The following is a 139,033-nucleotide window of genomic DNA, read 5'->3' on the forward strand; positions in this document are numbered from 1 at the left end:
TGACACTCACCAGAATCAGACGAGGCCGCCGTCAGGGCTGCCATGATTCTAGAATAAGGGTTCTGGGCCAGGGCTTTGCATTCCAGACCATGGTAGGTAGGGACTCTTCACCGTGAATGTCCCCCGTCCCATTGGTCCACTCCACACACACCTGATATCACTCCTACAGGCCTGGAAATTGTGAGAGTGCTAGTGAACAGCAAAACATTAAAGCGTTGAGACTTCTTAAAGGCAAGAACTAAAAGCAGGAAGATGTGATTATCTTTAAGAAAATCAAGAGAGAAGAAAATGAGTAAGGAAAGCGTTTGGCCTTGTCTAGCTCTCAGACAAAGGAAGTCAGCTTCTGGAGACTAGTACCAAAGCAGAAACTGGCATTCCCATCCCTTACCAATCTGTTATTAAAGCTATGAATTCTCCACACTGTCCTGTCACCTGTGCTGAATCCCTTTATGGATGTGTGACCTAGAGTAGAGACAATGTGTTCACTCGACTAGAAAGGTCTCAGAATCACCAGCTATCCTATTTGGCCTTTTGGAGCTCACAGGCTATTAGACAAAACTGGATCACAGCAAGGAATCATGGGTACTATTATTATTTATTACCATTTGCTTTTTATTTTCAATGGAGCCTCATGTAGCCCAGGCTACCCTTGAACTGCTGGTCTGACTGTCTTTACTCCTCAAGTGCTGGAGTTAAAGTGCACTTACGTCTCCAAGGGTATCATTCCTCACCCAATTCTTCTTCTTCTTCTAGGTTTGTTTGTTTATATGTATACAGTGTTCTGCCTGCATGTCTGCCTGCAGGCCAAAACAGGGCACCGCATCTCATCACAGATGGTTGTGAGTCACCATGTAGTTGCTGAGATTGAACTCAGGACCTCTAGAAGAGCAGCCAGTGCTCTTAACCATGGAGCCATCTCTCTAGCCCCTCCCCCCCCATCCCGGACACATACACACACACACACACACACACACACACACACACACACACACACTTTTTGTTGTTGTTGTTTGAGATGGGGTTTCTCTGTGTAGCTTTAGAGCCTGTCTTGGAACTCACTCTGTAGACCAGGCTGGCCTTGAACTCACAGAGATCTGCATGCCTCTGCCTCCTGAGTGCTGGGAGTAAAGGCTTGTGCCACCAACACCCAACTACACTTTTCAATTCTTATTATTTACATTGTGTGTGTGTATGTGTACTTTACCCAGTGCTGTACCTTAAGTTACAGACAGTATGTGCATTTTGATGGTGTTTTTATTTAGTTTATTGTTTTACAGGGTCTTATGTAGGCAGAGCTGGGAATTTGCTGTTATAGACAAGGCTGATGCTCCTGCTTCCATCTCCCAAGTTGTGGGACTACAAGCCTGCACCACCATGCAGTTTATCCAGTGCCAGGGCTTTGTGTGTGCCAGACAATTGTACTACCAACTGAGCTGCATTCCCAGCCCCACCAACATGTTTATACAAAATTAGGGTTCTTGCTTAAAGAGCAACTTTATCCCTTAGATGTGGGGATGTCAAAGAAGAATTCCGTAACTATTTAGCTGATGACACTCTTTTATGACACCTGTCATATAAAACCCTTCCTTTGCTGAGTCTTGGGATTTTCCCAACTGGATGTTTAAAAATGAATAGCTCAAATAAACACAAGACAACCGGCCTTACTAATGATGAGATGCTAATCAGAAGGAGAAGCGCGATGAGGAAAGGCGGGGACGATGGCTCACTTTGGTGCTTGCTGCATAAGCTTGAGGATCTGAGCTCAGGTCCCCAGCACCCACCTAAAGCCTGGGCATGGTGATGCAAGTCTGTAACTCCAATCTAGGGGACTGGGGCAGGCAGTCCCAGGCTCAGGGCTCACTGCTCAAGCAGCTAGCAGACATAGTGACATTCAGGTTCAATGAGACAGCCAGTCTTAAAAAGCAAGGTGGGGTGGCAGTGAGGTGTTCAGTGGGCCCATGTGTGAATGTGGCAAGAAAGGCTGTGCTACTAAAATTCCTTCCCAGGGACATTAAGCACAAGCTACCCCTTTCTCCTAAGGTCCTGAGGACACACCAAGGCACGATTCTGCCAGAGCTCACTCTGGGGAACCAACAAGTCTACTGGGCTTCCTTACAGAGCATGGGTAACTTGGGAGGATTAACATACAGGGGTAGGGCACTCCTCCCCTTACCTGCTAAACCTGGAAAGCCTTACCCAGCAGGGGTGAGGGCTTTCCCATAGCCTCATAGAAGGATGGAGCCTCCCCTCCCTCCTCTAAATATTCTAACCCAGTGATCCTCAGCCTTCCTAATGTTGCCATCCTTTAATACAATTCCTCATGTTGTGGTGACCCCCAACCATAAAATTATTTTGTTGCTACTCCATAATTATAATTTTGCTACTGCTATGAATCATAATGTAAATATCTGATATGAGACCCCAAAGGGGGCTGTGACCTATAGGTTGAGAACCCCTGCTCTAGCCCCTACTCAGTTCCCTTACGCAGGGGACCATGGCAGAGGGGTGGTGTAAACCATTAAAAACACAGCTGGGATGATCTTTTGCAAAGGGTGCTGCTGAACTCCCCAAGATGACAACTGATTGGCTATAAGAGCAGCACTCACGTTAGACTGGCAGCTGAGCCTGAATTATGCAAAGGTGGAAGGGGAGAAACAAAACTGTCTTCTGACCTCCACATCTGGAACCTACCAGATGTGTGCCAGAGTGTGCATGACTACATACTCACAATAATTAAGAAGGTGGAGCATCCAGCTGGAGAGACAGCTGAGCAGTTCAAAGCACATGTTACTCTTGCAGGGGACTGACTCAGTTCAGTAACTAGCTTCTTGAGTTCTTTGTATATTTTGGAAATAAACCCTCTGTCAGATCTGAGGCTGGTGAAGACCTTTTCCCACTATGTGGGCTGCCGATTGGTCTTGTTGACTGTGTCTTTTGCCCTACAGAAGCTTTTCAATTTCAGGAGGTCCTATTTATTAATTATTGATCTCAGTGTCTGTGCTACCGGTGTTATGTTCAGGCCCCCCCCCCACCTACTCTTTTGAATTTAAAATTTTATATCCAGCTTTTTTGTTTTGTTTTGTCTTGAGACAGGGTCTCACTATGTAGAACAAGCTGGCCTTGAACTCACAGAGACCCACCTATCTATGATGCCCAAGTATCGGGATTAAATGTGTGTGATGCCTAGTGTCCTGCTTTTTGTTGTTGTTTGTTTATTTTGCCAACTTGACACAATCTAGTATTATCTGGGAAAAGGAACTTCAACTGAGAAAATGCCTCCAACAGATAATCTGTAAACAAGCTTGTAGAGCATTTTCTTGGTAAATAATTATTGTGGGGTGCCACTCCTGGGCTGTGGTCCTGAGTTGAATAAGAAATCAGGCTGAGCAAAGAACACATGGCACCAATTCCAGCCTCCATGTTCCTCCCTGAGTCCCTGCTCTGGGTGTGATCTGGAAATTGTAAACTGAAGCAAACCCTTACCTTCCTAAATTGTTCTTGATCGTGGTGTTTATCATAGCAACAGATACTTTGCAGATCCTACTCAGCCTTTTAAAGATTCATTTCGTGTGTGTGTGTGTGTGTGTGTGTGTGTGTGTGTGTATGTGTGTGCATGTGTGTGTGTGCAAATGCAGGGTTAGTTGGATCGCCCTAGAATGAAGTGGCAGGCAACAATGGGTCTCTTGACATGCATGCTGGGGACTGAACTGGTCTCTGGAAGATCTGAATGTGCTCCCTGCCCAGCCTTTATTTTTAGACTTATTCATTTTTATTTTATGTGTGTGAGCGTTTTGCCTGCTTGTATGTCTGTACACTGTGTGCATGCCTGGTACCTTGAAGGCCAGAAGAGGACATCAGACCCCCTGGAGCTGAAGTTATAGATGTTTGTGAGCTGTTTTGTGGGTGCTAGAAAGCAAACCTGGTTCCTCTGTAAGAATTGCAAGTGCTCTTAACTGCTGATCCATCTCCCCAACTCCATGCCCAGCTTTTAAAATGAGGACTCATGGGAATCAAAAGTTAGGACTTCATGCTTGCAGAGCAAATATTCTATCAACTGAGCTCTCCAGCCCTTGGCAGGTATTATTAAAGGTAAGCATACACTCTTGGCATCATGGAATCTGACTACAAGTCCAGCACATAGACAGCAGAGGCAAGAGGCTCACTACAAGCTCCAGGACAGATTAGTATATGCACATAGGTAAACAGGGAGCTCACCTTAGCCAGGGCTACATAGTATATTGGGGCAGGATGGGGGTAGGTGAGGAAGAGGGTAAGGGAAAGGAAGGAAAAGGGAAGAAGGGAGAGGGAGGGAGGGAGGGATGTGGCTCTCTTGGAGTGCCCGTTAATGAGCATGAAGTCCTGAGAGCCATCCCTAGCACTGCATAAAATGACTTCGTAATGCACTCCTCTAATCCCAGCACTTGGGAGGCAGAGGTAGGCAGATCTCTGTGAGTTCAAAGCCATCCTAGTCTACAGAGAGAGTTCCAGGACAGTTGGGGCTATACAGAAAAACCCTGCCTCAAAACCCACCCCCCCCAAAAAAATAGAAAGAAAATATCTGGAGGTAGAAGAATCAGAAGTTCAAAGTCATCCTCAGCTACATAGCAATGAGGCCAGCCTGAGCCACATGAGATCTTGCTACAAAAGGAAAGAAAGGGCTGGGGAGATGGCTCACTAAGTACTGGCTGCTTTTCCAGCGCCCATGTGCCAGCACACAGCTGTCAGTAACTCCAGTTCCTGCACCTTCTTCTGGCCCTCCGTGCGCGCCTTGCATGCATGCAGTACACACATATATACATGCCGACAAAATTAATGCACATGAAAGTAAATATTTTTTTAAAATGAAATGACAATAAAAATGTTTATTTAGCATCAATCTATTTAGGAACGATTCAAAGGAAATGACAATATGTCCACACAAATCTCTCGAGACACACTGGCAGTGTGTAGCCTTTCCTGGGAAGATGTGAATTCGTCTTTGCTTTCCAGCTGTGGCACCGGGGACAGAGCGAAATCGATTCCATACGAATGAATGTAGCTGGGTTGAAATGGTGACTTCACTGGGGTCACAGACAGGAGCATGGCTGACTCATGACCCATAGGTGGCAACTGTGAAAACTGCATTCCTGGAGCTCCTTGAACAACTTGTTTTACAAAACGAGCCTCCTTTCTCTAACAATTCCATATGTAATACTCAGAGATGCCTTGTGCATCTGGACATTTCTGATCAGAAGGCCCATACCTTCCATCAGCTTCTGGAGCATTCTTCTCGTGTCCAGAAGGAAATGTTTCCATTGGGAGGAAATTGCTAGAAACAACACCAACAAGTAAGGGACAGATAATCTGTGACTAACATGTAGAATAGGATAACCACTCAGCAATGGCATGAAATCACAAACACACGTAGGAACACACGGCAACATGAGCAAACCTGTAACAGCCTTGTTTTCTGTTGTTGTAATGAAGTTCCAGTGACTGGATAACTTCATAAAGAAAGGGGGTTATTTAATTTAGCTCCCGTACTGGCTTAGCTCTGGTTAGGAAGTCATGGTATGTGATGATATACTGTTTATGATCTAATAAAGCTTACCTGAAGATCAGAAAGCAAAGCCAGCCACAGCCATAAAAGCTTTAATTCCAGGACTCTGGAGACAGAGGCAGATGGATCTCTGTGAGTTCAAGGCCACTGCGTAAGAGTGAATCAGTCTAAGAGAGAAACAGAGCTCACGCCTTTAATCCCAGCACTAAAGAGGTATATAAGACAGGAGCAGGGTCTTGTATTCTGGTAACTAGCCTCCAGCCATGTTGAAGACAGGATCTCCCCAGCCTTGGTAGAGATGAGAGCTCTCTGGTGGCCTGGCTGCTTTGCTTTTCTGATCTTCAGCTTGAATCCCGGTATCTGTCTCTGAGTTTTTATTATTCATGTTACAATGGTAGATGGCACCACAGCAGTGGTAACATAGCATGAGAGAGAGGGACACCGAGGGACAGGAAGTTAGAGAAGTTCAAGTCCCAGGGTGGGTTTTCTCTTACAGCAAGATGCTCTGGTGAGAACTGACTCAGGGCCCCTGACAGCTACCTCTATTTCCCCTGTGGGCAATGGTCCCAGTAACTAAAAGCTATCCACTAAGGTCCATCTCTTACACATCCCTGCTCTTCAACACTGCCACAGTAAAGACCTTCAATACTCAAGGGATAAGCCACATCAAAGCCAGGGCACAGAGCCAGGCCAGCTGTTCTGGAGGCTGAGGCAAAGGATCTCAAGCTCAAGGTCCACCTGTGTTATGAGCCAGCCTGGTCCTACAGCCACATCAGCCCCAAATAACACACAGAGACACTGTATTAGATATAAAGCTGTTGGCCTGTTACTAACATTTCTTATTGGCTTGCTCTGCCTTAAATATTAAGCCATTTCTATTAATCTAAGTGTTTCCACGTTGTCTTATCTTACTGGAGAGAGAGTCTGGACTTTCTTCTCTCAAGTCCCTACATTTTGACTCTCCTCTCCAACATCTCCCAGAATTCTCCTTTTCTCCTAGTCCCACCTATCTTGCTTTCCTATTTGCCAACAGTGCTTTATTCATTAACCAATAAGAGAAACATATTTACAGAATGACATCTCCCATCAAACCTGGGCAACTTTGACTCAATTAATTAATTAATTAAATAGGACCTGGCCAGCTGGCACGAGTCTATAATCCCAGCGCTTGGGAGGATCATATGTTCAGTGACTGTTGGACTACATAGAGATCTTGTAGTAGGGCACTATTACTATTTTCTTCCATTTATATAAAAACAGAAGATGCAAACTGACATGTAGTTAGAGATGATCAAAAGATGCTTGGAGATGACCAAAGAGAGGGAAAGGAGAAAGAAAATCTCAACGTGGTAATCATTTCATGGACACATATATGTGCATATCTATATTTTATTTTATTTGTGACATGGTCTCAATATAGAGTTCCACTTGTTCTGGAAACCAGGCTGACCGAGAACTCAGAGATCATACCTGGCTGTTGGATAAATATATTAAAACTCATAAAGGTATATCCTGTCGGTGTGTGAAACTTATCATAAATCAAGCACACCTAAATAAAGTTGCCGTTTAAAAGGGGGAGGAGCCTGCATGGTGGCCTTTACCCCAGCACTCAGAAGGCAGAGGCAGGTGGATCTCTGAGGGATTCCAAGACAAGCTGGACTACACAGAGAAATCAAGTCTCAAACACACACACACACACACACACACACACACACACACACACACACACACACACAAAACAAACATAAAAACAAAAATTAAAATCCAAACCAAGGTAATTCACATTTTCCTCTTCCTCTGGTGAACAGGATGAAACAAATATTTAACCCTGTGAACAGTTCTGACAGTCCACAGAAGGTCAGCAGGTGGCGCTCATGACTAAAAAGTTACTCAAAGACGACTCCAGGAATTCTCCAGAGAAGAAAAGCAATTCCTTTCTTTCTCTTTTTGTTTTTTGAGACAGGGTTTCTCTGTGTAGCTCTGGCTGTCCTGGAACTCTCTCTGTAGGCCTTGAACTTACAGAGATTCACCTGACTCTGCCTCTTGAGTGCTGGGATTAATGGTGTGCCCACCACTACCCAGTGATAGAAATCAATTTCTTTCTTCCTTTCTCTCTTTCTTTCTTTTCTCTCTCTCTCTCTTTTTTCTTCAAGACAGGGTTTCTCTATGTAACAGCACTGGCTGTCCTGGAACTCATAGATCAGGCTGTTCTTGAACTCAGAGATATCTGCCTGCCTCTGCCTCCCCAGTGGGAATCAATTTCTAAAGAGCACCTGAGCCCCATCCCACCCCACCCCAGCAATACAGATTGCTGTCATTGCTCTTGGTTGCACAACATAACTAGGTTTTGAGATCCTACTACAGAGGACATCACGAGTTTCAGTTGCAAAGAACATGGAGAACTCAATCAGTGCCAACTCTGCTTCAGCAGGGTTCATGCCTCAAAGAGGACACGTGGAAGAAAGGGGGGAATGCACACCTGAAGATGCAGCTGCCCTCTCCCTCCCTCTCTCTCCCTCTCTCTCCCTCCCTCTCCTTCCCTCTCTCCCTCTCTCTCTCTCCCTCTCCTTCTCCCTCTCCCTCTCCCTCTCTCTCTCAAATAGGGTGACTCCTTATTTATGTAGCATATTGACTACACTAGTCATTTGACAAACATCAGAGCCCTGGATCTCTTTTTCACTTCCCCATTAAATGTCCAGGGCGAAAAAGCCAATTACAAAACAGGCAGCCTTATCTGAAGCAACATCTTTGCAAAGTGTCTGTCAAATCAGGAAGTTACAAAGTTTCCGGGGTCTGCAAAGCATAGGCCCTTCTCTTTTTAGTCTGTGTCTTGGCTGGCTGCTCATGGGGTTACAGGATGTTAGAGAGTCTGAAATTATTTTTACCTTAACCATTTGATGTTTTCTAAAATGCAAGCTTTACAAGCTAACTCACAATAAGTATTTAATTGGCTGATTATAGCATTTTTCCGTTCCTCTATTGTAAGTAGAGTCTTGTTTTCATATGCTCCCAGAAGGGCTGGTTCTGGTATCGCATTCTTTTCCCACCAACCCACAATATTCCTATTCCCTCTCTATAGGCTCCAGTATAGGACACTGGATACACTTGTGACGTCTTGTATCCAGAGCTGACCAAGAAATTTCTCAGAATCTACCCTATTGGTACCACAATCCTTGGGACACAAGGAAGACTCTTCCTTCTGTGACGTTCATTTCAGGCTACAACTGCCCACCCACCCCCACCCTGTCTTCAAAGTTTCCCTTGGCAACATGAATATATTCCCCAGGGGCTGTATTAGCAGAAAACTGACCTTATGCCAACAACTGTTCCTAAAAGCGAGGGCAAAAGCCAGCACAACAGCTACTGAGTCCCTTGGCGAGATTTCACTGGAACTTTGTCAAGCAGCGTCCTCCCCCCCCCCCTTTAGAACTCCAGCCATCCCTTGTGCTTTGGACTGCGCCACAATTTGCAACTGACCAGGAAATTTCTAGCTTTGATGGTGCCAGAGGGTGCTAAGCAGGCCACTACGGAAGAAAAGGCATTACTCCACAGTGGACCCTGCAAATACAACACAGATGCAATAGTGGCATGGCTACTTGGGGGGGGGTAACCAATGGCTTTCTGTTCGCATTTGAAGGCTGCTATTCCGGAGGAGCTCATGATTGATGTGACAGTCATTTCATGGAGATACTTTTTTTTTTCTCATGAAGTTATACTCTGTAAATATGTGCTATTCATTATACACTTAGTATTCTGAAATAAAGCTGCCATTTTAAAAAGTGATCTACTAAAATTTTACTTCCTCACTTTTTCAAACACCCATTGATTTCCTGCCTCAAGCTATGTACAGTTTGAATCTTTTGGTTTTATATAAACAAAAGAAAACAGTGTTTTCCTTCATTCTGTTTCTTTCTTTCTTTTTTTCAGAGACAAGATGTCTCTATGTAGCAGAGCTGTAAACCTAGTGGAAAATCTGTGGCTGGGAGGCCCTAGCAGGAGCTTGTAATTGTCAACTGGTCATGCATGCTGTCAAACTGCTTTCTAAATAGTTATACTTATACCCACAGTTTTGTGTCATTCGCAGGTTGCCCATGTGTATAGACAGCACAAATTTACTCATGTGTTATTGAGGGGGAAAAAAACCAGTCATAAAGCTGCATGTATGTGTTGAGAGTTGGGAGTTGGAGGGAGGGAGTGTAGGGATGAATGTGATCTAAATACATTGAATATACACACGATATTCTCAAAGAATAATCTTTAAAAAACTTATCTAGCCAGTTTTTGGTGGTGCATGCCTTTGATCCCAGCACTCGGGAGGCAGAAGCAGGTGGATCTCTGTGAGTTTGAGGCCAGCCTGGTCTAAAGAGAGAGTTCCAGGACAGCCAGAGTTTATACCCAGAAAATCCCTACCTGGAAAAAAAAAGATTATGTAGTTCTGGCTGCAAATGGCCTGATCTGACCTGTGAAAATGGTTCACTACAACCAAAAGGCCCTACAAAATTATGTAAATCAAGGTGTTTGAATCTTTATGTTCACTTTAAGGACACTTATAAAACTGTCTTCAAGGAAGCCTTGTGTACTGTTCAGGCAGCGTGAGGGCAGTCGATGAATGTGCCCAGGGCAAGTAGTGGAGCTGCTCAGGGTCGATGGCTGAAAACCCTGCTGAGATTTTGCTGCACATGCTCCACAATGCAGAGGGCAATGCTCAAATAAGGGTTCAGCTGTGCATCCTCCTGTTATTGGACACACCCAGGTGAGCAAAGCATCCGGGTGAGCAGAGCACCCACTACCAGAGTTCATGATCATGTTAACTCATGCATGAGCTCTTCCTGACACATGGAGGTAGCCCTCATTCAAAAGAAACAAATTGTTCCTAAGCCTGAAGAGGAGGCTGCTCAGAAGAAAGACTGCTTAGACAGTGGTTCTCAACCTTCCTAATGCTGCAGCCCTTTAATATGTTTCCTCATACTGTGGTGACCCCAACCATAAAATTCCTTCATTGCTACTTCATCACTGTAATTTTGCTATTGTTATGAATCATAATATAAATGTCTGATATGCAGGATATCTGATATGTGGTCCTCTGTCATGGGTTGAGAACCACTGTCCTAGAGGAAACTGAAGCAACAAAACCTCACAGTAAATTCAGCACAAAATAAATGCAAATAAAAAAAAAAAAAAAAAACAGATCGTCTGATATATTTTAAAATTCTGTCTTCTGAAGAAAAGGAGAAAATGGAAAGTATATATGTGTATGATAAAACATGCTGTTATTTTATTTTATAAAGCCATGTCTGGTGATGCATGCCTTTAGTCCCAGCATGAAGAAGGCAGAGGCAGGAGGCTGTCTGTGAGTTCCAGGCCAGCCAGGGCTTCATAGTGAAACTCTGTCCAAAACAAACAAACTAACAAAACATATAAAATTAGAAATATTAAAAGAGCTTTTATTCTTAACATTTTTTATATTTATTTTGATGATTTTTGAAAGAATTCTAAAGAATTTTCTTTAAATTATGTCTTGAGTGTGGGTTTGTCAATGTGAATGTGATTGCAATGCCTATGGAGGCCAGCAGAGGGCACTGGTCGGATACTGGAATAACAGCTGTCAGAAGTCTGGGAACTCAGCTCAGATCCTCTTGCAGGAGAAGCTGCCTGAGCCTTTAATCCCGGAATCGTCCCTCCTACCCCACATAACACAATTCTTAACTACACTACACTTCATTTGGAAGCGAGACATTTCTATCTTGGCTTGAATGTTCCCAGGGTCTTAGCCTCCGACCCACTGGGTAAGCCCGGCCCCCACTGCAGAGCTACATCCCCAGGCTAATCACCACAACTCCCTACTGTGGCCGTGGCTGGCCTGGAACTCATGACATATACCAGGCAAGTTTTAAATTATTCTGATACTATGTCTGACTCCCTTTCTTTTCTGTTTGTTAGTTTTGTTTTGTTTTGAGGCAGGGTCTCCCTATGTAGCCCTGACTGTTCTAGAACTTGCTGTGTAGAACAGATTGGCCTAGAACTCACAGAGCTCTGCCTGTCTCTGCCTCCTGAGTGCTGGGATTAAACGCGTGCACTACCACACCTGACCCTTACTTTTTAAACTTGTGATTTCAACCATTTCACAAATCAAACTGCAACCCCTACCCCACCCACATATACAACACGGCAAGTTTCTCCCCCATCTCAAGGAGAACAGATAATAGCAAAGCCAGGGAATTGCAGGTCTCAAAATCAGAGCCAGGAAACTGGAGCAGCAACAGGGAAGGGAGAGAGGACAGAGCATTTGCTCAGTTTCTGCCCTTTTCAAGACAAAATGTTAATCATCACTAGAACAGTGACATTACACACTTCCTGAAATAAAACTTGTGTATGCCCTCTCATCTGTACAATCTGCACACACATTGTCATGAAACCTATTGCTTGTATGCCACTAAAAAGAAAATAACCAAAGAAATAAAATAAAAAAAAACTGGCTGGTTATATATAGTGTGGTACACTTATGCTCCCAAGACAGAAGGATCAGGAATTTAAGGTTAGCCTCTACTATATGACAAGTCAAGGTAAGCCTGTGTAGCAAGAAATCTTTTTTTTTTTAAACAAACAAGTAAAAGCAAATGACACCCCCCACACACCCACACACACACACTTGTGTGAATGGAGGGTAAGCATTGGAAAATCAAAAGAGAGCTGAGGAAGGGTAATTAAAGAGGCTTCGTTGTGATATTAACTGGCCACATGTTGTTCACATGTGGACAAGGCTGTTAGTTCACAGAACCAGTGCTTCAATACCAAGGGTGTCATGTCTTTAATATAGAACATCTCCTACCTTCAAACAATTACTTAAGTCATGTGTACATACTTGTGGTTTTGTTTGTTCGCTTGTTTTTGAAACAAGGTCTTACACTGTAGCCCAGATCAGCCTGGAACCCATTCTCAATGTGTGGCTTATCTTGGTTGGCTGTGAACAAGAGCTGATCACCCTGCCTCTGCCTCTTGACCACTGTGATTACATCTACAAGCCACCTTGAGAGTCTTATTAAATACACACACACACACACACACACACACACACACACACACACACACACATTCTATGGACCAGGCTGGCCTCGAACTCACAGTGATTTGCCAGCCTTTGTTTCCAAGTGCTGAGATTAAAGACATGTGCCACCACTGCCTGATATGTATGTATGTATGTATGTATGTATGTATGGTTAAGTGTTAGAGAGATGGTTCCGTGGTTAAGAGTACCCGTTACTCTTTCACAGAACCTGAACCTGGGTTCAGCTCCCAGGACCCACATGTGGAAGCTCATGACTATTTTTAACTCTAGTTCCAGGGGATCCAACCAATTCCCACATACCTAGCCAACTGTTTTTTTAATTAGTTTTTGTTTTGTTTTGTTTTGTTTTTTAGTAGTAGACAAACAATAGTTTCTCTAGGCACCAGCCATGCACATGGTATACATACATACATGCCGCCAAAATGCTCATACACATAACATGAAAAAATCTTACATTTTAAAAATTAGGTTTAAACAGTCTCTCCATCCACTCTTGCAGTTCACCCACTGCACACAAGATCTGAAAGTCCCTTCGCTAAAATTAAATCATCTGAAACAGAAAGAGGTCATGTCATGGTTTTATTTTCTCTTCGTGAGGAAATGCATTGTCTTGTTTCTGTCACAGCCAAGTCTACAAGACAACCAGAAGGGTCTAGATTGGGCTAGAATAAAAAGCAAACAAATAAACAAACAACAACAACAAAAACAGAAATAAATGTGGCTTATACCTGTAATTGTAGTAGTCGGGAAGTGGAGGCTAGGGGATGACCTCTTGTTTGAAGCCAACCTGAGCTACATTAGCTGATCAGGCTAGAACCCAGAAGCTGAAGTATTTCATGGATTTTGTTTTGTTTTGTTTTTGTTTTTATTTAAGGCAGGTTTTTCTGTGTTACCCTGGCTGTCAAGGAACTCACTCTGTAGACAAGTCTGGCCTCAAACTCACAGAGATCTGCCTGCCTCTGCCTCCTGGGATTAAGTCCAGGCTGGCCTATAACTCAGAGGATGACCTTGAACTTCTGATCCATTGCCTTCCATCTCCCCAAATGCTAGGATTACAAGCATGGGCCAACAGGCCTACTTAGGCACCGGAGATCATACCCAGGATGTTATGATGCTAGGAAGAGCTCCGCCAACTGAGCTACCACCTCCCCACCCTGTGACCATTCTTTAGAACTTCTGTGCTAAGCCAGGACTTCACTCTGTCCCAAGCTGGCCTTGAACTCCTAGCAATCTCCTGCCTCAGCCTTCAGGTATAAGAATTGTACTTATTCTTTAAGATTTCTGAAGGCCCTAAAGTTAGGCCATGTGATAATACAGTTCGAACCTTTGAGGAGGTCTATTTAGTGAGGAGAGATAGACAAACCACTACAAAGTTGGTAATCAATGCTTGCACAGAAGGTGCTTACCCTGCTGGTGGTACCCAGAGGTTAGGGCTGAGTCTGTTTGGAGAAATCAATGGAAATGGCAAAGGAGATGTTGTTTTACTGTTTGAAGGATCAGGGAGATTAGTTTAAAGACTTTTTGACCCATACATCAGATGATATGGGGTTGAGCTATGAGTGACCACAGATGCCCTGTCAATCACAATATTCTTTTCTTGGAGAAATCGTCTGCCATCTCTGAATAGTTGGGCGTTGCTGGCACACACCTTTAACCCCCAGCACTTGAGAGGCAGAGGCCAGGGGATCTCTGAGTGCAAGGCCAGCCTAGACTACAGAGTGAGTACGAGGACAGCCAAGACTACACAGAGAAAGCCTGTCTCAAAAAACCAAAAATAAATAAATAAATGTCAACTGTCTTGCCATTTTTTTGAGGGGGGGCAGGGTTTCATTATGTAGATCAGGTGGCCTAGAACTTACAAACATCCACCTGCCTCTGCCTCCTGAGTGTTGGAATTAAAGGCCTGTGCCACCCCAACCCCCCAGTTTACAACTATTTTTAAAAATTATTTTTGTTTTTTTTTTTTTATGTGTATTGGCATTTTGCCTAAATATATGTCTGTTCAAGGGTGTCAAATCACTGGGAGCAGGATTACAGACAGTTGTGGATGCTGGGAATTGAACTGAGGTCCTCTGGAAGGGCAGTCAGTGCTCTTAATTGTTGAGCCATCTGTCCAGCCCAGCAACTATTTTTTTTAACACAAGCTAAGAAAAAAAAAAAAAGTGCTGCTAAATGTCACCCTTGTGAAAAAGAAGGGAAACTGCTTTAATACATAGTTTCTTCCTCGGTCATAAACACTGTTTCCTTCATCTATTCCTTTTTCTCATGTTCAAGAACCATCTCTTCAGTTCAGGGGAATATTCTAGATCAAGTGTCACAAAAGTGCCCATGTTAGACAATTGTTGCAACAAGGATCTAGCTGCCCACTAGGTGGCAGGGCCGAGCCAACCGAATTCCAGAATAGTGAAGAAAGAATTTCTCAGAAAAGAACAAATTTTCAGGAAAGGCTAAGGACGAAGTGTCCAGTTGCCCTGAAGCGTTTACATCAACACAGAGCAGCTGAGCAACACGCCATCCTCCCTGGCTGCCTTACCCCTTGTTTTGATAAGTAATTGATCTACCCATAGATTTTGAGTTGGGAAGAACTGGAATTGAGGTTTAAAATCTAACATTTAACTACAACAATCAAAAGGAAAAAAAAAAAAAAAAAAGTAAAGAAAAAAGAAAGAAACTAAAAGTCAACCTTTCAACCTTGGTCTGAAACAACACCAGGTTCCAAGTTGTGGCATACCCTCCTCTAGAGAGGTTCTCCTTGCCCTTAGCTCAGTCCCTGCTTACCCTGTGAGCCGCACTCTTATAGGAGCTAGGAAGAACATAAAGCTACAGGAAGGACAGCCCTTCTCTCTAGAAACTTCTTATCTAGGGGGAAAAAAAAAGGCAACTTACCTATGAATGGACCTGAGAAATGCAAACAACATGCTAAGGAGTGTTTAAAAGATAATAATAAAATAGTATTTAGTTATAAGCAAAAATAAAAAGAGAAGACTTGACCTCAAGACTTCAGAGAGGAAAGCCGTTTGGCTGGGGCAAGTTGGGCTGGGCTGGGGGCTCAGGGTCAGAATCCAAACCCCAGAACTGGGGAGGGAAGGCAGCTGTTCCGGGTAGAGAGAAGCATAAGAGCTTCTTCACACAGGAAGGGAAGGATTTAAGAACACTGAGTTCCCAGGCTTGTCGAGGTGTAGAGTGGTAGATCAGGAAGTAGTGGACAATGAGACAGGCAGGTTTGGCCAACCATTTAGAGACTAGGATGGAGCATTTGGGTGAGGCTCAATAAGCACAGGGTTTTGGAAAATTGCAAGAGCTGACAGGAAAGAAATCCTGTTGGCGTAATCTAGATTACAGTATAGATATAGTGCAGAGATTAGACAAAGACTACTAAGAAGTCTAAGGTGGCTGTGAGGTGCTTGGGAGATGGAGGTGGGAAGATCATGAGATAGAGGCCAGCCTGGGGTACATAAGGTCCCCATGTCCCTCCCGCCCTCCCATTTTTAAAGGATACATGCTGGTGAATGGGAGCTGGGGGGGATGTGTATTCATTAATGGATACATTGAATTTGAGTTGCTGGTTAGAATGCTGGAACAGGCTAATAACAGTGTGGTACTTTTCTGTTTGTTTTTTAGCCTAAGCTCTCAAGTCATCCATGATGGCCTTACCTTGAACTTCTGATCTCCACCCCACCCCTTGGATTTTCAAGACAGGGTTTCTCTGTATAGCCCTGGTTGTCCTGGAACTCACTCCATAGACCAGGCGGCCTTAAACTCTTAGAAATTCACCTGCCTCTGCCTCCCAAGTGCTGGAATTAAAGGTGTGCACCACCAACTTCCTGGAGTGGGCTTTCTCCCCTTACCTCTTAAATGCTGATCAAACCTAAGGCTTCATGCATGCTGGGCTGGAATTGCATCCCCCAGTCTAGTTTGGGTTTTTGTTTTTGTCTTACCTTTATGTTATGTGTATGGGTGTTTTGTCACAAAAGAATGATGTACAGATGGATGAAATGAAAAGCAAAGAGAGAGTCTCAGTGGACTGGAGAGCTGGCTCAGTGGTTAAGAGCACTTGTTGCTGCAAAGGACCCAGGTTTGGTTCCCAGCACCCACATGGAGGCACCAGGCATGAATGTGGTAAACAGATGTACATGAGGCAAAGCACACATACATGTAAAATAATAAATATAAATCCAGGAAACACTCTGAGAGAGCCGGCAGAAGGAAACCAAAATAGAGTTGTTAGCAAAGAAAACAGAATGAAGTTCAAAAGTCAAGATGGATGTCGAATTCTTTAAATTGTGGTGTTTAAACTATATAGTTGTCAAAAACAAAAACAAAAAACAAAAAACAAAACAACACCCCACTTTGTTGTCTTCCAGAAACCTAGAAGAAAATCTTCTCAGCCTTCCCAATGCTGTGACCCTTAAATAACAGTTCCTCACGGTGTGCTGACCCCAACCATAAAATTATTTTGTTGCTACTTCATAACTGTAATTTTGCTACTGTTATGAACCAGAATGTAAAATCTCAGTTTTCCGATGGTCTTGGGTGACCCCTGTGCAGGGGTTATCCAACCCCCCAGGTTGAGAACCACTGTCCTAGAGGGAAGAGAAGAAGTTTAGTCAAACAGACAAAGCTGACTGAAGATGCCCTCTTTCAGGTCTCAAGCCAGCTGTGGTGTAGTTTCCAGGGCTGACACCACTCAGAAGTGGAGGCAGGAAGATGAACTGTGCTCTGGAACTTCAAAACTAGCCTGGGCAGCCAGGCAAGACCTTGTCTCAGGTGTCTACAAAGAAAAGGAACTGAGCACCTCAATAACCAAAGAGTGGACTTCCAGATGAGGCATTTTATACAAGAATCCTCCCACACCAGGCATCAGTACAAGCAAGGTCCAACCCAGGAATGGCTCCAACCAGACATTAATTGGTTGTCAGAGGGGAAACCATGTGACCAAAATAAGAGAGCTATTTAGAGTCCTCTAAAAGTCTCAGAGTCTTGCCCTGTATCCTTTGTGGTGTCTTTACAAAGATCAAACAAGACACATGTCAAAGACTGAGAAACAATGTCTCACCATAGCCCAGGTTGGCCTGCAGCTCATGTCTCACACCACAGCCCAGGCTGGCCTGAAGCTCATGTCTCACACCACAGTCCAGGCTGGCCTGAAGCTCACTATGTAGCCCAGACTTGTCATGAAGGGGTGGTGGCAAACTTCCTGCCTTACTCTCCCCGTGCTGGGAGTGAGTCACCTGCCTGGCACAGAACAAATAGACCTAGGTGTAAGTTCTGGGTGTAGTCATAAAACCTGTGACCCCGAGCAAATCACTGCACCTTTCTGTGCCCGATTTAATTAACCTGCAGCTACGGGGTTGTTGTAAGAATTAAATGAAACTACACAACTTTAAATTCTGTTTAGAACAAGATGATAGATGGCTTTACAAATAAAGTAGCCTTGACTAAGCTCGAGGAGAACTTGGGCTGGGGCTGAGTCTCAGTTGGGAGAGTGCTTGATCATGTGTTTATTTCCAGTGTCAGGAAGGCAGAGGCAGGTGGATGTCTGTGAGGTTAAGGATAGCCTGAGATCCATAGTGAAATCATGTCTTTTAAAAAAAAGAAGTTCGAGGTCATCCTTGACTACATAACAAGTTTGAGGCCAGTCTGGGACACATTCAACCTTGTCTAAAAAAAAAAAAAAGTTTCTTGGAATTCTTAACATATCATAGAATTGTTTAGGTGTTCTTATTTACCTATGACTTGGAGTCATTTATACATCTGGGCAGTCTCAAATCCTATAGTCTCATTTAACAATTTTTCCCCTTTTAAACTAACATTCCTTAGGGAAAAAACAAGAAAGAAGGGAGTGGATGAGGGAAAAGACAACTTTACAGAGTGGAGGGTCCCGACAAGAGATTAAGAAAACACGCTGTTTTGCATTCTTAGCTGAGCCCCATACAACCCTAAATGTCTGTAAAGCCAGAAGTGAAAGAAATGAAGTCATGGCTTCCCCTCTTCCATCCGGACTTTCCAGCTGCCAGCACTGGCTATCAGGTCATCTAGAGCAAAACAAAGGACAACACCACTGGCTTCCTACTGGCACTGGGAAGAAGAGGGTGGGGAAGGGGCAGGTAACCGATGACCTCACTTGCAAAACTCCTGAGCCCAGCCTTGCCTTTCTGCTCCTCCTGGGCACATCTGTCCTTGTCCTTGTACCCACGGGCGTTTGTACTGTTTGTAGGGCAAGAGTTTATAAGACTTTTTCTTTTTCCCATCCAAGAACTGAGAAGGGTCTGTGTGTGTGTGTGTGTGTGTGTGTGTGTGTGTGTGTGTGTGTGTGTAGGGACAGATTGTTATCAGAATACCAGGTGAAAGGTTATAAACAGCCTGTCCAGGAGGCAGCCAATTCAGAACATGCCTTGGCTATAGGCCCAGGAAGCAGCTGCCACTGCCAAATTTAAACAGATTTTTGGCCTAATGCAGAACAAACAAGTGGTCTGCACTGAGTGTCTCAGGAACAAGAAGAAATGGCAGTCGCACAGGCGACAAGACACAGAACTATCCACAGGATTGTTTTTGCTTTTGGTTTTTGTTTTGTTCACTTGTTTTTTTCAAGACAGGTTTCTCTGTGTAACAGTCCTGGCTGTCTTGGAACTCCACTTTGTAGACCAGGCTGGCTTCAAACCCAGAAATCCGCCTGCCTCTGCCTCCCAAGTGCTGTGATTAAGGGCATGTGCCACCACTTCCCTGCATACAGGATTGTTTTAAATAAAAAAAAAAAAAAAAAAATTAATACTCCACAGACAACCTTACATACTAACATTACCTTTCTCTAAGATGTCCCAAGCCAACACCCTGAGACCTGTTAACAGGCACCTCTCCTCTCTTCCGATCTCCTCCAATCTTAAACAACAACAATTGTTTACATCTCATTTATTTTGTGTTCTCTGGGAGTGAATAATAGGGTGGGGGAGGTCAGGATTGGTTCTCTCCTACTTCCAGGGTTCTGAGGACTGAACTCAGGTTGTCAGGCCTGGTACAGTGTCCCTGGTTCTCCTCAGTCTTAAGTAGCTGGGGCTGAAGAGATGGCTTGGTGGTTAGTAGTATCAGAGGACCAAGGTTCGATTCCCAGCAACAAAATAGCAGTAACAACTCTGTAACTCCAATTTCCAGGGCATCTGATACCCTCTTCTGGACTCTGCCTACAGCAGACACTCATGTGGCAAAGCTCCCATACACGTCAAAATTTTTAAATCCCATATTGCTACATTCCACACTATTTAACAATATTGATATATACACTTTTGGTAAACATTTTGATGTTTTATACCATCAAGCTATTTTTTTTTCCAAGATGTCTGCTACAGTTTGAAACTAAAATTATTGAGAGTCCTACCTCCTTTGTTCTTAATTAATACTGTTAACTCAAGCCTAGTTACCTGTCTAGAACAAACACACACCCCCTCAGGATCAACATGTTCCTAGGCTTTGGTGTTGTATATGTTTTTCAACCGTGTGATGTCCAACTCGGAGCTTGCTTAACATTGAGGCTGAGTTGTAACTTGTTGGCCTTAGGATGTCAACCCAGTTAAGGCATGTGAGCAAAGGGAAGGTGTTGTTTATTAAGAGCAGTAAACAGGCTGCTAATTGTACAGAAGGCAGAATTTTATATATGCAAAGGCTTTTTACTTCTCCATCTTAAATTCATGACAATTTCAAGCACAAGGAACAAGGAGACAATCTCCTAGTAACTCTGCCCAAATATGGAAGGAGTCTAGGGCTCAATGACAAGACAGGGTGGACGTGGGGAGGGGGGTCGCAGGGTGGACGTGGGGAGGGGGGTGATCCCTCGCGGGGTGGACATGGGGGGTGCGATCCCTCTTCTACACACAAGGTTTTCTTAGCACATTCAAGAGCAAGAGTTATTTCCTGAGTCAGCACCTAGCGACATCTCTGTCTGCTTGGTCTAGCAGATAGCCAAGCAAAGCCAATAGAACCTGAGCAACAGGCTTAGGAATATGCATTTCATTTAGTGACTCTGGAGAGAGGATGAATACAAAAAAAAATAAAGTGACAGGAACTCTGGAACAAAGTCAGGAGTGATGGATGGATCTGTTTCTTTCTTTTTCTTTTTCTTTTTTTTTTTTTTTTTGTACCCACCCTTTGTTTCCTGGAGAAACAGGGACGGAGGTAGACATCAGTGTAAAGTACACACCTCATCAAAGCTGCAATGAGGTAAATGAGGGAACATATACAAGGTGTTCCCCAATTTCACAGGTAGACTGAAGAGATGAGAGGAAAAGTAACAGGATGTGGACACTCCCATACTGCTTCCATTCCAGAAAACAGAAGAGAGTGGACATGGATGCCCATAGGGGCAGGAAAGGAAGGGGACACCCCAGAACAATGTACCGGCTTTCCAATGAGGACTGGAAGGGGACCTAATATCTGACACACGCGTTTTGTTCTTCAGTAGACATGCAACAGGAAGACACGGGGTGGCTTTCTCACTAACACTTCTGCACCCTCACCCTCCACCCAGTGCTGAAGAATCCTTGGGGCAATGGGGTTGTTTTTCACAGACTTGTGAACTTGGAAGCCAGGAATAAACAGTCGCCTCGAAATGAACTGTGCTGCCTAAGACGAGGCATGAAATCCTGTCCTAAGCACATTTTCCCTTCTCCTAAAAAGAGGAAAGAAAAAAAAAAAAAAAAAAAAAACCAACACACCCAAACAACCCTGCTCCCAGGCCCTGGATGGGGTTCAGGGTCGCGGGGTCAGTGCCATCCAACTCCCAAGGGGGGGGGGAGAGACGTCCGCGGCCCCAGCCCCGCCCCTCCTCCCGGCAAGGCTGCGCACCCGAATAACAACCGTTTTCCCCGCTAGAGCACACCGTGTCCACGCGCCCCTGCGGCCTCGCTGATTGGTTGGAGGCCTGGTAAACAAGGACCAAGTAGCCAATGGGAGAACTGTGCACGAGGGCTGCACGAGCCTCTGAGCCAGCGCTCGCGTGGTGCTTCTAGCCAGGCAGATATATAAAGGCGTTTCCGGCTCCCAATTGACATCTCTGCTCTTGTGATCTCCTGGTTTTCCTGAGTTCCTCCAGCCGCTGTTGCAAGGACAGCAGCCGTTGCTTTCCTCTTGAAAGCCTTTGGCACAGCCTCTCCGGCACCGTTTCGAGAAGCTGTTAGGGTTTGTCGAAGGGCTTCTTTAAATTTTAATTTGGGTTTTTCAAGCCCGGTCTGCTTTCCGGAGAGTGAACTCTTTATTTGCTGGGAAGGGCTCCTTAAGAGTTTTTCCTCTGCCGCTTCCGTTTATCTTGAACCCACTGAACCCAACCATGGTGATGTTCAAGAAGATCAAGTCTTTTGAAGTGGTCTTCAACGACCCGGAAAAGGTGTACGGCAGCGGGGAGAAGGTGGCCGGCCGGGTGATAGTGGAAGTGTGTGAAGTTACTCGAATCAAAGCCGTCAGGATCCTGGCTTGCGGAGTGGCCAAGGTCCTGTGGATGCAAGGGTCTCAGCAATGCAAACAGACCTTGGACTACCTACGTTATGAAGACACGCTTCTCCTAGAAGACCAGCCAACAGGTACAGACTTTTACCTCCAGCTGTTCTTCGCAGGGCAGATGGTGACGGAGGAGGGGGCCACTGGAGGGAGCTTTAAACGGAGGCACAGGAGCCTCTACCAAGTGTTTTGAGTTGTTTATTTAGTAGTCTGAATTGTGTTGGTCCTGATATTTTAAAGTTTTAATTTGCAAGTATTTCATTGCACCCCTCCTCCCCCCCCCCAAGGCCAGGGTGATTTGCACAGTTTCTGAGGTGCTGTTTGCAGAAGGTGTTTTGTTTGCCTTAGCTGCTTAAAGATTAATGTATTCACACAGTTCCTGGGGCAACTGTGCTGGATGGGCCTTTTAGTAATTGTGGGCTTTGCAACTCTCTGTTCAAGAATGTGCACTGGAATCTTTTATTCCACCGTGGAAGAGATGAAAATGGAAGTAAAATAACCTTGTCTGCTGCCCAGTTTTCACAGATGCCTTTGAAATGTAATAGGAAACCTAATGGACCCTTGCCTTTGTTTCTCTGCAGGTGAGAATGAGATGGTGATCATGAGACCTGGAAACAAATACGAGTACAAGTTTGGCTTTGAACTTCCTCAAGGGTAGGCATCCACCAAGTGCACCTTGGACTCTATTTCTAAAAGTCGTTCCCCCCCCCCCTTGACCTCTTACTGTTCTTAGAGAGCATTAATTATTTTTTTCATTGTTTTGACCCAGGCCTCTGGGAACATCCTTCAAAGGAAAATATGGTTGTGTCGACTACTGGGTGAAGGCTTTCCTTGATCGACCCAGCCAGCCAACTCAGGAGGCAAAGAAAAACTTTGAAGTGATGGATCTAGTGGACGTCAATACCCCTGATTTAATGGTGAGGTTTAGTTTATTAAGGTTCTGTTCTCCTTGGTCGGGGATAACAGATTACATGTTTGGGGCATGGAAATATCTCAAAATGTCGTGTCCTTCTACACAGGCACCAGTATCAGCTAAAAAGGAGAAGAAAGTTTCCTGCATGTTTATCCCTGATGGGCGCGTGTCCGTCTCTGCTCGAATTGACAGAAAAGGATTCTGCGAAGGTAATATCATGCTTAAAATACAGCCAGTTTAGCCAGAGCTGGTGCTTTGGAGGGGCCATGGAGTAGAGGGAAGGAAGTGCCCTGAAGTTAATGGGTATTCATCCCCTCTTCATCGTTACCCCAGGTGATGACATTTCCATCCATGCCGACTTTGAGAACACATGTTCCCGGATTGTGGTCCCCAAAGCAGCTATTGTAGCCCGACACACCTACCTTGCCAATGGCCAGACCAAAGTGTTAACTCAGAAGCTGTCCTCAGTCAGAGGGAATCACATCATCTCGGGGACCTGCGCATCATGGCGCGGCAAGAGCCTCAGGGTGCAGAAGATCAGACCATCCATCCTGGGCTGCAACATCCTGCGTGTGGAGTATTCCTTGCTGGTGAGTGTTGTAGGGGTGTAGTTCTAGAAGAGAAACAGTCCTTGTGTTAAAATGCAGTGCTTTCTCTGTACCACCCATCTTAACAAACTGCCACTTTCCTTTCTAGATCTATGTTAGTGTCCCTGGCTCCAAGAAAGTAATCCTTGACCTACCCCTGGTGATTGGCAGCAGGTCAGGTCTGAGCAGCAGGACATCCAGCATGGCCAGCCGAACAAGCTCTGAAATGAGCTGGATAGATCTAAATATCCCGGATACCCCAGAAGGTGGGTATCTTTGCTTTCTTTGGGCCAGATCGGGCTTGTGAAATTGTGATCTTGGCTGACTTCTCATCCTGTTTTCTCTTTGTAGCTCCTCCTTGCTATATGGACATCATTCCTGAAGACCACCGATTAGAGAGCCCCACCACTCCCCTGCTGGATGACATGGACGGTTCTCAGGACAGCCCCATCTTCATGTATGCCCCCGAGTTCCAGTTCATGCCCCCACCCACGTACACTGAGGTGAGATGTGCTATTCTTCATTGTTAACATTTTGTCTCAGGCCTCCTGAAGGAAGGAAGGGTTATTAAATGCATGGTTTTTCTATTGCTTACCTAAAACACTAAAATGTTCTCTTTCCTCTTCCTCCCCCAGGTGGATCCCTGCACGGTTAACAACAACAACGTGCAGTGAGCTCGTGGGAGAAGAGATGCATCTGTACTCACTCATTTCTTTCTCCTCTCTGCTTGGACGCCAGTGTTTCAGAGACTTAGTCTGGAAGTGGAGAACGGGCCCACCCCAGCCTCTGACCCACATCTGGGTGGTGATCAGCAGGCAGGTCCCCGGCTTCAAGTGGTGCAGATACAGCCAGTACCTAAGCTGTGGTTTAGGAGTGTTTGCTGGATGGATAGAAGAAAATACTCTAGAAAAATTCAGACCCGGTCCACTTTCTCAGATCTTGGAAATGAAGACATTGTCTGCAGTTTTTGAGTCAGTATAAATGACCTTCCGGCATAGGCATGGTCTTTCCAAGGTTGTTTTTTTTTTTTTTTTTCCTTTGAGGAGTTCTAGGTTAACAGCAGACCATGAACTTCTGTGGCATGGGGGACAGAATCACTTTCACATACTAGAAAAAGGAAAATCATGGCCAAAATGTTGGAAGAGATGTTGTTTTTATTATTTTTTAATCAGTGTTCCCTTTTTGTAACCTTACAAAGGAAAAGGAAAATCTTCCAATCTTCTGAGGCTGATGTGGTTTGGCTTGGGAGATAGTGGGCACCCTGTAACTTACAGGGCAGCTGCTTAAGTGAACTTTAACCTGGCCTTAGAGCACTTGTGGCTGTGCCCACTCACAGCCATAAAAGCCATTACAGCCAGTTGCACTTAATCAGATGGGAGAATCTGTTATTTCCGTGTGACTCCTTGGAAGTGATTCCAAGGTGATGATTTTTAGCACTTTAGTTCCTGTCAATTTTGTTTTAATCTCAATTGCAGATGTAAACTCTACTAGTATGTCTTAAAGGTTAAGCCCAATGACAGGGCAAAGGGGAATTTTTGTGGTTTTGGGGTTTTTGTTTTTGAGATAGGGGGTCTCTATCTTTTGTTAGCCTAGAACTCTACATAGAGCAGGCTGGCTTCAGAGATCCCGCCTCTCTGCCTCCTGAGTGCTGAGATTGAAAGTTCAGCTTGGTTATTACTTTTGAGACTTTGTCCCAGTTTGCAGAATTGTGTAATTCTGATTTGAATATGAAGGGTTGCCACCCTGTGTGTAAGCCTCTGCATCGAGATGCCCCAGGACTGATCAGGGCCCTCGGGTGGAATGGGAATGGCAGGTTTTCATGAAAGCCCCAAGCCTATTTTCAGCCCAGTGTTAGGAGAAAGGACTCTTGACTGCTTTCACCGTGACCACTGGCGCCTGATCAGTCATTCTCAGCCTAGCACTTTGTCCGTTGTCCTGTGTCAGCACTGAGTTCCCCCTTTTCTGAGAACTATGCAGCCAGAAAGCATGTGAGCTGATGGTGGTTTCATTTTTGTTGTTTTTGTATTTCATGTATCTTTTTGTATGACAAAAAACTATATTTTGTACTTATCCAAATATATTTTCACCCCAAGGTGGGGATATCCTTTGTAATAAAAATAAAGTTTTTTAATGGTTAAAAAAAAAGTCTTTTTCTTGTCTGTGAAATGACATGAGAGAAGTTATTAGAAAGTAGGTGTGCGGTGTGCATACTAGCTGTCCCCTGCTTCACGGTACTGAAAACCCTGTGGGAGAGAGCAGTCCCTGTAGACCCTAAGTGACACTGGAGTTGAAGAGAAACAACAGTTCATCAGCTGTTTTTGTATCCATTCATACTAAATTGGTGGGATCTGGTGATGGAAGCTAACCACATCCTCAATTCCTTCAGACTTTCTCCTTGAACTTTGGCCGTGCCTCTCAGGTGCTGGGATTAAAGTCATACCATACCCAGGTTTTTCTTTTAGGTGTTATTTTGTTCAGTGTGTGTGGATGCAGGCAGGAATGTGGGGCTTAGAGCCCACCTTGAAAGAGTCGGTTCCCGAGATGTGGGTCCAGAGACGGGGTCCTCAGGCTTTTGAAGAAAGTCTTCACCCGCTGAGCCATCTCGACAGTCCTCCATGCTTGCTCAGTTTTATGAATTCTTGAAGAAATAGCTTTGAGGGGATTTGGAAGGGAAAGAGTGAGCTTCCTTTGTGTGTATTTTAGCCCGTATGTTTTATTTACACAAAGGCAGGGAGGATCTGGGGAGAAGGGCCTGGAGACTAATATGAGGGAAATTAAACAGGTGTTACTCAGGTGGGAGACAGGAAATCAATACTGGACCCTATGGATCTCGCTCATGGTCCTTAAAGTTCAGTGGACACTAAACCCAGAGTGAGAATGGGTCAGGACCAGCAGCCTCCATTCATCTGTGCAAGGATGGTCTGTGAGATGGAGTTTTGTTTTTGTTTTGTTGAGACAAGTTCTCTAGCTCAGGCTAGCCTCAGCCTCCCAGACACGGGTTAGAATCATATACCACCATTCCTGACTGACATTCTCTTTCATAACATGAGTGATTTTTATTGTAGAGATTCCCCCCCCCCCATATCAACCTGGTTTATATGCTGAAAAGAATAATTATTTGGGACTTAAGAGTTTTAGTTACAGGTATCGGATGTTTTAGAGGTAGCTACAGTTTCCTATCTTTTTAGAATTAGAATGGTTTTTTACTATTTAGCCCCGCCCATATTCCTTGGGACCTGTTCTGGCAATTTCTATTTCTCACAAGGAATTGATGACTGAGAAGCTGTTTCAAGGCTAACTGAAATCATTTCGTTCCTGAAGAAGTCACACACAGAAAAGAGTGGTGGAGGATACCATACAGTTCTTCCTGGGTCCTGGTTCGTCTAAGTGTTTTTGTTTTCCGAAAGGGGTTTTCCATTAGCTCTCTGTATACTAATACAGTCAGAAACCAAGGCAAAGCCTGCTGCAGTGGGGCACACCTGAAACCCAGCGTCTGAGAGGCAGAGGCAGAAGGATTGATTGCCAAGAATTCAAGGCAGCCATGGCCTAGCACCACCAGGTCCGCTAGGGCTATGTAGCAAGAATGTGTGTCCCCAAAAACACACCAAAGCCACAAAAAGCCTGTGAACACTGAGCTGAACAGCAGATGAAAGTGAACACAGCAAGCTTTTCCTACTCCAGCAATTGATCTTTATCATTCATCCCGACTTCTTACTTTTCTGCCTCACATAAGAAATGCTCATTTGTGTGTAATGTGTGGGTGTATGCCACATTGCACACGGGGGTCAACTATGGAGTTAATTCTCTTCTACCTTTAGTATGATCCGGGGATCCATCAAACACGGGTCACCAAGCTCACACAGCTAGCGCCTCTATCCGCAGCCTGATGACCTTTTTCTTCGTCTTTTGAAACAGGGTTTCATTTAGCCTAGGCTGTGTCATGAGGGTGACCTTGAATTTCTGATCCTCTTGCCTCCACCTTCCCAGTGCTGGGATTATAGGCATTGCCTGTGTTACCATGCCCGTTTACATGCCAATGAGGACTGAATACAGGCTTCATCCGTGCTAGGCAAACATCTTAACAGCTGGCCCTCCTGGCACTCTGTTCTGGCTCCTTTCTGTGTATTTACAATGTGCCGGTACCTTGCGGCCCCACTTCTCACCTGTTCAAACATGTAGTAACTCCACCCCTTTAAATTTATGATCAGGAAAGTAGGTCAAAGTTGACAGAAAAGTGTTTTGGTTTTTTTTTTTTTTTTTTTTTTGGTTGTTGTTTTTTTGTTTTTGTTTTAATGCAGCTTGGTTTCCAGAGATGGAGAGATGGGATAGGCCTGCAGCCAGGTATTTGTATGCACACACAGTCTAGTTACTCAGACTTCACATGAGTGGCCAGGAGAAGATAACTACAGCCCAGGCCACTTAAGAAGATATTTGCACTTGCAAGAGGCAGAACAGATGCACCCCCTCCTGATATCCTAACCCCCTATTCCCACCCACCTAGCACTGTCTACAAGATTTTACTGTTTCTGAGAATGGTCTCACTCACCCAAACTAGCGTGGGACTCATTGTTCTGACTGGCAATCCTACTGCCTCAACCCCTGAGCACTGGGCTAACGGGTGTGAGTCACCACACCTGGCCAAAGGAGTGTTCTCTGCTGACGGAAATGCTGTGTGCACCTGTGCTGTTGAGTACAGCAACCACGAACCACGTGAAGCTGTCAGACCGTGACTGAAAAGTGGCTTTTTTAATTCTGTATAATTGACTTAGACTTAACTAGTCAGCGCAACACCGTTCAGCTCAGCTCATTCTGAGGAAGGAAGTTGCCAGAACTACTCCCCAAGAGGAAACGCGTCCCCGCTGAGAGCTCAGCAGGCTGCACTCCACTTCCTTTTTGCCTCACCCTGGGACACTGTGTGCCCGCAGGCTCGCTGAGCACAGCGGCTTCCTCAGTGCCAGTGCAGAGACGCTTCCCCCCTTCACCCTGGGTCTTCTTTCCCCGGCTCCTCTCATGTGCCTTTCAATCTTTAAAGAGCTACAACCTACACGTACAGCCAGGGGACAGACCCCGTTCTGAGTGTTACTTATTCAATAGGTTCAATCCAGTATTGGAAGAGCTGAGAAAAGTCAAGAAGAAAATTAAAGAAAGAGAGGTGAAAAATACCCTGAAGAAAACAGCAGGGCCTTATGGCAGGTGTCTGTGATCCCATCCTTGGTAGACTGAGGCAAATGAACCAAGAGTTCAAGCTACTTTGAGCTACACAGCAAGATTTTTTTTTTTTTTTTTTTTTTGTTTTCGAGATAGGGTTTCTCTGTATTGTTTTGGAGCCCGTCCTGGAACTTGATCTGTAGACCAGGTTGGCCTCGAACTCACAGAGATCTACTTTTTTTAAGACTAGCCATGAAATCCAGCTGATAGAGTGTTTGCCTAAAATATGCAAAGACACAGCCTCCAGTTTGACCCTCAGTTAGGTGTAAAAAAGGCATGGTGACTCACACTAGTAATCCCAGAACTTGGAGACAAGACGCAGGAGGATCACACACGTTCAAGTCAGGCTCAGCTATATAGTGAGTTTGAGGCCCGCCTGCGACACATGAGACTCTCTCTTAAAAAATGAGACGGAAGAACCAGGAAATCCAGTGACATAGTAGGCCAGCCTGGGCTGCAAAACTACAGCTACAGGTAGGTACTTCAAAAACCAAGGGCCTTCTTTGAACATGAGGAAAATGCAAGGATCCACCTAGAGCTGGGGCACTGAGAAAGAGAGGATGCAACTAAGCATATAGTCTGCAAGAAATCCTCATGCATGGCTAAGGACACTGACTAATTCTGTGTGTGTGTGTGTGTGTGTGTGTGTGTGTGTGTGTGTGTGTGTGTGAAAGAGAGAGAGAGAGAGAACCTGAACACAATTTCGGGTGTTGTTGCTTTGTCTACAATTGTTTTTAAAGAGAGGATGTCTCAGATAGGCTAGGGATCCCGTCTCCACTTCACCACTGGGATTACAAACACTAGCCATTTCCTGCTTTGCTTTTCCTTCCTTCCTTCCTTCCTTCCTTCCTTCCTTCCTTCCTTCCTTTCTCTTTCTTTCTTTCTTTCTTTCTTTCTTTCTTTCTTTCTTTCTTTCTGTTTTTTGGTTTTTCAAGACAGGGTTTTTCTGTATTGTTTTGGAGTTTGTCCTGGAACTAGCTCTGTAGACCAGGCTAGCCTGAACTCACAGAGATCTGCCTGCCTTTGCCTCCCCAGTGCTGGGATTAAAGGCGTGCCCCACCAACTCCCCGCCACTTCCTACTTTTCAAGTGCGCCTTGGGGAATCTAACCCTAATTCAGACCCTCAAACTTGTGTGGCAAGCATGTTACTGACTCAGCCATCCAGGCAGCCAGCCTTTGACTGATTCTTTGGACAATCCACAGAGCCTTGCTAGAATTTTGTTTTATCTTGAGTCACCACTAGGTGACAGAACACAGAAAGGAGATAGAGTACATTTAACTGGCCCTCCTGTTCTAACCACCTGACAGGAACAAGATCTTACCCTCCTCCATGCTGATCTCCTGCACACTGTATTTCTGAGGTTGAAAACTCCTTCCAGAGACGCTACAGATAGATCTAGGGTTGCAGGCCTTGGCCCAATAAGCAATGAATCTAGAACGTGGAAAAAGTTTAATGATGAGCCTTCCCATACAGTTCCGTCTTACTTTATCTTTTATTGCTGTGATAAACACCATGGCCAAAAGCGACTGGGGGAGAAAAAGCCTTTATTTGGCTTACATGTCCAGAGCACAGTCCATCACTGAGGGATCCTGGGCAGGGACTTGGAGGCAAGAACTGAAGCAGAAGCCCTGGAAGAAGGCTGCTTATTCCTTCCTATAAATCTCAGAACCGCATGCCCAGAGATGGCACCGCCCACAGTGGGCGGGGCCTCCCAATCAATCAATAATCAAAATGCCCATAGACTTGCCTCCAGGCCAGTCTGATAGCCCCATCTCCTCAGTTAAGGTTCCCTCCTCCAAAATGACTTTAGTTAGGGTCAAGATGACAGAACAAAAACAAACAAAAACCAAAAACCAAAACAAACAAAAAACACAAACAAAAACAAAAGTAACCAGCGCAAGTACTTAGGAGAAATAGTTATTAAGAATGTGGACCCTAGAGCCAAACTGATTTCTACACCTCCTGCATCTCCTGCACGCGTGACTCTCCATGCCATAGGCAGTTCACCCACTATTACTTTGCTTTACATTTTTAATTCAGCATGCATGTGTGTGTACATGTGGTGGCCGGGGGATGAAGTCAGGTGTCCATGTCTGATAACCTCCATCTTACTTTTATGGGACAAGGCCTTTCACTAAATCTGGAGCTCACAGATGGCCAGACTGGCTGTTCAGCAAGCCTTGGGGGTCCTCTTGTTAGCTGGCACTGGAACTATAGTCGGAACTATAGTACCAGCACACCTGGCTTTTTATGTGGGTGCTAGGATTCAAACTCAGGTCTCCCAGCTTGCTCAGAAAGCACTTTACCCACCCCCTAATTTACTTGTTGTCATTTGATTTTTATATTTTTAAGGCAGGATGTCACTGTGTAAACCTGGCTGGCCTCACACTTGCCTCCATCTTCCTGCCTGGGGTTCCTAATAACTGGAAGTACAGGCGTGAGCCACATTTCCAGCTAGTGTGTGAGTGCGTGTGTATGTATGTTTTGTTTTTGAGAAAGGGCCTTGCCAGATAGCCCACACTAACCTCAGACTGTGACTCTCTTGCCTCCTCAGCGCTGGGGTTGTAGACACGTGTCACCAGCCCTAGCTCAGACTGTTCATCTGTAAAGCGAAAGCCAATGATGCAGTTGACTGCAGAGGTGGCACAAACACATAAACAGGGCAATGACATAACTCAGTGGGTAAAGGCATTTGCCACCAAGCCTGATGACCAGAGTTCAATCCCCACTGCTCACATGGAAGGAGAGAACCGACTCCTCTTAAGTTCTCCTCTGACTTCCACAGGAGTGCCATAGCGTCTGTGCACACACACACACACACACACACACACACACACACACGTGCACGCACGTACACTGAAGTAGGGCTCGGTGAATAAGAACACTTGCTGCTCTTCAGAGGACCTGACTAAGTTCCCAGGACCCACATCAGACAGCTCACAAACTCCAGCTCCAAGGGATCTGAAGCCCTCCCTCTTCTGGCCTTCTTGAGCACACCACAGACATATGGTATTCACTCACACAGACACACAAACATTAAAAAAATAAAACAAAAAACCAAATACTTTTTAAAAGAAATACATAAATCATAGTAAATGAAGAATACATCTGGGCACTGTTGGAATAAAAAATGTTCATTACTCAAAATAAGAGTAGTCTGGGCATAGTGATGCACACCTACTCCCACAAATTGTTCTCTGCCCTCCACAAGTACACTGTAACTGAATCCTCTAACCTCTGCAGTTCACACATTAAAGGGAAAGCTTTCTACCATCTAGTATGGTGAACTGAGGACCAAGAATGCAGACATACAATGCAAGACTGGAGAGATCTCAAATTCCTCTTTCTTCTTCTCCTCCTTTTTTTAACATTCCTTTTAATATTATTTTATTTATTTACTTATTTATTTATTAGTTTTTGAGATAGGGTTTCTTTGTGTGGCCCTGGCTGTCCTGGAATTCACTTTGTAAACCATGCTGGCCTTGAACTCAGAGATCTACCTGTCTCTGCCTCCCAAGTGCTGGGATTAAAGGTGTTCATGACCACTGCCTGGCTTTAAAAAAAATTTTTTTTTATGTGTATGAGTTATACTCCTGGTGCCTGGAGAGGTCAAAAAGATCCTACAAATGGGTGTGAGTCACCATGTGCATGCTAGGAACAGAACTCGACTTTGGCAAGAATAGTAGGGGGTATAATCTCTGAATCCTCTCTCCCATCTTAGAATTCTGTTCTCTAAGGCATTCTGATCCTTCCCCAGAGATGGACTGACTGGGTGTGCAAGGGTCAGAGATATCGAGACTACTCCTGAGGCTCAGTTTAGTTGATCTACATTGTTCTTGTCCTGTCCTGACCTTTTGCTGGGCCTTGCCCTTTCTATACTTTCTTTAGCCTGTTATGTAAAGAGAAAAGAATGAACAAATGCAGTGCACTGGGATTTTTCTGTGTACTGATTGCTTGGTCATCTCTAGGCAACAGGGTGATGGAGGGAGAAAGATAGCACATGGGGACAGGATTGTGAATCCCACATGACCTGAGTCTTGGGTTGTCAATGGAGGGCCATTCTCTGTCTTTTTTTGGGGTGATGGAACTGCTGACTAGACGTCTTCAAGTCAACCAAGTGGTCAGTAAACAGGTTCTTGGAAATGTCTGGCTAGGTGCTCGCCATGGCTATTTTTAACCTCTTGGACGGATGGTTTCAGGAGCTGGGAGAGGAGAGGAATTGAGAGGCTTCTTTTGTATAGTTCTATGGATGAGGACCCCCCCCCCACACCTGACATCCTCCCCTACCCACCCAGACTCAAGGCCAGTGCTGTGTGTCCTGCTCTGTCCCTTTCTCCCGGTGGTCCTTCATCCTTGCCTCACCTTCCAGCTGCAGAAGCCTTGCTTCCTGTTCCACAAGCAGATTTTTCCCTCCTCCACGCCTCCCCTCCGAAGATCAGTGAAAGTTGGGTTGGGCAGGGAGCGATGACTTAGTTTTCCCCACAGAGGAAGAGGTAGCCCTCCTGGGCCGCATCTGAGTTCTCTATGGCTACCTCCCTGTCTGCCCTGCAGTGGGGCTCCAAACTCTTTTGAAACCTCATGGGCCCTACTGTCCCTCTTCCTGGGAACAGAATTTAAGACTGAAAACCCAGGTTTGGACTTTATATACCTGGAGAAAGTAGAAGAGATGTCTGTGGAGGTCAGAGAGGTCAAAAAATGGTGACAAGTTGACTGCTGCCCAGAAAACTAGGTCACATGGGAGCTGGCCAGTGGCAAGCCTAAAAGATCCTATTGGCTATGGGGTGGGGGGTCCTGGAAATTAGGCATGGATGTGAGGGGGCAAGAGAAAGATTATAAAACTTTTCAATGTGGCCTTCGTATTCTCTTGGAGTTCTTTTTAAACCGTACACCTGCATCCTCCCCTCCCTTTGCTCCTTCCTGTGCCTGAGTGTCTCTTCCCATACTCTCTATCCTGTTCTGGGGTAAAGGAAGGAATCCTCAACACAGATGCTCCAAGGATTCTGGGAAGCCTGCGGGGAGATGGAATTTCAGTTTGTGACAGAATCCCTAGCACAAACACACTGTGATTTGTGTTTCTCTTCCTGTATCTTGATTTTAGCTGAAGTTGACAAAAAGGAGCACAAACAGAGGAAACGCTAAGCCAGAGGGAGAGCACTAGCCAAAATAGCTTGCCGATGTTTAGAAGCTTGTACAGTTTTTTCCTAAAGGTCTGAGTTGGTTGTAAATATTTAGAAACTATGTTACTACATTTTAGGGACCTGGCGAGGCATTGCATTCCTGAAACCCCAGCATTTGGAAGTACCACGCAGGAGGATTAATAGTTACAGGCCATAATTGGCAATATAACAAGCTGCTCTCAGTATCGAAGGGGGTGGGGGGGTAGGAAAAAACGTGAGATGGCTCAGAAGTAAAGGCACTTTGCCACATGAGCCTGGTGACTGAGTTCAATCCCTGGAGCCCATGTAAAGATGGAAGGAGAGAACAGAGTCCACAAAGTTGTCCCCTGAGCTATGTGTACACTGTAGCATAAATGCACACACACCTGCACTTCCATACAACACATATATACATACACATACCACACACACACCACACACAACAAACACTTATCACACACATACATACATCACACATACACACACACCAAACACATATCACACATGTACATACATACACACACACCACACGCACACATACACACCACACACGTACATACATACACACACACACACACATGAATACACACACACACACACACCACACACACCAAAATCCAAGCAGGGGTGGAGGGTTGGGGGGAGAATCTCGGCTCTAGGGCAGATGAGACAGGCAGATCAGGAGTTCAAAGCTATTCTCTATATAGCAAGTTTCAGATCAACCTGGGTTGCATAAGATTTATCTGTCACAAAAACAAATAAGAGGTAAATTATTTGAAGAGCCCTGAGGACTGCAAGGGTAAGTCTGAGTGAAAAGCTCTCCTGGTTCACAGCCACCTCTCCTGGCCAGGCCGGGTACTTCTCCTGAGAGGTCTGGAGACAGTGCTGACACCCCTGGACAGGTGGTTTGGACTGGAAAACAAGACTCAAACCAGGATCCAGGCCAAGTAAGGGAGAGGTGAGGGGCTGAAAGGCGCCAGATCCAAGTATGGTCAGACAGGAAAGAGAGCCTGGGTACCAGGAGAGAGAGAGAAGCCTGGAGGAAGGAGACAGGCTTTATGAAGCCCAGCTTCTTTCTGCCTCTCTCCCACAGAGCGCCTGCCTGCCCATCTCTGCTTACTTCCTTTTACCACCCTGCCTGCTGAAAGCATTAACTGCAGCAGGGAGTTTCCTCTCAAAATGGTTGCATCTCTGCTCACAGCAGAACAAAAGAAAAACAAACATCAAGGTTTTCTCCTTGTCCAAAGGGGACTGTAGGAAAGACCTCTAATTTGGGTGGGTTCACTCATTTCCTCCCTCCCTCCCTTTTCTGTTTCTTTTTGAGACTGGGTCTCTTACAGCCCAGGCTGGCTTCATGCTCTCTATGTAGCCGAAGATGATCTTGAACTCCTGGTTGTCCTTTGTCCTACCTTTACTTCCTAGTCGCCTACCCTTTGTCAGTAGGGTTTAATTGCTGGGTGTGGTGGCATGTTTGTAATCCTAACCATCCCCACCCCCACCCCCACCACTCAGGAGCCAGGCTATCAAATTTGAGACCAACTGGAGATCCAGTCTTAAAAAAAAATAAAATAAATTGCCAGGAAGTCTGGGGAGATGGCTCAGTCAGTAAAGTGCTTGCCATGCAAGCCTGAAGCCTGAGGACACCAGTGTGGTTTCCATCCCTTGCAATCACAGGGCTGGGGATATGCGCACAAGCGGATGCTGAGGTCCATGTCCAGCCATCCTACACTACTTCAAAAGCTCAAAGCCAGTGACAGGCCCTGTCCCAAAATACTAGGTAGATCATACTCGAGGAACAACACTTTAGGGTAACTTCTACCCTTCATATATAGACACAGATGAGCTCATACATCTGCACACATATATGAATATGCACACACACAAAACCTCAGCACATCAGGATAGAAATAAACCAAGTGGTACAAGCCTATAATCCCAGAACTTTCCATTGTCTCTCTCTCTCTCTCTTTTTTTTTTTTTTTCCATTGTTTGCTTTTTCTTTTCAGATGGATTTCTCTGTGTAACAGTCCTGGCTGTCCTGGAACTCACTCTGTAGACCAGATTGGCCTCAAACTCACAGAGATCTACCAGCCTCTGCCTCCCAAATGCTGGGATTAAAGACGTTGAACCACTACACCTGGCAATCCCAGCATTTAGGACTCTGGGTCAGAAGAACTATTACATGTGTGAGATTAGCCTACACCACACAATGAGCCCCAGGTCTCTCCATCTTAAATAAAATAAAATAAAAACAATCCAGAAGTAGTGGTGTGCCTGTACTCTCAGCATTTGGGAGGTAGCGGCCCAAGGACTAGAAGTTCAAACCCTATGAAGAAACAGGTTACTGGAGACAGACATTTGGTTTTTTTTTTTTTTATTCTCACTTCTTTACTATAAACTCAAAGGGGTAGAATCATAGGAATGTTGCCACTCGGGGAGGAGGAGTCTAAGCTGTAGGGAGCTGATGATCCTGGGGGTAAGAGGATGTTTGAGAACGTAGTCACAGACCCTCTGATTCTGCATGTAGGGTTAGATCAGCGCATGTCTACTAACTCCCTCTGGGTGAGCCAGTTGACAAAAGAGACACCTTAATTCCCACTGGATTAGGTAAAGTATTCTCCATGGTAATACTAGAAACTAGAATTCCGCAGTGGGATTGCAAATTTCTATATTTGTGATTTCCTTGGGGGAAATATGGGTCTCAGTAGGGGAAAAGTCAGTGGAGAAAAGGTCATTGCTAGTCTGGCCAGATTACCTAACTGAGCTATTCCTGTCTAGCCCATTTATCGCCTTGGCCTTCAGGCCAGGCGTATTTGAGGACAGATAGGGAGGACTGATATCAGCAGTCCCTTCTTTGGTCTGAAGTCTGTGTTGTCCTTGCTGTATGTCCTGACATGCAGGTTATGACTTGACCTCTCTGCTGCAGGGGTCTTCTGCGCTCTTACTAGCTGCAGGAATTGCTGATCCCCAGCTACTCTGGCTGAAGAGGTTCTTGGAAGCAACTGGTGATGTACCTGATATATCTTTAGCCTGCCTGGCTGAAAATAAGGCAGGGAGATCAAGGGGATCAAATGAGCTTGGTGAAGTAGGGACATGCCCAGACATTTGGAGGACCAAGGTTGGAGTGACCGATGGCAATCGGTTGTACTGCCTCAAAGACAAAATGTCATAAAAATCAGGCCATGTTTGAACTCTGCCCTGCCTGGAGTCTTGCTTTTCTTAGCAGGTGACCTTGCTGGATGAAACTGATGACATGAGACCCAACACCATTTTTACCTTTGCAAGTGGACCTACACCAACTCTGTTGGGTTGTAGGGTTCTCTGGAGACATCTAGTGCAAATTCATGTATCAGACAAGAAGAAACCGAGGCATGGAGTCTTGATATGACTTTCTGAAGGGTACAAGACTATGGAGTAGGGAAACTAAAGCAATGAGATGTTTGGCCTGAGATGACAATCATTCCCCTTGACTTAGCTTTCCTTCTTTCTTGTCTTTTGAAACAGCGTCTCCTATACTCCAGCTTGGCTTCAGTTTTTCCATGTAGTCAACCACGGGTTGTAGGCATGTGTCACTATGCTTGACATTTATGTCTTGTTGGGGATAGAACCAAGGCCCCTGTGCATGCTAGGAAAGTGCTCTACCTACAAAGCTGCACCACCCCAGTTCCCCACCCCTTGCTTCACTCTTGAACAGCCTACACCCTTTTTTACTTTCAAAGGTCAAACAACCATAAAAATAAATTTCAGGAACCAGCTATTTTCTCCTTCCCAACCATAGGTGCCTCATCACTCCACCGAACTTCTGCTTTGCCGTTTTCTTGGTTCTCCATGCTCAACCTAAACCACATATTGCATCCAGATCTCTGTTTGGGCTTCCCTCAAACCACTGGAGTCCCTGCACCCATTTGCAGACTCATGATGTCACATGTCCTGTCCAAGTAGGAGAGGCCTGGCAGGGTAGGGGTGGAACATGGGTCAGGCAGAGTAGGTTTCTTGCCAGAGAACCTACTGTGTAGTCTGGTAGTGGGCACCGGAGCAGTTTAGACAATAAACACTGTCGCTAATGGGTATTATGTACACACGTGGCAAGTGCTGCCTGGGTCTGATGTAAACGTTTGTGAGCGGGACCTCAACTGTTAGGGTGCCTCTCCAAGAAGAACAGCTTCACCCTGGCTCCTGGACCTAGCCTCCAGCCTCTGCCTGTCTGCTAGTGCTTATAGGAAGTTGGGGAAAGGTCAGTGGAAATAGTTTAACTCGTGCTTGGAACAGCTAAGGAATCTGGAGAAGGTGCTGGGTCTCGTGTTATAGGCTTTGTCCAACAAGGTCATCTGCCAGGAAAGGCAGCAGTCCAGGCAGCAGAGTCCAAGAATGGCCTGATCTTTATGACACTTTGTCTTTGAGGCAGTACAACTGATCCCAAGTGGTCATTCCAACCTTTGTCCTCCTTTCTCCTGTATCATGGGAAAAGGGACGTGAAGGAATGTGAGTGTGGAGAGCTGGGTGGAGATTCATTTCCTGCCCTTCTCGTCCACCTCTTGTTTGTCCCCATTGCTTTAAGAAGTAAAAGGGGACAGTGAGATGGCTCTAGGGTGCCTGCCTCCAAGCCTAACGCCTTGAATTTGAGCCCCACATTCATATAAGCGAAGTGTGGTAAAAAGGGAGTTTCCAGGGGGAAGGCGGCAGCGCTTCCCAACATAGCTATGAATTTAAGTGACAGGTTAACATAGAGAGGGCGCACTGGGGGGGGGGGGGGGCAGAAGGGGAAAGACAAAAGAAAACCGGTCAGGATCTTTCTCTTGTTTTCTACTGTTCCCTCCCTAGCTACAGTCACCAGCTGTATAACTGTGGGAAACCCCGGCGACAAGTGCCCTGGCTCCACCCTTCACTCGGCGAGCTAGAAAAGGAAACACATCAATCATCACAAATTGCTCAAGAACTCTGGAATGTTCGTTTCTATTACCTTCTCCGTTTTCTTGGCCGGGCTTCTATCTTAACACTTGCTACCACATTTAAACGAGGCTTTTAAACGTGCTTTCCCTCCATGGAGTCTAAGCCCCGCTTCTCCATGTACAATGCGGTCAGAAATACCTGACTTTGGGTCTGTAGCTCACGGTGCTGTAGGAAATTCAGTCAGCCTGCCTAAATGCAATTGAGACATTTGTTGACACTTCTCCCACATTGCATCTTACGACTTTTAAATACTCAATGGGGTCTCCGGTGCTAGCACCCCAGATAGCTAAGCAGGTCCTACTCAGGTTCTATACTGGACACGCAACTTACTCGTGGCTGTGGCATGTCAAGTGCATGCAACCAATCAGCTCGAGGAAGGCTTCCTCAGAAACCAATCAGAGCGTAGGGAAGTGACCTCAGCCAAGGGAGCGCTGTGTGGGCGAGGAAGCCTCTCTTAGAGTTCTGTCCCTAAATCACTCCCTTCCTCCCCACCCTCCTTACTTCCTGAAGGATAACACCACCCACCCCTCCCCAAAGTAAAGTGAGAAAGGCTAACCAAAATCCACAAAGGGAAGGACCAAAAGAGAAACTGCAAGCCACATGACTCTGGGTGTGGAGAATAGGATATTTAGGGTTCCCTAAATATGCCTTTCAAAGGGGGCTCTCCAGGCCCTGGAACACAACAGTGTAGCTGGAAACTGTGCGTCACTCCTCTCTGGCCCCTGGCTTTCTCGACTCTGCATAAAAATAGCTGCAATCATTAGTAAATAAGGCCACAACCAAGGTCAAGTGTGAGAAAGAGAGGGCTTGTGTCCTTGTGAACACGCCTGAATATACAGGATCACGCCCTGGTGCCGGAAGTCAAAGGCCGGGGCAGGCAGCTGGGAGACCCTGTGCTTTCCCCCAATGCTTTCAGGTAGCACTGCGGATGAATTCCCGAATGTGCCCCACTGCAGGGGGGAGAGGTAAAGGACAAGCAGAGGGTTGACGCTGGTGGCATATGCCTGGGATCCCAGCCTCTCGGGAGGCTGAGAGTGTAAGGCCTGTTTGGGCTACGGAGTTAGTTCAAGGCTAACTTAGGCAACTTATCAAAATATTGTCTCAAAATAATATTACACACACACATAAAGAGCTGGGGATATGGCTTAGTGATGGAACACTGGCTTAGCACTGTGAAGCTGTAATTTCAATCCTCAGTACTTGGGGCAGGGTGCAGGGTGGGTTGTGAGAAAGGCTTGAGTGGACATCCCCTTCAGCTTTCCTCAGGCCTCTCCTGGTAGACATCACTCTGAGACAGATGAAAACATTTTATTTAAAAATACAAAATAGGCCTTACTCCTCTTAAATGTTTCCACCCCAAGTATGTCCTTAAGGGCTTATAAAAATCAAGTAGAGGTGTGTACACAGCTGTCTCCATGCCAACAACCAAGTTACATTTCAACCCTTCTTTCACACTAAGATATCAGTCTTTCCCCCCAAATGTGAGAGGTGACACAGAGATTTGTCATTCCGTTCCTCACAACCCCCCCCCCCCCCCAGGGAACAGTCAGGTCACCTGGATTCTGACTATGATTTTCCCCCACAAGGGTAAATCATAGGAAGTCTGGTGTGATGGTGCAGTAATCTCAAGACTTGGAAGGTGGAGGTAGTAGGATCAAGAGTTCAGGATCAACGTCAGCTACATACTGAGTTCCAGGCTAGCTTGAACTATGTGAGATCCTATCTCAAAACCAGTAAGAACAAAAAGAGGGGAAACCCTAAACAGTTTTAGACCCTATATGGAAAATCAGGAAGGGTATAGGCGCCCAGATTTTCAGTATATAGCCTCATCCATATTGTCATCACTGTCACCTCCAAAGTCCTCTCCATTGTCAAAATATGACATGATATAATCAGTTTCCTGCAATGTAAAAACAAGCAAAGATCAGCAATGACTTCAGAGTTTTTCTTCCCTTCTTTTTCCAGGCTCTTCCCTCCCAGACACCCCTTCCTGGTCTGGGATACCCCACCAGCTGTGAAAAGTTTACTTTATGCTTTATGTGTATAGGTGTTTTGTTGGCACCTACGTCTGTGTACTGCTTGCATGCCTGGAGCCCTCAGATGCCAGAAAATGACATCAGATGCTCTGGAACTGGAGTTACAGGCTGTGAGCCGCGATGTGGGCACTGGGAATGGAGCTTGAGTCTTCTGGAAAAGTAGCAAGTGCCCTCAACCACTGAGCCATCACCCCAACCCCCTCTATTTACTTGTTTTTGTGATTATGTGTGTATGGGTGCGTGTGTACGTGTGTGTGCCCTAGTGCATGTGTGGAGGTCAGAGGACACTTGCAGAAATGAGTTCTGTCCATCACATAGTGGGTTCCAGGGTCTGAACTCAGCAGGCACCTTCACCCTCTGAGCCCTCTTACCCACCATGTTACAGAAGCAGAGGGAATGGAGCCATTGGTGGCACTGTCACTTTAGGCCTCACTCTCTGAGGACATCTCCTGTGTAAGAGTTGAGAGCTCAGCACAAAATGAACTTTCTGCCAAGCTGAAGGTCTAGAACCCACACAGTAGGAGAGAACCAACTCCCCAAATTGTCTTCTGACCTACACACACACACACACACACACACACACACACACACACACACACACCTCTTTTCTATGATAAGCCTGGTGGTGTAGTCCTTCCAACACTAGGAAGTAGTGGGGAGTTCCAGGCCAACCTAGTTTATATAGTGAGACCCTGTCTCAAAAACAAAACAAATGTGCTCACTTGGGCAGCACATACACTAAAATTGGAATAATACAGCAAAGACTAGCATGGCCCCTGTTCAAGGATGACACTCAAATTGGTGCAGCGTCCCATATTTTTCCCACCTGAGCATTAAAAACAAACAAATCAACAAATCTTTGAGAGAGAGAGAGTTGAGAGCCCAGGGCTTGGGAGGGAAGGGGTGTGTGAGGAGAGCTTGGGAGGGAAGGGGTGTGTGAGGACAGGGAGGAACAGAATCCCCTTCACCTCTTCATGCTCTTCTTCATCGTACTCCTCTTCCTCCCCCTCTTCCTTTTCTTCTTCTTCTTCTTTCTCTTCGTCCTCCTCTGAAGTCACGTCCTCCTCCTTCTTCTCTAGAGTCTCATGTGAGGGTGAATAGGAAGAGAAGCTCACACTCAGCTAACACCCGGAGAACTGAGGCTCTAAGGGACCTGGAGCCCAGCTGTCTATCATACGTCCTCCTCACCTCCAGCTTCTGTATTGTTTCCTCCTTCTCTTCTGTGGTCTTAGGGGGCCTCTTGGGGAGTATAATGGTGGCCCCTGTTTGGAGGATCAAACAGTGAACCCTTAGGGAGCACATCTCCTGGCTAGCTTTCTTATCAGTTTTTAAATTAGGTGTGTGTGCATATATGTGTGTGTATGTGTATGTGTGTGTGTATATGTATGTTTGTGTATATATGTATTGTGTATGTGTGTATATGTATATGTGTGTATGTGTGTGTATATGTATGTATGTGTATGTATGGGTGTGTATGTGTGTATATGTGTGTATATGTGTATCCATGTATATGTATGTATGTGTGTATATGTATATGTGTGTATATGTATATGTGTATGTGTATATGTGTATATATGTGTGTATGTATGTATGTGTATATATGTGTGTGTGTGTGTGTGCCCATGGAGACCTGGAGAGGGCACTTGATCCCCTGCAGCTGGAGTTAGAGGCAGTTGTGAACCTGCTGTAAGTGAAAGCAGTACATGTGCTTAAGGACTGGACCATTTCTCTGGTTCTTTTTCTTCCTTTTTTATTTTTCACAAAATGCTTTTTATATGTTATTTTAGTGTGTGCACACACATGCAATCTACGTGTGGAAGTTAGAGTAGGTTCTCTCTACCGTGAGCTGATCCACTTCTCCCACCAGCCTAGCTTTCTAGGCACCCTCCCGCAGCAAACATGCCACTCTGCTGCCCTCATGTGGTTATTATAGGATCAGCAGATGAACCCCCATCCTTTTCTAGGCTCACTTACGTTCCTTCTGTAGTTTCCGAACTCGAATCTTGAGCTCTCTGGGTAGACGCCGCCAATCTGGGAACAGTGAGAGTGTGAAGGTCAGCAGGACCCTGTCTGGGGGCTTCTGTGAGTGATGACTGGTACTAAAGGGATGGTGAGGGTTTTAAAGGACAGGAAGGAGGGGGCTTGAAGTGTTTTAGAAAGAACAGGACTGTTGGCTGGACGCCTCTGGGGAGGTGCCACTGTTAGTCGGTTTCTCAAGTAGAACCTGAGAGGGTTGAGAGCACATCTAAGACTCTCCTTTCTAGATGCTGTACAGGAAAGGGAAGGTGGTGGTTCATGGCACCCAAGTACCTCAAGGCACCTCTAAGGAAGGGCATTCAGTGAGGGCCAGTCACCTACCAGGGTTCCAGTCAATGGCACTGTCCATCGGCCCAGACATCTGGTACTTGTCTGAGTACCGTTCCACATCTGAGAGGTCAGAGGTCATGAGTCAGAGTTTTATCCGTAGAACAAATTTGCTCCTAAGAGTCTACCCCTCTTAGTTCTAGGGAATTATTGATTACCTCACTCCAAACCCAGAGCCCAGTGGTGCCAACTTCAGTGAAGACCTTGTCCCTCTTCCAACCTGCCTTTTGTTACTCTTTGCTTTATTCCAAAGGCTCTGCTTTTCTGAGAGACAGTGTCTTCACTGGACAGTATACACCAGGATAAAAACCAGGGTTCAGTCTTCTCTCTCCCTCCTACTAATGGGGTTAGCTTGGTAAGTCTCCCATCGCCGCGGCCCCTCAGCTCTCAAGACCTCAGTACAAAAGCATTAACTGCCAATTCCTCACCATGGGTAAACAGATGTTATCCCAACCTGCCAGCAGCACAGCCTTCTCCAGGCTCCTGCTCTTACTGTTGAAGGGGAAATGCTTGGCATAGGTAGGGTGCTCAAGAGACCTAGCCAGCATTAGGGTCCTTCCAGTTAGTTAATAGGCTGTTGAGTTGTGTTACAGTTTGTTCTGCACCCCCACTTAAACATATGAACTAAGACGCTAATGCTTCAATATCAACTCAAACCTCGAATAAGGTACACTTTTCAGACACATAAGGGGATTTTAATGCTCTCTCCATTAGATAGTAAACTTCCTGAGTCTCTCTGGGCCCCCAAGGGTGCTGAGCATCTGCACTGCCTACAGAAGGCTCTAAACACGATGCCAGCCTTTCCACTGACCTCTCTTGGGGACAGCTGGCCGGATGAAGTATGGGAGCTGCCTCATGGCCCCACGCAGCTCTTGCTTCAGTGCCAGAACATACTCGCCTTCCTCTCCCGGAGGCAGAGGCACTGGGTGGAACTCTAAGGGCTGAGGCACAATGGTTAGTTTAGGACAAAAATGCGGTAAAAACCTTAAAGGACCTTTCCCCTAGTTTGAATCCATTGCTCCCAGTAAACAGAGCCAGAGAAATGGGAGAGCAATGCAGCATCTTTTGAAAGCTGGGGAGTGGGGAGTATGAAGAGAAAAGGTAAATACTTCTTTGTCTTCTGTGGGTCGGGACTCTGGAGGCAGAGGGTCAAGGTGAGGGTGGGTTAGGGTGGGCCAGGAGGATGCTGTGGTCAGTGGGGGGGGCACAAGGGTCTTAGGAAGGAGGGGACACTCACGGGGAAGAGTGGAGAAGGCTGTAGAGTGGGTGGGGGTAAAGCATCACCCTTCCCAATGCCCACAGCCTCCATGTTGAAGGTCAACTGGCCTCGGCCACGACCCCGGCCCCCACCCCGGCTGGCCATGGTGGAGGGGGCCTGGATACTCTGAGATCCAGTGAGAAAAACCTAATAAAGACAAAAACAAAGAGATAAAGAAGTACCCAATATTCTATAGCAGGTGACATTTTTCTCAGCGCTAAGGTTCAAACCCAGGACCTTTCTCATACTAAGTAAGTACTCTACCTCTGAGCTATATTCCAAATTATTTCTCTGTGGCACCTAAAAAAGCCAAGGGTGCTGGGCAGTGGGGCATGCCTTTAATCTTATCACTTGGGAGGCAAAGGCAGGCAGATCTCTGAGTTTAAGACCAGCATGGTCCATAGAGCAAGTTCTAGAATGACCAGAGCTATGCAGAGAAACCCTGCCTTTAAAGAAAAAAGCTAGATAAATAAAAGATGTAATTAATTAAGTAAAAATGAATAAAACCTGAAATTAGGAGTGATGCAACAAATATGTAATCCCAGTCCCACACTTGGAAGGCTAAGGTAGGAGGATTGCAAATTTGAGGTCAGCTGCTCTACACAAAGTTTAAAGCTACTCAGAGCTCAATAGCAAGATCATCTCTCAAAAATAAACAAATAGGGATCTGAAGAGATTGTTCAGTGGTTAAGAGTATGCACTGCTTTTTGCAGAGGAATGGCATTTGGTTACTAGTACTTGTGACTAGAAAAAAGAAAGAAAGGAAAGAAAAGAAAAAAATAATGTACAAAGAGTGGTTCATTATTTGTAACAGATGCATTGTATAATATTCAACGTTAATAAAAGGGAAACTGTGTACCAGGGATATATGGGAACGCTGGGGGTTATCTGCCCAGCTTTTCTGTAAATCTATTCTTTTTTTGTTTTATTTTACCTTATTGTTTTGCAGAACTAGAAGTTGAACCCAGGTTTTTCCACATTCCACAGTCACTGAACTACAACCTATAACACTTACACCTGTAAACATTGTTTTTATTCAGGTGATGGGCTTTCATGATTGTTCCTCTTCTTCCTCTCTGTGTATTCATTTTTCCCTGTAATGTATGAATACTTCTTTTCTTGGGGGGGGGTTCTCTGTGGCTTTGGAGGCTGTCTTGGAACTAGCTCCTGTAAAGCAGGCTGGTCTTGAACTCACAGAGATCTGTCTGCCTCTGCCTCCTGAGTGCTGGGATTAAAGGCATGAGCCACCACCACCTGGTGAATACTTCTTTTTATAAGAGAAAATTATCGGGTAGGTCTTGTGGCTGGAGCCTATAATCCCAGCACTTGGAGGTGGGGGGGGGGCGCTGAGGAAAGGAAATCTGGGCTACAGAGATATTTCCAAATTCATAGTCCTCCTTGCCTTTACCTCCCAAGTTCTGAGATTACAGTTATGTGCCAGCATGACCAACCAATAAATAAAACCATTGACTTAAAGTTTTCACCACAGGTCCAAGGAGAAGTCTCAGTGTGCATACAAGCCGGCCACCTGAGTTTGAGCCACAGAACCGATGGGAAACAAACAGAAGGACTGGTGGAAGTTTATAGGCTAGCTAGCCTGAAGTTCACTCAGTGGTTAGAGACCCTTGTCTCAACAAGGTGGAGGCAGGACAGACCAGGTCAGAGAACTTTGGCAATTCTCTCCCCCTTCCCTCCCTCCCTCCCTCCCTCCCTCCCTCCCTCCCTCCCTCCCTCCCTCTCTCTCTCTCTCACACACACACATACACACAAAGTAAAAGTTTAAAAACTGAACTAAATATAAATATATGTCTTATGTACAGAATCGTATACAAGAATAATCTGTTGCAGGAAGAAGATGGGTATCTGAGGTGATAGAAGAGTCGAACTACCATGAAAAAAATGGAAGGAATGATTGCTATTGAGAGTGGATGTTTGACAGCCTGCATCAGTCTTTAGCTCTTTTCAAGGAAGAGGACTAAACAGCTGGCTTAGGCCTCTTTCCCTTTGACAGATACAGCTCCAGCTGTGGAGGACAGAGTGGTTCTAATGGCAAGGCAATGAGGAGCTAAGAAAAGCCATGAGCTTGGAGGCTAGGCAACTCTAACCCCATCGCCACACACTCATGCATTAAACAGGTGGCCACCGAAGAGCAGAGGAAAAACGACAAATGCTGTTTAATGCAGGCTGTTGGTTCTCTTAGCCTGGGGATCAGTAATGAATCCATTTATGATTGTAACAAATAGTACTGTAAACCCACTCAAAAGCTTCCAGCTATGGAGATCAAAGGTCCAAGTGGGAAGCTACTGCTGTTGTTCTGCTAAACACCTCCCCGATAACTGTGGTTTCAACTCATGGATTAGTGCTGTGGTCGGCTTTGGCAGAGGAGCTTCCTTTTGTTACAGTCAGCGGTGATGGTGACACTAGAAACCGGTCAAAATACAGAGAATACAGGACTTCTGTTGCCAAGCCACAAGACACCAGTGTCACCCACTCTAAGGCTGAGAGGACTTCACAGGGAGGAAATGCTGGTGTGTGTAGCACACTGATCTCTGGACATGGCATGGCTGCTGAACACGTGTGGTTAACTACACAAGATTGGCACAAGGCAGGGTCTGTTCATATCCTGTCACTGTAGGAGGGGATCATGGGAACCTACTTCTCCCTAAGAATTTATAAGACCTTAGTAACTGATGGGAGAGGGAGAGGCATTTTCTTCAGTGTTGTAGCCACTGGTGAGGTCCTCAAGCTCCTATAAAGAAACACTCCCTGAGCCTGGCCTGTGGTACACACCTTTAATTCTGGCACTCGAGAGGCAGAGGCAGGGAGCTTAGGCCAGCCTGGTCCACACAGGGACCTCCAAACCAGCCAAGGCCACAAGGAAAAAAGAAAGAAAGAAAGAAAGAAAGAAAGAAAGAAAGAAAGAAAGAAAGAAAATAATTTCCTATGCTCCACAACCAACATTAATGAAACTGATTGCATCACACACTGAAAAGACACAAAAGCACAGAGGCTCTACTTGGGAAGAAGGGGGTTAGCAGGGATGGGGCAGAACAAGAAAGGGTAACTGTGTGTGTGTGTGTGAGTGTGCACGTGTGTATGAGAGAGAGAGGGAGAGAGACAGACAGGATATGGTTGCAATACACTGTACATAGATTATTAAAGTTCATCTATGAAAATGTCATAATGGAACCCGTTGTTATGTAATTAACATGCACTAACAGAAACATTAAGAAGAGAATCTTGAGGACATTTCAAGTCTCCTACCATGTTAGTGCACTGAGCTTTCCCCACACCCATCTTCCACAGCACACATGCAGGCCCAGGTATACACACCTTTGTACTGCAGTAAAAGTTACTAAAGAGCACATTTCAACAAAACATACAAAAACAACAAAACACCAACAAACACATGGTGTTAAGGATGGTAGAGCTGGGTGTGGGAGCACATGCCTGTGATTCTGCCACTTGAGATGTAAAGGCAGGATGCTCTGGAGTTCAAAGCCATCCTAGGCTACGTTATGTGCCAGGCCATGAGTCCCTGTCTCAAACACCAAAACCAACCAACCAAACAAACAAACAAAAGTTCCAGTTTTGTCATTTTCTAGCTACACAGACTTCGGTTCTTTGTCTGTGAAATGGGAGTGATAGTAATAATAAACCCACCACTCTAATTACTTTTAAATTTTAAATTGCTGTGAAGAGACACTATGACCAAGGTAGTAACTTATAGAAGAGACTTTATTGAGGTCTTACAGTTTCAGAGTGTGAGTCCACAATCATCATGGCAGGGATGGCAACAGGCAGGCAGGCACAGGAGTCGCTGAGAGCTCACTTCTCATCCATAAGCAGGAGGCAGAGAGAGACAGAGAAAGCTAACTAGGAACAATGAAGGCTTTTGAAACTTGAAAGGCCACCCCCTAGTGACACACCTCCTCCAGCAAGGCCACACCTTCTAATCCTTCACAAACAGTTCCACAAACTGTGGACAAGCAGGCAGGTATATGAGCCTCTGAGGGCCATGCTCACTCAAACCACAACACCTACCAGGTGCCATGAAGTTGCCGAATGCTGACAACAAAGCAGGGAGAAAAATGGACAAACTAAACAATAACAAAACTCGTGGGTACCCCTGGTGCTTCCTACATGGAATATACTCTGGTGGGGTCATCAGTTTACAAATAAGAGTTTAAGCCACAAGAGTAGGTGAGGTCCCGAAAGGAGACGATGTAGTGGTCAGTCCTGGGGCACTCTAATGCTATATTTGTAGTAAACAAGGTAAGACGTAATACTATGTTAGAACTCCTGGAGATCTAAATGGAAGAAAATTCATTCCCTACAAAAGAAATGCTAGCTGGGGATGCATCTCCATGATATATCCCTTGTTCAGGAGGTGTAAGGCCCCAGGATCAAGACCCTGGTACTAGAGGGGGAAACCAACAAGTTCTATAGGCATGTTGTATGTATCTGTAATTCCAGCCATTAGATAAGCTGAGAGAGGTGGATTGTAAACTCTAGGCAAGCCTAGGCTACATAGTAAGATATTGTCTCAAAAAACTCAAACCAAACAAATAGAAAACAAAGCAAAATAAACAAAGGCTGGACATAGTGTTGAGTACCTTTAATTCTAGCACTTGAGTTCAAAGACAGTCTATTCTACAAAAGAGTTCTAGGCCAGCCAAAGCTACATAGTGAGACCCTGCCTCAAAACAAATAAACAACAACAACAAAAATGGACAAAGAATATGAATAGAAAATTGACAAAAGGATGGTCAATAAAACCACATTAAAATATCTATCATCTATCCATCCATCCATCCATCTATCTATCCATCCATCCATCCATCCATCCATCTATCCATCTATCTATCATCTATCCATCCATCTATCCATCTATCTATCCATCTATCTATCATCTATCCATCTATCTATCTATCTATCCATCCATCTATCCATCCATCCATCTATCCATCTATCCATCTATCTATCCATCCATCCATCTATCTTTCTGTGACAGGCTCTCTCTACATAACACTGATTGTTCTAGAACTATATAAACCAGGCTGGTCTCACACCCACAGAGATCTGCCTACCTCTGCCTTCAAAATGTCTGGTCTCTTTCATTCAAGACATATTTATTTTTAATTATGTGTATTGTGTATTTGTCGGTTATGTGCATATGAGTCCTGGTGCCCATGGAGGCCAGAGGGGTCAGATTCCCCTGTAACTGGAGTTGCAGATGGGCATTGGGACATAAACTTAGGTCCTTTATGAGAGCAGTGTACCCTCCCAACCCTGAGCTGTCTTTCTAGCCCCTGCTTTAAAAAACATATTTGTATGTGTGTGTGTGTATAAGGTATGCAAGTGCATGTGTTTGTGTGTGAAGGTGTATGTGGGTTGTGATGTGTGTGGAGGTCAGAGGACAACTTTGGGTGTGGTCTTCACCCTCTGCTTTGTTTTAAAGGTAAGGTCTTTCTTGTTGGCCATAGGTGGCCTGAGAGCTTCTGTGGTATTTTCTGTCTTTACCTCCTATGTCACCATCGGAATGCTGGTATTACACCACAGGTCACCATATCTGTCCTGCTTTTATATGGATATGAACCTAGATTTTCCAGCTTGAGATGAAAGTATTTTTTTTTAATGGATTGAGCCATCTCCTTAGCCCAATAAAACCATTTTCTACCTAACATAGGAACTAATAAAAATGTAAACAATAATAATCAGGTTGTGGTGAGATTCCCCTCAGATGGACCTTGGCTGTGCTGGTTAGTTTTCTGTCAAATTGGCATAAGCTAGGGCCATCTGGAAAGAAGGCATCTTAATTGAGAAAATGACTTGCTGTGGGCAAGTCTATGGGGGCATTTTCTTCATTGATGATTGGTGTAGGAGGGCCCAGGACACTGTGGAGGTGCCATCAGTGGGCAGGTGGCCTTGGGTTGTATAGAAAAGAAGCTAAGCAAAGCCTTGGAGAGCAGGTCCCTCAGCAGCTCTCTTCCATGGCCTCTGCTTTGGTTCCTGCCTCCAGATTCCTGCCTTTGCTTTGCTTCATGAGAGACTGTACCTGGGATGTGGAAACTAAATAAATAAATGCTTTCCTCCCAAAGTTGTTTTTGGTCATAGTGTTTTATCACAGCAATAGAAAGCAAACTAAAATATGAGCACACCTCAATGGAAAGACTAACAACCTCTCAAGGCTTTGAATGTTTTATTCTCACTCTAGAAATCTTGTTTAAAATGTGGAATATTCTTTTACACTATGTAAATATATGTCACTGTGGTCAGGTTATAAAGAAACTGATTGGACAACAAATGGACAGGTAGAGGCTTGGCAGGACTTGCAGACAAAAAGAGAGCTTCAAGAAGGGGAGGGGGGGTCTCAGAATAGGAAGGTGATGCAGAGAAGGAGATAAATTTGCTAAGCTGAGAAAAGGTACTGAGCTACATGGCAGAGGTAGGTAAGATATATAGGTTAATTTAAAATGTAAGAGTTAGCTAGTAACAAGCCTGAGCTATTGGCTGAGCATTTCTAATAATACCTCTCTGTGAGTTTGTTTGGGAACTGGCTAGTGGGACAGAAAAGTCTTTCTACATAAAATCCATTCTAAATAATCACATATTCTGCAATAAAAGTATACAAATGTTTGTTAAAGAGCTACTTATGACAGCAAAAGTTCTAATATAAACTAGTTATGATGATGAATACCTATACTCCTAGCATATAGGACCTAAGGCAGGAAGTGGTCAGTCTGAGGCATATGGAGTTCCAAGCCAGCCCAGGCTATATAATGAGACCTTGTTTCAAACAACAAATTCTGAAATTACATACGTGGTTTAATAATAGATGGCTTAAAAAAACAAACCATTTTAGAGTATTATGTTATCATAAGTGTCATGATCAGATTATATAGAGGCAGAAGAAGGTTGATAATATGGAGTGTGAGGGGCAAGGGGGAAATGATATAAAGCCATGTTTATCTGTTATTTTCTTTTTGTGTTTTCGTTCTTGGTATTAAAGCTGAATATATTGTGTGGCCCTATTTACTTATAAAACACGCAAATTTATGCATAAATACAGAATAAACTGAGAGTATATATCCAGATCCTGGTAACAGGGGCAGGCAAAATGGCTCAGTAGCTAAAGGCACTTGCTGCATGACAATGCAAGTCTAAGGACTTGAGTCCCATTCCTGAAACCACGTAAAGGTGAAAGGAGATATAACCTTACAAGTCTGTCCTCTGATTGTGACATGTGTGCTGTGGCACATGTGTATACATGTAATAATAATGAGGTTTAAAGTTGTAAAATATTAATCAGTAAATACTACATTAAGATTATGGAATAATGCACACTTTCTTTATATTGCTATATTTGCAAGTTGTATGGAATAAATGTTTATCCTACAACTAACAAGTAAAAAGGATGTTTTGTTTTTAAGAATGCAGGGGAGGGCTAGAGAGATGGCCCAGTGGTTAAGAGCACTGACTGCTCTTCTAGAAGACCTGGGGATAGATTCCTAGCACTCACACAGTGACTCACAACGGTGTCCCAGAGAATCCAACAGCCTTTCCTGCTCTCTGAGGGTTTTCGGGCACACAAATGGTACAAAGACATGTACACAAGTGGTACAAAGACATGTATGCAGACCAAACACCTACATACAAACAAGGATGCAGAGGGCCGGTGTCACACCCTTTCCTAGCAATTCATGTGATGGGAGATGTCATTCTGTATATGTTTCTCATACTGGTTAATAAATAAAGCACTGTTAGCCAATAGGAAAGGAAGATAGGAGGGACTCGGAGACAAGGAGGAAATAGGAAGTAGGGAGGAGGGAGGAAGGGTCAGCATGGAGAGACCAGGGTGACCAGACGCCTGCCTCACTCCCCGGTAAGGAGACCACGTGAAAACACATAGAAATGGGTTAATAATTAAGGCAGAACTAGCCGATAAGAAACAAGTAACCGGGCCAACAGAATTATATCTAATACAGAGTCTCAGTGTGTTATTTGGGGCTGGCGCAGCGGCGGGACAAGACTAGGCGGAGGGAAAAAAAAAAACGTACACCTTACATTCATGAGGGTGGAATTCCATCTGCCCTCGTGTGTGTGTGTGTGTGTGTGTGTGTGTGTGTGTGTGTGTGTGTAAACAAAACAAAACAAAAATCACAAATAAAATCCCACAAAATTAAAGCTTGCTTGCACAAAACCATGGGCCAAGTCTGTCATTCAGAACTTTGAGTTCATCTTTGGGTCTATAGTGAGTTTGGGCCAGCCTGAGCTCTATAAGACCCTGTCTTAAAAGGGGGGGTGGGCTGGAGAGATGCCTCATCCCAGCACCCACATGGCAGCTCACAACTGTCTGTACTGAATTCCAGGGGATCTGATACCTTCTTTGGATTCTGCAGGCACTGCATACACATACTGCACAGACATACAGGGGAGACACCCACACACATAAAAAAAATTGTGACATCGGTGCAACCTTACAATGGAAATGTAGAACACACTCCATTCCTCTGATCTTCACATATATGCCACGCACACACTCCACCTCACCCCATCAATAATGAAATTAAGTTGAACAAATATAAAGAAAAAAGTAAATGGTGGAATAACCTGAGAAGAACTAGAGAGTTCTTTTATTAAAGATTCTGGCACAGGGATAGGGATGTAGGTCAGGGACAGAGTTATTGCCCACTGTTTGTAAGGCTGGATTTAGTAGAGCCAGGCATTGGTGGCACACACCTTTAATCCCAGCACTCAGGAGGAGGCAGAGGCAGGCAGATCTCTGTGAGTTTGAGGCCAGCCTCGTCTACAAGAGCTAGTTTCAGGACAGACTCCAAAGCCACAGAGAAACCCTGTCTCAAAGGAAAAAGAAAGAAAAAAGGCTGGATTTACTCCTCACAGTTAATTTTTTTTTTTTTTTAAATTTGGGGTGTAGTGTTGCAAGCCTGCTCTCCCAACCTTTCAGGAAGGCTGAGACAGAGGATCAGAAGTTCAAGGCCAGCCTGCTTGCACTGCATAGCAAGAAGCTGTCTCAAAAATATTTTTCCACATAGTCATTAACAATTTACTGAATAGATTTTATAGTAGAGGGTTCACTGTGATCCTCATTGTCCAGCATTGTAGTAGGTGATCAGGAAATAGCTGTTGCTTGAACAATGGCCACATGAGTCTATAGGCCTTCTACACTTGAGACTCTGCGAGATATAAAAAGTCCCATCCCGTTCTCTTTGCTGCTTTCCTTCTCCGGTCTGAGAGTAATTATAAAACATTAATGCAATAAGCCACCAATTTAAAGGCCTTTAATTATACACTATGTTGTCTTCTATTGTCCCCTAATTATATTAGGAATTTAAATTCGTCCTCCTTGACAAGAGCACTGGTTCACAAACCAATTCCATTCAATTAATGTTTATTGAGCACAATGTATTAAGTACCACAGTCTGTCCCCGCAAAGCTTCCGCCCAAAGAATAGAAACTTCAAAAGAGAACCTGCAATCCTAACACATAGCAGGAGTCTGCCAATAAAAAAGATGGGAAGGATGGAGGTGTGCGAGCCTCATGAAATGGTAAATACAATTGCTGCCAAGAGGCCAGGAAAACAGACTCGCTCAAGTTGTCCTCTGACCTCCATGCGCAAGCCGTTGCCCGCACGCCCCCACACAGATACACAGATGCGATTTTTAAAAATTAAAGAGATTCCAACTGCTAAACCGGCAGTGTCAGGCAGGGGCTCAACTAATTAGAGAAAGGCAGTCCAGGAAAGCGGTGGGCAGGGGACAGACAGCGTTTCAGCTGACTTGGTAGGTAACAGGAGTCTGTCAGGCTCTAGACCAAGCCTAATGTTAATAGATGCGTGAGAGGGTGGAACCATAATAAGAGTCTGAGCTACAGGAATGAGCGTTCCGCGCCTTCTGCTTTAATATCTGTCCCCAGGCGCGACAGCAAGCCCTGTCTCTGCTGTACAGTCAATACAGCAATGGGAGCCCAGGGAGAAAGAAAGGGACGGGATCCAGAAGGGGGCTGACCCGACAGGCTGACGGAAAGCGTTGTCTGCCTTGCTGTCGGCCACCGAAGACTAATTCGGGGAGTACCACACCAAACCGGGTCAGAGTCACCAAGTCGAAGCCTTACCTGCCGTCCCTCCCCCACTCGAGGCCCACGCAGCGGCCAACTTGAAATTCGCTTTTCTTCCTCCAGCCCGCGTTCTAGGCCCGCCTCCCCGAGCTCCCCATTGGTGGGTTTCCAGGCCAATCTTGGAGAGCGGGGGAGGGCGGGGCGAGGCGAGGAGGCGGGCGGGGCGAGGAGGCGCGGGGAGCGAGCTAACCGGAACTGAGGCTTGGCGAGTGAAGCACCCTGAGACCTGAGGCTGCAGTCTTCACCTCGGCCCGGACCGAACAGACTGGATGGCAGGAGTCGGCCAAGATGACCTGCTCCTCAGAGCTGAGCCAGCAGAGGAGAGCCGCTGCTGGGAAGCGTCCTCCTGGGTGGGAGAGACTAGACTGCTCAACAGCGAGTTCGTTCCCAGCGCCCGCCTGGAGGCTCCCAAACGCCAGGCTCCAGCTCCAGGGGTTATGGCGCCCTCTACTGGCCCTCAATCGCGCTGTCTTTTGGTGACTTTTCGACCCTCTCTTTAATCTTACTTAGGCTGTCCCAACACCACCAATAAATACTTAAAAAAAAAAAAAAAATCTGATCTGGTTACCCAGTTTAGGGTGGCCTTGAACTCATCCTTTTGCCTCTGCTATTACTGAGTACTACCAAGCTCAACCCAAAAATGCCTTCCAACACCCCGTGGATTGGAGCTGTGTCTGAGAAATGGGAGCAGGGAGGAGGCTTGGAGAGAGCAGTCAGGAAACCAGTAAACCAATGCCCTTCAAGGCCCTGGGTAAAGATTGAGGAGGAACGGGGGGACGGGGGAGTCATGCTTTCACGCAGTAGAAAGAGGGAACTACCTCAGGATGGAGAGAAAGCAGACAACAAGAATATGCCAGATGTCAGAGAAAATGGCCTCTAGACTGAGAAGTTGTATGTGGGTGTAGTGTCAAGTGCCCAGTTTTTGGGATAGTATGAAAACATAGCTGTGAAACTTGGGAGAACTTTGCTTAACCTCATTACCATTTGTTACAAGAAGACAATAGTTCCCACCTTATAGAGCCGTGAGGGTTGGAGATGTATGCAAAGCAAACCACTTGACACATCAATATCTAGTATAAGTGGGTGTTTTCCCTATAAATATTTTTCTTCCTTTCCCAGTAATTTTTTTTTTCATCTGTATATGGTGGCCTCCATCATTTGAATTCTCTAGGATCCTTGGTAAGCGTTCCAAACCCTTAGTACCCATTCAATGCCCCCACTTCCCTTGGTACCTTCCAACTGGACACAAACTCATCCCTAAAATATGCAGATGGAAGCCTTGGTAACCATGGAGACAGGGCAGGTGGCACGGAGAGGCAGAGGCAGCGAGAGCAACAGATAGGAAGAGACAGGGAGTGATGCAGGCAGAGCCCTTTAAGCGACATGGGGAAATGGAGTGAAGCGGTGTGCGGAGAGCACCCGTGTAACAGGGTTCAGTCACCGCTCTGCCCCTTTCCTCTCTCCTATGGACACCCCTTGAAATACGGAGGGAATGGGGTTCCGAGAATGCCCCTTGCCCTAAAAATGCCCTGGAAAAGCCACCTTCCTTACATTCCTGAGGGACCCAAGGGAACTGAGGTTCAAGCGTCTCTGAGGTGTGTGATGTTTGAGAGAGGTATAGCGGGGATATCCTGCTGTCTGATTCCAGGCTATACTCTCCCTGATATTTAAACTACGGGAAGAGAGCTACATCTCCTGCCTCTCTCTGATCTGTGTGGACGCCACTGCAGCTCCCAACCGCCTCCCTACACCACTCTGCACAGTGTGCCATATGCAGTGTGTGGCAGTCAGGTCTGGCATACTGGAGATCATGTAGGTCTCCTGAAGCTCAAAGATTCAGAATCGGGATGACGGTTCCTGAATGGGTCGCGGGAGAGTCCCCTAAGGAGCGCTTAGGTTTGTTGGGGCTGGGGGAGGTGGGTTAAGAGAGGGGAGTCAAGATTGGGGGCACTAGATGATTTTTTTTTTGTTGTTGTTGCTTATGTGTATGCGCATGGGGGTGGGGAGTGGCTTGGTGCCGGACGCCCCCACCCGCAGAGACTGGGATATAAATAGCACAGCAGAGCTCCGCCCCCACCCCCCCTTCTCTCCTCCGGAGCCGGCGCTGTGCCCGGGGCGCACCGGGAGGAGGGACCAGGATCCAGCGCTGGGGCGCAGATACTGACACCAAGGGAATCCGGGTGCCCCCCCACGCCATGTGGGCCCCCAGGTACCCGGCTCCTCCACCCCGGAGGCCCCCATGGCCCCGGCCTCAATCCTGGCCATACAAAAATTATGCGGATATTCAGGTATCTATTTGGGGGTACAGCCTGGGAGGGAGGAAGAACAAGGAGCAACGGGGAACATAGCAGGGGCAAAAGAATCCCTAATTTTTCCTCCACCCCTTTAGGTCCCAAATGCAAGCTGCTTCCTCCCCCCCACTCAGTTTTTGGGGATGTGGCAATCTAAAAGAGGTTAGGAATAGAAATATGTGTATGACTGTACGGGTGCATGTGTGTGGGTGGGTGGCGTTCAGTATCCCAGAGAGGGGGATTCCAAGTGTGGATAAGAAAAGGGGGATGTTGGAAAGGTCTGATAAGCCGTGGGGTGCGGATGGGGGGTGCGAGTGTCTCTGCGCGTGCATGTACGTATTTGCACGAGCCCTCATCCATCCTTCAGTGCGGATGCACCCTTCCCACCTCCTCTGGCATGCGCTGGGGGGAGGGCCTCAAAGGCAGGAGTCTGTGCATTGGAGACGAGGAGCCCCCCCCCCTCCTGTCATACAACAGACACCTTCATCGGTGCCTCAGTTTCCCCGCTGAGCCTGTCAATAAGCTCTCTCTCCTCTTTTTCACAGGGATAGGCTTTACCACCAAGACCTCAGGCCTCTCTCAACCACCACCCCCACACTCCTAGCCATCTTCGGCAGGTCCCATTCCCGGCTCCATCGGTGCTTTCGCCCGAGCCGCAGCTATGCTGCACACCGAGGGCCACGCTCTTCTTCGGGCGGTGGGACAGGGTAAGCTACGCTTGGCCCGTTTGCTTCTGGAGGGAGGAGCCTACGTGAATGAGGGTGATGCCCAGGGGGAGACTGCGCTAATGGCGGCCTGCAGGGCTCGCTACGACGACCCTCAGAACAAGGCGCGCATGGTACGCTACCTCCTGGAGCAAGGCGCCGACCCCAACATCGCAGACCGTTTAGGACGCACCGCGCTCATGCACGCTTGCGCCGGGGGTGGGGGAGCCGCAGTGGCCTCCCTGCTCCTTGCCCACGGCGCAGACCCCTCAGTCCGAGATCACGCTGGTGCTTCGGCGCTTGTCCACGCCCTGGACCGTGGGGACCGCGAGACCCTTGCCACGCTGCTGGACGCCTGCAAGGCCAAGGGCACGGAGGTCATCATCATAACCACGGATACCTCGCCCTCGGGCACCAAGAAGACCAGGCAGTATCTCAATTCCCCACCGTCCCCGGGGGTAGAGGACCCTGCACCCGCTCCTCCTAGTCCAGGGGTCTGCACGTCGCCTTCGGAAGTCCAACTGCAGACTGCAGGAGGGGGACGGGGGTTGTTATCCCCTCGCGCCCAGGAAGAAGAGGAGAAAAGAGACATATTCGAATTCCCCCTTCCTAAGCCCCCTGATGACCCTTCCCCTTCCGAGCCTCTCCCCAAGCCGCCTCGACATCCTCCAAAACCACTCAAAAGGCTCAACTCCGAGCCCTGGGGCCTTGTGGCTCCTCCTCAACCGGTCCCTCCTGCCGAAGGGAGGCCAGGGATGGAGCGCCTGGCCGCTGAATTTAACGGCCTGACCCTGACCGGTAGACCGCGTCTTTCTCGGCGTCACAGCACGGAAGGCCCGGAGGACCCGCCCCCGTGGGCGGAGAAAGTGACTGGCGGGGGTCCTCTCTCGCGCCGAAACACAGCTCCCGAGGCTCAGGAGTCAGGTCTGCCTTCAGGGCTAAGGCAAAAACTGAGCCGCATGGAGCCGGTGGAGCTCGATACCCCTGGACACTTTTGCCCTGACTCTCCCGAGGCCAGCCGCTTAGCCCTGGAGCGCCGGCGATACAGCGCCTCTCCGCTGACCCTCCCTCCAGCGGGCTCAGTTTCCTCCCCACGCCAGTCCCAAGAAAGTCTGCCCGGGGCTGTCTCCCCGCTGAGCGGACGGAGGCGGAGTCCCGGGCTGCTAGAGCGCAGGGGCTCCGGGACCTTGCTCCTGGACCACATCTCGCAAACACGACCCGGTTTCTTGCCTCCTCTCAACGTCAGCCCCCACCCTCCCATCCCCGACATTCGCCCCCAACCCGGAGGTCGGGCACCGTCACTGCCTGGCCCTCCTCACTCTGGGGCACCAGGGTCTCCCAGGACCAAGCGCAAGTTGGTGAGACGCCACTCCATGCAGACTGAGCAGATTCGCCTGCTAGGGGGTTTCCAGAGTCTGGGCGGGCCAGGGGAACCAGGGCGCTGAGAGAAGTGAGAGGCACCGAGGAGGGGAGGGTCAGGACCCTGATGGCGGGAGAACCAGCTGATACCTCGGACATGGGATCTCTTGCATGTGCTCACGGCACTGTGCACGCACACATGAGTAAGCATGTGTCCACAAGCACAGTACACTTACTAGCGAGGATGGATAAATACTGTGTTTACTGGGCGTATAGACCCACGCATTCGTGTCCTGGTCATTTCACAAGCACGCGGCACTACTTGGGTACCCAGAGACACAGCACATCAACAGAGGACCATTTGTGCTAGGGGTCCCAGACTCACTGGCATTTGTTCAGGAGCAGCAGGGAACCCCCCACTTAAGGCTGGTCTCCTGTATCTTTGCTCTCCTGAAAAAGCAATCCCTTGCTTTCTATGTATGCCCTGAAACGTGGCCTATCATACTTTCTCATATTCTACTTTCTCTTCATGAATATCTCACCCCATTCTTCAGGTCTTGCTTCTCCATGCCTGGCTCCTTGATCACACCCGGCTTCCATTCGCTTTTCAGGATGTCTTCTTCACTTTTCTTAGGGTTCCTGCAGCAGATCCCAGTCTGGGTTCTCTTGCTGCCTTTCACGCTCTCACCTTCCTGCTTTTTATTCCCACCTTGCACCTCCCCCCCCCCACACACCACTACAGACTGTCTTGTTTACCCCAGGGGGTGGGTCATGGGCTCTAAGTTGCTCCTGTGTGTGTGTGTGTGTGTGTGTGTGTGTGTGTGTGTGTGTGAGCTTATGAACACCCCCTACAGGTAGAACTGGGGAGTAAGCCTATGCCAGCCCTCTTACCACTTGACTTGTCAAATAAATGTGTTCAGAAGTCTCGGTTTTGTCACTGCTGCCTGAAGGTGTGGGGCTGGGGTAAAAAGGAAAGGGGGGGAGGGGTTGCTAACTTACAATTACAGCTACCCAGGGAGGGCATCTAGAGGTTATGGCTACCTTCTTTCCAGGAGACCCAACGACCAATTGTGGTTGTAGAAGAAAAGGCAAGTGAATGATTTGAGGCATATGATAGCCCCCCCCCCCGCCACTCTTCATGTCTGGCCTTTAATGATTTAAGATTCTTTTTAAATTAATTTTTATTTTATGTACATTGGTGTTTTGCCTGCATGCATGTCTATATGAGAGTATTGGATCTCCTAGGAGTCACAGACAGTTGTGAGCTGCCATGTAGGTGTTGGGAATTGAATCCTGGTCCTTTGGAAGAGCAGCAGTGCTCTTAACCACTGATCCATCTCTCCAGCCCCCCATTTAAGAATCTTACAGAGTCCTCCCCACCTTCTTCATAAGCAGATATGACTTCCTATTTCTTGGCATTTTTTGTTTTGTTTTAATTTTTAACACAAAGTTTAACTTCATTTCACCAGGTATGCCTCATCATCCATTTTGTTTTCACCTCCATGTTTTATCTCTGAGAGAGGGTGGGGCTAGTAACTTCACCCAAGAAAAAAAAAATAAAGACTGATAATCAACAAAAGCGTGTCATAGTATGTGCTCATGGGTGTCTGTGTGGGGATGACAGTTAGGACTCAGCCTGAGTAGAGTTCTGTGCACAAAGTTACCCTTTCCAGTCTATATTCTGAATTTCTCAGTTGGGCTTCTGCGTGTATTCTAGCTTCTTTCTGTACGGTGATAAACACATTCTACTTTCCCTTGGTGAGTAGCTGAAGTCAGAAAGTCATCCCTAAATGTATCAAAGTGAAAATGAAAACATTTGAATCAGGACACTTATGTCTGAATTCCCCTTACCAATGAGCTATTTGACTTGGGGCTGTCTGTCTAACCTTCCTGAGCATCACTTTCCTTGTTTGTAAAATAATAAAATCTGGGTTGTGCTTGCGGTTCTTAAATAGGACAGTGCACTAAAGAATACTACCTAGCACATTCTCCTTAAAGTCAGCATCACACTCCATTTAAGCTTTACTACCAATTGTATATGAACTTAGAGACAAGCCATATCACTTCTCTGAACCGCATCTTCATCTAGAAAGTGAAGTGACCAGACAAATGATCTTTAAAAATCCTTTCCAGCTACAAATCTACTCAGCCTTGCTTCCAGGCCTATTTTTCCTTCAAGCCCCGCCCCAGGGGTCTGGCCAGATTTCTAGCGTTTGCCACAGGATTCCTAAAGATGCTCCTAAGCTCTCCCTCTTAGACAGTATCATCTTTTCTCTTTGCAATTGGTTCCCGCAGCCTCCGCCTTTCTCAATCATTTGCCTAAGGTGGCGCAGGGGCCCGCCCCTTTTCTCCTTCTCCACCAGTGATTGGCATGGCATCTGGCTGGTCCCCGCCTGCTCTTGACTGACAGCTGGATCCCGGCACCGCCCTCAGTCCCTCGGCTCTTGCTCACTAGGGTAGCTGGGACCGTTAGCTCGCTAGGCTGGCAAGCTGCGGGGCCCAGCTCTGCCGTCTGCCGAGATGGAGACGTTGCGAGCACAGCGGCTGCAGCCCGGCGTAGGTACCGGCGGGAGAGGCACCCTGCGAGCGCTGCGGCCTGGGGTGACCGGGGCCCCGACTAGCGCCGCCACACCCCCCGCGGGCCCGCCGCCCGCCCCGCCGCCCCCCGCCCCGCCCCCGCCGCCGTTGCTCCTGGCTGGGGCCCCGGGGCTGCCCCTGCCCCCCGGCGCCTCGGGGAGCCCTGCGGTGCTGCGCGAGGCCGTGGAGGCGGTGGTGAGGAGCTTCGCCAAGCACACGCAGGGCTACGGCCGAGGTGAGTGTGGGGGGCTGGTCTCCTGCGGGACATACTCTAGGCAGGAGGCTGGCTCCCACTATCCTCCCGGTGGCTCCGCTTGGCATCCAGCCTTCGCATTCATTTCCTTTTGGGGAGTTTCCTTCTGGACACAGACACACACAGACACAGACACAGACACAGACACAGACACAGACACACACACACACACACACACACACACACACACACACTGAGTTATTTGTGTATTCTCCAGGAACTCCGTTTTTTCAGATACAGTCCTCTTTTCAACTTTTTCTCTGTCAACAGCAGAACTCCTGTAGCTTAAGGTTTTAACGTCCTTTCCCCCTTTGAGAACGGGGCGCTATTGTGTGGAATCCTGTCCTTTATCTCAGACCCAGGGCATTTCTCATACCCACCTTTCTCCTTTCCTCTTTGATTTCATCAATTCCTGTACTCCGGCTCCTTAACCCTGACTTTGTAATTCTTCACATCCTTATCCACCCCACCCCACCCCAGTCCTGCCATGAAATTCCCACTGTGACTTCAGATCTGCTGGGGAGTGCTTTCAAAAGTCACTCACAATAATCTTTTCTTTGAATCTGGACCCACACCATTGAGGCCTTGCCAGCTTCCTGTGACTTGGTGCCTCACTTTAATGTCTTTCAGTTTGGAGCCTCACAACTTGGGCCTCTGTCTGCCTGGCTCTGTGTTTCTGGCCCCTGCCCAGGAACTGAGGATAAATCTCAGGCCTTGGCTCTCTCAATGCTAAATTCTGTGGAAACGAGCCAGGCAGCAACCCTATTTTGCTTAGAAATCTCCAGTTTAAAGATGCCTAATTTCTGAGAAGAGGGATGTGAGGATTTTCTTTGTTGTTTTTGTTTAGGCAATGTTAACCAATTTCCTGTCAGAATTCTGGTTCCAAATTCAGAGTTTAAGTGACACGGACACACAGTGAAGGGTGTGTGACTCAGACTTTGAGTCTGGAATTTGAAACACTTGTGTTTGCTTGATCAGGTCCTCCTTGGTCTGAAAGTAACTGCATCCCTCCTATTTTAGTAGAAGAGAAGTTGCACAGCCTTCTCCTCCTAATCCTCCTCCACTCCTCCAGCTCCCAACTGCTGCCCCCCTCCTCCCCTCCCTCCTTCCTCTTTGCTTCCTCCTTGAGGAAGCTATAGTGAAATCAGCATGAACAGGCTTTGGGGAGACCTGTCGCTTGCCAACTCTTGTCTTTAGGGGAAGGGGTTCCTAACTTCACCGAGCAATGGTTTCTTCAAGGGTTGTACTATGGATTAAGATTCTGCTACTGACAACATAATGAGCACTTAAAATGATTGGTGGCTCAGATTTTCTGGTTAGCTCTTCCTTAAGAACATGTTTCGTTTTCTCCTACTCTTAAATATTTGTATCTTCATAAAACCAAAGATTTCAATGAAAACAGATATTCAGATCCACTTTGCTGATGTCTGACAGTTCATTTACTATTAATTTCCCTACAGTCTTTAGCCAGATTGAACTCCAACCATGGCTAGGACTCTGTAAGGCTCTGGGGATACAATTGGATATATTTCTGAAATTTTTGAGCCAATATAGTTACTTCCCAGATGGTTCCCTAGGCTTAACGGGGTTATATGGCAGAACTGCCATCAGCTATTTCCTGTGGTCTCATGTCTTTTACTTCAGTTCCGAGGGAAACATTTTGCCTTGGGGTGTAGTAGTAGCCAGTAGTCACCCTAATTCTGGAGTTCCTCTTGGAAATGTCCAGGCGTTTGATCACCATTATAGAGGAATGTACCCTCTTTTCTTGCCTGTGTTTCTCTGCCCTGGAGAGCCTGTGGTTTGGCTTCCAAACCGGGTGTCTAGAAACCCTTTTTATTTGCCTTAGAAAGGATGAGGGAACAAAGGGACTGCACTGACAAAGAGCAGTGAGCTAGGTTTCATACTCTGTGGCGAGCCTCTCCTTCAGCCCCCACCTCCCAGCACACTCTTATTATTCTTGAGTTTCTTGTTTCCAGTCTGGGTGTCCAGCTAGTGCTGTAGGAGAATTTGGCTCTCTGCTGGTTTGGCTCAAAGTCCTTCACCACATGGAACCACTTATTCTGCTTCAATTAATAGGCAAAGCTTCCATTGGCATGTACCCATATGCCCTTGTGACTGATGGCATGATATTCAGGGGATGGCTCGATTGCTCTGAATGTAATTTACTTTGGTCTCGGCCCAGATCACTCTCTCATCTAGCAATGCCTTACACATCATCTTCAGTTCACATCCTTCATCTTCATCAGCACTACTGTCTTCTTAGAGTCATCTCCACCAGTGTTGGATTCCAACACACACACACACACACACACACACACACACACACACACACACACACACTCCCCCTTCTGTGATTTCCCTCAGCTTTCCTACTCCCCATTTCCCTATCCACACCTGCTAAAAGGTTACACTATTGTGCTGGCTATTTTGTTTTGGTTTTGGTTGTTTTGGTTTGGTTTTTGAGACAATGTCTTGGTATATAGCCCGGGTTGGCATGGAATTCACTGTGTAGTTCAGGCTTTTGAATTCTGGGTGATTCCTCTGCCTTGGCTTCCCAACTGCTGGGACTAAAAAAAGCATGTGCTGCCATCATGTTTGGCTTGCTGTTGGATCTCACCTCAGCTCACAGTGTATAGGGTTTGGATTGGGAATCTGGCCCTGTACACAGTGGCTGTGATCGTGGCAATATTGCCTACTCTCTTTATGCCTTATCTGTTTCATCTAATAATTTAACAAATATTTACTGCCCACCAGATGCAGTGGTGAACAAGGCACATATTTGGTCTCTATCTTGATAGAGTTCAATCCACTTTAGCGCATGCGAGAGGATTAATGGTGCGATAGAGCAAGATAATACAATAAAAAGAGGTCTTGTCTTAGAGCCAAGTGAATTACTATTTCTTAATCTTGGTTCTGTTACTTCTGGGCTGTTCCTTAAGTTATATACTCTTGGCAAAATGGGTATTATAGTACTTGTCTTAATTTTTAAACATTCTGTGTATATTGGTGTTTTTCCTGCATGCATGTCTGTATTCCATGTTCATGCCTAGTACCCACAAGGATCAGAAGAGGGTTACAGATAGTTTTGAGCACTATGTGCATGCTGGGAATTGAACCTGGGTCCTCTGAAAGAGTAGTGAGTGCTTTAAACCAGTGAGCCATCTCTCCAGCCCAAGAATAAATGAATTTTGTGTGATATTTTCTGCTTAGATACTCTTTGTCATTAGAATCCCAGACAGATTCTTTTTCTAAAAATATCACTGGAGATAAACTGGAATGCGTGCTTACAATTTTAGAAAATATTGGTTCAGCACCCTTGTTAATTTCTTGTGGCTTTCATAATAAAGCACCACAAATTGTGCTGCTTAAAACAACAGAAATGAAGTGGGTGTGGTGGTGCACATCTGTAATCTTACTTGGGAAATGGAGACAGAAGGGACAATGGGAATTCATGGCCATCGCTGGCTATACCTGGGTTATGTGAGCCCTTGTTAGTGTGTGTTCTACAATTGTGCAGGCCAGACATCAGCATCAGTATCACTGGGTCAAATGCATGTTAGCAGAATCCTGCCAGAAAGTCTATCCCTTGCCTTCTCCAGCTTCCGGTGGCAGCAATGTTCCTGAACCCTGATCATGACCATCACTTTGTCTCTGCCTCTGTGCCCTGTGTTTTGTCAACTCTGAGCACCTTTTGACAGTTTTGTTTCTGTTTTGTTTTTTGAGACTGCCTCTTACATATATAGCTCTAGCTGGCCTGAAACTGACAATGCAGATCAGGCTAGCCCCAAACTCATAGTGATCCGCTTGCCTCTGCTTCCACACGCCACCAGTATAATCTATGATGATTCCCGAGTCAGGTTCCTTAAACACATCTGCAACAAAGTCTTTGTCATATGAGGCGACACCCATAGGCTCCAGGGACTAAATAAGCATATCTTGGCAGGATGCACTGTTTAGCTTTACTATGTCCCTACCAAAGTCTCTGCTATGTCACAGTGCTGCCCTTCTAAAACGCCTGTGCACCGTAGGCTAGTCATGATCTTCTAAAAACTGGAAAAGGAAATCATAGATAAAATACTACTAAGCAGCTTCCCTATTTCCCATAATATTTTTGATGAACCTCTGCCAGCTTATTTTTAAAAACCTGTATGAACAGGGAAAACGACTTACCTTTCCATGTCATTACCTATTTGTTATCTTTCAACTCCTTCATCCTTACCACCATAATGTCTTTATTCTTTTTTTCTTTTCTCTGTATTTGTTTGGGTTTTTGATTGTTTTGATTTGTGAAGCAGGGTCTCATATATAATCTGGCTGACCTCAAACCTGCAAACCTTTTGGCTCAGCTCCTTAGGGCTGGGATTCTAGGTGTGTGCTTCTGCCCCTGACCTCCTACTTAATCTTTTATTATTACTATTGTTGTTTCTATGTTACTCTCCTTATCCACCACAGTGTTTGGGAATTAAACCCAGAGCTTTGTGCACATTAGGCTAGTGCTCTGCTACTGAGCTACACCCTCAGTCCATAGGTTTATTTCCTGTTGTAGATCTATTTTATGAGGGGTGTGTGTCTGTGTGTGGGTGGGTGGCTGGGTGTGTGCAGGTGTGTGCGTACCTCCATTCATGAGAAAGCCAGAGGTGGAATTGTATCCCTCAGAGCTGAAGCTACAGGTGTTTGGGAGACACCTGCTTGTTCTGTGGGTGCTGGGATCTGAACTTCAGTCTCTAGATTGCTCAGCAAGTGCTCTTAATTGCAAAGCTATCTTTCCATCCCCTCTTTTTATTTTCATGATTTCAGATGTTCTTTAGTTTCATAGTTTCTTTGGGGAGCTAAGGGAAGGGGATATTGGAGCTGGGCTTCAAGGCTTCAAGGAAGCTAAGCACACTCTTAACAACTGAGATACAATTCTAGCCCTGGTGTGTTATTTTAGTGTCTTTATCCTTGTGGATATGACTTGTCACTAACATTTCATTTGCTGTTTTATTTCTTACAGGTAACCCTCTAAACCCCTTAGTGTTCTCACAGCACAGTAAAAGAATGTAAACATCCTTCACTGCTCCAACCCAGCATCTGTCAGTAACTTCCATAAAACATTGCATCTGTCAAATATGTATCTGCTCAGCACGTCTTCAGATACCTTATAGAAACCATTATGTCTATGATTCGTCACTGAAAATCTGATTTCAAACAAACAAGCCTGCCGTTCGGGGGTGGCACATGCCTGTAGTTCCAGCAGTTGTGAGCAGAGGCAGGTGGATCTCTGAGTTTGAGACCAGTCTAGAGTACACAGCAAATACCAGGACAGCCAGGGCTCCTGTTTGGAAAAAGCCAAACCAACCAACCAACAACAAAACAGAAAACCCATGGGCTATTCATTTATCCTAGTATAAGCTCACACAATACACACATATGTAACGAGTATGGGTTTTTCCTCCGCCGCCAGGTCTTGTCCTGCCGCCACGCCAGCCCCAAATAATACACAGAGACTCTGTATTTGATACAATACTGTTGGCCCGGTTACTTGTTTCTTATCGGCTAGCTCTGCCTTTAATTATTAACCCATTTCTGCTGATCTATGTATTTTCACATGGCCTTCTCTTACCGGGGAGGCGGCTGGCGTCCAGCTTTCTCCAGACTCTCCATCTTGACTCCTCCTTACTCTTTCCTATTTCCTCCTTGTCTCCTAGTCCCTCCTATCTTCCTTTCCTATTGGCCAACAGTGCTTTATTATTAACCAGTATGAGAAACATATATACATAATTGCATCTCCCATCACACATAGAACTTTTTTTTGTAAGTTTCAGGGGCCTTGTGAGCCCCTTTGAAGTTCAAACATGGGATCTTGGGTTAGGCTTCCCAAGCTGGAAAGAACATCGGCTTTAGGATATGTAGATTCATGCTGCCACTCTGTTGGGCTGTGAGTCCTGGAGTAAGTCATCTGCCCTTCCTTAAGCCCAGCTGAGCTACTCAGGCTCCATCTTCCCCCACTGATGGCATCACTCTTTAAGCATTTCCAAATGTAGAACACAATTAATTGCTTTAACAAAACAAAACAAACAAACCTTTTTCCTGGTCTCTCACTCATACGCAGTGTTTATGGAATTAGCTCCCCATTTGACTTTGAGTAATCATTTAAAAAAGAAAAAAGAAAAAACAGCTCCCTGCTGTAAGATAGCAGTTAGTTTTAGATAGGGCAGACATAAGCTTTTGGATAGGCCCTTCCCCATGGTGGCTTCCCCCTTTTCTTTCACCCCACTGTGTCCCCTGTTTGCATGTTAGGGGACCTGTCACTTGTCTCAAAGAGGGGACAGAGACTGAGAAGACTCGGTGGAAAGAACAAAGCTACCAAAGCTCTCTGGGCAGGACTGAAGAGTCTTGCCAAGCCAGGGAGGCTCCTCTCAGGGGAGAGAGCCTTTCCTTTCCATGCAGTCTTTTGACAGAAGAATGAATATTCTATCAAGTCAGTGACATATGGGATATGAGAAAAGGGTTCATGCTGCTTTCCAAAGTGGCTGCTCGCCCTCTCTCTCTCTCTCTCTCTCTCTCTCTCTCTCTCTCTCTCTCTGTGTGTGTGTGTGTGTGTGTGTGTGTGTGTCTGTCTGTCTTTGTTTTAGTTTACAGAGCAGGTAAGAGCTGATTTATTGGCCCCTTGGTTTCGATCCTCTTGCTAGCTAAAGTTATGTGCTATTCTTTCCCTCCTTAAAGACAAGCTTTGCATAATGAAAATGTTTGAGTCAGATCCCTCCTCAGAAGCAGAACTGGCTCCCTCTGGGTCCATCACATTTGCACACAGGCCGCACATGGCTCCTGTCATTGTCCTAGTCAATGACTGAGCATGACAAGGATGTTAATGCAGGCACCTGGGGTGACATGAGGAATTCCTTTGACATAAAGATTTCTTGGCTTGGCCAAGCCTTTCTTGGAACTACACTGCGGCCTGAGCATCTGAAATCTAAGTGAGCCTCTTTCCTTCCACATGTCAGACCTTCATCCCTCCCTCCTTCTACTTCTCCAATAAATAAATCTTTCTCCATGGTTTTTTGTTTGTTTTGATTCTGCCAAGACAGGGTTTCTCTGTGTAACAGCCCTTGCTTTTCAGCCCTAGCTTTTCAGGAACTCACTCTGTAGACCAGGCTGGCCTCAAACTCAGAGATCTGCCTGCCGATGCCTCCAGAGTGCTGGGATTAAAGGTGTGTGCCGCCACCACCCAGCCAACTCTTGAATTCTTACCTCATCTTAGTATCATCTTGACAGACCAAAACCAAGACAATTGGAAAAAATGGATGAGTTTTTGTGGTATCAGGAATGGGAGAGTGGTCATGCTGTAAGGTGAGAGAAAGCATGTTTGAAGATTTAAAGCCATTTGACCTGTTTGAAACCCTGGAGACCAAGTGTTCCACTCCAAAGCTGAATCCCAGCCCCCACATGGTGGCTCCCAACCATCCAAAGTTCCAACTCCAGGAGGTCTCACGCATGCTTCTGACCTCCATTGATACCTCAAACATGTGCTCAGATATACATTCAGGCAAAAACACACATACATAAAAGAAAATAAATCTAAAATTTTAATGCTGTAAATGGACAAGCCATCTTTTCAGCCTCACAAACAATTTTAAATTAAACATTGTAACACAGTACAATCCAAAAATACACTCATTTTGTAATTACATGCTGGGGACTGATGGGAAAATGTTGTCTTTGTTTTCCATAATTAAGCCATTATGTTCCCACTATCCCATTTATTTACCTGACCCCAATTAAGGCCACATCCCCACCATTTAAGAAGCCAGGAGCTGGAGAATTGGGGAGAAGGGAGGCCCAACTTTGGTATGCCGGTTTACCAGTCTATATGTACTAATTTGTTTTTAAGTGGTGACCAGGAGCGAGACTTGGCGCCTGCCGGCACCCCAAACCCCTGCAGCACTTGGACCTGTTCTGGTGCTGAGTTGTCTTCTCTCCTCTTGCAGTGAATGTGGTGGAGGCACTTCAGGAATTCTGGCAGATGAAGCAGTCCCGGGGTGCCGACTTGAAGAATGGGGCTCTGGTGGTGTACGAGATGGTCCCTTCCAACAGCCCTCCTTATGTCTGCTACGTCACTCTGCCTGGGGGAAGTTGTTTTGGGAGCTTCCAGGTAAGAGTTATGAGGCGGCAGCAGTAAGGATAAGTGTGGAAGTGCCAATAAGAACTTCATTACTTTGGCCATTAATTTCTGCCTGAAGTCACATATTTGGGTCACCAACTCCGGGCAACTCCTTCTGGCGAGCTCATGGGATCACTGAGGAGCCTCATCAGCACACTACTTTGAGCCTGCAAAAATGTCCTTTCTTGCTGTATCAGACTCCCAGAACCTAACCTTTGCATTAGTCTGGCTTCCACCATTGCACGCCAACAACTTAAATGTGTTTGAGTGTTTTGCCAGCTTGTATGTCTGTGTGGCATGTGTGTGGAGTGCCCAGATAACCCTGGAACTGGAATCCCAGATGGTTGTGAACCGACATGTGGGTGCTGGGAATCAAATCTGAGTCCTCTGGAAGAGCAGCCAGTGCTCCCATTTATTTTTACTTTTTTAAATTTTATTTTATGTGTATTGGTGTTTTGCCCACATTCACGTCTACATTAGGGTGTTGGATCCCCTGGAACTATAGTTACTGACAATTGTAATCTGCCATGTGGAGCTGGGAATTGAACTTGGGTTTCCTGGAAGAGCATCCAGTGCTCTTAACTGCGGAGCCATCTCTCCAGCTCCCTGATTTTATTTTTAATTACACGTACGTGTCTTTGTGTGGGGAATGTGTGAGCGCAGACGCCACTGAAGCCTGAAGATGATGGTAGACGCCCTGAGGCTATGTTACAGGTGGGTTTTATCCTGGTGATGTGGGTTCTGAGAATTGAAGTCAAATCCTCTGGAAGAACAAGAAGTGCACATAACCACCCAGCCATTTTTTCCCAGCCCCTCTTCCTTCCTCCTCTGACCCCCCAAGAAAGGATTTCATGTAGCCCAGCCTGGCCTCAAACTATGTAGCTCAGGATGACGATGCTGAACGTTTGGTCCTCCTGCATCCATGTCCCTAGTGCTGGGATTTTTCAGAATAGTGCTATCACTGTCTATTCATGCAGCATTTGGGGGCTGATCCCAGGGCCTCCTGCATACCAGGCAAACACTACAGATGAGCTCCAGCTCTCTTCCCCAGGTTTCATTGTTCTGAAAGTTTTCTTACTGCTAACATTCTATATAGATAGGAAGAGTGACAGTGGTGAAAAGAAATAAATACTTTTATATGCTGGTGAGAAGTTACAGTGAGGGGGGTGCCGAAGAGATGGTTCAGCCATTAAGAGCACTTGCTGCTCTTTCAGAGGTCCAGCATTCAGGACTCAGCACTCATATCAGACAGTTTGAAACCACCTGTAACTCCAGCTCCAGGGAGTTACAGGTCTCTTCTGGCCTTCACAGGCACTCACACCCGTCACACACACACACACACACACACACACACACACACACACACACACACGTAAAAATAAAAACAAATTATAAAAACTGTAAAAGGAAATTATTGTGGATTGATATGAATATAATCATCACGAATTGATCCAAACCCCCCCCCCATTTCAGACAGGAAGGCAGCCTTCTAAAATGACAACTTCCAAGAGTCTGGATAGGAATTTAGAGAATAGACACCTGTGATTAGTTTTCATGTGATTGTCACCTGTAGATAAGGCTGGGGTGTGTCTAGGGTCCCCCCCACCCTAACCACACCCCCATTCCATTTATATGTATACTTGTATGTATAACAGGATTGGACCCAGGGCCTTGCAAACTGTCTTCTTTGTTGTTCAGTATTAAAAACCTGCCACCCACTCACACCCCTAGCAAAGACAATTTATTTGTTGCATGAGTAAGAGCCATTATAGCTCTAGTTTTTGCCTCAAACAGAAAGTTCCAAAGAAACCTTGTTTTATTTACTTATTTTGTTTTTCTGAGACAGGGTTTCTGTGTAGTCCTGGCTGTCCTGGAACTCACTCTGCAGAACAGGCAGTCCCAGAACCCATGGAGATCTATCTGCCTACTTCTGCTTTGGAGTACTGGGATTAAAGGCCTGTGACATTACACCTGGCTTGGGAGCTTTGTTTTAAATCACATGACTATGTTTTTTTGGCTCAGCACTTGAGCCATTTCAGATAAATAAATATAAGCCTAGGATGACTAATGTTTACATTTAGTGTTCCATTTTCATGTGTGTGGTATTCACAGAGTGGGTGCATGTACAGGTTTATGTGTGCATGTAGAATCCTAGGTTGATGTGGGGAAACATCCTCATTTTTCTTCCACATTACTCACTGAGGAAGTCTCCCAGTCAAACCATAGTTTGTAGACATGGCTAGCCTCACTAGCCAGCTTGCTCTAGGGATCCCATCTCTGGTATCCTGAGGCTGGAATTTCAGACAGGCATTATGTAGGTTCTAAAATCTTGGGTCTCAATCCTGGCTTTCACGCTTATCCAGCAAGTACTTTAACCACTGAGCCCTCTGAGCTCCCATGTTCCTTTACGAAAGAATATGGTTCCTTCCAGGCATAAAGAAGACTAGTATGTCTCTTGGCCTCTTGGCTATGCTAGGGACTGGAATACAAACCTTTCAGCATTGTCATTGTGGGCCCTTTATTTGGGGGGGGGGCACCACATCTCCTGGCTTGTGTCCAGAATCTTATCTTACTGTCCTAACCTGGCTCTTTATCTGTTGTCTCTGAGGATGGGAAGAGGGGTTCAGCCTCAGTAGGTGTTGCAGAGGCTGCCAGAGGGGGATGCATAGGCCAATCTCAGCTTCCACGCCCTCTTCCACCTGTCTCATCCCCGTTTCCTGTGAGCCCCACATCCCTCAGTTTGCCCAAAGTGAGACATTTATAAAACAATAAAAATGATTTTCTAAAGAGAAAAAAATGAATATGGTTCCTTCTCACCTCGTCACAATCCAAAGGGCAGCTAGAATTTTATCAATCATTAAGGAACTGTTTTTGTTCTTTGTTATTTTCTGAAAGTGAAATTATCTGTTCTTGGCCTCTTTTAGCTTATTTTTACATCCACCTTGGCAGGGAAAATTCTCTCAGGTGTTTTTCTTCACTGATGACTTTTTCAGTAGTAGTATTATGGGATAAAGTGGTAGGAATAGGGAAACTAAAGAAACAGAAAGCATTGGTGTGAATGTATCAGGCTCCGCATGTTGTCTTAGAGGGAACTGTCCACTAAAGGAAATTAGGAGTGATCAACAGATATAGTTCGGCGACAAACATCTCCCACTCTCCTTTTAAAGCAGAAATATCAGGGCTGGTGAGATGGCTCAGCAATTAAAGGCTAGGCTCACAACCAAACATATAAAAGCTGAAATATCAAGCCAGTGTGGTAGCACCACGTCTTTAACCCCAGCACCTGGGAGGCAGAGGGATCTCTGTATGTTCAAGGCCAGCCTGGTCTACATAGTGAGTTCCAGAACAGCCAGGGCCAGAGACCTTGTCTCAAACAGCCACTCCCTTAATCATGAATGGCAGAGGGCACAGAGGCACCTGATAAGAAGACTAATTGTACCAGAGCAGTGTGATGGTGGGGGATATGACATTGGGATGATGTAAGACTTCAGAAAATCAAATTTGCCCTGATACCCATGTTGGCCACAGTTTTTAAAAGTTATTGTCTCCCTTACTTTGCTCAGTCTGTCTTCCTTGCATCTACCGTGGAGGGAAGAGTCATCTTCAGACTTAGATCCTATTGAGGTAGCTCCTTTGGCCTGCCTATTTTCAGCTAAGAGTGAAGAGCAAGAATCCCAGATGGGTGCTCCTAACGGGTCATGGCGGGTTTTAATCTTGGGTTATCTAGAATGCAGACACCCTTGCCTGAAAAGCTGGCCAGGAACTGGCTTTTGAGTAATTAGTTCTGTTGACAGTTCAAATAGAGGCATTTTTTATGTCTTATGTTTATATGCTGACTTCAGCAGCCTTCCTTACTCTGTATTCAATTTGGTATGAGCTAGTCATCTCCAATTCTTTAATGACTTCAGGATGTTGAATCAAAGTTGTTTTCAAACATCCCAGCCATTTCACAGCAAAGCTCCGGAAAGTGTGATGAACGAAGCTGATTCATGCATGGTGCCCGAACGTCGTCATCCTCAGGCCCCCCCCTCCCCCCGCCGTTTCTCCTCCCCTCTTAGATGCACATGTGTACTTACTCTTTCTCCCTGCCCAGTTTTGCCCCACAAAAGCTGAGGCCCGGCGAAGTGCTGCGAAGATTGCGCTAATGAACTCCGTGTTTAACGAACATCCATCCCGAAGAATTACTGATGAGTTTATTGAGAAGAGTGTCTCAGAGGCCCTGGCATCCTTCAATGTAAATAACGTGGAAATGGGAGGCGGGAGAGTGGGGGGTGGGTGGGAGAGCCGGAGGCCCCATGCGTTTTTGTTTTTTTTTTTTTTGTTTTGTTTTTGTTTTGTTTTTTGTTCTCCAAAATGTGTTTATTGGGACGGTTCCCACTCAGCTTGAATCAGGTGCTGTTCAGTGCTGCTTCCTCCTGAAGGAGCATCCTTCTGTCAGCCGCGCTTTTCCGCCTGTGGGCTGACAGAGGACAGTGGAGCAGTCAACACACAAGACTACCGTTTGTGCATGGCTGAAGACCGTGGTGATTTTATAGCATCCTGGGCATTTCACATCCATAAAGTAGGAATTGGGGCTCTGCACCAGGCGCTTTTTCTTGTGTTTCCTCTTTTCCTCTTCCGGAGAGGGATGAAGGCGATCCTTTGCGAGAGGCATGTTCTTGTAGGGAACTGGAAAGGCGCGTTTTCTTTTCTGTCTGCATTTCTATTATGTTTATTCTATCATATTTGTGTGTGTGTGTGTGTCCTGGGTTCCATATCTGTCTTTAATTCTGTATCTGTGTTTTTATGTTTAATGATTTGTCTCTTCGTTATCTAGATACTTTTGATTCAATATTTGTGGAATTCAAAAAATTTTATAATGATGGCCATGGTGATACATATCTATGTATACATTCCAGCACTCAGGAAGCAGGCAGATCTATGTGAGTTCCAGGATAGCCAGGGCCATGGAGAGAACCTATTTCAAACAGACAAACAAAATAATAAACTTTTACCATGTTTATATGCATGCTATGGTACATATGTAGAGGTCAGAGAACAACTTCTGGGAGGCCTTTCTGGTTCTCTCCTTCTACCATGAAGAATCCAGTATTAGAAGGGAAGTATCTTTATCTGCTGAGCAATCTCACTGGCCCCAATTTAAAAAGACTTCAGAGCTATTAATAAAATAACTTCATGCTTGAATTTTACTTCTCATAAGTTTGACTTAAAATTTCAGTTCCTGTCCCTTAAAACTAGGTAACTCTGTGGCATGGCTGGGGAGAAATGCCCCCCCCCCCCGACACCTCAGGCTGATGGAGAAGAACTTCCCTGCCCCCTCAATAGCTGCAGCACTTGGGAAGAGTGTCCCTACACTTTGCCTGGGCAACACGGTAGAGCTGGCTCTGAAGGTGTGGGTGTGGGAAAACCAACCCTGAGGACATGAAAGCTGGAGAACTGGCCCTGCCCCTTGCTCATAGCTGCAAGGGGTGAACCAGGCAGGGCAATGCTGGAGAGTCCACCCTTGGTAGCAAAGAGAGAGGAGTGGAGGGCTGACCAACCCTGCAACTACCCAGGCCCAGAACCAGGGTTGTGTGTTGGCCCACCCCACTATCCACCCCATCTGTGATCTGCTGGAGTACAGCGGTGGGAGTATTTGCCAATCTGGTTGATCCCTCGAGGCTGCAGGATCTCAAGGACACAGGGCAGCAACAGGGTGTCCAGAAAGAGTCCCATTGAGAGCCCAGTGTCAATGATGCTGCAGAGACCAGGGGCCTCAAACCAGACCAGTTCTTTTCAATAACAGCCTTCATGTAAACATATATGGATAAAAGGGCTTATGTTGTGACTCATCATTTCACACTGTAGCTTCCATGAGATTTATCCACTCCCCTTTTCTCTTAAATTTTATTTTGGGACGGGGAGGGAGATGGCTGGGATTGGGAGACATGATGTGATCGACAGGTTTTTTGTTTGTTTGTTTTTTGTTTTAAAAAGATAACTCTGTGAGGAGTGGAGACAGGCATGTCCCAGGAACTTAATGGCCATTAGCTGTAGCCAATCATAGAGCTCAGAGTTCACTGAGAGACCCCGTCTCAAAAATTAAAGTGGAGACAGAGGAAGACACCCAAAGTCAATCTCTGGCCTCCACACTAGTGTCACACAGAATACTTTTAACCTAGTTTTATTTCAATGTAGCAACTAGAAAATTTAAAATCAAACAGGGGAGCTGAAAAAATGGCTCAGCAGTTAAGAGCACTTGCTTTCACAGAGGACCCAAATTCAGTTCTCTGTTAGGTGAGCTGCCTGAACTCCAGTCCCAAGGAGATCTGCTACATTCTGGCCTGTTGGCATCTCTCTCTCTCTCTCTCTCTCTCTCTCTCTCTCTCTCTCTCTCTAAATCTTTTTTAAAAATTAAATATGTGGCTCATGAAGGGCTGGGAGATGGGTTAACAGATAAAGCATTTGCCTTGCAAGCAGGAGGTCCTTAGTTTGATCACCAATGCCCACTTAAAATGCTAGTGTGGTGCTCACATGTGTAGTCCCAAAGCTGGGTGTCCCTAGGGCTCTTTGGCCTGCCAGTCTAGCATGATTGGTGAGCCTCAGGCCAGCAACAGTCTCAAAGGAGGTGGTCAGTGTTTCTGAGGAGTAATACTTGAAGCTATCCTCTAGCCTCCAGACACATACACAGAAACATAATTTCTATTGGATAATGCTGGTCAAAATGGTAATTCTGATTGGAAACCACTTCTTTTTCATTCCTGTCACCAGGGTAACAGAGAGGAAGCCGACAACCCAAATACAGGGATTGGTGCTTTCCGATTCATGCTGGAATCTAATAAGGGCAAGTCAATGCTGGAGTTTCAGGTACTGTCCCACCCACTTCCCTGGCTTTAACAACACAGGCCAGCCTGACATACCACCTACTCAGCACTACCTCACTGCTCTGAAAATCGGATATCAAAGTACAGTTACTTTCTTCCCCCAAGGGCACACCAGTATTGGTGACTAGATACTAGATGCTTCCACAAATGTTTAGAAAAAAGTTCCTCATTTGATTCTGCTGCAGTCTAACCTAAAAACACTATCCTGGATGTATTAGTCAGGGTTCTCTGGAGAACCAGAACAGATAGAACACACACACTGTCTATCTCAAACACACACAACTTGTTAGAGAGGCTTATAAGCTGTGGTCTGACTTTTCCAAAAAAGCTGTCTTCAAGAATCTAGTAGTTGTTCAGGCCATGAGGCTAATGTCTCAGCTGGTCTTCAGTATGCACCAGAATCCTAAAGAAGTAGGCTGTAATACTTCCTCCATGTCATTTACATAGGCGGCTGCAAGTGTGGCCCAGATTTAAGGGAGGAGTGTGTGTGTGTGTGTGTACACCTTGTCACTTCAAATGATCTGATCAAGAAAAGTCCCTCACAGCGTACCCAGCAGCTTGAGGTTTACTTAATTCCAGGTGTTATCAAGTTGACAACCAAAATTAGCCATCATGCTGGTATTTCATCTTCTTCCCTTAGGAGCTAATGACAGTTTTTCAGCTGCTGCACTGGAATGGCAGCCTTAAGGCCATGAGGGAAAGACAGTGCTCTCGACAGGTAAGAGCTGGGGGAAAAGGGTAGAAGAGCTGCTTTGGGCTGTGTTAATGGTTACCAGGCTGTAACTGTGGAAGGCCATAGCTCAGCATCCTCTTTGCTATTTTTTGTTTGTTTGTTTGTTTTTAGGGTTTCTCTGTGTAGCCCTGGCTGGCCTGGAACTCATTCTGTACACCAGGCTGGCCTTGAACTTGGAGATCTGCCTGCCTCAGTCTCCTGAAGGCACCCAGTCTGCTCTTGTATTTTTTGCTGTCTGAATGTCATTGTGATCCTTATACCATACTTCCCCACTATAAAGTTTCCCTTAAGAAACACTTGGGCTGCCTTTTTCCTCTTTGGCCGCCTCAAGTCAAGATGGGTCACCAGCAGCAGATGGAGTCACCCGCGGAAGTTCGGCCAGGGCTCTCGCTCTTGCCGCGTCTGCTCTAACCGCCACGGTCTGATCCGGAAATATGGGCTGAATATGTGCCATCAGTGCTTCCGTCAGTATGCGAAGGACATAGGCTTCGTTAAGTTGGACTAAGCAAACTTGAGTGGATTATTCAAGACTCTACCCAGCGAAACAGATCATGCTAGTCTTTGTACATAAAGAATAAAAAAATGAAGACCTTGAAAAAAAAAAAAAAAAAAAAAAAAAGAAACACTTGGGCTGAATTGGACTTGATAGCTCATACCTTTAATCCCAACACTTAGGAGGGAGAGGCAGGTGGATCTGAGTTCTAGCAAGTTCTATGCCAGCTAGAGCTACATAGTGAGACCCTGTTTCAAAACAAAATAACCTACCTCCTTGGCCTGTTTCCTAGCTGCCATGATGTGAACTAGTCTGCCTCAACATGGCTCTCCTCCAAGATGGGCTGACAGCCCTGAAACTGTCACATTCTAGGTGTCCTTCTCACTAAGAACCAGAAAGGACTAAGTCTATCACAGTAAATCATCAATCAGCCTTCAGTGTTCCATAGAGGCTTTAGTTCCTTCTAGAACAAGGAGCAGCATGGCTCAGAAGATGAAATAATCACTGCATTTGTAGCATAATTTTGCCAAATGATGGGCATTTCTAAAGACCTTTGAGCATGTGTTCATGGTGACGTGAGTGTGCTGAGGTTTTCACACATTTAGGAGATTTTGTTGTGATGACCAGATTTCCCACCTAAGTTAGACACCTTCTGCATGCTGCTGGGGGCACTGAAAGTGTGGTTCGCCCCAGAGCTCAGAGGCTTGGCTGGTCTGAATTATTTCACTGTGCTCCCCATGGAATAGCCCCAGTGCCTCCCTTTCTGTGCATATATTCAACCCCTCCCCCCATTTCTAATCTACTTAAACTCTTACGAATCTTTGTGGGTCATGTACTAACTTCAGTTCAGACATCAAGGCTGTTTCATTGGAGTAACTGTGCTATGTAATGTGTATGGCATGTGCTTGTCTATTGGGGTCCCTGTGCTGTATGGAATGTTTTTACCTTCTCAGTGATCTTTGCATTCCTCTCCCTAACCAGGAGGTACTGGCTCATTATTCGCACCGGGCCCTGGATGATGATATTCGCCACCAAATGGCTTTAGACTGGGTGAGCCGGGAGCAGAGTGTGCCAGGGGCACTGTCTAGAGAGCTGGCCTCCACTGAACGGGAACTGGATGAAGCCCGGCTGGCGGGCAAGGAGCTACGCTTCCACAAGGAGAAGAAAGACATTCTCATGCTGGCTGCTGGGCAGTTGGGCAACATGCATCCTTCCAGCTGCTGAGCACCTGCCCTCTTGCCATGCTCTTCAGCCCCTTTTTGTATGTCTCCTTTCTAAGACGTAGGGTGATTTTTTTGTATATACTTTATCAATTTTATACTTTAAAATATAGACATATATGTATAAATTCTACACCCAGATTCCTATTTGCTGAGATCCCTTTTCTAACTTCCAGTTTGGGGATGTAGTTACCTTTGAAATATCACTGTTCCATTTTAGAGCTTTATTGGCTCTTAAACCTTCAGATTAAGTGTATAAGTCATTTCAGTAGTACAGTATAATTTACTAAAAGTGTTCATGTCTCTTTTTTCTTAAAATAGCAGTCACCTGGCCAGGTGGTGGTTGCACACACCTTTAATGACAGCACTCGGGAGGCAGAGGCAGGTGGATCCCTCTGAGTTTGAAGCCAGTCTGCTCTACAGAGCTAGTTCAGGACAGCCAAGGTGATGCAGAGAAACACAGTCTCAAAAAGCCAAAAACAAAACCACAAAAACTAAACAAGCAAAGCAGTTGGGTGTGATGACTCATAGCTATAATCTCTGCATTCAGAAGTCTTAAGACAGTATTCCTGTGAATATGAGGCCAGCCTGGACCACACAATGAACTTACAGGTCAGCATGGGCTACGGGGTGTAAGACCATCTCAAATCCCTCTTCTCCTACATATAAAACAAGTCAATGTGTTCCACCCTCACCAATATTCTTGCTTTCTCTAGACTAAACGGTATGAACTCTGGCTTGAGGCGGGCCTTATTATACTCCTCCTCCTCTTACTTTCCTCCTCCCTTGCCTCCACAGGCTGTTTGGGGACTTCCCTGCCTTATCCAGAAGGAACAGATCTGGCTTTTTTGTTTTGTGGGACACCTCAGTAAGTAGCTCTGGCTGGCCTGAAACTCATTCTGTAGGCTAGGAGGGTTTCATACTTGTGGCAGTATTCTTGCTGAGATCATAGGTGAAGTCACTCCTGAGAAACTGCCCAAGAACAAGAGAATTTATATGCAGGGTGGGAGACAGCACTACCTCAACTGCCTCTGGGCTTACGGATGCCCTTCCAGCAGTCTAGATTTCTGGGTCTAAGAGGAGGGTGAGGGCTTCCGATACTTACCTTTCGCCATTCCCTCTTCTCACCATACTTAGTAAAGACACTCTCTCTTTCTCTCTCTCTCCCTCTCTATTTCTCTCTATTTCATTTTGTTTATGTAGCCCAGACTGGCCTCAAATGTAGATGAGAATGATCTTGAACCCCTGAGCCTCCTGCATCCACCTCTCAAATGCTAGGATTACAGTGGAGCATCACCTCATCTGCCTTAACCCTTTCTTCAGTGATTGGAAGAAGCATTCTGCTCTTTAGAAACTGCACCTGTTCTGTTCAGTGAGAACCTGTGAAGAATCTCAGGCCCATCGAGTTGTGCTGTTTACTCTTAAATGTATACACCTCAGATTCTCATCTCCTGTGTCTTCCTTTTCTTCCTCCACATTGACTGTGAGAAGGAGTTGATGACCCATGGATGAGAATGTGGTTCTTCCTAAGTGGCACCTGGGAAGCCTGCAAAAGGAAGAGAACTAGTTAATGTGTGTGAAGAGAGAAATGACCTAGAAGATAGGCAGAGCTCTATTTCCCTCTTGTTTCTGTGGTCTCTGCCATGCTATATCATTGTTCACTTTCAATGTACTGCTACTATAATTCGACTTCCCATTGAACAGTTGCAGTTTGCTTTTAGATTAGGAACTGGGCCTGGTGAGTACAAGTCTGTAATCCCAGTTACTCTGGAGGCTAAGGCAAGAAGATCAGAAATTCAAGGTCCATCCTAGCTAGAGTGAGTTCAGAGGCAACCTGGGTAACTTAGCAAGACTGTCTCAGAAATATGATGTAAAAACAGGGCTGGGGATATAGCTTAGTGGTAGAATTTGACTGGCATGTGAGGCCTCAGTTTAATCTCTACTGCGGGGGGGGGGGGCGGTGAGGGGAGCGGGCGATTTGGAGGAAGAGGAAAGGGAAGGAGTAGATTAGATAAGTTTTCTTTTTTCTTTTTTTTTTTTGCAATCATCTGTGACAAGGACACAGGGGATCAGGTAGTGAGCCCAGTCATCACAGTGTCAGTGCTTAAAAAAGGTTCTTTGATTCTTTTAGCCTGCCTCTTTATTTCATAAAGCACACTGGGTTGGGGCAGAGGTGCCCACATTACATGACAGGTGTATTTTTAAATTGGTATGTATAAGCCGGAAGCCACGGACCCTCCCATTTCTCCTGCACTCTTTTCTTTGTGTAACACCTGTTAAGGAGTATGAGCTTGGGGGAGAATCGTCCTTGCACCTCCTGGATTTACTATTTTTCTCAAAACCACACAACTCCAAAGAACAAGAGAAAAATTGTTCTGTCCACTTCTGATGTTGAAGATTTTAGTTATCTTTTTGGTACTTTGTATGTATTTTATATGTAAAATTTTACACAATTAAACATGGGTTTTTGTCTAGTAAGCCAGAATGACTTTTTTTCCCCCTGTGATAGGATCTCATGTAGCTTCCAACTTGCTATGTATCTGAAGCTAGCCTTGAATACTTCATCCTCCTACCTCCACTTCCCAAGTAATGAGATCAGGGCCATGCATCACTCCTCCACATCACAAGCAGCGGTGGTGGGAGTGGGTGGTGGGGTGGGGGATGGAGGGGTGTTCATCTACTTGCTCGCCAGCACCTCCTCAGCCCATCCATTCCTTCTTCGAGAACCCAGCACACCAGATGAGACATCCAGCCTCATCATGGGACTGAGCAGCTCCTATAGTCTTGGACTTTCCATTCATAACTGGCCATTGTTAGACAGCAGAGAACCCTAGCTAATACAGTTTAGAATAAACTACAATCCACAAATGGAGGGCACACTTGTGAGAAAGTTTCTCTTTGAAGTGGATGAATCCATTTCTAGTCCAGATCTTGAGGAAGGACACACTCCTTTGATCCCGACTGTGAGGTGGGAAGGCACACCTTTAATCTGGGCCACACCTTCTGCTGGAAGTCTATATAAGGACATAGAAGAAGGAAGCTCTTGCCCTTTGCCTGCTAGCACATCCATCCCTTCACTCGCATTAGAGCCTACTTCCAGATTCCAGCAAATACAGAAGTCGCAGCCTTGCCGACTGAGCAGCCACTAGAATTTTGGACTTTCCATTCACAGCTAACCACTGTTTGCATTAGCTGGACTGAAGCCTGTAAGTCATTCCAGTAAATCCTGTGTGTGAGAAAGAGGTTCATTCCATAAGTTCTTGACTCTAGAGAACATTGACTAATACACCATACTATCTTCAAGGATTGTAAAGCTGCTGTTTTTAAGACTCTGATACCTCCTTTCCTTCATGTCTAGCTCTGATTTGCGCCATGCTGAGGAGGAAACCTGGGGTTTCATGATCACTACTGTAAATATATTTGTCAATTAAGTTCATTCTCAGTTCCAGAGAGTAACATAAAAAAAAAAAAAAAAAAAAAATTGAAGATGGGTGTGGTGAGGAACATCCCACCACTCCAGAGGCTGAAGCAGACAGCTCTCTGTGCAAAACAAAAACTTTGCTATCTGCCTGGCCAATCAAATTTCAATTGATTGTTTTTTCATCAATTTTTTTTTTTTTTTTTTTTTTTTTTTTTTGTTTTTTGTTTTTTGTTTTTTGTTTTTCGAGACAGGGTTTCTCTGTATTGCTTTGGAGCCTGTCCTGGAACTTGCTCTGTAGACCAGGCTGGCTTCAAACTCAGAGATCCACCTGCCTCTGCCTCCAGAGTGCTGGGATTAAAGGCATGGCTTGTTGTTTGGGTATGGTCACAGGTGCGGGAGTGATGGGGTAGGCTGGTCGGCGTCCTGGACACCCCTCCCCTTGGTTCCGGTTGGGTTAGGGAGAGCAGCCTGGGTGTGGATACTTGGGAGCAGGACTTTCGGGTCATCAGTTTTCTCGAGTGAATGACTTCTCCCAGAATAAAATATATAACCCATATTTTATCCTCGTCCCGTGTATCTTAATATGTGCATCATTAGCTTATATACTAGTTCTCCTAAGATTCTGTGCCAGAGGCAGCTTTTGAGCTAGTATTGATTTAACTAATTCTTTTAATGCTTCCTATAAAGATTAGATGGATTTTTCAAACAAGTTATATATGCTTAAGTTACTTTTTAGTTTTAATTTTTCTTAACATTAACTTATTTGTATTTATGCATGTGTTTACGACTTGTTTGAAGGCAAGCATATAGAGGTCAGAGGACACCTTGCAAAAGTCGTTTCGTTTCTTCCACTTTGTGGGTGCCAGGGATCGAACTTGTTGGCAGCAACAAGCCTTTTCTTACTCTCATAAGTACCAACCCTCGCTGTTTGAAATTAAAAGCAAAAATTCAATTCAACTGCCATTTCCTAGTATGGAGTGGAGAGAAGAAAAACAACCCTCTAATAAGGACGCGGCTTTATGATTTCTTGTTAAGGCCAATGACTTCACTCACCCTTTGAATTAGTCCCATCGCAGAAGCGCTCGCGACCTGCTCAATATGGCCGGAGGAACACTTCCGGAACCGTTTTATTTTACTATTATTTTGTATTTTTGTGAGGTAGGAACTCACCCTGTAGCCTTAGAGCTCGGCCTGGTGGCACACGCCTTTAATCCTAGCACGTGGAAGTCGGAGGCAGGTAGAGCTCTATGACTTCGAGACCAGTCAGGATTACTTAGAATGTCTCAAAACAAACTATGTAGCCTTGGCTGCGCTGGACCTTACCAAGTAGATTAAGATGGCCTCGAACTCAAATCGACGCACTGGGATTGAAAGCCGGCCGCCACGCCAGACTCGGCTCCACTTTAAAGTGGGCCGGTCCGCGTCTGAGAATTTTCACCACGCCGAGGGCGGAGCTTGGGGACAATCTTTGATTGGTTAGCCTGACAGGTGACGTTTTTCTTCTGCGACAGTTTCCCGAGGTGCCTAGCTCCTAGCGGCACGGACGAGAGCTCCGAGAGAAGCAAGATGGCGGACGTGCTGGATCTTCACGAGGCCGGGGGCGAGGATTTCGCCATGGATGAGGATGGGGACGGTGAGGAGAGTGGAGGCGGCTGCGGGAAGAGGGGAAGGAGCGAGAGAAGAATGCAATAGGAGAAAATCTCCTGGGTTGCGGGCCCACGAACTGGGTCTCGACTAGAGACTCCGCCCCCTTGGGAAGGAATTAGGGGCGGAACCGGGAAGGGACTGAAGCCAGAGTCCCTGTTTTATGCTTCCAGATAGCCATGGGAACGAGAAAAGTTCTTAAGAAAATGACTTTTATTTTTGTTGCTTCTTATTTTCTCGCCTGGGACGCTAGAGAGCATCCATAAACTAAAAGAAAAAGCGAAGAAACGGAAGGGCCGCGGCTTTGGCTCCGGTGAGTGTGGGGAACAGGATAAGAGTAGTCTAATAAGGGGGAGTACGCGAATTTTGTGGTCCGATGTGAACACATATGAAGGCCAGTTTTCGGTGATCTAGTATGTGTTCTTTTAGAAGAGGGGTCCCGAGCGCGGATGCGAGAGGATTATGACAGTGTGGAGCAGGATGGCGATGAACCTGGACCACAACGCTGTAAGTAAATAGGACTTCAGGGGAATCTGTATGTTTTGGCACTTTAATGGGAATAAGGTAAAAGATAGTTTAACCAATCTATCTCTCTTTTTCTCCCTCTTCTTCCCCGCCCCCCCCCCCACTTCCCTCTAACTCCCTCACCATCCCTCCTTCACTGGCTCTCCTAGAACTCTCTTTGTAGACCAGACTGGCCTTGAACTCTCAGAGATCCACCTGCTTCAGCCTCTGCCTCCAGGAGTGCTGGGATTAAAAGCTTGTGCCACCATGCTCCTGCCTTTTTTAGGTTTTTGATAACAGAGTCTCACTGTGTAGCCCTAGCTGACCTGGAACTCACAAATCTGCCTAATCTTGCCTTCTGAGTACTGGGCTTTTTATCTTTGCTCATACAAAACCCTCCCTTACCCAACAGCTGTTGAAGGTTGGATTCTCTTTGTCACTGGAGTCCATGAAGAAGCCACTGAAGAAGATATCCATGACAAATTTGCTGAATATGGGGAAATAAAAAACATACACCTTAACTTGGACAGGCGTACAGGATACTTGAAGGTAGATTTTCTTGCTTCCTTCACTCATAACTCTTAAATACACTGGTGGTTATTTTGTATTTGCAATGGTTGGCCAAGAACGGGGATTAAGTGAAATGACATGGGAAGTTGATTTTGTTACCCACAAGAAAGAATGTAAACAAAATGTGTGTATAATGGGGATATATGATGTACTTTTAACTGTATGGAGCTGGTAAATTTTTCTGGTTAAGTATGCAGTTTGGGTTTAAGTTGGTGATGTAAACTTTTGAATTTTCCCCAGGGTTACACTCTAGTTGAGTATGAAACATACAAAGAGGCTCAGGCTGCCATGGAGGGACTCAATGGTCAAGATTTGATGGGACAGCCAATCAGTGTCGACTGGTGTTTTGTTCGGGGTCCACCAAAGGGCAAGAGGAGGTAAAATAGAGGGGGGCAAACATGAACAAGGTAAATACGGATTTTGTATTGTTCCTCTGATGGATCCTCTTTCTGTTCATTTTCCTTAGAGGTGGCCGAAGACGAAGCAGGAGTCCAGACCGGAGACGACGTTGATAGATCGTCTGTTGCCCAGGTGGTCTCTCCATGAGTCCATTTGGTTATACTGCCTTGCATAAATAGGGCTAGGGTAGAACCTGTGTTTATATTTAATGTCTTACCCTATCTACTTAGTAGTGCTTTGAGTTAAAAAAAAAAAAATAATAAATGTTCCATTTTGTTTTCTACATTTAAAATTATTTTACTGTTCCGGAGACTGAAGAACTGTTTACAGTAAGCCTTCTGAGTCACTGACTGGGAGTGGAATTCTGAGTTTCTAGAGGCTCGGACAGAGACTGCTCATCATTTCTTTTTCTTAGAAGACCAGAGAGCAGGGGTAGTGAGATTTTTGTGGCATTCAGGAATGATTCTTACATACTCTTGTGAGCAGATATTGTATTAGTGTTTTTCTTACACAGTCTTATGTAACCCAGGATGGCCTAGAACTTCTGTTACTTTGCCTCTGTGTCCCAGGTGCTCATACCCAGTTTTTGTGGTCCCCATAACTACAACACAGGGGCTTTGGGCATGCTCAGCCAGCTCTGCTTTGAGTATGGTGCTGAACATATAGTTGTTAGGTCCTACAATGCAAAAGAAACCCAGCTTGAGTTTATGTAACAGTGTGCTTCTGAAAAGGGCTTTGCAGCCCAGCAGTGATGGCGCACACCTTTAACCCCTGCACTTGGGAGGCAGAGGCAGGAGGATCTCTGAGTTCCAGGCCAGCCTGGTCTACAGAGTGAATTCTAGAATAGCTAGGACTATACAAAGAAACCCTGTCTAGAAAAACAAACAACAAAAAGTGACATTGCTATTCCTTTTTCATAGTTTTTAGTTGAAGTGATTTGTTGGTATGTCTGTAGTAACTTTGTGGGATTTTTTTTGTTGTTTTCAAGTTTATATGGGTTACTATGTGGCTCACATTGGCCTCAAAGGAGATACTCCAGTTTCCCTGGTGCATAATAGCAAATATTAAACTTATCATTTTTCCCCCAGATATTATTGGCTGCCCTTCCCTTTCTTTTGGTAAATTGCTGGGGGTTTTGGATTGAATTGGCTAAGAATATATTTTAGCTTACATTTGCAGGGTGCTTTGTGTGTTTTTTTTTTTTTTTTTTTTTTTTTTGGGTAATGCAGATTGAATATTAGTTTGTCAAAAGATTTCTAGATTTTGAAGTATTTGAGAGAGTGAGTTGAGCAAGCATGGAAGACTTTAGGAATATAGTATCAGCCATAGTAACATTAGATGGACTACTTGGGTATGACTTGGCTATTCTGAATCTGTTGGGAAGATCCTCTTCTATAAATGATGTTCTTTGCTTTCTTGGGGAAATATAAAAATAGCTCAGAGGAATAGGGATGTGGTTTAGCTGGTAAAATGCCTGTCTATTATGCACAAGCCCTGAATTTTGTCCACCAAAACCGCATAAAATGAACGTGGTGGCTCTTCCTATAATCTTAGCACTAACAGGAGGCGAAGGCTGAAGAGTTGAGTCATCCTCAGCTACATAGGCAATTGACAGCGTGGGCTATGTGAAATCTGTCTCTGGGAGAGGAGGTAAAAGGGAAAACTCACTGGTTGATTGTGTGGCCTTTTAACTTTCCTTTCTCCTACAGAACTTAACCATGTGTAGTAGGAACCCTCCTTTTAACTACTACAACTTTGAAACTTGAACTTACACAAATAAGTAATTTCCTGTTATTCCTAATGCCATTCTTTATACCATAAAATTTTTTAATTTTGTCTTTATGTGTATCTGAATGTATGCCATGTGTCCCAGTAGTTTTTTGTCTTTGTTTTGCTGTTTATCTTATGAGTGTTTTGCCTGTGTGTGTATTTGTACGTCACATATGTGCCTGTTGCCTGAGAGTAAGAACAGGGCTCCAGATCCTCTGGGACTGGAGTTACAGATGTTGTGAGCTGCCATGTGGGTACCTAGATTGAATTGGTGTCCTCTGAAGAGTAGCCAGTGCTCTTTTTTTTCCTCTGAGACAGGGTTTCTCTTTGTAGCTTTGTAGACCAAGCTAGCCTTGAACTCACAGACATGCTGGAATTAAAGGTGTGCACCATAGCCACTGCTCTTAACCACTGAGCCAACTCTCCAGCCTTTTTAATAATAGCTAGTAGAGATCTTATTTGTAACAGTCACTTTTTTTTTTCTGCCTTAGAACTATAAGTCAGGCTTTTGCTGTGGCTGCTGCTACTTTTTATGCAAGTTCTTAAGACTAACTAGATCAGGCTAGCCTGGAACTCAACTAACTGACTACATTTCCCTCCAGAGCAGAGTTGTTGAGATAATATGTGCAAACCAGTTAATTGGGATTATTTTAAATTTCCCATATTTTATGATTTGAGATTAAGTCTTTTAATAGGAGAGTCTTGCTTTATTGCCCTTGTTGACCTGAAATTTATGACATAGACTATGCTGGTCTTGAAATTGTGGTCCTCCTGCTTCTGTCTCTAGAGTGTTGGGATTACAGGCATATACCACAATGTCTAATTTTAATAGCTATAAAGTTAAGAGTAAAAATCACAAGCTGAATATGTCACCCTCCACCTTGTAGTGTCTCTCTTGTCAGGATGAACACAAACTGACCTGGCCCACCTTTTGTCTTGCACATTATTCATTTCTAATCCTCTAACTTTGTGGCTCGGCATACCAGGCAGGAAAGTTCCCATAAGTACCTGTTGCAGTGGAGTATATTCAAGGGTTGATGGGCATTATTTCTTGAATGGAATGAAAACCACAAGAGTTTAACCCAAAGCTCCAGACTTTTAAAGAAAAAAATAATTATGTGTATGGTGTTTTGCTTTACATGTTGTGTATCATGTGCATACCTGGTACCTACTGAGATTAGAGGAGGTGTTAGATCTCCTGGAATTAGAGTTACAGATGATTGTGAGGCATCATGTATGTGCTGAGACTTGAACCTGGGTCATCTCCAAGAACAAGTGCTCTTTGAGTCAACTCTAGCCAGATTTCCTCCCTCCCTCCCTTTCTTCGTACCAGTATCCTAGAGGGAGGTATTACAGGGATGCAAAGTGGTGGAAATCAAGCACCACAAAGCCAGCCTGGGGGAAGACACAGATGCAGATAATAGGGTACTGCTTTTAAATAATTGTATTTTACATGCATGAATGTCAGCTTGACATGTGCATTCCTGGTGCCCATGGAGGCCAGAAGAGAGCATCAGATCTGGATCTGAAGAGACAGTTGTGAGCAACCATGTGTATGCTGGTAATTGAACCCCAGTGCATGGAAAGAACAGTGAGCACTCTTAACTACCAAGCTAGCGCCCACCCCTAAAGTCAGAATCTCAATGTGTAGCTCTGGCTGGACTGAGTGGAGTTCTGTAGATAAATTTATTTGACTTTAATCTTTCATTGGTCTCCTGCCTCTGCCTCGTAAGTGTTGGAAATTACAGGTACTGCCATCACGTCCAGCAAATTGTAGGTCTCTATCACGTAAATAATCTTTCCAGGAGGTAGCAGAGGCTCCTTCCGTGAGGATCCATGTGGCCTGCAAAGAAAGCACCATGTGCAGTAACTTCTCAGACACCTACTGGGTAGCCAGATTCCTGTTAAGCACAGCCTGCTCCCCTGCCAACTCACCTAAGGCAAGCAAGAAACCAGGTTTCCCCCATCCATTTCATTAACACCTGTTCACACCTTCCACCTGAGTGCTGGGTTAAAGCCAGTTGAGTACTTCAGGGCAGGAAAGCCAACCACATGACAATTAGATTTTAGAGGCGTGGGGTCTAAGATGCAATGCCTCCAACTAGACACTGGACAGGAGTATTTCAGGTAACATCTAGGGGCATAACCGCAGAAGTAACCGTTAAGCTGGCAACGGTTAATGAGTCAGAGAGGTGGAGCTGGGAAGGGATAGAACTGGCTGCATTACTGTTGTGGCGCTGACCACAGCACAGCCAGGTTTCCTCCAACAAAGTAACGCAGAGCACAATGGTCACTCCCATTCTGACCTTGCTACCCCTGAGAAGGTGGGCATCTCTGACCTATTTCCACTCCTGTAATTTTGCCCAGACTGTCATTCACCACTGCTGACCCCGAAGATGTGCTGGGGCCTGAGATGTGGTAGCCTGTGAGTTTCGTCCACTTAATTCTGCCCCCGGACTCTTCATCATCTACTAGGGAGGAGTTGCCAAACAAGATCTCATCGCACCCTCTTTCCCTTGGACAGTTAGTCTGGGCTACAGGCTTCTGCTGCCCTGGGCTCTTTATTGACCACAGTGGGATAGTATAGAAAGCCTTGGCCGACATCCTAAGCGCCTCCGAGCTCCCGCAGGCCCTTCCCCTTGCTGCTGAGAAATTAAGGCAGACTGCTCCTGGGGGCGTGCTTAGAGGCTGGCGCCCGACCTAGAGGCGGCGATCTACCGGAAATGCACCCACGATTTCGCTTCACGTCCTGAAACTCCGCCACAGAGTCGGCTCCGGCTGTTTGGCTTTCCTGCCGCCGTTTGTCCCTCGCGAAGCCCCGTTGCTCGCCCGGGAGGCGTGACTAGGGGCTGGAAGCAGGCGGGCGGCGGCGCCGTGGGCCCGGGCTGCCGCTGTCATGGACGCCTGGGTCCGCTTCAGCGCGCAGAGCCAAGCCCGGGAGCGGCTGTGTAGGTGCGGCCGGCGGAGGAGCACGGGCGGGAGGGTAGAGCAGGTGCCCGCGAGGCGACGGGCGCGCTACGGGGTCCCTAAGGGTCAGCTGTGCCTACGGGGGCCCGCACGGCCCGGGAGGCGCACCCTGTAGCCGGTTGTGAGATGATTCTTTCTGCTCACGGGAAAGATGGGGAAACTGAGGCATGAGTGGGCCAGCGGGGAGGCCGCCCAGGGTTACCGTGTCCACAAAGCGCAACAGTTTCCTCACTGCCGTGGTGGCATGAGGGGCGATCTTCCCGGTTCTGCGTCCTCTCAGCGCTGTCACCTAGGAGCAGCGCTGTCCGGCTCTCCTTCGGGTCCCATACGGTTCAAGGACCTTAATCTCTTAGTTCACCTATCCGGAGGAAAAATCCGCCCTTCAACTAGATCGCCCTCTGTCGTGTTTCATATATAAACTCATGTGTGGACGCTTGCGATGGATCCCGGCTCTTACTGGCCCCTTTAGGCCTCCCCATTTACTCTCCACCCTCTCAGTAGGCTTTGGTTTTCCTCTTATGTCGTCCCCTTCTCCTGGCTTTGAGGAAAAACAAAAAGATTGGTGTAAAAAGAAGGAAATGTCCCCGGAGGACTTTTGTTTTCAGATTTATTACTGTTTGTCTGAGAGTTCTGTCTGCAAGTATGTATGTGCACCACATGTGTGTCTGGTGCCTGCAGAGGTCAGAAGAGGGTGATGGGTGTCCTGGAACTGGAGTTACAGACATTTGTGAGCCACCATGTGGGTGCTGGGAATGGAACCGGGGTCCACTGCCCTCTGCAAGAACAAGTGCTCTTAACTGCCTCACCAGCCTGCTGGAGGGCATTTTTGGCAGAGAGGTTAGGGAGGCCTGTTCCTTACTTTCTTGTCCTCCCCTCCAGGGCTGCCCAGTATGCCTGTTCCCTTCTTGGACATGCTTTGCAGAGACATGGGGCCAGTCCTGAGCTGCAGAAACAGATTCGACAACTGGAGGGTCATCTGAGCCTTGGAAGAAAGTGTAAGTGAACCAAACCTTTCTATTAGCTCATTGCCTCTCCTTCCTGTATTTTCCCTTTCCACTAGTTTGCCAACATTTGTCTCTTCTGCATGCCTCCAAATGAGATAAGACAACAGATTCAAGAAAGTAAACACAGGTTGGAGAGGACGGGGCAAATGGAAATAACTAAACTGGGGCAAGAATTAATTACAATTAGAATTAGAAAAAGAGCAAATTATTTTTCCTCTGTATGTTATTCTTGCTTCCCAACGTTTCCTCCCTCCCCCCCCCCCCCGCCCCCACCTTTGCCACTTTACTTCAAATCCCTTGCTTTCCCTTGTTTTTCTCCACAAGTGCTACGTCTGGGTAACTCGGCAGATGCTCTTGAATCAGCCAAAAGAGCTGTGCACCTATCGGATGTTGTCCTGAGATTCTGCATCACTGTTAGTCATCTCAATCGAGCCTTATACTTCGCCTGTGACAATGTTCTGTGGGCTGGAAAGTCCGGACTAGCTCCCCGTGTGGACCAGGAAAAGTGGGCGCAGCGTTCATTCAGGTTTGATTTTTTTGTTTTCTCCTACAAGACTATTTGTGGCCTCCATTCCTTATAGCTTGCACACACACAAGCACACACAGACACTCACACACCAACATTTAAATATTTTACTTTATGTGTTTGGATGTTTTGCCTGCATGTATGTCTGTGTACCATTTGTGTGCCTGGTGCTGGCAGAGGCCAAAAAGAGGGCACCAGAATTGGAGTTACAGATGGTTGTGAGCTGTCATGTGGGTTCTGGGAATCAAAACTCAGGTCCTTGGGAAGAGAGGGGTACATATACATATAAATATACATATACATATACATATACAAAAGCATATACCTATGCTTTTAAAAAGAATGGGCTGGAGAGATGGCTCAGAGTTTAAGAGCCTTGCTTGCCCTTCCAGAGATCATGAGTTCAATTCCCAACAACAACATGGTGGCTCACAACCATCTGTAACAAGATCTGGCGCCATTTTCTGGCATGCAGGCAGAATACTGTGAACATAATAAATAAATCTTTTTTAAAAAGTATTAATGCAGGACAGGGAGAGCACTACAGCACACATCTTGTAGGTCAGAGGACAATGTGCTTTCTCCTTCCACTGTGAGTTCTAGATCCCAGACTCAGGCCATCGGGCTTATGTATCAGGTGTGTCCATCTCCATCTCTCTGGCCCATAACTTGCTGTTTACGAGACAAGGTAGCTCAGGATTTTCTGAGTATACAGTTGTCTTTTCATAGCTATTGTTTCCACATCTTTTGATTCAAGCAGCCACAATGCATCTGAATTGAACATGTGACAGTGGTTTGTGTCATTATTCCTTAAACGGTATAGTGTAACATTTCTTCACGTTGTATATATATATACTGTGTCAGATATTTTAAAATATTTGGAGGTTGATACAGATGATTGTGTAGGTTACATATAAATGCAATTCCATTTTATCTAAGGGATTTAAACAGCTGTGGATTTGGGTAGGGTTTGGGTGGGTGGGCTGAGTTCAGGATCCTGGAATTAATCTTCCATGGATGCCAGGATTATATATTATTCATTCATTTGTCTGTTTTTGAGACTGGGTCTTACTATATATCCCTGGTTGACTCACTAACTCACTATATAGACTCTTCTGGCTTTGAACTCACAGAGATTTACCTGACTGCCTCCAGAATACTGGAATTAAAGATATGTGCCACTGTGACATGACAAATATCTATCTTAATTGACCATTTGGTTTCCAATCTTCATTTGTATCTTAACCCATAAAAGAGTAACAATATCGGGTGAAAGTTAGATTTGCTATGCCATAAGTGGCTGAGATTGGAGGTGGTAAATATTGTATTACTTTAATTATATCTAAACCATAGATAGTCTACTCTCATTGCTTTTATTTATAAATTTTTTTCCTCTTAAAATTTTTTTATTTATTGGCTGGGCAGTGGTGGTGCATGTCTTTAATCCCAGCACTCTAGAGGCAGAGGCAGGCAGATCTCTGTGAGTTCGATGCCAGCCTGGTCTACAGAGTGAGTGCCAGGATAGGCTCCAAAGCTACACAGAGAAACCCTGTCTTGAAAAAACAAAAACAATTTTTATTTATTTATTAGTGTGTGAGAGGGGCAGGAGGCATTGCCACACTGTGTGTGGAGGACAGTTTGCAAGAGTTGGCTCTCTGCTTGCACCATGTAGATCTCAAGGTTGAACTCAGGCCATCACATTTGGTGATGGAGACTTTACCCTGCTGAATCATCTTGCCTGGTTTTTGTTTGCTTGGTTTTTGTTTTATTTTGTTGTTGTTTTTGAAATAGGTCTCATTATATAGCCTAATTTAGCCTTGAACTCAGGATTCTCCAGTTTAGGACAGGATTAAAGACATGTGATACCATGTCTAGTTTCCTTTCCTTTCATGATAAAGGGGTCCCATAGGACTGAGATAACACAGTTCTACAATCATGAAGACCTGAGTTTGATCCCCAGAACCCCTCTCATACACATACAACCCCCAACACACACACATAAGCCAGGGATGGTCATGCGCTCTTGTAATCCCAGCAATATGGAGGTTAATCGGGAAGATTCCTAAGGCTCTCTGGCCAGCCAGCCTGGAATAATGAGCAAATTTCAGGCCAAGTGATAAATCTCGCCCCCAAAACAAGGTGGACAGCACCTGAGGAGTGACCCCAAGGTTGAACTCTGGGTTTCACATGCATGTGCACACGAGTGCATACATACCCACGAATGTATGCACCCACATGAAAGAGATGGGGGTCTCCTATGTTGCTCAGGCTGGTACAGAATTCCTGGGTTCATACGATCCTCCTACCTTAGCCGTCCTAGTAACAGGACTCCATGAGCATGTGCCACTACTACTGTGCTTGGCTTTTCCAAAAATATTTCTTAGTCTCTTACTATGGGCCAGGAGATTAAGCAGAAGCCAAACAAATGCGGCGCCTGATCCATGGAACTTAAGGTCTGCAATGAAATGACTCTGAGTAAAAGCAAGCAGACCTGGTGATCTGAGTTGGATCCCTGGCACCCAGGTAAAGGTGGGAGAAAAACCCACTCCACAAAGTTGTTCTTTGACTTCAATATGTACACCATTGTACTTGTGCCCCCCCACATACACACTACTGCACATAATAGTTATAAATGAAACAAATGAATTTAAAAAGAGAAAAGAAACCAAGGCTCATTACAGTGTAGGTAGGGAGCCAGTTATTAAAACAAATCATTGTGCCAATGAAATGGTCCAGTGAGTAGGTTAAGGTGCTTGCTGGGTGAACCTGGTGGCCTGAGTTCAATCCCTAGGGCATGTTATGGGAGGAGAGAATTGAGTCCTACAAGTGGGCTCCCCAATCTCCACACAAGCGCCATAGTATACCTGTACCTGCACGCGCGCACACACACACACACACACACACACACACACACACACAAGCACACAATTTTTGAAAACAAAAGCAGGGGAGAAATAGTTCAGTGGTTAAGAGCACTGGCTACTCTTCCAGAGGACCTGGGTTCAATGCCCAGTTCCCACACAGCAGTTCAGAACCATCTCTTAATTAACTCCAGGTCCAGGAGACTCTGACTTCCTCTTCTGGCTTCCACTGGCAACACATGGCACACAGATATATATACAAGCAAAACAATTATATACATAAAATAAAAATAAATCTTTTAAAAAAAGCAAAACCTCAAAAGTAAATAGCAATTCACAATAAGCAGCAAGTTCCAGATCATCTACACACACACACACACACACACACACACACACACACGGAGAGAGAGAGAGAGAGAGAGAGAGAGAGAGAGAGAGAGAGAGAGAGAGTTATAGTGATTATGGAAAGAATGATACAAGGTAAAATTAAGAGTGGCTGAGGATGTAGCTCACTGGTAGAGTGTTGTCTAAGGTATCTAGGTTTCATTGTAATTAGAGAAGAAGAAAATGAGCAGATGTAATGATTTACACTCATGCTACTAATAGCTACTTTATCAAACTCAATGGTTGGGGAGGACAAGAATGGCCACAGAGAGACTAGTTAAAAGACCAAAGTGATAGTCTAGATAAGAGGTGATTGTGGCTCACACTTGGTGGTAGAGAAATATCATTATATTTTATTTCCCAAGGGGAATACAAAAAATTCCAGTCTTTAAATATTTATTTGTTTTCATTTTAGTTATGTATGTATCTGTGTTGGCATGTATGAATATGAGTACAGATGCCTATAGATGCTAGAGGTGTTGGATCCCACTGAAGCTGGGTTTACCAGTGATTGTGAGCCACCTGACATAATGCTGGAAACCAAACTTAAGTCCCCTGGAAGAGCAGTACAAACTCTTTAACAGATGAGCTGTCTCTCCAGCCTCTCAGAATAGGTTTTTAAACTAGGATAATTTATTGAGTATAGATGACTGTTGGGAGAGTGGATTAAAAACAAAGCACAGGCTGCAGAGATGTCAAGTGGTTGCATGTAAAGATGAGGATCTGAGTTTGGGTCCCCAGCACCCACATAAAAAGCCAGGTGGAGTGGTTCATGCCTGTGACCCCGTTCTGGGAAGTGGAGACAGGGGGATCCCAGGGTCTTTGTCCAGCCAGCCAGTCTAGCCAAGTGGAAAGCTTCAGCAAAAGACCCTGTCTCAAGACATAAGGCAGTAGAAGACATCTGGAGTCTACCTCTGACCTCTACATGTTTGTACCTTATAAAACACACACACACACACACACACACACACACAAATCTCATAGACTTTTGTATTTAAGACTTAGCTAATGAATGCCTGTAAATCAAACAGTAAGTAGGTAGGCAGGATGGGGAATTCATAGCCACCCTGGACTAACTACATAGTGAAACAAACCTTGTCTCAAAACATAATAAAAATGAGCCAGGTATGATAGCGCACGCCTTTGATCATCCCAGCACACAGGAGGCAGAGGCAAGCAGGTCTCTCTGAGTTTGAGGCCAGCCTGGTCTACAGAGTAAGTTCCAGAATAGCTAGGGCTACACAGAGAAACCCTGTCTTGAAAAAAGAAAAGGGTAAAAAAAATTTGTTCTGGGCTGGGTATGCTGGTGTATGCCTTTAATTTCAGCACTTGAAGACAAAGGCAGAGGGATCTCTGTAGGTTTGAGTATGTCTGTTCTATATAGTAAGTTCTGACAGCCAGTGCTACAAGGTCAAAAAGAGTATTTTGGTGCTTAAGGAGTTTATAATCTAACATTTAATGTCTCTGGACCTTTTCTTGGGGGGGTTCTTAAAGATTGGATTTAAATGCTCTAATGTATGTATAAATCTTTTTTCTTCTCTCTTTCTTGAAGCCCAGTTTGTCCTTGAACTCCTGATCCTAAGTGTTGGGATTATAGGCATGAATCACCACTTCAGGCTGTATCTCTTGAGCAACTAAATTGTTCCGTCAAGATAGTTTGCATTATTGGGGTCAGGTTAAGTATGGGGTGTGTGTGTGTGTGTGTGTGTGTGTGTGTGTGTGTGTGTGCCTGGGCACATGTATATACCTGCGGCCAAGCTTGGCTTTGGAAATCTGTCTCTGTTTCTCCACCTTATTCACTGAGGCAGGCCTTTCAGTTGAATCCAGAGCTCACCTGTACAAGGTTAGTCTGACTAGCCATCTTGTTCTGAGAGATTCCCTATCGGCATGCCTACCAGCATTCATGTAGGTTCTGGGGATCTGAGCTTGGGTCCTCACATTTGCATGGGGAGCACATTACCACTGCCATCTCTCCAGCTCAATGTGGTATGTTATAGGGATTGTCTCAAAAATGAAACTTGAAGTCAATCTTGGCAGATTTCATAACACTCAGGAATTTTCAGCCAGAATCTTAAGGTATAATACAGTAGTAGGAGAGTTCTTTTTTCTTTATTATTTTGGTGTATAACTATATGTTTTTAAGCATACAGTGTGAAATAATCACCATGGTCAATATTTTTAATATACTTATAATAAGGCTGGAGAGATGACACAGCAGTTAGAACTCTGCTTGTCTGTCTTAGTTTGAGTTTTATCACTGTGAAGTGACACTGTGACCATGACAACTATTATAAAGGAAGTCATTTAATTGGGGTGGTTTACTGTTCAGAGATGTAGTCCATTATCATCGTGGTGGGACATGGCAGAGTGCATGCAGACATGGTGCTGGAGGAGGAGCTGAGAGTCTACGTCTTGATCCATATGCAGTTGACGGAATCTGGGTGCTGGGTGTGGCTTGAGAATATATGAGACCTCAAAGCCCACCCCCATAGTGACACACTTCCTCCAACGAGGCCACATCACCTAATAGTGTCACTCCTTATGGGCCAAGAATTCACACACATGAGTCTGTGGGGGCCATTCCTATTTAAACCACCACACTGTTCCTCCAGAGGACATGGTTCAACTCCCAGTGCCCACATGGCAGCTCACAACCACCTGTACCTCCAGTTCCAGGGGATCTGACACCCTCTTCTGGCCTTCTTGGGTGCCAGGCATGCACATGGCACACAGACATACATGCAGGTGAAACACTCATATACATAAAATGAGTAATTTAAAAATGATCATAACCTTATGGTATTAAGAACACCTGATCTGTGATCTACCTGTTTAGCAAATTTCAAGTATTTGATGCAGTTATATTAAATGTAGTCACCATGCTATATGTTAGATGTACAGAACTTAGGTATTTTGTAGAACTGGATGTTTATCCTCTTGGCTAATGTCTTCCTGTTTCTCACACCCTCTAATCCTAGCAGGCAACCACCATCTTACTCCATGCTTCAGTGAGTTAGGCTATTTAGATTTGACCCGTAATGAGATCTTGTGTCTTTCTATGTCAGATTTATTGTCCAGAAGGAAGGACAGTTCCTTTGTTGGTGTTGCTGAGATTGAATTCAGGGACTCATGCATGGAAATCAAATACTCTTACCAGTGAGCTACATCCCCACTTCTAAGACAGGATAAAGTCCTTAACTTAAAATTTTTATTCATTTTCTATTTATGTATGCATGTATGTTGCATATATGGGTGCATGTGTGTGCCATGGTGTCTGTGTCAGAAGATTACTTGAGGACAAAAGTTCTGTCTTCCATGTGGGTTCTCAGGGTTGAACTTAGATGTCTGGCTTGGTGGCAAGTGCTTCCACCCACCAGAGAGGACATTTCCAGTGATGGGTTATAGCATTTGCTTCTGATGCACTAAAGTTGAATCCCTTTGCAGTTCATGAGAAAAGTGTTCAGTTTATGTAGGTTATGCAGAACAGAGGGCATGCCATTTCTAACCTGTGCGTCTGTCCTGTACATCTCAGGTACTATCTGTTTTCCCTCATCATGAATCTGAGCCGTGATGCTTATGAGATCCGCCTACTGATGGAACAAGAGACCTCAGCTTATGGCAGGAGAATGAAGGTTTCTGGAGTCCCAGGAGGAGTGGAGACGGGGGGACCTGGAGGACCAGGGACCCCAGGGGCATGCCTGCCACAACTGGTTCTGAAGTTCCGACTCCGAGTGCTACTCCTGGCTCGTGTCCTCCGAGGTCACCCTCCTCTTCTGCTGGATGTGCTCAGAAATGCCTGTGACCTCTTCATCCCACTGGACAAACTAGGCCTCTGGCGCTGTGGCCCTGGGATTGTGGGCCTCTGTGGCCTCATCTCCTCCATTCTGTCTATTCTCACCCTAATCTGTCCCTGGCTACGACTCAAGCCCTGACACCATAGTACAGGATACTGAGAGACCCTGAATTGTGAGATGGAATCTTAGATTGTCCCCCAGTGCCAGCCTCATTCTAATTTGACTCCCTGATTGAAGGCACAATCCAGACACTTAGGGATGAAGGGAAGAACTTTGCCAAAGACGAGGTCAGGAAGGCGATGTCAATGGCAAGACTCAAGTATGCCTCTAGAGGCGTTTGGGCTTCTCTGACAATGCCAGAATCTCTTTGCCCTCTTCCCTTTATCTGTCCTGAGTCTGGTTAAGAATTTGTCACCATGCGACAGAATTGTTTTTCTTAGTCCCCTATCCAGATACTTAGATTACTTTTTGGTAGGGGAAGTGTAAATTTGGGGTTTGGTAAAGCGCTAATTGTATTCTTTGTCTGAAGCAGCATGTAGCATATTTTCTTTCCTTCACACCCCACAATTTTCAAGACTTTGTGTCATGTCCCAGCAGGCTCTTCCCTTCCATATCCCCACTGAAGGCCATTTGACAATTCTCCCCTCGTGTCTACCTCAGCAGCCTCACTCCTGATTTGGCACTGACCCTCCTCTCCTCCACACTCTCCAGTGTCTGCTTACACTTTGATATTAGTGTTCCTTCCTCAGCTGCCTCTTGCCCTTTCTTTAACTATCCAGATTGATACTGTGTCTGGCCTCTTGCTGTAAATACTGTATAGTGAATCTGTGTAAATAACTGCGGTCCATGCCCACAGTGCAAGCAAGCCTTCCAGGTCAGCAAATTAAAGATGAGTTTGCTCACTGACTCATTTATTCAGTTTCAAGATGGGGGTCTCAACTGCTACCCAGGCTGGCCTGAAACTGAGTTCTCTTGCCTCAGACTTTAGAGTAGCTAGGAGAACGGATCGTTGACATCTGGGCTGGCCTCTCATGTTCTGGTCATTTTAAGCCTGAGTTCCTGTGACTATGGATGGGTTTCTGTGGCATTGACAATAACATCATTACCTACAGGTTTTCATTGAAAACTTAAGTTTTAAGGGAAATTAGTAAGTAGGTGGTGGACAATGAAAAGTACAAAGATGTCTACCATTCTTGAGGCATGTATAGCCTCCTTAAATTGGGAGTGGGATATCCTAAACCAAAGCAATTATATGGACGCTACAAAGCACACCTGTTCACAGACAAAGACTCTCCAAAAGCTATTAAACACATAAGCATGAGCAGAACTCAGTGGACTACCCTTCACACAGTAGGCAGGAGGACACCGCTCTGTCATGGCTGTCAGATTTGATTTTGCCTATCCTAGGTTGAGATTAATAAGGCAAAAAGAATTTGTCTCTAACTCCTACTTTCCTTCCAAATGGGAGGAAATCACTATTGAACAGATAAACTGGGGAAAGTAGCCTCAGAAAAGGTCAAAAGCTGTGTTCTCGTTGAATGTTAGCGAAGGCCTCCAGGGGGCAGCAGCGAGGCAGAGGCCTGGACTAAGATCCTTCTGTCCTCTTGGTCTGGGGCTCCCCACGGTTCCCCACCACCACCCCTCCCACTCCGTCCAACTTTATTTTTAGCCGCCAGTGGGAGGGGGCAGGATAGGAGGGGAAGTAAAGAAAGCAGCAAAGGCGAGGGACAGAGAGGCACAGAGGACTTCTTGGACGAGACGAGACAAGCAGGCAATGGCGCGCCTCTCCTTCCCCCACCTGTTCTTGTCCTTGGCGTTGCTGACAGGTGAGGGAAGCAAAGTCATGGTTTCTGTTGGGGATGGAAGATACGAACATTGCTTAGAATTGGGACCATTACCGTTAAAATTATTTGGGAGTTCGGGTCAGAGGTTAATACTGATACTGTATTTCATGCGTGCGCTCATATTTTTTGGACAGAGGTTGAGTAAGATTTGTAACTAGTTATCTAAAATCTTTGCCCTAAACTCCACAGAAATGAGGATACAGAATAGAAAGATATTTCTCCTCTTCCATGCAGCTAGTCTGGTCCCATCTTCTCCCTACCATTCTGCTCCCTGAGGCATAATTGCTTTACTATGTGGTCAGAACTCTGGGTCCATCTGAAGAATGATCTTCAGTTCCTGGTCTTATAACCCTGCCAATTTCCTGGATACAAAAAGGCTCACACACAAAATACCTTTCTGAAAGTGAGCAGAGTTTGAGTTAGAGTTACAGATGCTGGGGTGTGGGAGTGAGGCGGAGAGTTGCTTGAATGTAAGGGGCAAGACCACAGAGAAGAGAAGCATGGGAGGGACAAGAGGCCTAGAATTTTCCCCTGCTGGGTACCCTATAATCTCTGTTTCCTAAAATACCAGCTCTGATCTTATGGCAATTGGGGTCAGAAGAAAGGGATCAGCAGGACCCCATTGGGGACCCTTAGAGTGGACCAGTTTCAGGGAACTACGGGAGTAGGCTAGGGGTAGTTGGGAGGTGGGGGAGCTACGCAGCAGGTTATGGGGAAGTTTTTTGGGGGGTTGGTAGGACCATTAACAAGGGTAGATGGCAAACCATGTGTGTGGGCAGGCGGGTGGATCCACCCAGTTAATTAGCACTGAGGTTTGTAGGGCTGGAAGCAACCAGCATCCTAGGCCTTGGAGAAAGAGTGCAAGTGTGACAATGTCAAGAGAGATTGGAAAGAGGAGCCACCCAGACACGGAGCTCTTCGCCTTCCTCTTCCCCTCCCCATGGCCCTGGGTTTGGGAAGAGGTGGTTATTCTGAGGCTGCAAAACGGTCCTCTCCCTCTCCTGACTCTTGTGGCTTAGGAGGGTGTGTAGGAGGAATGATGTGGAAAGAGTAACTTGACCTTTCCAGATGAGTCTGCGAATGAGATCTCAGGAGTGAGAATGGAAATGCAGCTGTGCCTCAGCATGGCAGAGGCCCTAGGACCCCACGCAGGAAGAGAATCATCCCGCCTGGGGCTCTGAGTACATGATGTTGACAAAGGCCAGGAGCACTCATGAGCAACCAGGCAGACGCACTGAGGGGGTGCCTCTCTAGTTCTACTTCAGTTGATCAGTTGATGCTAATTGTGGTCCTGGCCTCCCAGGTCTCTGCTCCCCGTTTAATCTGGATGAGCATCACCCACGCCTATTCATGGGGCCACCAGAGGCGGAATTTGGATACAGCGTCTTACAGCATGTTGGGGGTGGACAGCGATGGTGAGAAGGAAACAGGAGGACCATGAGACTGGGACTGGGGTAGAGCTGGTAAAAAGGGAGGCAAGGTAGATGGGACTCTAAGTTGGTCTTTGAAAGTCCTGAGGGCTCTAAACTTGCCACCTCCGTGCACTTTTCCTCTTGCCTATATTAAGAGCCATGTTCACCTGATGCCTATATCCATATTCCTCTCCCAGGATGCTGGTCGGCGCCCCTTGGGATGGGCCTTCAGGTGACCGGCGGGGGGATGTTTATCGCTGCTCTATAGGGGGCTCCCGCAGTGCCTCATGTGCCAAGGGCCACCTGGGTAAGAAGATGTCTGACCCTTCCCCTCCTAATCCCTGATGTTGACACCCAGAAACCGAGTCCTTGTACATCAGCTTCTTTGCCCCCGTAACCCATACAAACCTTGCCTTCAACTTGATACTGACTCCTTTTCAGTGTCTTCCCAAACTCTCCTGAACTAAAGCACCCAACCTTTGACCCCATGACTTCATTCTCTTCTACCCCTCCTCCAACCAGGTGACTATCAACTGGGAAATTCATCTCAGCCTGCTGTGAATATGCACCTGGGCATGTCTCTGCTAGAGACGGATGGTGATGGGGGATTCATGGTGAGCTAAAGGGCCTCAGAAGTTCATGGCAGGGAAAAGAGCATATGGTAAGGGAAACCATTCTATACAGAAGAGTCAAGGAATTCAAAAACCCTAGAGAACAAGATAGGGTACCCATGGAGAGAGCTCGATGTCTTTTTAACTAGATGCATGTTCTGAGGGGCCCCTTTCAGGCCTGGGAATAACTATTTCCCCTGCCCATCCCAGGCCTGTGCCCCCCTCTGGTCTCGTGCTTGTGGCAGCTCTGTCTTCAGTTCTGGAATATGTGCCCATGTGGATGCTTCATTCCAGCTTCGGGGAAGCCTGGCACCCACTGCCCAACGTGAGCCAGTGCAAGGGCCTGAGAACTGGGTTCCCAGATGAGGGCTGCTGGGCGGGAAAGTAGGAGCAAAGCTCCACAAAGGGTCTGCATGGCTGTCCTCACTCCCAAGGCTCAGCAGAGGGCCTGCATGGCTGTCCTCACTCCCAAGGCTCAGCAGAGGGCCTGCATGGCTGTCCTCACTCCCAGCTGTGGTTGCAACAGGGTCTGCTCTCTGCTAACAGATTCAAATCCAGACTCCTCACCAGAGCATCAAGACAACAGGATCTGGCTCAACCTTAAACCCCAGCTTGTCCTCCCCACATCCTCAGCCATCACGTTTACGTTTTTATTCCTGTGTGCCATTTATTTTTGGACCTCTGTTTCCCTTTGCTTACAATGTTCTCTACGCCAGTGCATTTTCTCAGAACCTTCATTATCTTATTTTTGTGGATCATATGCATACCCATTGAGCACTCTGCTATTGAGTTCTCGTCTACTCCTTTTATATATCTTATTTGCTGCCTTGTTATAAGCACTTCCCCACCAGCCTGGTCCCAGAGCTGCATCAGCCCCAAATAACATGCAGAGAAACTGTATTAATTATGAAACTGTTGGCTGGTTACTAGCGTTTCTTATTTGCCAGCTCTGTCTAAATATTAACTCATTTCTATCAATCTAAGTATTTTTACATGGTCTTACAGGAGAGAGAGAGAGAGAGAGAATCAGGATCACTTATTCCTCTCACAGCCTACATCTTGACTTGGGATTTGACTGCCTCAGCTTCTCAAGTACCAGGACAATAGACATGTACTGTCATGTGTGGCTGCTGCTACCTCTTTGGTTTACCACTATCAGAAATGACCCTCTGGGCTGGACCTGCCCCTTAGTGGCACATTGGCAGTACTTGAGTAGAGCCCTTAGTTCAATTCACACACACACACACACACACACACACACACACACACACACACACACTGCTCTCAGTCTCCCATAGCAGAGAGTAGTGGTGGGATTCTACCTAGTGCATGTTTCATTCTTCATACTTGCCCATCTCTTTTTCATTCATTTCTACACTTAGGACCCGGCATCGTCCTTTCCTTGCATGTAAGAAAGAAGTCCCTGACAAATGCTTACTTTGAAGCATCCTCCTGTGACATTTTCCCCTGTTGACTCCATTCCAGAACCCTTCCATGTCTTTGTTTCCCATCACTATATTCCCTCTTCTAGGCTGTCCTACGTACATGGATGTTGTCATTGTTTTGGATGGCTCCAATAGTATCTATCCCTGGTCTGAGGTGCAGACTTTCCTTCGGAGGCTGGTAGGGAGACTGTTTATTGATCCAGAGCAGATACAGGTAAGTGAAGGACACATGGATAGGCTCAGAGTGAAAGAGATAAATACCTATGGTCCCTTCAGTGTAATCAGGCATGCCCAGCCTCTTGACATGACACCAGGACATTGTCATCTAGAGAACTCATGCTCAAGAATTGTGCAGTTAAGTTGCCAAAAAAGTCACAAAAACCTCATACTGTCTGAAGTAAGTTTGTGATTTTTGTGTGGGCCATACTCACAGCTGTCCTTTGCTCCATGAGGTTGCTTGGGGCCCACAGGCTGGGCATGCCTGAGAGGTGTTCATTTCCCCTCCATCCTTTGTTCTCCATCCTCTCCAAACATCCCATTTGGGTACATACATGGCTTATTATTCTCAGGTAGGACTGGTACAGTATGGGGAGCGCCCTGTGCACGAGTGGTCCCTGGGAGATTTCCGAACCAAGGAAGAGGTTGTGAGAGCAGCAAGAAACCTCAGCCGGCGGGAGGGGCGAGAGACAAGAACTGCCCAAGCAATAATGGTGGCATGGTGAGGCGTGGCAAAGAGGATATGGGAGCGTGAAGGATCCGCGGGCTTGTGAGAGGGCCTGGGGTGTAGGTGTACATCACAAGATGCTCTGCGCGCTTGTCTTCTTCTTGGTGCCAGGGGCTCATGGAGGAAGGCTTGGTTGGCTGCTGCCACTGCATTCTCAGCTACTGTGTTTTACAGTGTCTGTGGGTGTTCCTTTCCTTGTCTATTTCTGTGGCCAGAACCCCATTTCTTTTCCTCTACTCCTGTGTCAATTCTGATCTTTTGCTTTTCAACCGCTAATGTCCTAGCTTTCTCTCTAAACACGATCCTAAACTAACCTCTGGGGAGACTGCCTGACCCGACGACTAGTGTCTATATTCCATTCCCTTGATTTGTCAACCCAAACGCAGCATTTGCTGAATAAGTCTATGAATGAATAAAGCTTCTACTTATTTACACTGATGATAGGTTATTCTGTATGCTCGGTGGCATCCAAACAGTCAAACTGTGACTTTGTTCCAGTTTGCACGTTAGACACTGTTGGGGAATGGCCTGGGAGACACAACATCTGAATTCAGTGAACTGCTGACAGTGTTAAATACATTGTGTGTCAGTGTGTGTGAATGTGTACATGAGTGTGTGAGCATGTGTGTGTGCCAGTGAGTGTATACTCACATGCACACTTGTATGCATAACCATATCGCATCCTTTTCTCTTCTTAGCACAGAAGGGTTCAGTCAGTCCCGGGGGGGCAGACCTGAGGCTGCAAGGCTGCTGGTGGTTGTCACTGATGGAGAATCCCACGATGGAGAGGAGCTTCCAGCAGCACTAAAGGCCTGTGAGGCTGGGAGAGTAACACGTTACGGGATTGCGGTGAGACTTGACTCTGGTGCTTTTTGGGTTTGTTTTGTGTTGTGTGTGTTTGTATATGTGTGTGTGTGCACATAGCACGAGTGTGTGTGTGTGTGTGTGTGTGTGTGTGTGTGTGTATGAGAGAACAACCTCAGATGTTAGTCCTCACCTTTCACCTTGTTTGAGACTGTATACAATAAGCCAGGCTAGCTGGCTCACAGGCTTTGGGTAAGTGTGGCCAGCAGTTCCTCTTTGCCTTGTACTTGTGGTAGGCACGGCCAGCCTTTAAGATAGGTTTGTCAATTCTACCTCCACCGGCCACAACACCAACAACAGCTCTGTTGGCAGAGGAAATAACCTTCTGATGCAGCTTCCTGTCTCCTGGTAGGGCCATGCAGGGTTGCAGATAAGCTTGAGCTACTGTGTCCAGCATTTTATGTGGGTCTGGGGATCTGAACTCAGGTTGTCAGGCTTGTGTGACAAGCACTTTACTCACTGAGTCATCTCCCAAGACCAAGAATTGACTCAATCTAGAAAGACAGATGGAGAAAGGTTTTCAGGATATGAAACAGAGAAAATAGTATTAGCTACTGCCTAGACTTCAGTCATTATTCCCTTCCCTCTTCTTTAGTTGGCTATGTTCTGTATCAGCTCTAACAACTTCAAGATAGACCTCCATCTTGAACTCAGGTCCTTGGTCACTATCTCCGAAGACAGAGAGACCCTAGCTCTTTCCTTCGGGAAATCAGAGATATCGCTAGTGATCCAGATGAGCGATTCTTCTTCAACGTCACAGATGAGGCCGCACTGACAGACATTGTGGATGCACTGGGAGACCGAATTTTTGGTCTCGAAGGTGATGATTATCCTGGTGAAATGGAAGGTCAGGTTGGGGGCATTCTAGAGTGAGTTCTGTAGAACGAGCTCCCCTGATAGCGCTTTGCAATTATCTCGTGCCCAAGGGTCCCGTGGAGAAAATGAAAGCTCCTTTGGACTAGAAATGTCTGAGATTGGCTTCTCCGCCCACCGGCTGCAGGTTGGATAGACCCCGATCCTCTGCAATCCCCGACCCCTTGATTTCTTCATAATCCTCTCCAGCCTCTGACTCAGATAACTGCAGTCCTAAGACCCTTCCAGATTTCTCCTTGTACCCCCTGCTTCCTGACCTTCTCTGCTTTTCTGACTACAGTGGACTCTTAAGAGAGCTCCTTCTCAGTACTCTCATTTGGCTCTGCCCCTCAGGATGGGATTCTCTTTGGGATGGTGGGGGCCTATGACTGGGGGGGCTCCGTACTATGGCTTGAAGAAGGTCGACGCCTTTTCCCCCCACCAACGGCCCTGGACGATGAGTTTCCCCCGGCACTGCAGAACCATGCAGCCTACCTGGGTAAGTAACAGAGTTGCAGGGAGCTGGGGAGATGGGGGAGACTCAGTAGCAGATGTTAGGCACTCGCTCTAAGGGCAGCTTTCCCCTGATCTCTCTTGAGAACTCACCTTATGCCTTTAGCACACCCTCTGCTCTCATCATCTTCTTCTTTTATGTCTGATCCCTACTCGCTTCTAGGTTACTCTGTTTCCTCCATGCTTCTACCGGGTGGACGGCGCCTCTTTCTCTCGGGCGCACCGAGGTTTAGACATCGAGGGAAAGTCATCGCCTTCCAGCTAAAGAAAGATGGGGCTCTGAAAGTCGCCCAGAGCCTCCAGGGGGATCAGGTATGATCATGGGAGGGAGGGACCCTTGGGTCCTCAGCTTCCAGGCTGAAGGAAAGAGTGAGAAGGGAAAGAAAGCCCATGCTGGATTCTGGTAGGCAGGCTGTCAGGGATGTAAGGACCAGACTGGCAGAGTGGTGAGTGATGAGTGCTTCCTGCTGAGTCAGCAGTCCACCGTGACCTTCCCTTTTCTCTGGGATCATCACCGCCCTCCACACCCAGATTGGCTCATACTTTGGCAGTGAGCTCTGCCCTTTGGATACAGACAGAGATGGGATAACTGATGTCTTACTTGTGGCCGCCCCCATGTTCCTGGGTCCCCAGAACAAAGAGACTGGACGTGTTTATGTGTATGTGGTAGGCCAGGTAAGAATTGGAGGGACCCCCTAGGGTGTGTGTGGGGCGATGGTGGAAGGAAGGGAAGAGAGAGACACATATATTTGAGAGCTTGCTAAGGGGTGAGGGTCACCAGATAAGTAACTCCTTCTATCTCCTCACTACCACAAGCAAATTTTGCTGATGCTCCAAGGAACTCTTCAGCCAGAACGCTCCCAGGATTCTCGATTTGGCTTTGCCATGGCTGCTCTTCCTGATCTGAACCAAGATGGTTTCGCTGATGTGGCTGTGGGGGCACCCCTGGAGGATGGACACCAGGGAGCACTGTACCTGTACCATGGAACCCAGACTGGAATCAGGCCCCATCCGACCCAGGTGAGCAGTGCTGGGATAAAAAGCAGTGTGACGGCACATGCCTTTCATCCCAGAAGGCATCTCTGTGAGTTCAAGACCAACCTGGTCCACAGAGTGAATTCCAGGCTAGCCAGGACTCCATGGTGAGATGCTATCTCAAAAACAAAATAGGAACAGACAATTGAAAATGGGACACAGTAGTGGGAATGGGAGTTATTTTCTTTGCTTATTTATCATCCACTTGGCTTAAGAGTCATACCAAGCCAGTGCCTTATTTATAGATTAAAAAATGAGATGGTAATTGAGGGATTCTCAAGATAAGCAAATTTTTCTTATTCTCTTGATGGATGGAAATGTTAGAAATAGCACTCTGGAGGCAGAGGCAGGAGGATCTCTGTGAGTTTGAGGCCAGCCTGGTCTACAGAGTGAGCTCCAGGACAGGCTCCAAAGCTACATGGAGAAACCCTGTCTTGAAAAACAAGACAGAAAGGAAGGAAGGAAGGTCCCAACAGAAGGAGAGAGGAGCAGGTGTGAGTCTTCCTCCGTCTTCCTTCTCCTCCTCTCAGCGGATTGCTGCCGTATCCATGCCACAGACCCTCCGCTACTTTGGCCGAAGTGTGGATGGCCGGTTAGATCTGGACGGAGACGATCTTGTAGATGTTGCTGTGGGTGCCCATGGGGCAGCCATCCTGCTCAGGTGAGGAATTCAGCTTGGGTAGCAGTGAGCAGCATGGCGCAGCTTGTAAGAACAAAGGTCACAGATTGAGATTTGGGTTTTTTGGTCAACTAATCTGATGCCTAAATTCCTAGCTCATAGAATGAAAGTAGTTGTCACTTACTGGTTTACTGTAGATATCAAATAAGGTAATCTATGTAAAGATTGTTAACAGTGCTCACTTATTTTTGTCTATTTTATGTGTATGGGTGTTTTGCACTGTGTCTGTGCACTGTGTATACGTGCAGTGCCTGTAAAGACCAGAAGAGAGGGTCAGATCTCCTGGAACGGAAGGTTTACAGCTGGCCTTGAGCCACCAAGTTGGTGCTGGGAATCCAACCTGGGGCCTCTGGAAGAGCAGCCAGAGCTTTTAACCGCTGAGCCCTCTCTCCAGCGTGACAGCAGTGTTTATCAGATGGAATGTATTGTTGTCTGACTTCTGTCATAGGCTTCTGAGAAGCGTGACATATTCAGACCTTAAATTTTGTACACGGGGAAGCATGGACTGAGGTTGCAGTTCTCTTCCCCTGCTTCTGGAGTACAAGCTCAGACTCTCAAGAGCTCTACCCCCAGCTCCATCCCCCAGTCTCTCAAGAGCTCTACCCCCCCCAGCTCCATCCCCCAGTCTAGGGTTGTACTTTTGGGGGTGGGGTGGGGGTGGAGGGCACTTGCTTATTCCTTTTAGCATTTCTTTCCCACCTTATTCCCAGCTCCCGGCCCATCATACACCTGCTACCGACCCTGGATGTGATGCCACCACACATCAGCGTGGTTCAGAAGGACTGTAGGCCGAGAGGCCAGGAGGCGGCCTGCCTGACTGCAACCCTGTGCTTCCAAGTGACCTCTCGCACTCCTGGGCGCTGGGATCGAAGATTCTGTGAGTGACTACAGTGTATCCAAGGCCACCCTCAAGTGCTGGCCCACCCTGATGCCTGCCTCTGTGATGTCTGCCTCTGTCCCCCCTCACGCTAGCCTCTCCCTGCAGACATACGGTTCTCAGCGTCACTGGATGAGTGGACAGCTGGGGCGCGTGCAGCCTTTGATGGCTCTGGCCAGCGGCTGTCCCCTCGGCAGCTCCAGCTCGGTGTAGGGAATGTCACTTGTGAACGGCTGCACTTCCATGTACTGGTGAGGATGGGACAGGCATGACTTTGTACCAGGCCTGAGCGTGTGGGAAACCTGGGTCCCAGGGGAGTTTCAGCCAGGTCAGCAACAAAACTGAAGTAGAGAGATTGAGACCATTCAGACTCTGGGGTCAGGATGGTACGATTGGAACCCTAGGTCTATAGTTTGTCACCATGAACTCTGCCCAGTCACTTAGCTGCCACATCTCAGTGTCCTTGACTGGAAGGGATGGTATGTCCTGATAACTGTATCATTCCATCGTACTGTGACAACCGTGGGACAGTGGCCACCCAGGACATAGAAAGTGCTTCATGTATGGTCACACTTAACGTATTCTGCAGAGCCTGGCTTCAGCTCTAACCCTGGTTCCCCAGGATCTGCCCTTCACTCTGCTTTCCCTTAGGATACATCGGATTACCTCCGGCCAGTGGCCTTGACTGTGACCTTTGCCTTGGACAACACCACAAAGCCAGGGCCTGTGCTGGATGAGGGATCATCCACTTCTATCCGAAAGCTGGTGAGCAGTACCATCCATGATGTTCTGCTCTGTCTAGGGCCTCCATCCTGCCCTCCCAGTGTACTTAAAAGGGGGAGCAGGGGTCACATACGAATGGTGAAATCTGATCCAGGCTCTGGTGATCAAAATGTAGCCTCTCCTCACTTTTCCTCCGTCCTTGCCTGCCTTCCAGCCCTCAGACCATTAACTCTCTTCTAGGTCCCCTTCTCTAAAGACTGTGGCCCTGACGATGTATGTATCACAGATCTGGTGCTTCAAGCTGAGATGGACATCAGGGGCTCCAGGTTAGGCGGAGATAAGCTAGGCAAACCAGAAGGGACTCAGGGGAGCTAAAGAGTTGTTTTGTTTTTGAGACAGGTTCTCTCTATGTAGCCCTGGCTGGCCTGGAGCTTGCTATGTAGACCAGGCTGGCCTTGACCTCACAGAGATTTACCTGCTTCTGCCTCGAAAGAGCTGGGATTAAAAAGCATGTGCCCCATGTTGGAAGTGAGACTTTTGATTCTTCTTTACCTCTTAGTCTTTCCTTTATCTCCCATTTGTAGGAAGTCCCCATTTGTGGTTCACAGTGGCAGACAGAAACTGCTGGTGTCAGCAACCCTGCAGAACAAGAAGGAAAATGCCTACAATACTAGCCTGAGTCTCAGGTTCTCTAGAAACCTCCACCTGGCCAGTCTTACTCCTCAGGTACCCTTGGGGGGAAGGGACTAAGGCAAAGGAGAGGAAGGAGGAGGAAGTTGGGAACTTCAAGCGCTGGCTCTGGGGTGCTCTGGAGAAAGGCTCAGTGTCAGCATTTTAGAGGGTGGAGGTGCAGCCCCAGCCCCAGCTCTGACTTCCATCCCTCTGCCTTCAGAGGACCAAATCAGTGAAGGTAGAATGTACGGTCCCTTCCGCGCATGCCCGGGAATGCATCGTGGGCCAGCCAGTCTTCCAGGCTGGGGCCAAGGTGAGTGTGGGCCCACAGTGAGGAAAGGGTCTGGGATCCACGGGGCATGAAGTTCTGCGGGCGGGAATAGACATGGCTCTTGCTCCTCTGTGGGTTTTTTCCCAAAGAAGAATGTATCATTATCCCATCTGCATCCCTTACCCCCAGGTGACCTTTCTGTTAGAGTTTGAATTTAGCTGCACCTTCCTCCTGAGCCAGGTCTTGGTGAGGCTGACTACCACTAGGTGAGAACAAAGGAGCTTCCTCCAGCCCTCTCCCACCTCTTCAGGGGTCTTGGTGGAAAGTCAGAGAAGTGGGTGGCTGGAAGGAAATAACACTGACTCCTCTAGTAGCAGAGAGGGCCCCTGAGAAGGGCCTGGCATGTGAAACTCTCCCCCTTGGCCCTACAGCAGTAGCCTGGAGAGAAACGAGACCCTTCAAGACAATACAGTTCAGACCTCTGCGTACATCCGATACGAGCCTCACCTTATGTTCTCTAGGTATGGCTGGGCTCCCGGGGCTGGGACCTGCTTTGACCCGGACTCATGCTCTTTGTGTTTCCTCCCTGTCCTTCCTTGTGTTTGTTTCCGTGTTCCCAGGAGCACAAATCCTTGGGCTGCTCGGTCTTTTGGTCCTCACCCCCTCTTGTAGTTAACCTTTGCTCTTAAGCACATTACTTTCCTGGGCTTTGCCAGGTCCTGGGCATTGGAACTAGGATAAAGAGATATGGGGCTAGAGCCATTTTTGAAAAAATCAAGTTTGTGTTATTTTCACTTTCCTTCTTGGTCATGCATCCCTCATTATCCATGTGCTGGCTGGCCCTGCCTTTCCTGAATCCATGTTTGTGTGCTGATCATGTGCTCTGTGTCATTGTCATGGCCACAACTTTACACCCCTTGGCTTGGTGTCTACAAGTGAGTCCACTCTGCATCAATACGAAGTTCACCCTTACAGGACTCTCCCAGTGGGTCCTGGCCCTGAATTCAAAACCACTCTTCGGGTGAGAAGCTGGAGGGGGTGGGGTGACCTTGGCATGCAGGGGTGGAGTTGGGGGAAGGGGAAGAGCAATGGCTGTGCAGGGAAAGATTCGTCCTTGAGTGGGTAAAGGGGAAGAGATGAAACTGGTCCTCTGGTTTTGGTTTGTTGGTTTGTTTGTTTGTTTTCTTTGGTTTTTCAAGACAGGGTTTCTCTGTGTGGCTTTGGAATCTGTCCTGGAACTTGCTCTGTAGACCTGGCTGGCCTCGAACTCACAGAGATCCACCTGCCTCTGCCTCCTGAGTGCTGGGATTAAAGGCGTGCACCACCACCGCCCGGCTGAAGCAGGTCCTCTGTCGCCTCTTTCCAATTTAAATTCATCTCCCAGGTTCAGAACCTTGGCTGTCACATGGTCAGTGGCCTCATCATCTCAGCCCTCCTTCCAGCTGTAGCCCACGGGGGCAATTACTTCCTGTCGCTATCTCAAGTCGTCACTAGCAATGTAAGTCTGGGCTAGAGCGAGTGGAACCCTGCAATCTTGAACTAGTGGACTCCTATCTGCTGGTCCACTGCTCTCAGAGCTGCTGGGGCCATTCTTTTTTTACCTGAGCCTTGGGAGGAAGGAAAGGGATTATACGTAGGAGGGTTATAGGAGTGGCTGATCTTCTTTTAGGCCAGCTGCACAGTACAGAACCTGACTGAGCCCCCAGGATCCGCTGTGCACCCAGAGGAGCTACAGCACACAAGCAGACTGGTAGGATTCCCTGGAAGATGTCTGGGACAGGTGTGCAAGTAGAGATTATGACTGCGTGGGAAGTAGAGATGGGAGCTGGGAGCATGGAGCACAGAGCTAGCCACTCCAGGGTCCTGACTTGTCTCTCTTCGGATAGAATGGGAGTAACACCCGGTGTCAGGTTGTGAGGTGCCACCTTGGACAGCTGGCAAAAGGGACTGAGATCTCTATTGGACTGCTGAGGCTGGTTCACAACGAATTCTTCCGGAGGGTAAATCTTTCCTTTTCTTCCTTTCTGCTTTTATTAGAAACATTAGCATGAGACTGTGAGGTGGTAGATAGGCTATTCAAGTTCAGCTTCTTTTTGTTTGACCACAAGCAAGTGATTTCATCTCTCTAATCTTTCTTCTTGATCTTTTTTGTTTGTTTGGATTTGTTTTTTGTTGTGTTTTGTTTATTTGCTTGAGACAGGATTTCTCTGTGTAGTGCTGGCTGTCCTGAAGGTCACTCTGTAGACCAGGCTGGCCTTTAACTCAGAGAGATCCACCTGCCTCTACCTCCCAAGCTCTGGGATTAAATGCATGTGCTACCATGCCCAGCTTTTCCCTGATCTTTAAAATGAGAACAGTGATGTCTAGCTTGTGGAATTGTTATAAGGAGGTAATGAGATGGACACATGGCAAGCCCTTGATACAACCTAGCAACCACCCTTGTATTTTCCTCTACTTAGCAACCCTTAGGATTCATAGGAATCAATTAATAGAATGCCCACATTTAATCATTAATTCATCAGAATAGGTGTGGTGATGTACATCCTTAATCCCAGCAGAGGCAGAGGCAGATGGATCTCTATGAGTTCAAAGTTCACAGCTATCCTGGTCTATATGGCAAGCCCCATGCCAGCCATACGTGTGCATGTGTGTCTATATGTAAGTGTGTGTGTGTGTACTTGTGTATGTGTTCTTGTGTGTGAGTGCTTACAGAGAACAGAAGAAGGTATCGGGTGCCCTGGACCTGGAGTTATAAGCAGTTACCTGGGTGCTGGGACTGAACTCTGGTTCTCTTCCAAAGCATCAAACACTTACTGTCTCACCCACCCCCCACCCCCAAGATTTCAGTGAGTTGCTCCTGTTAGCCTTGACTTTATTTGGTCTCCTGAGTGGTGTACACCTCCTGAGTGCCGGGGTTAGGGTGTACACCTCCTGAGTGCCGGGGTTAGGGTGTACACCTCCTGAGTGCCGGGGTTAGGGGTGTACACCTCCTGAGTGCCGGGGTTAGGGTGTACACCTCCTGAGTGCCGGGGTTAGGGGTGTCACCTCCTGAGTGCCGGGGTTAGGGGTGTCACCTCCTGAGTGCCGGGGTTAGGGTGTGCACCTCCTGAGTGCCGGGGTTAGGGGTGTACACCTCCTGAGTGCCGGGGTTAGGGGTGTACACCCTCCTGAGTGCCGGGGTTAGGGTGTACACCTCCTGAGTGCCGGGGTTAGGGGTGTACACCTCCTGAGTGCCGGGGTTAGGGGTGTCACCTCCTGAGTGCCGGGGTTGGGGTGTACACCTCCTGAGTGCCGGGGTTAGGGTGTATCCCTCCTGAGTGCCGGGGTTAGGGTGTCACCTCCTGAGTGCCGGGGTTAGGGGTGTATCCCTCCTGAGTGCCGGGGTTAGGTGTGTGCACCTCCTGAGTGCCGGGGTTAGGGGTGTACACCTCCTGAGTGCCGGGGTTAGGGTGTACACCCTCCTGAGTGCCGGGGTTAGGGGTGTATCCCTCCTGAGTGCCGGGGTTAGGGGTGTACACCTCCTGAGTGCCGGGGTTAGGGTGTATCCCTCCTGAGTGCCGGGGTTGGGGGTGTGCACCTCCTGAGTGCCAGGGTTAGGGGTGTCACCTCCTGAGTGCCGGGGTTAGGGTGTACACCTCCTGAGTGCCGGGGTTAGGGTGTATCCCTCCTGAGTACCGGGGTTAGGGGTGTACACCTCCTGAGTGCCGGGGTTAGGGTGTACACCTCCTGAGTGCCGGGGTTAGGGGTGTCACCTCCTGAGTGCCGGGGTTAGGGGTGTCACCTCCTGAGTGCCGGGGTTAGGGTGTACACCTCCTGAGTGCCGGGGTTAGGGGTGTATCCCTCCTGAGTGCCGGGGTTAGGGTGTACACCTCCTGAGTGCCGGGGTTAGGGTGTATCCCTCCTGAGTGCCGGGGTTAGGGTGTATCCCTCCTGAGTGCCAGGGTTAGGGTGTACACCTCCTGAGTGCCGGGGTTAGGGGTGTATCCCTCCTGAGTGCCGGGGTTAGGGGTGTCACCTCCTGAGTGCCGGGGTTAGGGTGTACACCTCCTGAGTGCCGGGGTTAGGGTGTATCCCTCCTGAGTGCCGGGGTTAGGGTGTATCCCTCCTGAGTGCCGGGGTTAGGGTGTACACCTCCTGAGTGCCGGGGTTAGGGTGTATCCCTCCTGAGTGCCGGGGTTAGGGTGTATCCCTCCTGAGTGCCAGGGTTAGGGTGTACACCTCCTGAGTGCCGGGGTTAGGGGTGTATCCCTCCTGAGTGCCGGGGTTAGGGGTGTCACCTCCTGAGTGCCGGGGTTAGGGGTGTATCCCTCCTGAGTGCCGGGGTTGGGGTGTATCCCTCCTGAGTGCCGGGGTTAGGGATGTACACCTCCTGAGTGCCGGGGTTAGGGGTGTCACCTCCTGAGTGCCGGGGTTGGGGTGTGAACCTCCTGAGTGCCGGGGTTAGGGTGTACACCTCCTGAGTGCCGGGGTTAGGGGTGTACACCCTCCTGAGTGCCGGGGTTAGGGTGTACACCTCCTGAGTGCCGGGGTTGGGGTGTGCACCTCCTGAGTGCCGGGGTTAGGGTGTACACCTCCTGAGTGCCGGGGTTAGGGGTGTCACCTCCTGAGTGCCGGGGTTAGGGGTGTCACCTCCTGAGTGCCGGGGTTAGGGTGTACACCTCCTGAGTGCCGGGGTTAGGGGGTGTATCCCTCCTGAGTGCCGGGGTTAGGGTGTACACCTCCTGAGTGCCGGGGTTAGGGTGTATCCCTCCTGAGTGCCGGGGTTAGGGTGTATCCCTCCTGAGTGCCAGGGTTAGGGTGTACACCTCCTGAGTGCCGGGGTTAGGGGGTGTATCCCTCCTGAGTGCCGGGGTTAGGGGTGTCACCTCCTGAGTGCCGGGGTTAGGGGTGTATCCCTCCTGAGTGCCGGGGTTGGGGTGTATCCCTCCTGAGTGCCGGGGTTAGGGATGTACACCTCCTGAGTGCCGGGGTTAGGGGTGTCACCTCCTGAGTGCCGGGGTTGGGGTGTGAACCTCCTGAGTGCCGGGGTTAGGGTGTACACCTCCTGAGTGCCGGGGTTAGGGGTGTACACCCTCCTGAGTGCCGGGGTTAGGGTGTACACCTCCTGAGTGCCGGGGTTGGGGTGTGCACCTCCTGAGTGCCGGGGTTAGGGTGTACACCTCCTGAGTGCCGGGGTTAGGGTGTACACCTCCTGAGTGCCGGGGTTAGGGGTGTATCCCTCCTGAGTGCCGGGGTTAGGGGTGTACACCTCCTGAGTGCCGGGGTTAGGGGTGTCACCTCCTGAGTGCCGGGGTTAGGGGTGTACACCTCCTGAGTGCCGGGGTTAGGGGTGTACACCTCCTGAGTGCCGGGGTTAGGGGTGTCACCTCCTGAGTGCCGGGGTTAGGGGTGTACACCCTCCTGAGTGCCGGGGTTAGGGTGTATCCCTCCTGAGTGCTGGGGTTAGGGGTGTACACCTCCTGAGTGCCGGGGTTGGGGTGTACACCTCCTGAGTGCCGGGGTTAGGGGTGTCACCTCCTGAGTGCCGGGGTTAGGGGTGTACACCCTCCTGAGTGCCGGGGTTAGGGTGTATCCCTCCTGAGTGCTGGGGTTAGGGGTGTATACCTCCTGAGTGCCGGGGTTGGGGTGTACACCTCCTGAGTGCCGGGGTTAGGGTGTACACCTCCTGAGTGCCGGGGTTAGGGGTGTCACCTCCTGAGTGCCGGGGTTGGGGTGTCACCTCCTGAGTGCCGGGGTTAGGGGTGTACACCTCCTGAGTGCCGGGGTTAGGGTGTACACCTCCTGAGTGCCGGGGTTAGGGTGTACACCCTCCTGAGTGCCGGGGTTAGGGGTGTATCCCTCCTGAGTGCCGGGGTTAGGGGTGTACACCTCCTGAGTGCCGGGGTTAGGGTGTATCCCTCCTGAGTGCCGGGGTTGGGGGTGTGCACCTCCTGAGTGCCGGGGTTAGGGGTGTCACCTCCTGAGTGCCGGGGTTAGGGTGTGCACCTCCTGAGTGCCGGGGTTAGGGTGTACACCTCCTGAGTGCCGGGGTTAGGGGTGTATCCCTCCTGAGTGCCGGGGTTAGGGTGTACACCTCCTGAGTGCCGGGGTTAGGGTGTATCCCTCCTGAGTGCCGGGGTTAGGGTGTATCCCTCCTGAGTGCCGGGGTTAGGGTGTACACCTCCTGAGTGCCGGGGTTAGGGGTGTATCCCTCCTGAGTGCCGGGGTTAGGGGTGTCACCTCCTGAGTGCCGGGGTTAGGGGGTGTATCCCTCCTGAGTGCCGGGGTTGGGGTGTATCCCTCCTGAGTGCCGGGGTTAGGGATGTACACCTCCTGAGTGCCGGGGTTAGGGTGTACACCTCCTGAGTGCCGGGGTTGGGGTGTGCACCTCCTGAGTGCCGGGGTTAGGGTGTACACCTCCTGAGTGCCGGGGTTAGGGTGTACACCTCCTGAGTGCCGGGGTTAGGGGTGTATCCCTCCTGAGTGCCGGGGTTAGGGGTGTACACCTCCTGAGTGCCGGGGTTAGGGGGTGTCACCTCCTGAGTGCCGGGGTTAGGGGTGTACACCTCCTGAGTGCCGGGGTTAGGGGTGTACACCTCCTGAGTGCCGGGGTTAGGGGTGTATCCCTCCTGAGTGCCGGGGTTAGGGGTGTCACCTCCTGAGTGCCGGGGTTAGGGGTGTCACCTCCTGAGTGCCGGGGTTAGGGGTGTCACCTCCTGAGTGCCGGGGTTAGGGTGTACACCTCCTGAGTGCCGGGGTTAGGGGTGTCACCTCCTGAGTGCCGGGGTTAGGGGTGTACACCTCCTGAGTGCCGGGGTTAGGGGTGTACACCTCCTGAGTGCCGGGGTTGGGGTGTATCCCTTCTGAGTGTTGGGGTTAAAGGCATATGCCACCATAACTAGCTTATTTACTGTTACAGTGAACCTTTGTTAAGCTACTAGAGGGCTGGGGGCGTGACTCAGCAGGTACAGTATGAAGACTTGAGTTCAGACCCCAGGACCCACATGGAAAGCTGGATACAGTGACATGTGCTTATAAACCCAATAATGGTGACATAGGAGAGTGATTCAGGTGCACCCCCAGGAGCCCACTGGCCCCCTAATCTTGCTTGCTAGACAAAGTTAAAACACACACACACATCCCAGCACTTGGTGCAGAGGCAAGTTGATCTCTGTGAGTTCAGGGACAGCCTGATCTGCATAATGAGTTCAAGGTCATTCAGCCATGTTTATACAGTAAGAATCTTTCCCCCAAAAATGTGACAAGCCAGTGAGAGTCCCTGTCTCAAACAAAAGGACAAAAGGTAGGTTACCTAACGATAACGCCCATGATTGTTTTCTTTACCTCCACACACAAGCACAAGCACACACACACACACACACACACACACACACACACACACACCCCTACCTGCACACACACACACACACACACACCAGTACACATTTGTCATAGACACTGGCAGCACAAAGGCTGATCAGACATGGTCCTTGACATCAAGGGTCTTTATAGGCCAGTGAACAAAGACAACGGTGTATTAGACTCAGGAACCACGATGCGCTTCTCAACACAGCTTTGGTAAGGGGTCTCTGTTGAGTTGTATGGTAGGCACTTGTGCTTATGTCTACCCTGTCTCACTTGCTCTTCTTTCAAAGTCAACAGGATTCAGTCACAAGGGTCCACTGAATGACTCTCATCCTAAGCACTTCCCAAAGGCCCACTGCTAAACACAACAGCTGGATAAAGGTTCTCCCTCTTAATACCTTGCAGCAGACACCAAGACTGCATACATGAAGGCTTAAGGACACTCAGCCCCCACAGAGATCCTCCCTCCAGGATTAGTGGGGGGTTGGTAGGAAAGACATCCCTAGTTTCAGAGTAGAAAGTTTCAGCTCCACGGAGGTCCCTGAAAGGAAAGGGGAGCGGGACGGCATTGTCATCAGAGTATTTTCAGAGTGGGCTTGCTGTGTATTTCCCTTCGTTTTTCCTATCATTTTCTGGGCTTCGGGGCCTGGTAACTGCCACGGAGTTCCAGCTTTGCTCTTGGAATTCCACACCACCAGATGATAGCTCAGTTGAAATGTTTTCCCACCTGCTTGTTCCGCAGGCCAAGTTCAAGTCACTGACAGTGGTCAGCACCTTCAAGCTAGGAACTGAGAACGGCAGCGTCCTGCAACTGACAGAAGCCTCCTCCCAGAGGGAGGTAGGTCTGGGGCCGTGGAAAGAGTGGCAAGTGGATGGGTAAAGGGTGGCCTTTGTCTTCTTTAGTTTAGTTTTTAAAATCTGATGTGTATCCATGTTTTGCCTGCATGGGAGTGTACCATGTGAGTGGAGGTCAGAAGAAGGCATTGGAGTCTCCCAAAATGGAGATGGGTTTGAGCAGCCCTGTGGGTACTGGGTACCAAACCTGGATCCTTTGCAAAAACAAGTGGTTTTAACCACTGATTCATCTCTCCAGCCCCACAACGGGATTTTTCAGAACAAAACTATATCCATTAGGCATAGTGGCCTGTGAATATAGTTCTACCGTCTTGCTCCTTGCTTCAGTGTTTTTAAGTAGAAAGAGGTTTCTGTTATTTTTGTTTTGTTCTCTATGTAGGGGCTGTTTTTGTTATAATGTTTCGCGTGAGGCTAGCTGTGTTAAAGGACACATATAAAACATATAAAGCGCAAGTCAGGTGTGGTGATGCGTGGCTGTAATTGCAGCACTGGAAGGCTTAGAGAGGAGGCTTGCCAGGAACTGAAGGGCAGTCCTGGACATACAATGAAACTCTGCTTCAAAAACAAACAAACAATCCCACAGAAACCCGCCTCAAAAGCAAACCATGGCAAATCAAACCAAAACAAACCCAAACAAAATCTCCTTGATATGCAGAGCCTGTTGGAGGTAATTCGGAGCCGCACCACCCTCATCTCCCTGTGGATCCTCGTAGGCAGTGTCTTGGGAGGGTTGCTCCTGCTTGCTCTCCTTGTCTTCTGCCTGTGGAAGGTGAGCCCAGCTGTTGTGGGGGGGGGGGAGCATCGCGCCCACAATCTGAAGCATCTCATTCAGTCAAGGACAGGCTGTGTTAGGCAGTTAAACAGGCCTTGGGGGGGGGGGTCGTGTTTGGATCTCCTTCACTCTGTTCATCCCACAAATGTTGCTTGAGTTAAACTAAGCCAAAGAAAATAAATGTGAATCCCATTTTTGGGAATAGAACAAACGCGAAACCTCAGATAAACTGGAGGGCTATTAGCAAGGCCCCCCATCAGGGCATCTGGCAGTGACTTGAGTCTTTCCCTCCACAGCTTGGCTTCTTTGCCCGTAAGAAAATCTCCCAGGAAGAACAGACTGATGAGAAGTTGGAGCAGTGAGTGAAGAGGGAGGCTCAGAAAGTCCTCTTTGGCAGCCTTTTCAAGAGACTCCAGGGTTGGAGGCTAAAAGGGAAAAGATGCTTCTGGAATATGTCTCCAGACCTGCAGCCTGACTTGACTTTTGAGCCATGGGTATGCAGCTGGCAAGAGATGAGGCTTTGCCTCAGACACGAAGGGCTGGCACCAAAACACAATGTCTCCACCCCGTGCTTTCCTCCTCGCCCTGACTCATTCCACAGCCAACATTAGGTCTTTGGAGCCCTAACCCCCATTACCAGGCGCCAAAAGATTTTTTTCCTGACTCCTTTCAGATTCCCTTTGTCCTCCCTCATAATTCCAAAAAGAAGGTTCACCCCCACCCCCACCCCACGCTCACCTTCCTGCCTGCTCCCTACTCTGCAGGAGAGAGCTGACGTTGACTTAAAAGAAGTAAAGTCAACATCTGCTGCTTTCCTGTGGAGTCCAGTGATTCATAGAGCCGGATGGGGAGAGTCAACAGGAAAAGAGGGAGGAGAAAAAGCCACAAGAGACATTCTGTACAATTCCAAGGCACAGAGAAGCGTTCAGACAGGCAACCGCCATCCCTCCTGAAACCTGAGACTTCGCAGGACGCCCGCCCTCAGGTGCTGGGGAAACCCAGCTGGCCCTGGGCTCAGGCGTCCCAACCCTCGTCCGTCTCTGGGAGCAAAACCAGGACCTGGCGCTGAATTTTCTGGAGCCAGGAGCCTCCTGGTGCTTCAAGCTGGAATAGCAGCGGCTTGATGTTGGGAAGCCCTCTCACAACAGGAGCTTTGGGAAACAGCAGCCCCCACCCACTCCATGGGATCTGCATCAGGAGGCCTAAGTGGTTGGCACATCTGGGGAGTAAGCCCCTACTTGTGCAGCATCAGCTGGCTCTATAGCAGTAATCTCCCCGGAAGATGTTCCTGGGACTCCTGTTGTGTGTTTCTCGCAGGAGTAAACTTTTCAGCCATTACTTGATGTTTACTGGAAATCTCGAGTTAACTCTGACTCCTTCCCTCTTGTGCTATGCTTTGGTTCATGGGCAACCGGAATTCTCACAGTAACTGGCTGGGAAACTTTTCTTTTCTTCTTCTTCTTCTTTTTTTTTTTTTTTCTGTAATTAAGACTTCGATTTGAGAAGAGAGGAGATCTGATTGGGCAGTTGCCCAGTTGCCACTGAACCTGTCTTCCCAGGCTGTTCTAGCGGCCTGTCTGCAGTGTTTATTTTGGTGTCTCTAGTCTTCTGCAGAGCCTCCCTCCTGGGCATTGTTGTTTCTATCACAGTGATCAGATGGTCAGAACAAATAAAATCCAGTATCAAATGACTTCTGGGGGCTGGAGAGATGGCTCAGTCATTTAAGAACACTAGCTGGTTTTTCAGAGGTCATGAGTTCAATCCCCAGCAACAACATGATGGCTCACAACCATATGTAATGAGATCTGGCGCCCTCTCTTGGCCTGCAGGGATACATGCAGAGAGAATACTGTATTAATAAATAAATCTTTTTTAAAAAAAGAAAAGAATATTCTGGCTCTGTTTGAGTTTCCTAGGATTTAGATTGCTCAGATACGGAAGTATTGTGAATGTTTTCTGTGGCTTTTCAACAAGAGATCCACTCTAACATCCTGGAATTCTCACCTACTTATGGCACCGTATAAAGTATTCTGGAAATGCATAGGTTGGATTGAACCCGGACCCGGGTCTTTTTTCCTTCCTCCCTCCCTCCCTCCCTCCCTCCCTCCCTCCCTCCCTCCCTCCCTCCCTCCCTCCCTCCCTTCCTCTCTCCCTCCCTCCCTCCCTGCCTGCCTTCTTTCCTTCCTTCATCCCTTCCTTCATGGTTTCTCTGTATAGCTCTAGCTGTCCTGGAACTCAGTCTGTAAATTAGGTTGGCCTCAAACTCAGAGATCCACCTGCCTCTGCTTCCCCGGTGCTGGGATTAAAGGCGAGCACTGCAAAGCTCAGATGTTTTGTTTGTGCTGTATCTTCTTGAACAAGTCAGAATTTCTCAGAGATATGGTACAGATTAGGAATAAAGGCATATTTGGGTGTATAGGCCACCCTGTTTCAAATACATATGACCTGGGACAGATATAACTTCTGTGTTACCCTTCTCATGTCTAGATTAGAGGTTCCAAGAACCAAATGGGACAGTCTAGGAAAAGTGAACATGTAGTAAAAACTTAATAAATAGTAGCCACAATTACAAAAATGTTTTCTTATAAAATAGTCTACCAGTCAGTGTGCTGTGCAGACTAAGCAGGAGGTATACTGAAGTATCTAGTGGTTCCCTGCTCCGATTTGGTTCCCCTTTATGCTGTTTGCTCCCTGTGCCGCATGCCCTTTGAAGCAGACTCTGAGCTTCTGTGGTGTTAATTGACTCTTAACTCAGGGTTCTGATGGTAAAAGTCAAATATACTTGGTTTCTTTAAATACCTGGGTGGGTTTTTGTTTGATTATTTGTCTGTTGCCATGGTGGTTGTTTTGAGATAGGGTCTCCTTTAGCCCAAGCTAGCCTGAATTAGGCAAGGCTACCCTTGGATTCTTGGTCGTCTTGGCTCTACTTTCCAATTGCTGGGGTTATAGGTATGTACCATCACATTGGTTTTTCTAGGCAATTCATGGGACACCCAGGGTGAGGTGGGATGTCCTTCTGCATGCTGTGAATATATGTTGTTCCCATTGGTTGAGAATTAAAGCTGCTTTGGCTATGGCAAGACAGAATATAGCTAGGCTGGAAATCCAAACAGATGTGCAGGAGAAGGGAGGAGTGTAACATGAAAAATAAAGGACCCAGAGGCTGATACTGGGGTCCAAACTTCAAGTTGAATGTCAGAAAAGCAAAGCAGCTGGCCACCAACTCTCACTTCAATCTCTGGCTGAAAGGGCTGATCCATACATGAGCTCTTCACCAAGTCTCAAGCTGCCTCTCCTCAGTGTGGCTGGAGAATGAATGCCTTTACTGAGACCTTGCTTCTGTCTTATATACCTCCCCAGTATTGGAATTAAAGTTGTGAGCTGTAATTCTCTTTTAGACTGATTCACTCTTGTGTAGATCTGGGTGGCCTTGGACTCACAGAGATCCGTCTATCTCTTAATCCTGAGTCCTAGGATTAAAGGTGTGCACCACTACCTCTTAGCCTCTGGCTGCTGGGATTAAAGGTGTTTGCCTAGCTTCTGTGGCTTGTGGCTGACTTTGCTTTCTGAATCCTTAGTCAAGCTTTAATGAATCATAAATAATATGTCACTACAAGAGGTCAAGAGGAATTCAAGACAGCCACCCAAGAAGAGAGATGCTAGCAGCAGCATCCTATGGAGAAAGATGCCAGAACAGAGGTGCCACACCATGCTTCAATACAGAGAATAATAGAAATGGACTAATTTATATGTAGAGCTAGTCAGTGAGAAGCCTGAGCCATTGGCCAAACAGTTATAATTAATATTAAGCCTTAGGATGATTATTTAATAATTGGCTGTGGGGACCAGCGGGTAGGAGAGAAACCAGTCCAGTGGAACTGTGCGAGACAGAAAAACTAACAGCTACACGTACTTTTGTAGCCCAGTGAACTTGTACACTGAATCAGTTGCTTTCTAGAGATGATGATTTTTGCCTCTGTTCCTGTCAGGCAAGGACATCACTGTTTCAAGCTGGCCAGTGGTTTAGTGACAGGAAGTGGCCCACAGCAATCCCTCTTTGTACTTCATGTGAATTATAACTTGACTGGCCCTTATGGAGCATGTTATGTCTAGAGCTTGGGCCGAGGCCATACTTACATTGAAAGCATTTCTCAGGGATGGAAAGATGGTCCTGTGTTAAGAGCACTTGCTTTGAGCTGTGTGGTGGAACATGCCTTTAATCCCATTTTGTGGGAGGCAGAGGCAGGCAGATCTCTATGAGTTCGAGGCCAGCCTTGTCTATAAAGTGAGTTCCAGGACAGCCAGGTCTTGATGAAAGTTTTCTGTCCCAGCCTGGTCCTGCAGCCATTAGCCCCAAATAAACACACAGATGCTATATTAATTATAAAACTTTTGGCTGATGACTAGGGCTTCTTATTGGCTAGCTCTATCTTAATTATTAACTCATTTCTGTTGATCTAAGTATTTCCCCATGGTCTTATCTTACAAGAGAAATGTCCAGACTTGTTACTCCTTTGGCTGCCTGCATGGCAACTCTGGCGGGCCCTCTCTGCCTACCTTTCCCAGAATTCTCATCCTAGTCCCGCCTATCTTTCTGTCTCATTATTTATTCATCAACCAGTAAGAGAAATATACATACAGAAGGACTTTTCCCATCAAGGGCTATTACACAGAGAAACCCTGTCTCAAAAAAAAAAAAAAAAAAAAAAAAAAAAAAAGTAGTTGCTGCTATTGTAGAGGACCTGGACCTGGGTCTGTTTCCCAGAACTCATGTAGTGGCTCACATCCATTCTAACTCCAGTTCCAGGGAATCAAAATTTTGATTTCTTCTGACTTCTGCTGACACCAGGCATGCACCTGGTACACATACATCATGCATACATACATGCAGACAAAATACTCATACACATAAAATAAATAACTTTAAAAACCTTTAGAGAGAGAGAGAGAGAGAGAGAAAACATCTCTCACCTCCTTACAATGAGCCTCTAAAGGGAAATGGGTGTTACTGAAGACTGGTTTGTCTCTATTTTGGGGAGTAGTTGTTTGTATTTTTTAAATTTATTTATCTATGTGTTCTTGTCCATGTGAGTGTATGCTGCATGTGTGTTGGTACCCTTAAAGGTCAGAAGAGGGCATTGGAGACTCCGGAGCTAGAGTTACAGGTGATTGTAAGCATCCCAGCATGGGTGCTGGCTGTTCTCAGTGGACAACTTGCCGATACCCGAAATGAATTACAATACAGAAATGGAGGATGCACTTGTGTTCAGATCTTGAGGCAGGAAGACACGGGCTTTTGATACGGATGTTGAGGCTGGGTGGCACAGTCCTTTAATTCAGGCTCCAGGAAGGCACACCTGTAATCTGGGCCACAATTTCCCTTTCTGCTGGAAGCCTGTGTAAGGACGTGCGAAGAAGGAAGGGCTCACCCGTTCTCTGCCGGCTGGCCCCTGTCTTGTCAGCGCACCCCTCCTCCACTGGCTTTGCAGCTACTTCTCCGGGTTGCCAGCGTAAAGAGAAGACCAGCTGAGACACCCAGCCTCACAGCCTCGTGGGTGAACAACTACTACATTCTCGAACTTTCCATTCACAGCTTGCCATTTTTGGATGGTGACCTATAAGTCATTCCGATAAATTCCCATATGTATATGAATATATGAATGAATAAACCTCTTAGAGAGGGAGAGAGGCAGAGAGAGAGCTTCATTCCATAAGTTCTGTGTCTCTGGAGAACCCTGACTAATATAGTCATCTGGGAGAGCAGGAAGTAGTCTTGATTGCTGAGCCTCCCTCCAGCCCTTTCTTCTTTATATCCACATAATTAAAAGAACACTTTGAGGCTGGCAGATAGCTTAGCAGGTAAAGGTGCTTGCTACAATGCCTGATTCCCCAGGGTGCAAATTATCCCCAGGTTGCATATGATGGAAGGATTAAACCCCTGCAAGTTGTCCTCTGATCCCCACAACTGTGCCATAGCAACAGGCCCCATCCATATAAATGCACGTGAACACAGAAATAAAGAAATGTAGTAATTTTTTAAAGAAAACTTTTATTTTTCCTTTGTGTGAAAAATATTAACCTTTTGGCTAATAGCAAACGTATTATTTGAATCCTCCTAGCAAGGATATATCTGCTTCCCATCCACCCTCAGCTCTAGAGTAGGGTTTTCTCTAACTGCAGCCTATTCCTCTGAAAGCCCGGTAGTTTTTTGAAGCAAAACCCGTGTTGAAGCAACTGTAGAAGCAATGGTCTCTTCTCCAACACTAGACTGTTCCTTTCTTGTTGCTTCTTTGGTCATTCATTCATTCATTCATTCAATAGACATTAAAGACCTAACATGTACCAAGCAAGGGGACTAATAAAAAATACAACTGCTGCCATCAGAGAACCTGATAGGAACACCAAAGATGCAACCACACAACAGGCTAAAGAACTCATCACAGGTAAAAGGGGACCATTGGCGACATAGAAGCTTGTGGAGGTTCTTGGGGCGGAGCTTCACGCAGAAGGGCGAGGAAGGTAGGGCCAGGGAGGCGTCTCTGCGGAGGCTGCGAGCAACCTTCTCAGACTGAATAGGTAGGATGGAAGGCGGGTTTTGAGGCCCAGCCGGGGCGGCTGCTGAAGACTGCGGGCTTTTTGCCTCTGCAGGGGCGAGGTGGGGCCAGGGGCGGGGTTTTAAGCACTGCCTTGGGTCCATGTCTCTGATTGAGCGGGGTGAGATCTGGGGCGGGGCCTAGGGCGGGACTCATTTTGCCTTTTGACAGCTGTGTCTCCAAAGCCGCAGCCGAGAGGGTTTGAGAACTTGTGGCCCGGCTCTCTGCGCGTCCCCATCCCCCCCGTGGCCCTAGCCCTGGCCATGAAGCGCATCTTCTCCTGCTCCAGTTCACAAGTGGCGGTAGGTGACAAATGTGTGGGAGACGGGCTGGGGCTGGGATCCAAGTCCTGTGTTGACAGAAGTCCTGAGTCCCATCTCCATGGACGATGGCATCAAGCCTGCATCGGTCTTTTCCACGCTGCTGCTCTGGCAATGCGACGGCCAGCTCTACTAACTGAACTTATGAGTGTCTCCCAAAACCTGACTCTCAGCCCTCCTAACCTGCTCCTTCCCGAGTTCTCCCCCCTTGGCTCCTTGTTCTCCCAACATTAATGACTTCCAGTTTCTGGTATGCTGTCTGAAGGCCTGTTCTCTTCCCATGACCCTTTTCTCTACTTCAGCTCTGCCTCCCAGTACCAACCCACCTCAGACATCTGCCCCACCCCACCCTTAGCCTTTGCCTCCATTCTTACTTCCACCCCTAATTCCTGCCATAGCTTAATTTCCATCCCTGCCTTCTCCCCACAACTTTCTCTTTCTGTCCCCAAAGTGCTTTCAGCCTGGTGCCTTCTCCCAGCCCTTCTTCATAACCTGTCCTCTGTTCCACACCATGACACATCCACATCTATTCTTCCAAACACCACTTCAAACCTCTTTCCAACTGGCCGTCCATCATGGCGTCCCTTCAATTTCTAGCCACCTTTTCCTCAGTATTACCCCTGCCACCTTTTGCCTGGACCGCCTGCCTGCTCACTATGGCTTAATCTTTCGAATCTAGCTAAGTAGATAGGCAATGTCAGGGAATATGCAGTCACCTGGCTGGTCCCCAAGGGCCTGGGTGAGTTGCCTGCAGAATCGATCCTGGCCAGTTCACTGCAGTCCTTACTGCAGATCCTCAGACTGGTTCTTGGGACCAATCAAGTCTCCCTGCCTGGTCTCTCTCTCTCTAACTATTCCTCTGTCTAGGTTTTTTGTTTGTTTGTTTTTGTTTTGTTTCTGTCCCCCCCCCCCAGACAGGGTTTCTTTGTATTGCTTTGGAGCCTCTCCTGGAACTCACTCTGTAGACCAGGCTGGCCTTGAATTCACAGAGATCCACCTGCCTCTGCCTCCTGAGTGCTGGGATTAAAGCCGTGGGCCACCACCGCCCTACCCTCTGTCTAGTTTAGGACATTCATTTTCTTTGATTGAGGTAGGGAAATGTGATGGTGAGGGATAATAAGAAGATGGAATGGACTCATGATGAGAGCTCTCCTGGCAAAGGTTACTCTATTTTCCATGCCCCCCCAACCCCCGCTCTAGAACAAAACAAAGATTTCAGAAGGTGATGGTTCAGGGAGGGTTCAGCCTCCCTTCTCTGAGGAGATCTTCTGGAGTGATCCCCTGTGAAGGGATGACTTCTTCTGTGGAGGTTGGGGGTGTGAGATAGTTGCTACTAATATTGCTCAGCTGACTTGTCACTCATAAACACATGTGAGAAATGTTTGATTATCTCACTGTGCATGGGCAGGCTACAGAAACCTGGCAGAAAGCTGTGAAGCAAGAGTAGGAAGTGTTGAGGCCTGTCTCTGTCCCACTTACATTTGCTTCTACACAGTTTCCACACATTGGCCAGCCAGTCAAAAGGCATTTACTAGTAGAGTAACAAACTACAGCTCCCGGGTAGATTTATGGAGTATGTGTCCTCCCTGGGAAGGAGACTATTTCATTCCTTTTGGGTTCTCCTACCCAGGCCCAACCCTGCTTAGCTTCTGAAACCAAGCAAGTTCGAGGTGACATGGCCACGGGCTCCTCCTGGTTCTCACCCTTGGGCACTGCCTCCTTTCCCAGATGCTGGGATGAGCAGTGAGCTACAGTGGGGCCTAGAACCCTCCCCCTTCCCTTTATGACCCCAGCCCTCCACATGTTTGACCATGAGGAATGTCTGCTCCTTCACATAAACTCAGTATCACAAGACCATGGTGAACTAAGAGTGTAGGAATGTAAAGGCCACACTCCCAGCTACATACTTAGAATGAAAACTTTCCCCCTCAGGTCAAGCTTGCAGAAGACTTGAAAGTACGCTGGCTTCAGCTACAACTTTTTTCCTCTAGAAACTCCCCCTTAGAGGTGGTGGCGCACTCCTTTAATCCCAGCACTCGGGAAGCAGAGGCAGGTGGATCTCTGAGTTTGAGGTCAGCCTGGGCTACAAGAGCTAGTTCTGGGACAGCTAAGGCTACATACACAAAGAAACCCTGTCTCAAGAAACCAAGAAAGAAAAGAAAAGAAACTTCCCCATAATAAGCCCCAAGATAATGTCTTCCAGACTGAACCTTTGCAGACAATGTGGCAGCTTTGCTGGACACCCCCCAAAGCCTGGCTTCTCAGTTTTGCCAGCCAATCGTCTCTCTTTATCCTGATTCAAGTCCTTGAGTGAGGAACCTTCCTTGGAGGCAAGGACTGTGGTCCTTTAACAGTTAACCTGCACTGGGCTAGGGATGTAGCTCAGTTGAGAGAGTGTTTGTCTAGGATGTATGGAGCTTTGGTCAGTCCTCAACTCCATGTAAACTGGGCATGGTGGCACATTCCTGTAATCCCAGCACTCAGGCAGAAGGATCAGAACTTCAAGGTCATCCTCTGTTACAGATGGAAATTGGGGACAGCCTGGGATACATGAGACCTGTCTTTTAAAACAAAAAAGTAATAAATCAACAAAATTCAATGTATATCACCTACTGTCTATGAAGACAGCAAAAATTCAGTTCCTTTAGTTATCTGGCTCAGAGTCAGTGAAGTCTTCCGGAGTGTCATAAATCTGAGTTTACTCTGCCTGGGCAGGACACAGACGAAGAGATGGGCTGGTAAATAGCTTTCACTCCTGCATCAGATCAGCACAGAGGCTTTCTGTTGCTTTTAAAACCTTAAGCTCCCAGTCCTCATGCCTTAAAGACATCCTTTCCATTTCCATCCACCTATTCTTTTTTTGTTTTTGTTTTGTTTTGTTTTTTGAGACAGGGCTTCTCTGCATTGTTTTGGAGCTTGTCCTTGATCTTGCTCTATAGACAGGCTGGCCTCGAACTCACAGAGATCCTCCTGCCTCTGCCTCCCAAGTGCTGGGACTAAAGGTGTGCACCACCAATGCTTGTCCCATCCACTAATCTTCAGTAGAAGCCACTTGCTTCTGCACTGCCTGTTGGTGTCTTCCCATCTTGATAGGAAGCCTGAGATTTCATAGTCTGAGATAGGAGAAGGTAAAATTACTTCTACATGGGTTCCCTAATCTCAGCTATAGAAATAACAAAGACTATCCTTGATAGGGAGTCTGCAGGTTAATTTGGTGATTACCCCCTAAGGCTGTGATGGAATCCAGTGCCTCCTTTCCAAGGTGTTAAGGTGAGCCACTGCCGAGTCTTAGACTTTGGGAGCACATCTCTTGTTCTTTACTTTCCAGTGGTTTCATCATGAAGAATGTCTACCCATTCTAACATGGTTTGGTATAATGAAACTATAGGAAACAAATCAGGCAGAGTTAGAAGGACCTACTTGGAAAGAAATGTTTCCATATTGCTAAAACACCCTTTACCACCTCCCTAGCTTGGCTAACTCAAGGAAGTTTTACATGCCTGACACTTGTGAAGACTTTAGAGTGCTCGGGGCTGGAGAGATGGCTCAGTGGTTAAGAGCACTGGCTGCTCTTCCAGAGGACATGGGTTCAATTCCCAGCACCCACGTACTTACGTGGCAGCTCACAGCTGTCTGTAACTTCAGTTCCAGGGAATTGACATCTTCACACCAATGCACACAAAATAAAGTTAAATAAATTATTAAAAAAAAAAAAAAAGAAAAGATCCCAGCACTCTGGAGGCAAGAGGATTGTGAGTGCCAGGCTAGTCAAAGACTTCAGACTAAGAACAAGAACTTCTGTAGGAAGAGGGAAGAGAGTTAAAGTGTCGGAATGGAGAACCTGAGGTTAAGGTCAGCTGCGGGCAGCGCTGAGTGTTGAAGACATTGTTCCATCTCTGTTTTCCATCGGATGACCTGGTTCCCAAGGGGCACTGAAAAGCGTGTTCTTGCATGTCAGGGCCTGTTAGGATGGGGAGGAGTCATTTTGCTTGCTTTGTCATTGAGAATAAACCTGTTTGGAGACTCTCCCATGTAGGGAGAGTGAGTAGCTCTGCCCTAGAGGTGTTCTCAAACATTTATCTGGAAATAGGTAATCCTTTTCCCATCGCTCTGCAACAATGTGGTCTGCTATGGAAATTAGGTCTGGATGCAAGAGGCCCGTACTGTTTCTAAAGCCAACTGTCACTCTCTTATGTGATCCTGGGCAGATGTTTAACACATGTGTGCTTCCATTTCTGTTTCTGTGAAAACAGGCAAGATGATATCATCCCCAACTATTTCCCAGGGCTATCTGAGGCTAATTGGAAGGACTGGGAGAAGTTACGAGTGTTTTACGGGAGTGCTACCTCAAAATTCATCTATCCTAGGCAATTTTATGACTTGGACCTTTAAATTTTTTCTGTGTAGATGATTAACAATTTGTCCTGGCTATATAAACCGTACTTGGAAATGAATTATTGGGCTTCCACAGACTCTATTTTTTTCACCCTTTCCTATAACCTCTTTCTTGTTGAGATTATACCTCATAAAACACAATGGGCCATCCCCAATTGCTCACTGCTTCCTGTTTTGTTGTAAGGATGCCATGCATCTATCTATCTAATCTATCTACATTAACTTGTTTAATGCATTCTGGTGAGGTTGTTATTATTACCTACATTTTATGTGCAAGAAAACAGGTTAGAGTGTTTAATGGCTTCCTCTAGGTCATGTAGCTGAACCAGGTCCCAGACTCAGTCCTGATGACAAGATACCCATCCGAGAACTTTTCCTCCATACCAATGATCTTTGCGTTCCTCCCTTCTTCCTTTGTGTTTCCCCTCTCTGGACCAAACTAGGTTTTCTATGCTTGCAGCCCTAGGTGTTTTTATACAGCTCTCTCTTTTATGCCCTGTAATTCTTCAATTATTTTAATTACTCCTCCACCCTCAAAACCTGAGCTGAAAAGATGGAACAATGCAACCGAGGTGTGGCTGCTGTCTGGGACAGCTGCTCCCTGGCCGGAGAGGAGAGGGAGGATTCCCTTTCTGTCTCTTCTTCTTGCTGCCTCCCCAAGCACAGCTAGAAACTGGCTTGCTTTGCTGGTTGTTTGCTGTGAGGAGGTTTACCGACCAACGGGAGAGAGACATAGCCAGCTACGATATAAGCAGAAACTTTATAATTGCTGACCATTGCGCCCCCAATTTGGGGCCCAGAGTCAATAGCTAGAGAAGTCTGGGTGGCTATGACCAGAAGCTAGGGACCTTGATTTACTTTGCAAACCACTAAAGACAAAAAGCAAAGCAGCTGGGGTGGGAGGTGGATTGTGTTTGTGTGTGTGGGGGGGGGGCATTGTGAACCAGTCGGGAGTGGTCAGGTTGGTTCAGTTTGCTCTAGAAAGAGCTAGGGAGCACCAAGGAAGGAGTTATTGCTAGGATTGCCCTCAGGCTGGGCATCTAACAACAGTAGTCATGGTAGTGATTAAAAAGAGTCTTGCCAGGTATGGTGGTGCACACCCTTAAACTTAGCATTAGGTGACAGAGGCAGGTGGATCTCTGAGTTCAAGGCCAGCTTGGGCACCATAGTGAGTTCTAGGCTAGCCATGGCTACACAGAACCATCTCATAAATAAATAAATAAATAAATAAATAAATAAATAAATAAATAAATAAATGGAGTCTCAAAATGCTAGACCTTCATCTTTATTAATCACTTGGATGCTGTGCCAGCATCCAAGAGACTGGAGAAAGAGGGTCTTGAGTTTGAGGACAGTCTGGCTACATAGTGACTCTTAGCTAGCTTGGGCTAGCTTGACTTTGTTTCAACAAAAGAAAACATTTTTTTTCCAAGACAGAGTTTCTCTGTATCTCAGTTCTGGCTGTCCTAGAACTCACTCTGTAGACCAAGCTGTCCTCGAACTCACAGAGGTCAGCCTACCTCTGTCTCCCGAGTGCTGGCATTAAAGGTTTGCCACCACACCTGGCAAAACAAAGTACTTTTAAAATAACAAAAGTAATAATAATTTTCCTGTTGTCTATTGGAGAACCTTGGTTGGCCTCAAAATTGAGATTCTCTTATCTCAGCCGCCCCCCCCCCAAATATTTCAATTACTGGAATTTACCACCACAACTGGTACATATATGCACACAAACGCATACACACACACATACACATACACGCACGCACGCACGCATGCACGCATGCACACACACACACACATACAGGCACGCACGCATGCACGCATGCACACACACACACACACACACGGTTAAGCCTGGCTTTAACTCCTGATCTTCCTTCCTCTACCTCCTGGAGTGTATTCTATAATAAGTCCACACCAAGCTTCATAATTTTTAAAGAGTTGTTTATTATGTATGTAGTGCTCTGCCTGAATGTATGCCTGCAGGCCAGAAGAGGTCACCAGATCTTATTACAGATGGTTGTGAGCCACCATGTGGTTGCTGGGAATTGAACTCAGGACCTCTGGAGCCATCTCTCCAGCCCCACAAGCTTCACATTTTTAAATTAAGTGATCCCCTGAGCACCTTTAGGTTTATGGTGGACAGTTGTTGTCAGTAATTCTTGGTGACATATGGAGTGGTGAGTATTTTGCTGGCCTACTTAAGAAAGCTCTTTTGCTCTGGGCCTAGAGATCACAAGCGTCGAGAATCTCCAGGGTGCTCTTTTCCTCTTGCCGGGCATCTAATACCACTTTTCTTCCCCATACCATTACCAGCGCCAATATTCATACAATCTGTAACTCCCGACTAGGTGGAGAAATGGAACCGTCGTGATCAGAAGCTGCTGGAGGCAGTGCAACGGGGGGATGTGGGGCGCGTGGCTGCCTTGGCCTCCAGGAAGTCAGCCCGACCCACCAAACTAGACTCAAATGGCCAGTCCCCGTAAGTAAGTCTTCTTGACCCCACTCTGGCATGTGGTTCTGTTTTGAAAGCTTTAAACTTCAGGATGATCAGGGAAGGCCTATAACTTCAGAGCTCTTTTATTGTTTGAATTGGCAAGCAGATGGATAAACCTTTGCCATGTACCAAGCACAGAACAAACGAGGGAGGAGGACATTGTCCCTGAGTTCCAACCACCCCACAAGCCACAGTGACTTGAAAAGGATGTAAAGCTCATTAAACCAACAGAGAACTAATTGCTAAACCAAGTTTCCTCATCACAAAAGTAGGAGGGTGTGTGTGCTTGAGCAGTTAGGAATGAAGGAGTAAGTCATGGATGTCGTGGGTGTCATGGGGCCAGAGGGAGCGATTAGGAGGAAGGCTACCCCCTGCCAGCCTTCTGCTCTGTTCCAGACACTTCTGCTCTTTCTATGACACATCCAGTTCTCTGAGGTTCCGTGCTGGGAGAAGTAGGTGATCATGTGTCCCCCAAACATCCCTGCAACAATCTGAAAAATCTGAAATCCCCTGAGATGTGTAGCTCTTCTAACTTTTTGTAGTATCCTCTGACTTCATGACTGGAGGTCCTGGAGGCAGACTTTTTCTCTCTCTTGTTTTCTTGGGTTTTTTGTTTGTTTGTTTTTGTTTTTTTGAGACAAGGTTTCTCTGTGTAGCTTCGGAGCCTGTCCTGGAACTTGCTCTTATAGACCAGGCTGGCCTCAAATTCACAGAGCTCCACCTGCCTCTGCCTCCTGAGTGCTGGGATTAAAGGTGTGTGCCACCACTGCTGGGCTGCCAGGCTTCTCTCTTAGAAGACTAGGAGAGCTTCCCTCCTTGCATTGGAAATTGAGTTTGGGCTATGGAGCAGAGGGAAAAGGGCTTGTTAAAGCTCCCCCTTGTCGGTTGTCCTGGTACCTGCTTATAGTCCCAGAATTTGGGAGGTCAAGTCAGGAGGATCTAGCATTCAAGGGCAGCCAGGTCTGTATAGTGAGACTCTATCTCAAAACAAGCCAGCAAAACCAACTGATCATTCAGGGAAGTGTTGGTGCAGGCCTTTAATCCCAGCACGCCACTCGGGAGGCAGAGGCAGGTGGATCTCTGTGAGTTCCAGACCAGGTCTACAAGTGCTAGTTCCAGGACAGGCTCCAAAGCCACAGAGAGACCCTGTCTTGAAACAAACAAACAAAAAACCTAACTGATCAGAATAATTTAGAATATTAAACACGATTTAAAAAAAAAAAAACGAGCCTCCCCCATTTTACCCCCCTGGTCTTTCATCCTTTCCTGTTTCTTGGCTGTGACACTGGCAGGTTTCACCTGGCGGCCTCCAAAGGCCTGACAGAGTGTCTGACAATACTGCTTGCAAACGGGGCTGACATCAACAGCAAGAACGAGGATGGTGAGTCAGCCAGCACTGCCCATTAAGCTGCAAGATTGTCTCCGTGGCTGCAGAGGGGCCAGTGCTGGGCTCTGATGGAGGTTCCAGCTGTGGGTCTTTGCTTCTAGGCTCAGTAAGTCTTGGCCAGCTTCTCTCCCCGGGTTCCCCTCCCTGTAAGCTAGGCACACACCTTCCCCTTACTCACCATTGAAGGTACCAGCTGCTTGGGGAACAGGAATTTCTGGCCCGATGTGGAGAGCTTCTCTCTAATCTCCCTCTGATTATCTGTGCGTCTCTTGCCTTCCCGCCCAGTGAGTCATCCACCTTCATGGGGCCACCCACCCACCCACCCTCCATCTCTCTCCATCTCTCTCCCTCTCTCTTTCCAGGAAGCACCGCCCTTCATTTGGCCACCATCTCCTGCCAGCCACAGTGTGTAAAGGTCTTGCTTCAGGTAAAAGCAGTCAGTCCTCTGATACTCCTGTGCAGGCAGGAGACAGAGGCAGCAGCATGCCCCAATTTTTTCTTATGGGTCTCATTCCTAGTGACACAGCTGAAGGCCATTCAACAATACATTCACAAACATCTCTTTGACATCTCCTCTGTATGTGTACCACGCTTCATGCTATCTTTGGCTGGCAAGTCAGAAACCAGAGTACCCGAGAACTCTCTCGCTGGCGGAGTCACTGTGGAGACTGGCTGCTATGTGTATGGGCAGGTAGAAGAAAAGCAGGGATGCTCAAATAAGTAAGAGGGCCCAGCAGGTAGAAGGACTTGCTGCCTTATCTGATGACATGAGTCTGACTCCCAGAACCCACATGGTGGGAGAAGAGAACTAACCTCTGCACATTGTCCCCTGACCGCCACACACATAACCAACCACACCACTTCCCCCAAGTAAATAAATAAACAAATAAGATGAGGAGAGGGCTACAGCTAGGTAGCACAAAGAAAAACATACATGAGCCAAGACACCTGGATGATTTGTGTCTCCAGCAGACCATGAGCACATACAGACTGTTCTACTTTTTTTTTTTTTTTTTTCTCCTAAGACTGGGTTTCTCTGTGTAGCCCAGGCTGTTCTGGAATCCCCTCTGTAGACAAGGCTGGCCTCAAACTCAGAGATCCACCTGCTTCTCAAGTGCTGGGATTTAAGACATGGACCACTACCACCTGGCTACTGTTCTACTTTTATTACTCCTCATCTTTTCCAAATTTTATGTAATGGTCTCAAAACTACAGCCAAAGTCAGGTGTCATTTCCTTCTATATGTTTATTTACTGATCACTTATTGTTTCTTTGACCTTAGTGAGGAACTAGGACTGAATTTCAAGGCTGCACATCAATTACAGGGAGTAGACTGAGCTTGCATAGTGGTTGGCTTCCCCTCAGATCCATGGTCCTCTTGTTTCTCTCCATATTACCATGGAAACTGGAAAATTGAAATGGGGGAATGGGATGAGGATGCTAACACCAAGCTTCATTGCTTCTTCTCTTTGTGGCTATTTACAGCACGGTGCTAATGAAGATGCTGTGGATGCAGAAAATCGTAGCCCATTACACTGGGCAGGTGCGTGCCTGGGGACTGGTGGGAAGAAGGCTGGGAAACAGTGGGTGACATGATGGGAGAGATGCTGGGTTATATAGCCCAAGTAGATGTCTTCACACCTCTTAACCAACCACCTTTCAATCCTTCCAGCCTCCTCTGGCTGTGCCTCAAGTGTCCTCCTGCTGTGTGACCACGAGGCCTTCCTGGATGTGCTGGACAACGTGAGTATCAGATAGATCAATAGTCAGTTTCTCTCTCACACTGACCAGGAAGCTGCTGCTTTCTCTGAGTTTGATTGGCCAGATTCTGTGATCCGGCCTCCATTTCTCCTCCATATCATTTGGGAGCTCCTAAGTCCTGGCACAATAGTGTTTAGGCCCAGGACCAAGCTTGTTTGAGCAGGGGTTAGTAGAGGGGGAGTTGGTATAGGGTTGAATTGTCAAGTCCTTACTTCTCCCTGGCTCCTCATTGCCTCTCATGTTCCCACAATCTCTGCAGGATGGACGTACACCCCTGATGATTGCATCGCTGGGTGGTCATGCAGCTATCTGCTCACAGCTGCTGCAGAGAGGTGCCCGAGTTAATGTCACAGACAAGGATGACAAGTGAGCTGTCTCCATCCTCCAGTTTTTTACCAGTCCAGTTCCTTACCATGGACTGGAAAGAACAGGCTAGTCTCTGTTCTTGGGAGCCTCCTCCCTTTCCATGAATGGCTCAAAAAGTTTTGCCTGGTGCCCTGACTAGCTAGCCATGCTAGCACAAGTGATGCCAGAAGTAGAAAGGCTACCTCTGGCATCCCTGCTTTAACTTACTAGTTTTCAGGCTATTTCCTAAGCCTGAAATTTATGCAAAAGAAGAATGTGGTGGTGTACATTTATAGCCCAGTACTCAGGAGATTGAGGCAGAAGGATCATGAGCAAAATGCTGCTGTCCGTGTGTGTGCATGTGTGCGTGCATGTGTGTATAAGAGTGTACATGTGTGTGCATGTGTGTGTGAGTGTGTGCATGTGTTTGTGTGTGTGTGCATGTGTGTGTGTGCTGTCATGCAGAACTTTAGCATTCTATAAAGCAGACAAAAGTGGAGTTCTCCTAGTGGTTCCAATTTCTGATGCTGCAGCTCCAAGGAATGACATTGGAGAAGTCCTGCTCTGGTCTAATGCTCTGACCTTGGCTCTGACTCCACGGATTGAGGGCTTATCCTGTACTGGAATTTCTAAAACTATGAAGGTGTTCCAGATTTGTCTCCACCCACAGATCAGCCTTGATTCTGGCCTGTGAGAAAGGCAGCGCTGAGGTGGCCGAGCTGCTCTTGAGCCACGGAGCAGATGCTGGAGCAGTGGACAGCTTGGGGCACAATGCTTTGCATTACGCATTGCACACACAAGACAAGGAGCTGTGGAGGCTGCTACAGCAGGCCCTGAACCGGCGGCGAAGAGGCGGTGAGGTCCCTTTGTGCCTTCAAGATTCTCTTCAATAACCAAAGAATTCAAGAAGCTTCTCAGTATCTCACTGCCTTCTGGGGAAAAAAATGACCTACCATCTTAGTCCAGGGTTTATTAATTGAGTACTGCTACATCACAAGAATTCCCAGCGCACCTTTTGCTCATTGAGTGCAACTCTGGCTATTGCAATTGTGATTTGTTTATTT

General features: G+C 46.8%; 9 protein-coding genes and 1 non-coding gene across 18 annotated transcripts in view; 9 read left to right on the plus strand and 1 right to left on the minus strand.

The window, feature by feature from the left end:
* The window catches only part of Hjv (hemojuvelin BMP co-receptor), a 4,038-nt gene extending 3,615 nt beyond the window's left edge, over window positions 1–423 (plus strand). For both annotated transcript variants that reach the window (XM_051199044.1, XM_051199045.1), the window contains one exon: window positions 1–423. This exon is cut by the window's left edge and continues 729 nt beyond it. The gene's annotated coding sequence lies outside the window, so the exon portion shown is untranslated.
* A 21,289-nt stretch (window positions 424–21,712) lies between these two features.
* Window positions 21,713–25,733, plus strand: Txnip (thioredoxin interacting protein). The gene is made up of 8 exons (XM_051199469.1): window positions 21,713–22,171; window positions 22,670–22,742; window positions 22,858–23,005; window positions 23,108–23,210; window positions 23,335–23,591; window positions 23,698–23,854; window positions 23,940–24,091; window positions 24,224–25,733. The coding sequence occupies exons 1-8, from the start codon at window positions 21,922–21,924 to the stop codon at window positions 24,260–24,262; spliced, it is 1,179 nt and encodes a 392-aa protein (XP_051055426.1). The 5' UTR covers window positions 21,713–21,921; the 3' UTR covers window positions 24,263–25,733.
* A 14,700-nt stretch (window positions 25,734–40,433) lies between these two features.
* On the minus strand, window positions 40,434–57,982 carry Polr3gl (RNA polymerase III subunit GL). 4 transcript variants are annotated; one of them, XM_051198846.1, is made up of 8 exons: window positions 57,837–57,982; window positions 44,541–44,708; window positions 44,115–44,244; window positions 43,298–43,366; window positions 42,914–42,970; window positions 42,128–42,201; window positions 41,908–42,021; window positions 40,434–40,803 (listed from the first exon to the last, which is right to left on the minus strand). In XM_051198846.1, exons 2-8 carry the CDS (start codon window positions 44,664–44,666, stop codon window positions 40,717–40,719), a joined length of 657 nt encoding a protein of 218 aa, XP_051054803.1. In that variant the 5' UTR covers window positions 44,667–44,708; window positions 57,837–57,982; the 3' UTR covers window positions 40,434–40,716. The 4 variants fall into 4 exon arrangements, with proteins under 4 accessions (XP_051054803.1, XP_051054802.1, XP_051054804.1 ...); XM_051198845.1 differs by lacking the exon at window positions 57,837–57,982 and adding an exon at window positions 54,696–54,839; XM_051198847.1 differs by lacking the exons at window positions 44,541–44,708; window positions 57,837–57,982 and adding an exon at window positions 54,696–54,805.
* LOC127233146 (U6 spliceosomal RNA) lies at window positions 41,654–41,760 on the plus strand. The gene has a single exon (XR_007835450.1). It is a non-coding gene; the product is annotated as a U6 spliceosomal RNA (small nuclear RNA).
* Ankrd34a (ankyrin repeat domain 34A) lies at window positions 56,777–59,329 on the plus strand. 2 transcript variants are annotated; one of them, XM_051198843.1, is made up of 2 exons: window positions 56,777–56,986; window positions 57,535–59,329. In XM_051198843.1, the coding sequence occupies exon 2, from the start codon at window positions 57,651–57,653 to the stop codon at window positions 59,136–59,138; it is 1,488 nt and encodes a 495-aa protein (XP_051054800.1). In that variant the 5' UTR covers window positions 56,777–56,986; window positions 57,535–57,650; the 3' UTR covers window positions 59,139–59,329. The 2 variants fall into 2 exon arrangements, with proteins under 2 accessions (XP_051054800.1, XP_051054801.1); XM_051198844.1 differs by lacking the exon at window positions 56,777–56,986 and adding an exon at window positions 57,026–57,151.
* A 2,147-nt stretch (window positions 59,330–61,476) lies between these two features.
* Window positions 61,477–79,621, plus strand: Lix1l (limb and CNS expressed 1 like). Its single transcript, XM_051198756.1, has 6 exons — window positions 61,477–61,864; window positions 69,850–70,013; window positions 74,116–74,256; window positions 76,773–76,868; window positions 77,526–77,603; window positions 79,093–79,621. The coding sequence occupies exons 1-6, from the start codon at window positions 61,573–61,575 to the stop codon at window positions 79,333–79,335; spliced, it is 1,014 nt and encodes a 337-aa protein (XP_051054713.1). The 5' UTR covers window positions 61,477–61,572; the 3' UTR covers window positions 79,336–79,621.
* A 4,606-nt stretch (window positions 79,622–84,227) lies between these two features.
* On the plus strand, window positions 84,228–86,152 carry Rbm8a (RNA binding motif protein 8A). 2 transcript variants are annotated; one of them, XM_051198961.1, is made up of 6 exons: window positions 84,228–84,385; window positions 84,650–84,709; window positions 84,826–84,903; window positions 85,313–85,449; window positions 85,711–85,847; window positions 85,937–86,152. In XM_051198961.1, exons 1-6 carry the CDS (start codon window positions 84,319–84,321, stop codon window positions 85,980–85,982), a joined length of 525 nt encoding a protein of 174 aa, XP_051054918.1. In that variant the 5' UTR covers window positions 84,228–84,318; the 3' UTR covers window positions 85,983–86,152. The 2 variants fall into 2 exon arrangements, with proteins under 2 accessions (XP_051054918.1, XP_051054919.1); XM_051198962.1 differs by having other exon boundaries at window positions 84,829–84,903.
* A 3,679-nt stretch (window positions 86,153–89,831) lies between these two features.
* On the plus strand, window positions 89,832–100,081 carry Pex11b (peroxisomal biogenesis factor 11 beta). 3 transcript variants are annotated; one of them, XM_051198952.1, is made up of 4 exons: window positions 89,832–89,963; window positions 91,486–91,601; window positions 91,935–92,136; window positions 98,914–100,081. In XM_051198952.1, exons 1-4 carry the CDS (start codon window positions 89,926–89,928, stop codon window positions 99,311–99,313), a joined length of 756 nt encoding a protein of 251 aa, XP_051054909.1. In that variant the 5' UTR covers window positions 89,832–89,925; the 3' UTR covers window positions 99,314–100,081. The 3 variants fall into 3 exon arrangements, with proteins under 3 accessions (XP_051054909.1, XP_051054908.1, XP_051054907.1); XM_051198951.1 differs by lacking the exon at window positions 89,832–89,963 and adding an exon at window positions 90,360–90,591; XM_051198950.1 differs by lacking the exon at window positions 89,832–89,963 and adding an exon at window positions 91,170–91,246.
* Window positions 100,082–100,949: 868 nt separating this feature from the next.
* Itga10 (integrin subunit alpha 10) lies at window positions 100,950–121,670 on the plus strand. The gene is made up of 30 exons (XM_051198871.1): window positions 100,950–101,001; window positions 102,323–102,434; window positions 102,629–102,738; window positions 102,954–103,045; window positions 103,253–103,367; window positions 104,574–104,701; window positions 105,057–105,205; window positions 105,910–106,060; window positions 106,730–106,895; window positions 107,002–107,075; window positions 107,282–107,426; window positions 107,604–107,752; window positions 107,972–108,115; window positions 108,257–108,460; window positions 109,006–109,136; window positions 109,865–110,031; window positions 110,140–110,282; window positions 110,683–110,796; window positions 110,995–111,080; window positions 111,339–111,480; window positions 111,647–111,739; window positions 111,887–111,963; window positions 112,129–112,218; window positions 112,634–112,718; window positions 113,082–113,195; window positions 113,367–113,447; window positions 113,584–113,697; window positions 119,784–119,879; window positions 120,552–120,665; window positions 120,965–121,670. The coding sequence occupies exons 1-30, from the start codon at window positions 100,950–100,952 to the stop codon at window positions 121,028–121,030; spliced, it is 3,504 nt and encodes a 1,167-aa protein (XP_051054828.1). The 3' UTR covers window positions 121,031–121,670.
* Window positions 121,671–127,122: 5,452 nt separating this feature from the next.
* Ankrd35 (ankyrin repeat domain 35) overlaps window positions 127,123–139,033 on the plus strand; it is a 19,986-nt gene continuing 8,075 nt past the window's right edge. The window contains exons 1-9 of the mRNA XM_051198875.1: window positions 127,123–127,244; window positions 127,447–127,563; window positions 134,331–134,461; window positions 135,769–135,857; window positions 136,226–136,290; window positions 137,349–137,406; window positions 137,536–137,606; window positions 137,884–137,990; window positions 138,640–138,824. Of these exons, the coding sequence (XP_051054832.1) occupies window positions 127,525–127,563; window positions 134,331–134,461; window positions 135,769–135,857; window positions 136,226–136,290; window positions 137,349–137,406; window positions 137,536–137,606; window positions 137,884–137,990; window positions 138,640–138,824 (745 nt within the window). The 5' untranslated portion in view covers window positions 127,123–127,244; window positions 127,447–127,524. The remainder of the gene's footprint in view (window positions 127,245–127,446; window positions 127,564–134,330; window positions 134,462–135,768; window positions 135,858–136,225; window positions 136,291–137,348; window positions 137,407–137,535; window positions 137,607–137,883; window positions 137,991–138,639; window positions 138,825–139,033) is intronic.

The sequence above is a fragment of the Phodopus roborovskii genome, unplaced genomic scaffold, assembly GCF_943737965.1.
Source record: "Phodopus roborovskii unplaced genomic scaffold, PHOROB, whole genome shotgun sequence".
Classification (NCBI taxonomy): Eukaryota; Metazoa; Chordata; class Mammalia; order Rodentia; family Cricetidae; genus Phodopus; species Phodopus roborovskii.

Excerpts from the sequence above, each read along its gene's own strand:
- Txnip (XM_051199469.1), top strand. The coding sequence starts at position 21,922 with ATGGTGATGTTCAAGAAGATCAAGTCTTTTGAAGTGGTCTTCAACGAC. Across the intron at positions 23,006-23,107 it reads TCAATACCCCTGATTTAATG|GCACCAGTATCAGCTAAAAA; the intron begins GTGAGGTTTAGT and ends CCTTCTACACAG. Across the intron at positions 24,092-24,223 it reads CCCCACCCACGTACACTGAG|GTGGATCCCTGCACGGTTAA; the intron begins GTGAGATGTGCT and ends TTCCTCCCCCAG.
- Polr3gl (XM_051198846.1), bottom strand. The coding sequence starts at position 44,666 with ATGGCCAGCCGGGGTGGGGGCCGGGGTCGTGGCCGAGGCCAGTTGACC. Across the intron at positions 44,245-44,540 it reads AGCCTTCTCCACTCTTCCCC|CCCTTAGAGTTCCACCCAGT; the intron begins GTGAGTGTCCCC and ends ATTGTGCCTCAG. Across the intron at positions 43,367-44,114 it reads GCCAGCTGTCCCCAAGAGAG|ATGTGGAACGGTACTCAGAC; the intron begins GTCAGTGGAAAG and ends CTGACCTCTCAG.
- Ankrd34a (XM_051198843.1), top strand. The coding sequence starts at position 57,651 with ATGCTGCACACCGAGGGCCACGCTCTTCTTCGGGCGGTGGGACAGGGT.
- Lix1l (XM_051198756.1), top strand. The coding sequence starts at position 61,573 with ATGGAGACGTTGCGAGCACAGCGGCTGCAGCCCGGCGTAGGTACCGGC. Across the intron at positions 61,865-69,849 it reads CACGCAGGGCTACGGCCGAG|TGAATGTGGTGGAGGCACTT; the intron begins GTGAGTGTGGGG and ends CTCCTCTTGCAG. Across the intron at positions 74,257-76,772 it reads AGGCCCTGGCATCCTTCAAT|GGTAACAGAGAGGAAGCCGA; the intron begins GTAAATAACGTG and ends TCCTGTCACCAG.
- Rbm8a (XM_051198961.1), top strand. The coding sequence starts at position 84,319 with ATGGCGGACGTGCTGGATCTTCACGAGGCCGGGGGCGAGGATTTCGCC. Across the intron at positions 84,386-84,649 it reads CATGGATGAGGATGGGGACG|AGAGCATCCATAAACTAAAA; the intron begins GTGAGGAGAGTG and ends CTGGGACGCTAG. Across the intron at positions 84,904-85,312 it reads TGAACCTGGACCACAACGCT|CTGTTGAAGGTTGGATTCTC; the intron begins GTAAGTAAATAG and ends CTTACCCAACAG.
- Pex11b (XM_051198950.1), top strand. The coding sequence starts at position 91,185 with ATGTCCCCGGAGGACTTTTGTTTTCAGATTTATTACTGTTTGTCTGAG. Across the intron at positions 91,247-91,485 it reads TCTGAGAGTTCTGTCTGCAA|GGCTGCCCAGTATGCCTGTT; the intron begins GTATGTATGTGC and ends CCTCCCCTCCAG. Across the intron at positions 92,137-98,913 it reads TGGGCGCAGCGTTCATTCAG|GTACTATCTGTTTTCCCTCA; the intron begins GTTTGATTTTTT and ends TGTACATCTCAG.
- Itga10 (XM_051198871.1), top strand. The coding sequence starts at position 100,950 with ATGGCGCGCCTCTCCTTCCCCCACCTGTTCTTGTCCTTGGCGTTGCTG. Across the intron at positions 104,702-105,056 it reads TTGATCCAGAGCAGATACAG|GTAGGACTGGTACAGTATGG; the intron begins GTAAGTGAAGGA and ends TATTATTCTCAG. Across the intron at positions 107,076-107,281 it reads TCTCCGCCCACCGGCTGCAG|GATGGGATTCTCTTTGGGAT; the intron begins GTTGGATAGACC and ends TCTGCCCCTCAG.